The 106068-nt window shown below is 41.8% G+C and overlaps 7 protein-coding genes across 19 annotated transcripts; 6 read left to right on the top strand and 1 right to left on the bottom strand.

The window, feature by feature from the left end:
- The first annotated feature begins 14943 nt into the window (after positions 1 to 14943).
- ptgfr (prostaglandin F receptor (FP)) lies at positions 14944 to 28633 on the top strand. 3 transcript variants are annotated; one of them, XM_020048929.2, is made up of 4 exons: positions 14944 to 15181; positions 22959 to 24168; positions 25871 to 25924; positions 26130 to 28633. In XM_020048929.2, exons 2-4 carry the CDS (start codon positions 23362 to 23364, stop codon positions 26496 to 26498), a joined length of 1230 nt encoding a protein of 409 aa, XP_019904488.2. In that variant the 5' UTR covers positions 14944 to 15181; positions 22959 to 23361; the 3' UTR covers positions 26499 to 28633. The 3 variants fall into 3 exon arrangements, with proteins under 3 accessions (XP_019904488.2, XP_019904487.2, XP_010898958.2); XM_020048928.3 differs by having other exon boundaries at positions 14944 to 15392; XM_010900656.4 differs by lacking the exon at positions 25871 to 25924 and having other exon boundaries at positions 14944 to 15392.
- Positions 28634 to 33047: 4414 nt separating this feature from the next.
- On the top strand, positions 33048 to 37468 carry btf3l4 (basic transcription factor 3-like 4). Its single transcript, NM_001310868.1, is given in 6 exon segments — positions 33048 to 33104; positions 33847 to 33908; positions 34317 to 34430; positions 34698 to 34899; positions 35848 to 35907; positions 37114 to 37468. Coding segments are annotated over 5 exon segments (477 nt in total). The 5' UTR covers positions 33048 to 33104; positions 33847 to 33854; the 3' UTR covers positions 37161 to 37468.
- Positions 37469 to 38059: 591 nt separating this feature from the next.
- On the top strand, positions 38060 to 51251 carry zfyve9b (zinc finger, FYVE domain containing 9b). 2 transcript variants are annotated; one of them, XM_034293703.1, is made up of 16 exons: positions 38060 to 38208; positions 38999 to 39825; positions 40576 to 40675; positions 40769 to 40980; positions 44136 to 44268; positions 44521 to 44643; positions 44841 to 44996; positions 45599 to 45823; positions 46028 to 46110; positions 46423 to 46527; positions 47545 to 47695; positions 48295 to 48375; positions 48728 to 48890; positions 49334 to 49439; positions 49565 to 49741; positions 50952 to 51251. In XM_034293703.1, the coding sequence occupies exons 1-16, from the start codon at positions 38145 to 38147 to the stop codon at positions 51111 to 51113; spliced, it is 2868 nt and encodes a 955-aa protein (XP_034149594.1). In that variant the 5' UTR covers positions 38060 to 38144; the 3' UTR covers positions 51114 to 51251. The 2 variants fall into 2 exon arrangements, with proteins under 2 accessions (XP_034149594.1, XP_019904784.1); XM_020049225.3 differs by having other exon boundaries at positions 50816 to 51085.
- Positions 51252 to 52132: 881 nt separating this feature from the next.
- Positions 52133 to 67243, bottom strand: elovl1b (ELOVL fatty acid elongase 1b). 3 transcript variants are annotated; one of them, XM_010900659.5, is made up of 9 exons: positions 66589 to 67243; positions 57964 to 58053; positions 55006 to 55087; positions 54710 to 54900; positions 54376 to 54456; positions 54175 to 54231; positions 53992 to 54097; positions 53717 to 53853; positions 52133 to 53479 (listed from the first exon to the last, which is right to left on the bottom strand). In XM_010900659.5, the coding sequence occupies exons 3-9, from the start codon at positions 55064 to 55066 to the stop codon at positions 53171 to 53173; spliced, it is 942 nt and encodes a 313-aa protein (XP_010898961.3). In that variant the 5' UTR covers positions 55067 to 55087; positions 57964 to 58053; positions 66589 to 67243; the 3' UTR covers positions 52133 to 53170. The 3 variants fall into 3 exon arrangements, with proteins under 3 accessions (XP_010898961.3, XP_010898962.3, XP_010898963.3); XM_010900660.5 differs by lacking the exon at positions 66589 to 67243 and adding an exon at positions 59017 to 59115; XM_010900661.5 differs by lacking the exon at positions 66589 to 67243 and adding an exon at positions 58792 to 58912.
- Positions 67244 to 70747: 3504 nt separating this feature from the next.
- On the top strand, positions 70748 to 78747 carry mob3c (MOB kinase activator 3C). Of its 5 annotated transcripts, none has more exons than XM_013134883.4 (5): positions 70748 to 71044; positions 74094 to 74939; positions 75567 to 75769; positions 77982 to 78034; positions 78088 to 78747. In XM_013134883.4, the coding sequence occupies exons 2-4, from the start codon at positions 74522 to 74524 to the stop codon at positions 78009 to 78011; spliced, it is 651 nt and encodes a 216-aa protein (XP_012990337.1). In that variant the 5' UTR covers positions 70748 to 71044; positions 74094 to 74521; the 3' UTR covers positions 78012 to 78034; positions 78088 to 78747. The 5 variants fall into 5 exon arrangements, with proteins under 5 accessions (XP_012990337.1, XP_010898966.1, XP_012990336.1 ...); XM_010900664.5 differs by having other exon boundaries at positions 70749 to 71044; positions 74094 to 74132; positions 74225 to 74939; positions 77982 to 78747; XM_013134882.3 differs by having other exon boundaries at positions 70749 to 71044; positions 77982 to 78053; positions 78107 to 78747.
- Positions 78748 to 79233: 486 nt separating this feature from the next.
- On the top strand, positions 79234 to 92457 carry mknk1 (MAPK interacting serine/threonine kinase 1). 4 transcript variants are annotated; one of them, XM_010900667.2, is made up of 14 exons: positions 79234 to 79332; positions 80678 to 80733; positions 82581 to 82686; positions 83183 to 83281; positions 83588 to 83685; positions 86767 to 86846; positions 86933 to 87006; positions 87251 to 87355; positions 87641 to 87696; positions 87802 to 87897; positions 88377 to 88571; positions 88863 to 89027; positions 89380 to 89423; positions 91969 to 92457. In XM_010900667.2, the coding sequence occupies exons 2-14, from the start codon at positions 80680 to 80682 to the stop codon at positions 92195 to 92197; spliced, it is 1401 nt and encodes a 466-aa protein (XP_010898969.1). In that variant the 5' UTR covers positions 79234 to 79332; positions 80678 to 80679; the 3' UTR covers positions 92198 to 92457. The 4 variants fall into 4 exon arrangements, with proteins under 4 accessions (XP_010898969.1, XP_010898973.1, XP_019904805.1 ...); XM_020049246.2 differs by having other exon boundaries at positions 79243 to 79332; positions 80671 to 80733; XM_010900666.2 differs by lacking the exon at positions 79234 to 79332 and adding an exon at positions 79339 to 79582.
- A 6004-nt stretch (positions 92458 to 98461) lies between these two features.
- rp2 (RP2 activator of ARL3 GTPase) lies at positions 98462 to 105773 on the top strand. Its single transcript, XM_010900672.3, has 5 exons — positions 98462 to 98813; positions 100517 to 101185; positions 103680 to 103794; positions 105209 to 105294; positions 105454 to 105773. The coding sequence occupies exons 1-5, from the start codon at positions 98646 to 98648 to the stop codon at positions 105535 to 105537; spliced, it is 1122 nt and encodes a 373-aa protein (XP_010898974.1). The 5' UTR covers positions 98462 to 98645; the 3' UTR covers positions 105538 to 105773.
- The last annotated feature ends 295 nt before the right edge of the window (positions 105774 to 106068 follow it).

Here is a 106068-nt window from a genome sequence, read left to right as displayed (position 1 = left end):
ATGTGTCCAGACAGCAGAGAAGTGTGATACTGCAGTTTTGAACCAGCAGATGGAGACACACTTCCATATACTTTCTGAACACTGAAAGTTTTACATTTGACTTACGTCGAACTGTTTCAATCACGACCAAGCTACAGAATATCACAGTTATTCTACCTGGTCACCAGGACCAAGTTTCAGAACATCACATAGTTTTTTTACCTGATGACCAGGACCAAGCTACAGAATATCACAGTTATTTTACCTGGTCACCAGGACCAAGCTATAGAACATCACAGAGTTATTTTACCTGATCACCAGGACCAATCTACAGAATATCACAAGTATTTTACCTGGTCACCAGGACCAACTATAAAATATCACAGTTATTTTACCTGGTCAGATATAGAATATCACAGTTATTTTAACTGGTCAAGATACAGAATATCACTTATCTGGTCAAGATACAGAATATCACAGTTATTTTACCTGGTCAAGAGACAGAATATCACAGTTATTCTACCTGGTCACCAGGACCATGCTACAGAATATCACAGTTATTTTACCTGGTCAGATACAGAATATCACAGTTATTTTAACTGGTCAAGATACAGAATATCACTTATCTGGTCAAGATACAGAATATCACAGTTATTTTACCTGGTCAAGAGACAGAATATCACAGTTATTCTACCTGGTCACCAGGACCATGCTACAGAATATCACAGTTATTTTACCTGGTCACCAGGACCAAGCTACAGAATATCACAGTTATTTTACCTGGTCACCAGGACCAAGCAACAGAATATCACAGTTATTTTACTTGGTAAAGCTACAGAATATCACAGGTATTTTACCTGGTCAACAGGAACAACTATAGAATATCACAGTTATTTTACCTGGTCATGATAGAGAATATCACAGTTATTTTATCTGGTCAAGATACAGAATATCACAGTTATTCTATCTGGTCACCAGGACCATGCTACAGAATATCACAGTTATTTTACCTGGTCACCATGACCAAGCTACAGAACATCACAGTTATTTTACCTGGTCACCAGGACAAAGCTACAGAACATCACAGAGTTATTTTACCTGTTGTCACCAGGACCAAGCTACGAATATCACAGTTATTCTACCTGGTCACCAGGACCAAGCTATAGAACATTACAGCGTTATTTTACCTGGTCACCAGGACTGGTCACCTGGTCAAGCTACAGAATACCACAGTTATTTTACCTGGTCAAGATATGAAACATCACAGTTATTTTACTTGGTCACCAGGACCAAGCTACACAACATCACAGTTATTTTACCTGTTGTCATCAGGACCAAGCTACAGAACATCTCACAGTTATTTTACCTGGTCACCAGGACCAAGCTACAGAACATCACCGAGTTATTTCAGATGAATGGAATATAGGGTTTGTAAACACATTGTCCCTGAATCATTTAATAACTGGTTGCAGACTTATTCGCCATGTAAAATGTAGCTATTCAAACTTATGTGATCATTTTCTCCCAACCTTAACAGAAGCAGCATAGCTTGCAATATATCTGTAATGTTTATAATCATGGCCATGTCTCCCTGACAAAAAAGTTCAGATCAACGTGTTTGCTTTTCTCAGGATCAGTCTGTTCCCTGTAAATGTTTGAGAAACGCTTGAGTCCTGACAGGTTAATACACAGGCTCCTGACATTGATGGAAACCATTGTGTACTTAAGTGTTTTCTTTGATGTTTCTACTAGCATGCAGAGTTCTCTTACAAAACCTAACATAACCATTCAACTGACAAAAGTTCAATTCCAAACTTTATGTTTGGAAAAGGTTTTCAAAAACAACCATAAAAATACTTTTTAGACATTTGTACATGTATTTATAAAACTTTTTTTGTGTGGAAATACTATATTATTTGTCCATTTCATAATTCACATGTATATTATATTGTTCTTGTTTCCTTCTTTTATATGGGTGACATCATTCAAAGTCACAGCGAAGCATGATACCAGCACAGAGGAGTACTTTTTGACCACTTTCCGCCAGTCAGGGATGGAGGGATGATGGCAGGGAAAGGAGTGTGTTAGAGTCAGGGATGGAGGGATGATGGCAGGGAGAGGAGTGTGTTAGAGTCAGGGATGGAGGGATGATGGCAGGGAAAGGAGTGTGTTAGAGTCAGGGATGGAGGGATGATGGCAGGGAGAGGAGTGTGTTAGAGTCAGGGATGGAGGGATGATGGCAGGGAAAGGAGTGTGTTAGAGTCAGGGATGGAGGGATGATGGCAGGGAGAGGAGTGTGTTAGAGTCAGGGATGGAGGGATGATGGCAGGGAGAGGAGTGTGTTAGAGTCAGGGATGGAGGGATGATGGCAGGGAGAGGAGTGTGTTAGAGACAAGGATGGAGGGATGATGGCAGGGAGAGGAGTGTGTTAGAGTCAGGGATGGAGGGATGATGGCAGGGAGAGGAAATAGAGGCCAGGGTGCTTTAGGCTGTAAGAACAGAGATGGAGGCAGGGGAAGATGATGATGAAGAGATGAGGAAGGTCTGTTAAAAGCACATTGGACCTGGGGATCTAGATCATACATTTGGGATGATGCAAGAGAGGCATTGAAGCTCACTGGTCAAGATTCATTAATGGAGCCTGTAAAACGTATCTGATGCAGCCCTTCCAGACATGAGGTCGCAGAGAGCGTGCATTACACTCAATTTCCCCCATTTCTCTCAATCCGCCACAGTCTCCCAACCAGCTCGGGGGCACTGGGTGTATTACAGAACCATGTAGTGAGGGAGGCAGACAGAGAGTGTCTAACTACCCTGGGAAGTAACTCCCTCTGTATTCTCAGACCCACAGAGACTGAATGGCCTACCTGAGGACTGCTACACATCATTTCTGTTCACACTAGAGTCCATGGATCCATTCCAAATGGCCCCCTATTTCCTATGTAGTGTACTTCTGCTGAACAAGGACCACATAAATGGAGTAGGGGTCCATTTGGGACGCACATCTTTACCTCCTCAACGTGTCATGTCATTTATTCAGGTGTTATCAAAATTCTGCTGATGGAGGAGGGAGTCTGTCCATCTCTGCACTGCACAGGATGCACCCAGACAGCAGGATTGCTTCTGTAACCATAGAATAGCTGTCAGGAAATGTGATTTTACAGCTTCATATGGACTTTTAAAACCTGCAGCATGCATTTATCATGAGTCCACTGTCAAACTTGTAATCAACATTGACTTTACGTTATGGCAAGCAGTAAGGTTTGGTGATTAACAGGCTATTGTCAAAGGGTTTAGGCATTCATTATACTAAAGTGTGTGAACTCATAACAAAATTGTGATTTAATAAATTGAACTTCAAAAATCTACTGCTACTGCCAGAATTAATGAGTAGTTTCATTATTCAACATCAAGTTGGAAAGCTCATCAGGTTGGAAATCTCTGGTCACCACAGGCATCTGTGCTTCTGTTCTGTAACTGGTACATCATTTATCTATAGCAAATCACCTATAATGTGGATGTTAAATCACCTGGCTGGCTGGGTATACTGGAGGGTCGACACACACCTGTCATGATCATTAACTGTCCTTCAGAAAAGACGGCTGACATTGGTAATTTGGTAGTCAGACCAATCATTCCTGAACATGGCCTCTTCATGAAAAACCATTGTCATCCAGTGTAGTCAGACAGGGTTCTGGGTACGTGGTCTGACAGGGTTCTTGGTTTGTAGTCAGACAGGGTTCTGGGTCTGTTGTCAGACAGGGTTCTGGGTTTGTAGTCATACAGGGTTCTAGCTCAGTGGTCAGACAGGGTTCTGGGTTTGTAGTCAGACAGGGTTCTGGGTCTGTGATCAGACCGGGTTCTGGTTCTGTAGTCAGACAGGGTTCTAGGTCTGTGGTCAGACAGAGTTCTGGGTGTGAAGTGAAACAGGGTTCTGGGTCTGTGGTCAGCCGGGGTTCTAATCAATTATGAGAATTATGTTTGATACTCTCTGATCAGCTTTTATATTCCACTACTGATATAAATAATACTTGTTGTGCCAGTGAGAGGATCATAAAGTTAATCTCTACTGAAATAAAATGTCTCGTAAGTACAGTGCTGGTCCAGAACTTGAAGGAGAAATCCTAGGTACTGCCTTTTTCTGTATGTCGCTCTGGATTTGTCAGTCAGGGAATAAGCAATCCCTGGAATGCAAGGACCAAACCAACTAGGGAATGGTCTGTGGTTTGGGTCATAGGTCATAGGTCACAGGGTCATAGGGGGTCAAGATGGCATGCCAGTGTTTAGATAAACATTCCCACAAATACACTAACATCACTCATTTTTATCATGCGGATATCAGTTTATATTTATCATGAAAAACCTGGGAGATCACATCAGTGTTCTGCCGTGTACATGCAGTGGGTCCGCTGCCAGAATCATCCTGTCACAATACACACCCATATAGATTAATTCCACACCCATAAAGATTAATTCCACACTCATAAAGGTTAATTCCACACCCATAAAGATTAATTCCACATTCTTGGAAATAAGGTTCCAAAAGCTGTTTATTTTTAAAAAATGTTAGTGGGGGGGGGGGTCCTGCTGAGACCTAAGGTCTGTTTTGCGGATGAGCCCTGTGTGGACACAAGTAGTAGACAGTACACAGTATGGGGAGCACATCGCAAAGAAACAGAATATAACCCTCATTTAATAAGACAAAAATACGTTCTTCAAGGGAATATTCCTGTCATTCCTGTCGTTTGAATTGCCCTTGAGGCACAAATTAATTCAGTTTATAATGATTTTGGAATTTATTCTAAATGTGAGGTGCTGAAAAATTAAAAGCTTTTCTTCCTAACGCTGAGAAGATTTCCGGTATCTATAGTTAACCATCCTGAGACCCTGTTGGATAGTTTGTACTTCTGTATGTCAGCAGAAATCTAATGCTTGGTGGTAATTTATGCCAAAGTGCTTCAAAAAACCTAAAAAATGAAATGCATAGATCTACGCGAGCTCAAAGAGGAACAACCTACTTTCTGATATACAAACCCGATTCCAAAAAAGTTGGGACACTGTACAATTGAATGCAACAAAAACAGAATGCAATGATGTGGACGTTTCAAATTTCAGTATTTTATTCAGAATACAACATAGATTACATATCAGATGTTTAAACTGAGAAAATGTATCAATTTAAGGGAAAAAAACGTTTATTTTAAATTTCATGGCATCAACACATCTCAAAAAAGTTGGGACAAGGCCATGTTTACCACTGTGTGGCATCCCCTCTTCTTTTCATAACAGACTGCAAACGTCTGGGGACTGAGGAGACAAGTTGCTCAAGTTTATGAATAGGAATGTTGTCCCAATCTTGTCTAATACAGGCTTCTAGTTGCTCAACTGTCTTAGGTCTTCTTTGTCGCACCTTACTCTTTATGATGCGCCAATATGTTTTCTATGGGTAAAAGATCTGGACTGCTGGCTGGCCATTTCAGTACCCAGATCCTTCTTCTATGCAGCCATGACATTGTAATTGATGCAGTATGTGGTCTGGCATTGTCATGTTGGAAAATGCAAGGTCTTCCCTGAAAGAGAAGACATCTGGATGGGAGCATATGTTGTTCTAGAACTTGGATATAACTGTCAGCATTGATGGTGCCTTTCCAGATGTGTAGGCTGCCCATGCCACACGCACTCATGCAACCCCATACCATCAGAGATGCAGGCTTCTGAACTGAGGGCTGATAACAACTTGGGTTGTCCTTGTCCTCTTTAGTTCGGATGACATGGCGTCCCAGTTTTCCAAAATTAACTTCAAATTTTGATTCGTCTGACCACAGAACACTTTTCCACTATGCCACAGTCCATTTTAAATGATCCTTGGCCCAGAGAAAACGCCTGCGCTTCTGGATCCTGTTTAGATACGACTTCTTTTTTGACCTATAGAGATTTAGCAGGCAACGGCGAATGGGACGGTGGATTGTGTTCACCGACAATGTTTTCTGGAAGTATTCCTGAGCCCATGTTGTGATTTCCATTACAGTATCATTCCTGTATGTGATACAGTGCCGTCTGAGGGCCCGAAGATCACGGGCATCCACCGGCCTTGACCCTTACGCACAGAGATTGTTCCAGATTCTCTGAATCTTGGGTGATATTATGCACTGTAGATGATGATAACTTCAAACTAAATTTTTCTCTGAGAAACTCCTTTCTGATATTGCTCCACTATTTTTCGCCGCAGCATTGGGGGAATTGGTGATCCTCTGCCCATCTTAACTTCTGAGAGACACTGCCACTTTGAGAGGCTCTTTTTATACCCAATCATGTTGTCAATTGACATAATAAGTTGCAAATTGGTCCTCCAACTGTTCCTTATCTGTACATTTAACTATCCCAACTTTTTTGGAATGTGTAGCTCTCATGAAATCCAAAATGAGCCAATATTTGGCATGATATTACAAAATGTCTCACTTTCAACATTCAATATTTTATCTATATTATATTGTGCTAAATATAAGTTTATGAGATTTGTAAATTATTCCATTCCTTTTTTACTCACAGTTTGTACAGTGTCCCAACTTTTTTGGAATCGGGTTTGTAGACAGCAATGATGTGTATTGTAACAATCACCTGTAATAAAACGCACTATGATAAACTGTGTTGAGAGTATTTCAAATTGAGATAGAAGGATTCATATAAATATTATGGCCATAATCAACCTTTGCCTGTCTTTTCTCCAACTCTACATACCAGCAGACTAAAGGGATATAATACTCAGTGAATGATTGGGTCATATTTATGTGCATCATGAAAAACATAAAAACCAAAGCCCATAATTCTTGTGTTTTCCGGAATCCTGCAGGTAGCTTTTTTGAGAATATTTTGTACATTAATTGGTTGCATAAACGACACTGGACAGCATTTGTAAGATAATGAGCAGTCATGTATTACCTTCATTATCTTCATAATGATCTGTCTATTAATCACATTATCAACACCAATATGTTTTGAGATACATTTTATTCTGTTTGTTTATTAGAACCCAGCTGAAATACTATCCAAAGTCTGTAATAAACGGACGTGTTTGTCTAGGCCAGGGATATTCAAATCTGGTCCTCGAAGCCAGTTCCATTTCTTCATTGTAACCCCCTAATCAGAGACTTATTCAGACTGAAGACACCAGGTGGATCCAATTAATGATGAGGTAGAACCGAAAACCAGCAGGCTCCGGCCCTAATAGGGTAAGATTTGAATACCCCTGGTCTAGGCTGACAGTGCCTTAGACCAGGGGTGTCAAACCGGTTCATCAGAGGGCCGAGTGTCTGCAGGTTTTTGGTTTTTCCTATAAATTGGTTCCCAGTTCATACCTACACAACCAGGTGAGTGTAGAAACTAACCAATCAGTGACCTAATTAACCAATCAAGTACAAGGAGAGAGCAAAAACCTGCAGACACTCGGCCCACCGTGGAACCGGTTTGACACCTGTGCCTTAGACCAGGGCACTTCAAATCTGGTCCTGGATGGAAGAAACACTTCTGGTTTTTGGTTCTACCTGACTGCCTTCACCTGGCATCACAGATCTGAATCAGTCCCATATTAATAGTAGAGGATAAAAGTCAGAAATGTTTCGGCCCTCGAGGACCGGAATTGAATCTTTCACTTAGAGTGTGAAATCTGAATAAACTGACAGGATTACCTTGAGGTCAGCAAGCACTGTTCCTGGATGTGATTGTGTCCGCAACACAAATTGCCAGGCCTTAAACTATCTTATATAAAGGCACAGCTTCAGAACATTCCAAGGTGAAGATGCTTGTGTGTCTCTTGTCTGGTCCTTCCATTTGGAGCAGAACAAATACACATGGAGTAGCACAGTCAGGAGGTCTGTCAACTCTGACCTACAACTATGGTTGCCGTGACATTATAGCTCCCTACCCTATTTTCATGTTTGTGTGACAACTAGTTTTCCGTGGTTGACCTTGAGCAGAAGACATAATATTTGGGGAACTGATCGTGGGGAATAACCAACACTTTGCTTGTGACTTGATCCTGTGAAATATTCAACTGCTATTTATGTTTGAGGTTATAGAGAATTCATTTTTCCAAGTAATTTTTCCTTAACAGTTTGGACAGTTGAATAATGTTATATTACACAAAGAAATATATATTTAGAGGTTGGACGTCCACCCAGTATGACGATTGTTCCAGTTTAGATAACTTCCTAACTTTTCTAACTTACTCTGGCAGTAATTCCGAATGCAGGTTGTGGACATTTAAGATTCAAAACATTGTGTTAGGGAAAAAATACTGCAAGCCCTAAAAGATTAGCAAAAATTGTTGTTCAGCTTGATCTCAAAACTCTGTAATTTTAGAAATATAACTATTAACCAATTAAAATTGTACAACAGAAAAACAAATAACCTTAAACAATAAAAATAAATTCTCAAAAACATGAAATGATTATTGGCCCTTCAATGTCTGATTATCTTAAATCTAAGTATCTTTTTCTTTTCTTACTTGCACTATTCACACTAGATAATGTTGATATATATTTGCTCTCTAGTATTTATAGAACACTCATCCATGGCAAATGATGTACATTCAACAGACACAATCAATCTGATTCTGGAAAGCAAGAATCATATAAAAAGGTGCTTTGTAACTTGGGGATCATAAGACTACTGTAGTGTTAGATTTGTGAGGATCGTGACGACAACCGAACATCTAGCTGGCTACGTGTGTTAGTTACAGTGGGGCAAAAAAGTATGTAGTCAGCCACCAATTGTGCAAGTTCTCCCACTTAAAAAGATGAGTGAGGCCTAAGTGTACCTAAGATGTAATTTTCATCATAGGTACACTTCAACTATGAGAGACATTTTTAATGAATTTATTGGTAAATTATGGTGGAAAATAAGTATTTTGTCAATAACAAAAGTTCATCTCAATACTTTGTTATATACCCTTTGTTGGCAATGACAGAGGTCAAAAGTTTTCTGTAAGTCTTCACAAGGTTTTCACACACTGTTGCTGGTATTTTGGCCCATTCCTCCATGCAGATCTCCTCTAGAGCAGTGATGTTTTGGGGCTGTCGCTGGGCAACACAGACTTTCAACTCCCTCCAAAGATTTTCTATGGGGTTGAGATCTGGTGACTGGCAAGGCCACTCCAGGACCTTGAAATGCTTCTTACGAAGCCACTCCTTCGTTCCCCGGGCGGTGTGTTTGGGATCATTGTCATGCTGAAAGACCCAGCCATGTTTCATCTTCAATGCCCTTACTGATGGAAGGAGGTTTTCACTCAAAATCTCACGATACATGGCCCCATTCATTCATTCCTTTACACGTCTTTGTCCCTTTGCAGAAAAACAGCCCCAAAGCATGATGTTTCCACCCCCATGCTTCACAGTAGGTATGGTGTTCTTTGGATGCAACTCAGTATTCTTTCTCCTCCAAACACGACGAGTTGAGTTTTTACCAAAAAGTTATTTTTTGGTTTCATCTGACATTCTCCCAATCCTCTGCTGGACCATCCAAATGCTCTCTTGCAAACCTCAGATGGGCTTGGACATGTACTGGCTTAAGCAGGGGGACACGTCTGGCACTGCAGGATTTGAGTCCATGGCGGCGTAGTGTGTTACTGATGGTAGCCTTTGTTACTTTTGTCCCAGCTCTCTGCAGGTCATTCACTAGGTCCCCTTGTGTGATTCTGGGATTTTTGCTCCTCTTGCGTGGAGCCCCGGATCGAGGGAGATTATCAGTGGTCTTGTATGTCTTCCATTTACTTATAATTGCTCCCACAGTTGATTTCTTCACACCAAGCTGCTTTTACCTATTGCAGATTCAGTCTTCCCAGCCTGATGCAGGTCTACAATTTTGTTTCTGGTGTCCTTTTACAGCTCTTTGGTCATGGCCTTAGTGGAGTTTGGAGTGTGACTGTTTGGGTTGTGGACAGGTGTCTTTTATACTGATAACAAGTTCAAACAGGTGCCATTAATACAGGTAACGAGTGGAGGACAGAGGAGCCTCTTAAAGAAGAAGTTACAGGTCTGTGAGAGCCAGAAATATTGCTTGTTTGTAGGTGACCAAATACTTATTTTACAGAGGAGTTTACCAATAAATTCATAAAAAATCCTACAATGTGATTTTCTGGATTTTTTTCTCATTTTGTCTCTCATAGTTGAAGTGTACCTATGATGAAAATTACAGGCCTCTCTCATCTTTTTAAGTGGGAGAACTTGCACAATTGGTGGCTGACTAAAAACCTTTTTGCCCCACTGTACATATTTTATCTGCCATTTTCTGTGGCTAATTCAAATGTAAACTTTTTTGTCAGACTGAAATAAAGTTTGACAGGATTAATTGGTAATCAGTACACATCATCATGCTCATCTTAGCAAGATCAGAAGAGAATCCCAGATCAGCGGTCTGAAAGCCAGGGGAGTCTTATGGGCCTGAGATGAATTAAAGTGATCAACCATCTTTTTTCAGTCAAGTGCTAAAGCAGTTAAAGCGAAAGTCTGCAATTAAAGCTACTAAAATCTTTTTTTATTAAGCTACTGTCTGGGATCTTGGATTCAGAGTAATGGTGATTTCCATTATTGAAACTGTAACGATCCATGGGGAGACGGAGGCAGACGCAGAGTTTGAAGAAACTAAGCTTTTAATAAACACAAAACCAAAACCTAGTGCCATGCACTAAGATATGAAACAAAACTGAACATGACATGGGCTCACACAACACAATGACCAACGAGGACAGGGAGAAAATGGATGAACTAAATACATAGACTAACAAGGAGAACAGAAACAGGTGGGGTCTAAACACAGGTAAAAGGAATAAACTGATTAACTGAAACGAGAACAGGAAAGACAAAACAAGGACATGACAAACCAAGGACACTCAGAAAACACGAAGCAGAACGGTCCTGTCTGTCAGAAACTTTGATTAAACCTTTAGACAATATATGCATTAAAGCCTTGTGAACATAGAGGCTGTTATTAAAGCAGTAAGGCACAGAGGGGGGGTGTGGCCAGTATGCCGAGAGGCATTAATTGACATGACGCATTAGAGTCTTAATGTTGTGCTGTGAAATGTCATGGTTATAGTTATATACAGTAAGTCTTAATGTTGTGCTGTGAAATGTCATGGTTATAGTTATATACAGTAAGTCTTAATGTTGTGCTGTGAAATGTCATGGTTATAGTTATATACAGTAAGTCTTAATGTTGTGCTGTGAAATGTCATGGTTATAGTTATATACAGTAAGTCTTAATGTTGTGCTGTGAAATGTCATGGTTATAGTTATATACAGTAAGTCTTAATGTTGTGCTGTGAAATGTCATGGTTATAGTTATATACAGTAAGTCTTAATGTTGTGCTGTGAAATGCATGGTTATGGTGATATACAGTAAGTCTTAATGTTGTGCTGTGAAATGCATGGTTATGGTGATATACAGTAAGTCTTAATGTTGTGCTGTGAAATGTCATGGTTATAGTTATATACAGTAAGTCTTAAGGTTGTGCTGTGAAATGTCATGGTCATGGTTATTTACAGTAAGTCTTAATTTTGTGCTGTGATTACCTCTCTACAAAGGCTGATCCAATGACACTGCAAAAGCTGATAAATTGCTTCAGTGATTTCAGCATCAGTTAAGTATTTTGAAGCATCTTCAGGTTTTACTGCCACTGACAAGCTAGAATGTGTTTATTACTTCCTGGCCAATAACTGACTGTTACCAAGCCAATGTGACTGGGATGCACTGGGGTTGTTCTCTCCTCTCATCATTCTAACTACTGGAGATCTAACCACCACTGACTGGCTGCTCTCAGGAAATGAAAGAAAATGTCCCAAAAATGTGCAGATGAATCAGAGTCTTTTTTGGAAATGAGGGGGGTGTCTGCTTTCATTCCAGTTGATAATGGCGTCTCCATTAGGATGTAATGACAACATTTCTGATACTACTTTGCTTCCATCTCCTTTATTAGAACAATCTTCTCTCTACCACTTACGACACAAAGCACATTCAGACTAATAAATAAATGAAAGTGAAGTTCCAAAATGTCAAACTATCTAGAAATTAACATGTAGGCTGATAAAAAAATTAACAACCTGTTTTCCTGAGTAAATCAAATCAGAGAAGTTAGAAAACACACACAGTGCATCCTATCAAAAGTTCAGTTTAAAAAAGACTAAATCACATTAGAAGCTCTGTGTTTACAGTGGTTTCGGTGAGTCACTTCAAAAGTACAATCACTGGGGGGAATAAAATTGTATCAGTCCTCCTATTCCAAAAAAGCCCTGGCCTCCAACCCCCCCCCTCCCCCCTCCCTTTACCCCACAGAGTGCTTTTGGAGATTAATACATTCCTGCTCTTTAAGCACGGCTAAGTGGAGTTTAACTAGATAACCCGTCATATCCCCGCAGGCCTGTAGGTGGTGCTACTACATTTTGTCTAGATAGTGTGTAAATCCATTTACGAAGTAATATCTCACTGATATCCCAAGCACCCAAGAGGAGCAATGCATTTTATTTATCTTTTCATTTTTTATATAGCTGTTATTCTACCTGAACAACACATCTGGGTTGCCTGACAACTTAAGTAATCCTCACTTGGCAGTGGTATTGAGAGGCTATCATTGCAAGCAAGTTTTATATTCCCATATGCCTTCCTCGTACAACTCCACAAAACTGTGTAATAAAATCCTGTGAATAAGAGTGACTTGATTAACTATAGGAGTGAATTAGAGTGGTGATATACACTAGTATACATAGCCACTCTTCTTCACCCCTATAGTTATTCAAGTCACATGTATTCACCCCTATAGTTATTCAAGTCACATGTATTCACCCCTATAGTTATTCAAGTCACATGTATTCACCCCTATAGTTATTCAAGTCACATGTATTCACCCCTATAGTTATTCAAGTCACATGTATTCACCCCTATAGTTATTCAAGTCACATGTATTCACCCCTATAGTTATTCAAGTCATATGTATTCACCCCTATAGTTATTCAAGTCATATGTATTCACCCCTATAGTTATTCAAGTCACATGTATTCACCCCTATAGTTATTCAAATCACATGTATTCACCCCTATAGTTATTCAAGTCATATGTATTCACCCCTATAGTTATTCTAGTCACATGTATTCAACCCTATAGTTATTCTAGTCACTCCAATAGTCATTTTTCCTGTGTAATGTTGGAAACTCATAGGGCCGGATCAGGCTTTGATAAGCAATCTAACAGAGAAATGTGTGTTTAATATAGTTTATGGAAGTGTTTGTGTGGTTTAATGTACTGTGAGTCAAACTGCTTTTTAAATTAATAAAGGGACATAACCTGTTGATCAATATCACAGTTTTTCCTGTCTGCTTGTCCTGTCTTCTTCATTCTGCTAGATTAATCGAAGCCAATGATGGTAGATGTCATTCATATGCTAAATGATCCACTTCTGCTAGAAGCAGACTGTTTTCATATCAATTTTAAGTACGCTTTTCATGGACTTACGATAGTAGAGCATCGAACGTTTGGTGAATCAGAGAAAACCAAATATGGTCAACTCAAGGTCAACTCAAACCAAAAGACTTCAGAGTGCTATGTCTTCTTTTGTTAACTTTAGATTTGACCCAGGGAGGAGACGTACGATGGGGATGATTAAGGACCCGCTGTGATACTGGCGTCAGATGGAAAGGTAGCGTGGACCCTAGGGTTAACACCCCAACTGGCACAACATGAGTCATTGGGTCATTTGTAAACAAAGAGAGTTATTTAACAACCCGAAGAAGGCATCCTACTGGCAGTTAAACACCCCCTTCAGGCTCGTTCTGTTCGTCCATCTGCACTGAGAAAATACATTCTTAAAGGGTTCTTTGGCTGTCCTGTGGAGAAGCCTTTTAAGTAACCAGTTTTAGGTTTCCAAGAAGAACCCTTTTTGGTTCCAGAACCCTACTCAAGTCAAAGGGTTCTACATAGAAACCAAATGTGTTTATGGGTAAAGCCAAAGAATCCATTCAGAACCCCAATACCAAGCTGAACCCGGCTTGCGGTGAAATGCACAACAGTTAACGGCATGTTAATGTGGGAATTAACATTTTAAGATATTCTCATCTTCAGGGAGGTGTGCTTGAAAATTTTATTTTTCACATTTGAGGTTATCATAATTTCTTTATCTAATTGCTTTTGAATTGCTTTTTAAACTGGCAGCATTTTTCATATAATAGCGAACAGAGGTCAAACACAAAGACATATTATCCAGTGTCTGACGTACCTTCATTTCTTATGCTTTAGAAGACTCACAGACCAATCATCTGGCTCTGGTATAAAGATCAAAGTGACTGACTAGAATATGTCATTATTAATCATAAACAAAGCCATGCTGTCTTCACCATATGGCAAACAGCCCCAGATATAAGTATGAGAAATGGAATTTCAAAACGATAATTTTCCTCAGGTTGAGAAATATTCTGAAAATAAATTTAAACCAGATGTTTTCTGTGAATGTGCACAGATTGGACATGGTCATGAATTTCATGTGAAGTAGGGGCCTAAATTATTTCATTCAATTAATTGACTGGAATGCTTCAAAGTAGGATGATAAAAGAAGAGAATGATTAACTTTTTCACAGCATTTGTCATTTGAAGTGTACAGAAATATGGATTTCATTAGATTAGATTATTAAAAGGTTATTCTGCTTTTGACCACAATTATAACTTTAAAACATGACCCCTCCTTGAATATATATTTTAGGTCATCAAATACGTTTTAAAAATTATAAAAGCTCTCCAGTTTTAGGTTTGATGTGTGTAAATGTTCTTCAAAGCACTGCCAATATCAAGGGGTTCCTAAAAATATTACCAACGCAATCAAGGAAGGCACTTCTAAATGATTCGGTAAAACAGGAAGTCCAGTAGATCTCAATTTCGAGTGAGATTAATTTTAATTAGCTATTCAAAATACTAAGGGGATTTGGTACAAATTACCTGTAAATGTTTTTGGAAGCTCTCGGCATACACCTTGCTTTTCACTGAACTTGCAAGCGTCAAAATCAAACGTATGACTAACCGGTATATTTCCCAAAACAACACAACAGATCTCAGAGTAAGGCTTGGTGTGGCGCAACACAACGACTCAACAACCTGAATCTTTCTACAGTAACGTAGCTGAAGGACTTCATTGCGGTTATGTAAATTGGCTGTGAAGACGAGTGCGGTGAGTAAATTGGCGAAAACTGTACTTGTGCGCTATTTGACCGGAACGTGAGACCGATGTTCTGGGACCGCACGCCTACGTTATGGAGCATTGTAACTCTCAGAAGCAGAAAAGTGGGACGCGCCTGTTGAGGATCAATTTTGAAATTAATTCGTAATCAACCTGATAACTGCTGAGAAGTGACCCTTAGAAATTACAGAATACTTTTGAGGTGAGATTTACATTTATTTAACCTTTATGTATTATTTGTATAAGTAATTTGCCACGAGTGAAACACTGAAACGTCTAAACTCGTATTTACTTGTGATTCATGATTCATGGTGATGTCATCGGGATATTAGCCTACATTCAAACAATATCAGTAAAGTAAAAAACGTTGTTATATAAATATCTGAAAAAATCTACGAACATAGGCTCAGTCAATTGGTAAAAGTTAGGCTACGTTTTAAAGACCCAGTGAGGTTAAAATTATTTTGGGTGTTTTATGTCATATTGAAGAACAGATTATGGAATGACAAAATAAAGTTTTGACAGTTGCTGCTCACTAGCTGTTGATATTTTGCTCTGAACATTTGATGGTGTTCCAGCGGGTTGACAGCCTTTGATGCGTTATTCTGGCAATATACTCCATTCGGCCGAAGAAGTATTTTGTACGTTTTGAGTTGTACTATCTCATCAATATAAAGATTTATAGAATCCCAGAGCCACTGTAGCAAGGTAAATAATCTGTCCTTCTGTCCACGAGCAAGGTACTTAACCATCATTGATCCCATGTCATTGATGTAAATGAAAATGTGTAATTGGTAAAAAGAGAGTAACTGCCTTTGAGTCGTTTAGCACCAAATCTTATCCAGAGTGACACAGTAGTGATTCAATATTTTATTTTCTTGTTATTGGTTCTCCGAGGTGTTTCCCTGGCATTCGAAATACCATGCTCTTCAAAATAAGCCATGCTTTTTCCCAAAAAAAGAAAGAAAAGACAAAAAACGTGAAAAAGATGAAAGCATATAAATGAAACCAAAAGGAAATGTAATCCTTTATGTCCGGAGACGGCAATCTAATGGGGGGTATATTAAACAATCTTTGAGATAATCAAAGAGCCATTATTATCTTCAACTACAATATATAAGTGGTAGATAAGTGGATGCTTAGTAAGAAGTTCTTATTTACTATCACCAAAACAGGACCCATGTGGACTTTAAATTAGATAAATGAATAATGTGTAAAAATGGATGATACATTGAAGACAATACACAGAACATATTTGAAACAATAGATCAACATGAAAAAATGAAGATGATCACATTGGTCTTTATATATCCTATCTCTGAAAGTTTCAGACTGTTAAGAGGACATAAACAAGGCTGTCTGTTGTCTCCCTATACATTTTATAAAGCCATCATACTGTAATATGAGCTATTAAAATCCATTTCAAGTAGAACTTCAAGGAGCTTGATAATCTGGAAATTGAAGTGTCTATTTATGCAGATGACTCAAGTTCTCTTAATTAAAAAAATAGAAATGGTGTTGGTAAAATAATTTGTGTATATGGATTTTTTTAAATAAATATGATATATATATATAACCCTAACAACAGGTGTAGACTAAGAGTGAAATTCTCACTTATGTGCCTTTTCCAAAAATCAAGGTACAAGTAAATAAACATTTTAAGATCATAACATATGCTGGAATCTGGTTTAATATACTAATCACATTCAAATACTAAAAACTAATAACAAACACTAAAATCTAATCAAACACACACTAAAAAGGAATCACCCAAAAACGAATCTCATAAATACATTAAAAACTAATCATATATATTAAAAACTAATCACACACACTAAAAACTGATGAGATACAGTGGATATAAAAAGTCTACACACCCATGTTAATGTGCCAGGTTTTGTGATGTAAAAGAATGAGACCAAGAGAAATCATGTCAGAACATGTTCCACTTTTAATGTGAAAAATTCTATTGAAAAACAAACTTCGAGGGGAAAAAATGAAAGATCTGAAGAGGGCTGTGCACAGGAGATGTCCTCACAATCTGACAGATTTGAAGTGCTTTTGCAAAGAAGAGTGGGCAAATATTGCCACGGTAGGATATGCCATGCTAATAGACTCCTACCCAAAAAGACTGAGTGCTGTAATAAAAGAAAAAGGTGCTTCAAAAAAGTATTAATTTAAGGGTGTGCACACTTATGGAACCAGGTTATTGTGAGTTTTTTATTAGTTTTTTTTCCCCTTCAGGGATTTCAGTTTGTTTTTCAATTGAATTGTTCACATCACAGGTCACATTAAAGGTGGAAAAAGGATGATTTATCCTTGTCTCATTCTTTTACATCACAAGAACCTGGCATTTTAAAATGTATGTGTAGACTTTTTAAATCCACTGTATATACTAAAATGTTTTCCCATACACACAAAAAACAAATCACACACACCAATTTTTTTTGTGTGCGTAAATACACAATAAACAAATCATATTCATTTACATGAATCACACAAATTCACTAATAACAAATCACAAAAATTGTTTAGACCCATGTACATGACTCAGTATTGTTACTCCCTGCAAGTAATGTTTTTCAGTCAGTATTACATTTTTTCTTTGCTATTGGTTTACAGTGTTCCTTCTATTAAAATGTTATGTTTTGTATTTTGTTTTTTTATGTCATTTTTTTTATGCCAGGACAGTAGGAAGTTGAGTTTAGGAGACAGATATTTAGAGACAAAAGAGGAAGGGCAGAGAGTCCCAGATTCACCAGAATCACAGAACAGTGGACTTTGCAGAATGTGGTTGAGTTCTGAGAGACAGATGAAGGCTGATATACCTCGACAACAAGGACCAGAAATGGCTTGTTGTTGTTATCTGAGCCCTTTCAACAAGGGTTTACAATTTGACTGGGATCTCAGAATGTCTGTAACACTTTCCCAAAATTATACTGGAGCTACCACCATAGATGCCATGAGATTAAGATATCTTCACTTTATGACACCTAAAATGTAATCCTTAGTGGACATCCCCCTAGTGTTAAAATATAAATCGCCAGGTCTGGGTTCATTTATTTCCAGAAACCGAGATCCTTTAGGTTACATATATGCAATGCAAGAATCCTCAATTAATTAACAGAATTACCAAGGTTTGCTTAGCAAGAGACCACAGGTTCAGTCTTCCTCATTTCTTATTACTGGGGCTTGTATAGCAAGAGGCCCCAGGTTCAATATTCTTATCTTATTATAGTTTATTACTCTTTGGATTGCTTCCCCTCTTATGCCGTTTAAGCTAGAAAAGCTGTTCAAACTTTTAATTATACAAAATATACTGGAATTGTGTTGTTCTATAAAACCTTATAGTTTATATATTTGTAAATATATTTGCAATTGACTCTAATGCAAATCGTTCAATAGGATTTTTTAATTTTCTTTAATAGAACACTAACATTATCTCTTGAACATTCAACTTAAAATGTCATTCCAAGAGTCTTGAACGTCATTACAGTGTAATTTTTTACTCGTTCTTGACTCACACACTCCCCTCCAGCCTCTGTCATTGATAAAGTCTCCAATCTCGTCATTGCCAGACCCCCCCACATAACAGTTTAAAACACAGATAAAAACTTAATAAATGCATCCCCTCACTTCCTGAATATTTATTTCTCTGGATACATTTCTTAGTCTTGTGAGCTTTAAGCTCTTTATATATTTAGGTGTTAAAATGTTTCCAGGCTGTCTCTGGCAAGGACCCTGCTTTGGAAGGTTTTTTACAATTCAGTGGGATTGAGTTGTTACAGAAATGCTTGTAAGGAAGCTTCTGCTAGCCCCTTCGGGAGGAGATGTGATCGGTTCAGTCGTGATATGCCTCCTCTCAACACGGAGATGTGATCGGTTCAGTCGTGATCTGCCTCCTCTCAACACGGAGATGTGATCGGTTCAGTCGTGATATGCCTCCTCTCAACACGGAGATGTGATCGGTTCAGTCGTGATATGCCTCCTCTCAACACGGAGATGTGATCGGTTCAGTCGTGATATGCCTCCTCTCAACACGGAGATGTGATCGGTTCAGTCGTGATATGCCTCCTCTCAACACGGAGATGTGATCGGTTCAGTCGTGATATGCCTCCTCTCAACACGGAGATGTGATCGGTTCAGTCGTGATCTGCCTCCTCTCAACACGGAGATGTGATCGGTTCAGTCGTGATATGCCTCCTCTCAACACGGAGATGTGATCGGTTCAGTCGTGATATGCCTCCTCTCAACACGGAGATGTGATCGGTTCAGTCGTGATATGCCTCCTCTCAACACGGAGATGTGATCGGTTCAGTCGTGATATGCCTCCTCTCAACACGGAGATGTGATCGGTTCAGTCGTGATATGCCTCCTCTCAACACGGAGATGTGATCGGTTCAGTCGTGATCTGCCTCCTCTCAACACGGAGATGTGATCGGTTCAGTCGTGATATGCCTCCTCTCAACACGGAGATGTGATCGGTTCAGTCGTGATATGCCTCCTCTCAACACGGAGATGTGATCGGTTCAGTCGTGAACCCACTTCACCATGATTCTTGGAGGGTGTTGTTCTCTGACCCTCGAGGGTTCTTAAGTACTGGCCGACCCGCTATCATTTCAGGACTGCTGTTGTTGGTTTCCTCAACTCAGGTGGTTCTGGCGACATGGCTTTGTGGGTTCCACTATTGTTGCAGCACAGTCCTAGGTACCCCGGCATTCCTTCCTGCTTTGTCCTGTATTTCATAGACCCTCGCAGGGGATCCATCTTTGCCCCTTTCCTCTGCTGATAAGCAAAGCGAGTGACTGATTTAAGATCCAGTCTAGACACTGTCTGCTGCAGATGAAATGGTAATGAATCACCCCCTTTGACTAATAAAACTCCCTCTGTTGCCCTACTGCTCATATTGCACATAAAGATTAAGACTAGTCAAGCTCAGTATACACACACACAATGCCCTTCCAAATTATTGGCACCCTAGGTAACTATGAATTGTGAAAAAAGGCTGTGGAAAACAATATTGTTGTCAGTTCAATCTTACTCTGACAAATCATATGAATGTAACCTTTAATTGAGTGAACATTTTTATAATAATAATACTAATAATAAATAACTTTGAGAAACATTTTTTGGAAGCAACAAAAAAACAAAAAATCTAAACATAATTATGCTTATATTATACTTACCTTTGTTATTACATTTATATGGTTATTATTATTCATTTTAATGCCCTTCATTTTGTTCAATCAGATGTTCTTGTTGATAGCTGACAACACCAGTGATGAATCCCCCCTGTATTTTTACCCATTGTGACATCATTTGTTTTTCACTCATCAGAGCCCCTTAAACATATCTTAATCAGCCCCATTTACTCATGAACGCTTCTCAAGCATATTGTTTATTATTATTATTAATATTTATTGGTACTATACCAACCTTAGCTAAATTAAAATATAATTACCTGGGTTGTGTTTTACTCTTTGAATCTTGTAATAGAGGGTTCAGGTGAATTTAGTTATTTGTAACATTTGTTCCAACACATGCTGCTGGATGTGCCCATAATCATCTGTGCCAGTTTTATTTCGGCAGCATGAATCCTTCATTGTTGCTGTTATTTAAAGACACCTCCTTTCATTTTATATGTTCGCCTTTTAGAATGTCAGGGATTCTTAAATTCTGAATATTTTGATTGGTTCTTAGTTGTCTTCTATCATTATTATTCGCTTTATAATAATAATAAATTGAATATTCACCTGCTGTTCAACAATTCTGTTATTTACATTTATCCTAAGTCTGAGTTTTCCCAGTTTTAAGCCTTCAATATTCCTTTCACCTCTTAATACTGTAATTCAATTCTGTGAATATTTAATTTTCAACATGTACAGCTTTGACAGGCATTAGCCTAGTCAGACACAAAGGCTTCTGTTGTCATAGGAATTGAAGCCCCTGTATCTACGATACACAATATAATATGAAATGGAAGCTCCTGTATTTAAGAGACAATATAATATCAGTTGTTAAAGTTGTATTTGTTTCTATTCCTTTGTACACAAGTTGAGGCATCTTTCAAATGTCATCACTTTTTGCTTCTCTGTGTCAGTTTACATTCAGCGGGGAACTTAATCCTTGAATCCTCCACTTCTCATTGTCTCATTCTCTGTGTTTCTACCTTCAATGTTCTTTCCATGTTCCTCTCTTTCCTTCCTTATCCCATCCCATGGTTATATTTTATCAGTGGTGCTTATAATGGGTATAATTATGAAATGTATAGTGTATATAATTATATGTATATATGTACTTGCTGTGTTTCTAAGACATATGTCCACTAGGGGCAGGCAGTTTTTTTGGTGAATACAATCTGACAGATTTGTAGGAATAACGCAACACAGTAGTTTCCAGGGTTGCATATTCTCCATCCTGTTAACTTTCTCCATGTCACACTAGGAATACAATATTATTTTCTTAAGTCCATAGGATGAATTCTCCATTCAGAAAAAATCAGGGAAAAGTATACATCGTGGTAGCTCAATTCTTTTCTTTATTATTATTATAATTTTTTTATTAAGATTCTCAAATTGTTTCCTTGTATTGGTTCAGAATATGTTTCAGTCTTTCCAGCTAAAAAAAGCTTTAACACCACCTCCTGGATATTTTCTGTCTCTCCACCAGAAAAGTTCACGTTCATCTTCAAAAAGATTCACTTAAGACTCTCCCAAATAATCGTATCTGTGGCTTCAACAAATATCCACTATTATAAATAATACCTTCATAATCTCAACCAAAGCTATGCCAAGAAGTACAGAACCTGTCCGTAAATTATATCCCAGATGAGCCCCAAATGATTCCAAGTATGACTCTGCCATACCCTCCAACTGATTCTTAGAAAAACTTATAACTATACTTATAAAATGATAAAAAAGGAGTAGACATCAACTATAGTTCCTTTCAACCTAAAAATAACATAACCAAACCTCTTGCCCCCTATGCATTTTTTTCTCTGATGTGTTCTGATATTTGACCCCAAATCTATGCTCTTTTTCTGCTGTGCATGTGTCCATGTGATGAACTGTGGACGGTCCATCATGGTTTTCCATCCAGCATAACATCAGTTTTTTCCCTCACTGCTATTTGGAGTGTGTGTACACACAGTTACTGTCCTTAAGCTGTCCATATGCCTTGAAGCTCATTAGATAGTGTGTAAATTATAGATCCCTCTCTCTTGACACCAACTGTCCCTCTAGCTTCTGCCAGAGAGAACATTTCCAACCCGGTCATTTCTGTCCAACAATAGTCAGTACTAAAAGGCTCGTGCAAAAAGGGAGTCAAAGGCAGATAGCAGGGTAGCTTGATCATTTGTCAGTCTTGTTTAAAAATCTTATGCATTGGGAGTAGAAGCTGTAAAGGATCCTGGCGGTTTTAGTCATGAGACTCTGATACTTCATCCCACAGCTGCCCTGCCGTACAGAGAATAGTCTGCAGCACAGAGAAAAGTCTGCAGCACAGAGAAAAGTCTGCAGCACAGAGAATAGTCTGCAGCACAGAGAATAGTCTGTGGCAGGCTTTTTTAAAGTATCCGTAATGAGCCAAAGTGGGTCCCAGGCATGGTAATGATGGGTTATAACATGTCAGATTAAATGCCACATGTTTTCATTATTTACTGTAATTGATTGAATGAATTGATACTGTCTTAGTAGCAAGAGGAAGAGGCAGGGAGATGCTTGGGCACTTCCTGTCTAAACAGAACTTCTTTCTGCCTTTTTACTTTAAGGTCACACCGCCATCCACCCTGACTGCTGCTCTGTGGTTCGGTAGATGAATGCTGTCACTGATTTGTCATTGTTGCTCGCCATCAATCATGCAGTTACTAAATGGACTGAAGCATCCTACTACTGGTCCTGACAGACGTTAGCCGGGCCATAACATCTGCCCAATCATCAAGAACTCAGATACGGCAACAAATTGCCCTTTCTCCGTTTCAAACACATTTTCACAAGGAGCGCCCACAGCCATACCCAATCAACATTATAATAACACTCCTAACATGAAATGTAATATTTAACAGAACATTCATGGAATGGTTCCGAGCTGGTTTACTTGAGGATGCTATTACATTGTCAAAAGCCATTCAATAATTACTTCTGTTGATCCTCAGTCTGGACCAGATCTTTATCATGCCAGGCAATGGGACCACCGAGGCAGGGTGTAGCAGGACAGTAGCAGAACATGTCTCCAACACCACCTCCAGCCAGATGGAGCGCTCCGTCACTGCGTCTGTCATCTCCATGACGGTGGGGATCATCTCCAACACCCTGGCTCTCTGCATCCTGGTCAAAGCTTATCACCGCTTCCGCCTGAAGTCCAAGGCCTTTTTCCTTCTGTTCTGCAGCGGTCTGGTAGTTACTGACTTCCTGGGCCACCTCATCAACGGCTCGCTGGTTCTGTACGTCTACGCTTGCAACAAGAAGTGGGAGGCCTTTGACCCGCGCCACATGGTGTGCGGTCTCTTTGGGGTGTCGATGGTGTTCTTCGGCTTGAGTCCGCTCCTCCTGGGCAGCGTCATGGCAGTGGAACGCTGCATTGGGGTCACCAGGCCTCTGTTTCACTCCAGGGCTCTGGCTGCTCACCACACGAAGAGGTTGCTGGCGCTGATCTGGCTGCTAGCTGCCTTGGTGGCTCTTCTGCCCGTACTGCTCTGGAGGCCATACCAGGTGCAGCGCTCCAGGAGCTGGTGCTTCTTCCGCCTGGAAGGGCCCCGTGACTGGCTGGACAAGCTGCTCCCGCTGATCTTCTCCTCTCTGGGCCTCCTGGCGCTACTGGTGTCCATTGTTTGCAACATGCTGACTTGCTGCACCCTGTTGCTGTCCAAGCTGCGCTGCCGCCGACATCACCTGGCCAAGGGCACCTCCCACCACCTGGAGATGATCTGCCAACTCATGGCCATCCTGATTGTGTCCTGTGTCTGCTGGGGTCCTTTATTGGTAAGGATTCCTCCAGTCTGGGCAGCACGTATCTCTAGTTTGTCTGCTAATGTGCAGATAAGGATTTTTGCAATTAAAGCCCTTTATCCACTTCCCTAGAGTCAAATTAACTTGTGGATATAACTTGTATTTCCTTGTGCGCAGTCTGGAGGAGGTTTCCATCTAGTGTTAGCTCTAGTGTTGTTTATTACTGTTCCCATAGATGTTTTGTTAACACAGGATAATTAACTAACCTCTCACTTCCTTTATACTGGACACAGAGCCATGTCATGGGTGTCAAAAAGTTTATCCTACTCTGGGGAAAAAGATAAAGGACATCTTTGTAGAACTCCTGAACTATCTTTTTATGCTTGAATCACCTAATATTCACCACAATCCTCTACATTGGCAAAGTTGGCCAATATTCCCCCAGCAACCCCCATTTATTATTCTCCTTGCATTGCTCACAAGTATAGAGTTAGTGAAGTATAAGGTTTTTGTCCTATTTGAGATTTTGTCATTTTGACCCTTATAATTATGAATGCAGTTTGTTATTGCATACCGATATTTCCAGCATTTAGTATACTTATATTGCCTTTTTATCCATTGCAATGGAATGGGATTTTGAAACATTATGTATATAAAAGGTATGGTATGTAGCAGTAAAATGGAACATAAGAATATCTCAGTCCAGACTCACAAATATGTTGTGGGAAATTCTGATGATCACTGAAATAGTTCTCCTTTGGGAATGTTTTTATTTCCCCGCCTGCTATTAATCGTACATCAATGTCCGGAAAATGACCGTAGGAAAAGTTGAATAAGATGGATGGTTTCATTGGCCTGGAATGATCTAGCGGTGCTTGTCCGATGCACATGTATCTGTAGCATGGTTTCCCATCCAGCACACGGTTCATTAGTAAACAACGGTCTCCTCTACATGTGTCCTTTAAAGTATAAAAATACCAGCTGGAAAAAAGATATAATCCCCTCCAGATTATTTTAATCATTATTTTAATCAAAGTTATATTTTATAGAATTATGTGTGTTGATGGTATATGTACCATGCTGTCCGGAATCATGGGTATAAACAGCTCTGGTAAAAATTAAGGGACCACTGCACCTTTTTCTTTCCTTTCCAAAGAAGTCGAAAAGGAAGGTTTTGAGTGAGGAACAGAAGGGTTAAAATTAAGAGGCCACTGCAAATTGAAGGCTTCTGTTCCTCACTCAAAACTTTCCTTTTCAACATTTTTGGAAAGGAAAGAAAAAGGTGCAGTGGTCTCTTAATTTTTTCAAGAGAAGTATGACCCAAAAATTATGTGGGAAAGTGAGCTTACAATAAAAAAAAATGAAATTCAAAATTCAAATTATTCTAAAACTTACATTCCACAATTAATGATACCCCTGGTGCTTACATTTGTGGCTTAATGGTAATTACAAATGTAAGCACCTGGAGTTTGTTAAATGTCATTTAAACTTTGATTGGAACCAGGTTCTATGATCTGATTACACTACTGTAAATAAATGGCAACATGGACTCTATGAAGTACAAGGATATTTTATGCCAGGCAGTTAAAACTGTGTTGAGGTTGGGGTTTCCCGCAGAACAATGGTTCAAAATTCATGCCTCCAAGTCCCCACAAAAGTAGTTCATTGTTAATAAAATCAAGTTTTGCAATGGCCATCACAGTCCCCTGACCAAAATTCCACTGAAAATCTGTAGGGTATGCTGAAGAGGAGAGTCCACAAGCGAAGACCAAGCACTCTGCAGGATCTAGTGGGTGTCAAAATACAACTCCATTTATTCAACACCAAATATTTAATCATGTCAGCAGTGTATAGAGTATCATTTTCAAATGGAAATCAAATAATTTTTTCTCACATTTTCTTGACATTTTCTACCAGTTTTAACAACATTTCAAAAGTAAGTTTGAAGTTGAAATACATTTCGTTTGACATGCTACCCTTGATGATTATCCTAGGTCATGGTGATCATACTGAGCACCCAGGAGCAGGGCGAGTGCCCAGCCTTCCGTCTGCTGATGGCGATCCGCATGGCCACCTGGAACCAGATCTTGGACCCGTGGGTCTACATCCTGCTGAGGAAGGCTGTCCTTAAGAAGGTCTTCCTGTTGGGCCACAGCTGCTGGGGAACCAAATCTCATTCCCACAGCCTTCCTCGCTGGAGGTGCAGCACAATGAAGAGCTCTGTGGAGACAAGTGTTACTTCCATCAGGAGTAAACTAGACTACTCTGGTGTGGATGGAGTTGTGGATGGAGGTGTGGATGGAGTTGTGGATGGAGGTGTGGATGGAGGTCTTCCAGACACTGTGATCAAAGCAATGTCCTGAACCCCTGGATGAGCGATGTTAGGCTGCATGATAAAGTGTACAGAAGAAACTGGGAATCAGAGACCCATGATATTTATCATAACACACAGCACAATGAACTTCTGGACCATCATTAACACTGTATGGTACATTAATAGGCAGTTGGTGTTGTGTTGGTGTTGTGTTGTGTTGGTGTTTTGTTTTTGCTGGTGAACAGCCTTTAGTATTTTAGGATACTGGTGACATTATAAACCGATCATCATTGAACTAGCTATGCTTGCTACCAGAAAAACTAACATAAAATCACATTATGCTGGCTTGCAAATTCATTTTTAGTTCTATTGGATAAATTGGACAAACTAAACCCTTCAAACTATAATAATAATTTCAGTAACAAGAACAGCCAATAGATTAGATAAGTTAACACAAATTATTCATAAACAAAAAGACATAAACCACTAGTTATAAAATATTCATACTGCAATTTATTATGCTGGGAGACATAACAATTGGTGTGGTTGTCCAGAGCAATTTGACCAGCTTGACAATGTAGCACCAGCATAGACCAGCTTGATCAGTTTCACCAGGATTAGAGCATTTGCTGGTCCCCAAAAAGACACAGCAAAGGTAGTTACCAGAAGTACCAGCCAGACCAGCTAGACAGCCAGTTCAACCCGCTGGACTATGCAGGCCAGATCAGCGTGGCCAACTAGTCTGACAGTTGAACCAGCTGGCCAGACAGCGCAGTGGTCCTTATGTTATCCTGTAGACTTATGAAAGCCCTTCATATTACTTTATTGTTAATGCATTGGAGTAATTCCTTCAATGCTGAACGGAAGCACTGTCTAAAGTACAAATGCCCCTTGAGTTTTGGAAACATGGCACTCAACATTCCCAAAGAAAAAAGGTTAGAGTAACACCCCATTGATGGTAACAGAAAGGCAATAAACATGAGTAAGGATTAATGATTGGGATATTTGATTCCACTCACTGGTTAGTTGATGATTATGACTCATGACTCTTGCAACCATTTGAAACTTGTCTGCTGAAAATAAGATTTGTGACAGTTCATATAATTGTTCTTTGTAGTCCTTTTCTTCAAATATGTAGATGTTAATGCTGTAGTTGTAAATTTTTTGCGGAAATCTGTGCAGTGCAAAACTTCTAAGTGGAGCATTTGGCGATATTGCAAAATATGGTCTAGTATGAAGATACAGCTGTTTTTATTTACTGCCCTGGAGTGCATCAGAGGGTTGCGTAAATAGTCAAATCACCACCTGGGAGGGGGGTTGGCCTTCTCCTGTCTTGTTGCCCTCTGGTTACTCCTTGTTGTGGGTCAAGCACCAGCTTATTCATGGCATGTAGTCTTAGCAGACTTCTGTGTGTTTTTTGGAAAGGAAAGAAAAAGGTGCAGTGGTCTCTTCATTTTTTCCAGAGCTATATGTAAAGCCCTCGGATTAAACATTCTAGGGCGAGGATTACAAAAGAATATGTGCTCACAAAAGAATATGTCTGCAGCTCTAGAGATCCTCACAGGTCAGAGTGTGTGCAGAATAACAAGGCAGAATAATTCTTCCCAGCTTGCTCTTAGTTGGTGAGTGTCAGGAAATCTGAAACAACACCTCAGCAGGAGTTACTCCGGGACGTTAATTGTTCTGTTTTGTCTTCTGGAATAACATTATGGCAGCTAAACAGTCATTACATTGAAAGATGAGATTTGGATCCTCTTCAACCTGGTTGTTGAGGGATTCCTGTTATGTCTGGCAGATGTTTGGACTACGCTTCTCTCACTGACATTTCTAAACAGCTTTGGACTGATTGAAAAAAAACATTTTGACATTTTGGATGTGTTGAAAGTACATTTTGTCCAGCAGGTTTTTTTGCTCTTATCAGGATTGTTTATAGCTTTAAAGGACAGTGGATCCCTTCTGTTCCTTCAAAAATATTTAATTAAACATGAAAGTGATGTTCTCTTTGTGTTGATGTCACAGGTATTGTGTCCTTCAGAATTATTGCCCCCCCCCCCCCAGGTAAATAAGTACACAAAGGCTGTGAAAAAATTTAATTGTTGATTATCTTGATCTAACTGAAAGAAATATCAAACCATTAATTGGGTGAAAAATCCTTTAAGAAAAAAAATCAGAAAGTAATGAATGCAGGGGCCAAATTATGGCATCATTTCATGATGATCTTGTTTTAAGAATAGTTTTATTCAGACGTGAGATTCATTATATTTGTTTGGTGTAAGATCAAGCTTTTCTGTTCATATTTGCCAACGCTCTAGAGATCAGAAAATGTGTGTAATATTGAATTCAAAAAAGGTTTCAAATGAATGTCACAGCGATTTAATCCACTATTCAATGTTAATAAGTGGTCTGGAAAGGATCTCCAAGGCTCAAGTGTAGATTTGTGATTTGTCTTCTTGAGTTAAAATGTATAATATAGTCAAACTGTTTTACTGCATTTTTATAAGGCAAACAGACCAAAAATGATAAGGAAACTGTGCAGACATCTTGTGCTTCAACCAATATTCAAATGCTTGTTGAAGACCGGCATTTCTGGATAACGATAATTCAGACAAAAACATGGCAACATATTTGTACTGTAAACACATTTTAACTGGCTTTTAGAAAATGTACAACACTGTTTTAAAACCCTGCAGGTTAGTTTATTATTGAAGGTTGTTTTCTGAATGGGTTACAACATACCAGCGCCCTAACTGATAATAGAGTAGCAGGCTTTACAATAGCAATGCTATGATAATGAAAGGATCATATCCTACACTAAATTAACCCAACAAAAAAAAAGACATTGGATGTGAGCTGTCCAGTGCCACAAGAAAGACTAGATTTATTAAAAATGGGAGTAATATTGAAGTACATGGCTGAGAAGTGGTGATTGGAGAGGGACAACAGGGGGGGGACTGGTGTAGATTGGAGAAGGACAACAGGGGTGGGGTCTGGTGTAGATTTTAGGGTCATCCCACAGCTCATTCCTTTCAAAAAGGTTATCCTCACATTAGCAAAGGGCTTAACATCTTATAAAACAGCCCTACAACATCACAGTTCACCAACATACTTCACAGTGTGGATTAGATTCTTCATGATGTTGGTTATTTTTATGCCAAACCCACCTTTGGTGTTTCATGCCAAAAATCTACATTTTTGTCTCATCAGACCATAGAACCTGGTTCCAGTCAAAGTTCCAATGACATTTCGCAAACTTCAGGCACTTATATTTGTAGTTTAGTGCCATGAAGAGTTTTCTCCTGATGCTTTCTTTCTTTTCAAAGTTTTGGAGCCTTTGTTGACCCATATATCTACTTATGCAATTCTTCAACTGTGATCCTTGGAGATTTTTATAGCTATTGGTTGATAAGGGAAAGTCCACAACATTTTGTCTCATTTTTTATTTGTATGCGATTAGGCCTGTCCTGTGTTGCTAGATGACTAAGGGAGTTTAGCTTTGTGTCACTGCAAATGTATACCTCAGTCAAACAGGATGTCATGGATGACCACTTCAGAGTTACCAAAGACTCCTTTTTTCATAGCTTTGTTTTGATCATATTTACCCAGGGTGCCAATAACTCTGAAGAGTGCTCTAAGTGATGCAGGGTGTCATTCATTCAGAGATTTGTTAGAACTCTCGTTTAATGGGATAATCTAAGAATGAGACAGTTTGTTTGGTTTCTCTATCTTGAACCATTCAAGAGTAGCGGCTACTGTTCATGCTAATGGATTATAATAGTAATAGTATAAATCATTTAATTGGCCAAAAGTACCATTCCAGTCAAGCAAGCCGACATTCCAGCAGGACATATGGTGATCTGAGTTGGCTGTGGTTAACAGTGACTGCAGCTATCCTGGAGCAGTTTATTTCCAGAGTATACGTTGTCAGAGAAATGATCCTGGCTGTCCCTGTGAACATGCCTATCGCTATGTCACCTGAAGCTGTCTATTGTAGACGCAGCAGATTCTTCTGTCTATTGACTCAAGGGTTTTCTAACTCATGTAATTGAACAAGAAATTCTGTTCTCTCAGTATATCTGAGGACAAACAAAAAATATGAATTAATTGAATAATGTCCATGGCTGTGGGGAAGGAACAGATGATCAACTGCTGACTACCTCAGTCTGACAAAGATGCTTTGTGTTTACAGGACCGGCCACCTAAACAGCTGAAGCAGACACTGCATGTTACTGTTGAATCTACTGCAGCAATATCAAGTGCTGTTTCTTCAGAAAGTAACATTCAAACTGTCACTCATACCCTGTGCTCACCAATCTACACATCCAGAGAGATACTCGTAACTTTGACCTGCAACCTTTCAGATACATAATGAATTTGCGTATAGAATGTTGTTGATGACTGTGTTGTAAAAGGTACACACCTCCTCATTGTACATAATTAACTGTGTCAAAGAGAAATGAACCTTGTACACGACAGGCACCAGAGCATTGTCTTTACAAAGCAAAACCTCAGAGAAGTTTATTGATGGCCCCACCCTGGATCACCCCTATTGCCATCACCATGCCCCTCCAGAAACACTGTTTTAAAAAATGTATTCCTTTTCTGAATGTGACCTCACCGTGTTTCAGACAGACCCCCAGCAAGCCCTATCCTAATGAGGTTCAGGTGTGCAGCAGGTCATTTGGGGATGGGGATTCACTGCTCTGTTTTAATAGAATAGATTTTATTAAAAAGTGGGCCTTTTTTGCTCCCAAGAGATATCAGATTCATGGTAACATGACCGGAGTACCCTGGGAAACATCCGGAAAAGTGAGGAGACACCCAAAGATTATTATGCATTTTATTATGTCCTTTACTGTGGTGTTTATGTTGGCATGTAAGACTGTATATATTGTATAGTACATTTTTATGTAATGTGTTGCATTTGGCTTTCTGTCTGGACCTCAGGATGAGATGTTGCTACCCAGGCAGGGCCAATGGAGATTAAAACATACCAAGTGTTGGTTGTAGTTGTTGAATTCAATCATTCTTTTCATCCATTTCTGCTTGAACATGGATTCTAGAACTCTACTGTGCCCAAACAACACCTGTCTTAATGTTTCCGATAACCAACAGTAATGTTCAATAGGTCATACGATTTGGGAAATCAGTTTGAAACTTACATAAGCAAGTTTATTTATATAGCACAATTCATACATTGAAGCAATTCAATGTGCTTTACAGAGAGAAAATACTCAAATGAAAACATCAAAGCAAATGAATACCTCATAATGATAAAAAGAGAAGTGAAAAGAGAAGTGTTTTCAACCTGGATTTAAAAATGATCTTCTGGTAGTTTATTCCAGTTGTGTAGAGTATAAGTGCTAAATGCAGCTTCTCCATGTTTAGTTTGGACTCTGGGGTCTACTAGCTGACCTGTGTTCATGTATCTAAGAGCCCTGCTCACTTTATATTCTTCAAACATATCAGAAATGTATTCAGGTCCTAAACCATTCAGAGATTTATAAACTAAAAGCACCACTTTGAAATCTATTCTGTAACTGACTGGAAGCCAATGTAAAGATTTAAGAACCGGAGTGATGTGCTCTGTTCTCTTGGTCCTGGTCAACATTCTAGCAGCAGCATTCTGAATGAGCTGCCGCTGTTTTACAGTCTTTTTCGGGAGTCCAGTTAACAGGCCATTACAGTAGTCAACCCTACTAGAGATAAAAGCATGGATGAGCTTCTCTTGGTCTTTTTGGGACACCAAGCCTTTGATTCTGGCTATATTTTAAGATGATAGAATGCTGTTTTGGTGACCGCTTTGATCAGAACACCAAGATTACCCACTTGATCCCTGGTTTTAAGGGCCTGAGAATCCATAAACCCCCATTATAAATAAAACCACAAGCTTTGGACTCGAGAAGGGTCCCTGCTCAGGAAATAGTAGACTGATGTACTAAGGCAAATGTGATTGACATTACAAAGCATCTCTACATTAGTGGGGCATCTGCCCAGTTGCTTGAGGTTGCTTTGGTGGGGAAGGTAATCCTCCCAACTGAGAGGCTGATGAAAAGGATGTTCCTTTAAATGAACAACTGAGTTAGAGCAACAAAGTCTACAGTTCAGCACAAGGGAAAAGTAATAACGATAAATATGTATTCTCATTGATCTCATTCTAAAACGTTTTGACAGGGCTTGTTAGAAAGCATTTCAAAAAAAATCTTCAACCCCTGATGTATTTATTGAATGTAACACATGCAATCGAATTTGATTTGATCAGAGTTTCTTTGTGAAACTGTTCTAGCTGTTTTCCTTGGGGCTTACAATTTGGTGCCTTAAATTGTGAAAATTAGAGCTGCAACGTCATGCTATGTATATCTCGTCAGGACAAGGATTTCTTTATTTGCATAAATTCTCTACACCAAAAAATCTTAAATGTAGGTTTAGATGATGATAAAAGTCACCTAGTCCTTGGGAATTCACTCAAAAAAGCTGCAATCCTTGCAATGCTTTAAGTCTTTTTTGCAATATAATTCCTCTACAGTAGGGGGCATAATTGAGGTTTTTATTTTACCCTAGAAGAAGACGGTAATATGGTTAGTGACGTAATTCTTTCCTCATATCCTCCAATCTCGTATTTCGTTGCCGCATGCTTCCTCGGATATCTGTGAATCAGGTATTTTATTTTGTTTTAACATACATTCTGAAGTGGTTTTATGATCTACACTTATACCTGTGTTTGATAGTTAACTGGGACCGAGGTATTTTAGACGAAAAGAGTTGATGACACTTCATACGATTCCCAGGAAGTCCATTGTTTTCATTTGTTAGCAAGCTGGCTAACGTTATATTCGCGTGCTAGCTTGATTGCTAGTCTGTCTGTTCAGCTAGCTATACTGTGGGAAATTGATTGTATTACGTCAACGAACAACAGCATCCCTATTGTGAAAGATGTCGCATGTCGGTTACGTTTGTTTAAAATTGTACATTCTTATTGTTTGACTAGGGTTTTTAGCTACAGTAGTTAAACATGGTTCAGGTATAACTCGCTTATATACTAGCTAGAAATAGCAATGAACCCTAGATTGCCTATAGCTTAGCTAATAAATCAGACTGATGCCTACCAGCTTGGTGGGGTACAAATTGTCACATCGGGACTAGTTTGAGATCAGCCGTGTGTAGTTGTACTGTAATCCCTATTAACCGTACTTCCTCGTGGATAAATGGTTGCGCTAAATGACATGTCATTTTAACCCCTTCACTCAGAATACTGTGTCTAAAACTAATCATCAGTGGAAAACATTGTTATGCTATCATTTGTTGATTGAGAAGTTGCTGACCCATATTGACTGCTTGGATTTAAACCTGATAAGTTGCAAGGTTTTACCCGTATTTATAATCTCTCTGTTATGTTCCAGGTAGCAACATGAACCAAGAAAAATTAGCCAAACTTCAAGCCCAGGTCCGGATAGGAGGAAAGGTAAGATCATCAGCTTTCTAATAAATACCCATTTCCTTTGCATGTAAAAAAATAACAATTCTTCTGTGTGAAAAACATGAATGGTCCTGTTCAGAATGTGAAATAACTTATTCACAACCACTGTTTGCTGACTTTGTAAGACTTGGCAGACTTATCTGTCTTTGTTATTGAGGACTTTTATTTTGGACTGCGTACCCATTCCAAGACAAGTCAGAGGACTAATACATGCCTGCTGTGGTTAACTTCTGTGGGTTGTAATCCCTAGCTTATATATCTCTTTGTGGTGGGGCTCAGTTCCATCATCATGCAAGTCGACCAATTCTATTTTTAGAAATGCGCTGATTAGAATTGGGAATCTTGTTCCTTTGACTGGTTTTGCCCTTAGAAGTCTCCGTCTGATGGTTTCAGGGCTCCGCACGAAGGAAGAAGAAGGTGGTACACAGAACAGCAACAGCTGATGACAAGAAACTGCAGAGTTCACTAAAGAAATTAGCTGTCAACAACATTGCTGGTATTGAAGAGGTAAATACACCTACCATTATACTTGTTTATTTAACTGGTATGTGTTGTCTGCTTCCAGCCTTCTCAGTCAGAGGTGCATTTTGATAAATGTCAAGGGCCTTTAATGTGCCAGGGAAAATGGTCTCCATAACAAGGTTAATGTTTGAAAGTTGCCTTGCCTTCATGCCCTTCAGCGAATACTTATACATTGGGTGGAAAAACTGGATGGCATTTTATTTTATTATTAATACAATTGAATAAAGTTAAACGCTGGTGTTCTGTCACCAGGTGAACATGATAAAGGATGATGGGACGGTCATCCACTTCAACAACCCCAAGGTTCAGGCATCTCTGTCAGCCAACACCTTCGCCATCACCGGCCACGCCGAGACCAAACAGCTCACTGAGATGCTTCCTGGCATCCTGAGTCAGCTGGGCGCCGACAGCCTCACCAGCCTCCGCAAACTGGCAGAGCAGTTCCCTCGGCAAGGTAGGGGATCTTCATGGAGATTCACTGTTAGGGCTGGAGTATTTTCACAAGGAACCCGCCAGGGCCATATTCATTATGGAGGCTGTGGTGGAACCCGCCAGGGCCATATTCATTATGGAGGCTGTGGTGGAACCCGCCAGGGCCATATTCATTATGGAGGCTGAGGTGGAACCCGCCAGGGCCATATTCATTATGGGGGCTGCGGTGGAACCCGCCAGGGCCATATTCATTATGGGGGCTGAGGTGGAACCCGCCAGGGCCATATTCATTATGGGGGCTGCGGTGGAACCCGCCAGGGCCATATTCATTATGGAGGCTGCGGTGGAACCCGCCAGGGCCATATTCATTATGGAGGCTGAGGTGGAACCCGCCAGGGCCATATTCATTATGGAGGCTGAGGTGGAACCCGCCAGGGCCATATTCATTATGGGGGCTGCGGTGGAACCCGCCAGGGCCATATTCATTATGGGGGCTGAGGTGGAACCCGCCAGGGCCATATTCATTATGGAGGCTGAGGTGGAACCCGCCAGGGCCATATTCATTATGGGGGCTGCGGTGGAACCCGCCAGGGCCATATTCATTATGGAGGCTGAGGTGGAACCCGCCAGGGCCATATTCATTATGGAGGCTGAGGTGGAACCCGCCAGGGCCATATTCATTATGGGGGCTGCGGTGGAACCCGCCAGGGCCATATTCATTATGGGGGCTGCGGTGGAACCCGCCAGGGCCATATTCATTATGGGGGCTGCGGTGGAACCCGCCAGGGCCATATTCATTATGGAGGCTGTGGTGGAACCCGCCAGGGCCATATTCGTCATTGGGAGAGGGGTCTGTTGTGTTTTCTAAGACGTAGTGAATATACGCCCACATTTTTCCAATAGAAAGTCAAGATTGGGTTTAAAAGCAGTGTCTAGTATTATAGAGGTTGATTCTTGTTTTTTGTTTCAGTTCTTGACAACAAAGCCCCTAAAGCTGAAGATATTGAAGAAGAAGATGATGACGTCCCAGGTAGGGAATCTGCTGTGATTAGGGGTTATATTGGGGTTGAGGTCAGGGGTTATATTGGGGTTGAGGTCAGGGGTTATATTGGGGTTGAGGTCAGGGGTTATATTGGGGTTGAGGTCAGGGGTTATATTGGGGTTGAGGTCAGGGGTTATATTGGGGTTGAGGTCAGGGGTTATATTGGGGTTGAGGTCAGGGGTTATATTGGGGTTGAGGTCAGGGGTTATATCGGGGTTGAGGTCAGGGGTTATATCGGGGTTGAGGTCAGGGGTTATATTGGGGGTTAAGGGTCAGGGTGGTTGCTTGGGCGTCATGACTGACTTGGCACTGCAAACATCATTCAACATGTTCTGTCAAGCAGCTGTGACATTTGTTTTGCAATGAAATGTTACGACACAAGCACATTCCCGGATTACATTTCACAATTTCCTGGACAATTTCCAGGTATCCATGTACTGATAAAATTTGCATGCAAAGGCAAATTCACTGAAATGTTGATTCTAACCGCTATTGATTGTCTTAACAGTAATATTATATATTGATCATGGTTTGTTCCTTGAACATGTAACATGTTGAGCTTCTGTGTCTGTTGGGGTTATGACCCCCATATGACTAAGTAACTGATGAAGTTTTGACAACAGAAATGCAGAGGCCACTTCAGTAAATCTATAATTACACTACCCAGTTACTCAAACGGAGAGAGGCTGTCTGTTAGCTTTTTGTCATGTTCCATTAGACCTAAACAAGTTCAGTTTTTCAACAGTGAATTTTATCCAAGAAAGGTTGCGGCCAACTAATTACATACCAACTCTCCGATCAAATGTGAAGCCCAAGCAACATTGACCATGGTAGCTTGTCATGTAGATGATCAAGGAAGAGATTCATATTTAATTCTGAAGTCAGATGCCTATATGAATGGATTGGCTGGTTAATTTTAATGTCTGTATTGTTTTAAATAAAATAGGAATAATGTTCCTTTTTATTTCCATGTCCAAGAATGTAGGTTCCCCACGTGTTTTTGTTGTAGAATATCCTGAATCCTAAAGTTATTTTCAACCTTTGGTTGAAACTAATATTGTTTCGTTTAGGCATACAGTGATAACCAATAAAACCATTGTGTAGCAAAAGGTGTCCTTCACTGGGTCCTGGTGTCATACACACCATTTATATGTATAAGTCTTAAAACCATCCTTTTGTTTTGTTTATCTTCAGACCTGGTGGAGAATTTCGACGAAGCATCAAAGAATGAGGCCAACTGAGTGATGATCCCCTTCAGAACCCAGAAACAGCAATTAGAAAGATGATCGCTCCGGTGTTTTAACTTCTAGCTACGAAGACTTATTTCAAACAATCTGCCGTCTACCAGAGACTTTTGCATTTTAAACGGCCCAAGGAAGTCGTCATCAGACTGTCTTGCGCACTTAAACTCCCAAAATGTTGGTCGGCGGTTCGGTACTTTTCACCACATTGTCGGTCATGATCAGGATTCCGGTGGTCATTAATTAAAGCTAGTCTTAAGAATTATTTGTTTACGGAACAAAATAAAGTGTATTAACATTTTCTACATGGTGCTGTGGTCTTTTTAGCTGTTTTTGTCAGAAGTCTATGGTTTTCACAATGTTGTCATTGTAGTGTCAAGACCCTTAACGTTTCATTTGAAGCATATGTTTCCTCCTGTTTAACCATGTCCCCAGCCTGCTGCGCTTAGCGCGTATGGACTGAAATGCTTCGGAACTAGATTGCACCAAATTCAAAGGTACCCATGCAGTTAATTCGATGTGATAAACAGATTTAGATTAGGGTGATATCACTGAGCAAAGTAATACTTTTATATGTTTGTGAAATTTTGAGGTAAGTTTGTTTCCTTCAGTACTATGTGGTAGGTTGTATTTTTTTAGACAAATGTTTTCCTTCTCAGGTTTAATGTAAATTAAAATTCGGTTTTATGATTTTACATTAAACAGACAAACAACTATGCGTGCAGAATCCTATAATAATTTGCGAGCCAATAAAAAAAATAAAAATAACATGGAATATTTTGTTGAACATGTAACCAAAGCAGGCTACACTACATTGAACTCGTTTAAGAAAGGACATTTGAGGATATGCTTGAGTTTCCTTGAGACCCGCAGTGGGGGTGGTCGGGGGGGGGGGGGACTGGAGAGCGGAATAGAGGGAAGTCGTCCCTGGGCTACTGATCAAGGCTGTGGTTAGGCTACTGTTTTGTACGCTACTGTTACAAAATGTTGAAGTTCTTCAGTACCCGAGACGATGAGAATGAAAGCCTCTTGGGTGCGTTGACCGAAGGTACGTTTTTCAAATCTATTGATAAGTTGAGGTTATACAGTATATATATTTGGGGAGATTACTATAACTGATCGCTCGCAAAGAAGTCCTTAAAATATGAAAGCGTATTTTCCTTTAGCCTATGAATTATGAAATACGAATATTGAAATGCACTGAAATAACGTAATAAATAGATTAATGTTTTAGATTTACACTGCAGTCGTTATTGGGAAAGGATGCGGAGTAAATGTCGCATTGCCGTGATCACTGGTTAAGAGGGGATTTAAACTGCCGCACGTGTGCAGGATGCGTCACCGTCCCGCGAAGCAAACGCCATGTCAGCTATATCGCTTGAGACCAATTTCCGTTTATGTGCCCCGTAAAACAAACAAAACGTTTTTATAATCAACCACCAATTGTAGTAGCCCAAATGGTTACAGAAACAGGAAGGTTAAACTGCAATGCAGTTCTAACTCGACAACATTTAAACAGCGCGAAACGAGTCTACCTGAAATACACAACCGAAGAGCAACAATATAAACCCAAGTAGCTGCGTCAGATAGGTGGCGTTGATTGATAGTTCAATAATATAATATTTATCAAGATATAATCAATTGATAGTCTTTTACAATTGATTGTATTGTTTGTATTGTATTCCCTGCAGCCCGTAGCTATTACCCCTTGCATGTGTTTGTAAACTACATGTTTGTTAAGTTGTTGAAAAGCCTTGCTCTCTTTTTCAACCACAATGTCTTTGGCATGGCTCTTCATATCCATGTTTCTGTTTGTTTCCACATCTTCATGGGACCAGATGAATCAGATCCTCCATCTCTGATGGATGCAAAACATCACTGGCTACACAGACCCTGTCTGCTGATGTTCAAGGATGGGGATATCACAAAACCAGGGCAGTTGGGCTGCGAACAAATTGGATCAGAGTCTCCTGTGAAACCCAAAGTCCATTCTGAGGGAGTTCGAAACTCCGTGGCAGCAAAGGAGTGGCCTGTTTCCCAGCCAGATACCTCGGCCCAGAGACTGTTGAAACAACTGGAGGAGGGAACCTGCTCCGTTGACACAATCTCCACATGGGGTGAGAAGCATTTCAGGGAGTCTTCTGCCCCTGTGATGATAAGCCCCGCCAAAACAGTTGGGTCGGATGTGGAGGTGGACAAGGAGAAGAGACCTCAGTTGCCCTCCTCCAAGGAGGACTCTGTGGTTGAGGAGAAGGAGCTGGAAGAGACTGGACTGAAACCACAGGACTCCCCCATTGGTCCAGAAGACCTAGGCCCATTCATCCCTCCTGATCTGGAAGAGCCTGTTGAAGGCTCCCATGATGCCCAAAAACAGGTCCTGAAACTGGAGCTTCAGGACCAACCTGGAGCCAGTGGACAAACTAATGAAGAGGACCGTGCCAACAGAGTGGTGGAAGACTGGGCTACGTCCCCTGTAGCTCAATCAGTGGATCCAGACAATGAGCTACAGGCCAGTCCCACCGGCATCCTGGCCAAGGAGCGAGGCACTGTCCTGGGGGAGGTGGCCCCTGTGTGGGTCCCTGATGCCCAGGCACTGGTGTGCATGAAGTGTGAGGTCAGGTTCACCTTCACCAAGAGGAGGCACCACTGTCGTGCCTGTGGCAAGGTAAGGCTCTATGGTCCCTGTTCCCTGGAAACGGGCTGACTATTAGTGGTTCTGTGTCTGTTACATGTCCTACTAACCAGCCCAACTAGTTGTCACTAAAACAGGAAATGAACTAACAACGACATCACTGATGACCAGAAGGGGTGGGCAGTAAAATGTGTACTGAAACACGTCCTTGGAGGCATCCACTGAAAATCAACTCAACAGATCCCCCAATAATGCCCACTACATCTTCCCAGGAGGGCAAAAAAAGAAAATTACCCATCCAATTTAGGACAAATAGCAATGTGGAGCAAACCAAATGACAAAGAATGTCTCAGGCTTGTATAATCTCAATAAGGGGAGACAAAGCTGACCGTCTATTCTAAGGCACTCTGCCAGCAGCATAAAGACTCCTAATTAAGTGTTAAAAACATTGCTGATTCTGTGGTCCTCTAGGTCTTCTGTTCTGTGGTCCTCTAGGTATTCTGTTCTGTGGTCCTCTAGGTCTTCTGTTCTGTGGTCCTCTAGGTATTCTGTTCTGTGGTCCTCTAGGTATTCTGTTCTGTGGTCCTCTAGGTATTTTGTTCTGTGGTCCTCTAGGTATTCTGTTCTGTGGTTCTCTAGGTATTCTGTTCTGTGGTTCTCTAGGTCTTCTGTTCTGTGGTCCTCTAGGTCTTCTGTTCTGTGGTTCTCTAGGTCTTCTGTTCTGTGGTTCTCTAGGTCTTCTGTTCTGTGGTTCTCTAGGTCTTCTGTTCTGTGGTTCTCTAGGTCTTCTGTTCTGTGTGCTCCGGTCTGAAGTTCCGACTTACACACCTAGATGGGAAGGAGGGGCGTGTCTGTGTTTCCTGCCATTCAACTCTAGTGAAAAGTGTGTACTACATCCACCATCACAACTTGGCAGACATTAACAGTGTTTTATTCCGTTCATTGGGGCAACATGCATTCTCTTTATTTTCTTTAGGAACTCCTCCCAGGGGGAGGAGGAGGGTCTGGTTTGCGGATGAGATCCCATCCAATGACAAATCAGACTCCGCCCCGTGTACACCAATCCGAGGCCCCACCTTCTCGCCCCTGTTATTGAGGAGGAGTATAGCCGCTACAATCAGAAGCGCCACTGGTTCCCCGCAGATCAGCAGGAGGGCCCAGATAGTATCGGAGTCGCCGCTGCTCAATGTATGTATTTATGTGTTTGTGATGCGTTCGTAACCTCGTGGACAGTAGGATTTACCACCTGAGAGAAAATCCATTTGAAATGTACGGTAATTGTTAATTACCAGTTATATCTTATGCTAAACTACCACTTCTCCAACAGGGTGATCTGAGGGAATTACATTACCATTTTCACACAGTTAAATCAATAAAGCATAGATTTTTTTGTAACAGTATAATTTGTTTGCAAGAACAATTTTCAAAGGCAGTGAACTCCTACTTACCGAAGCTGCATAAGAAAAGCATATAAACGCTGAACCCTAAAACTGATACTAATCCAGTATAAACGCTGTCCCCTGCAACTGATACTAATCCAGTATAAACGCTGTCCCCTACAACTGATACTAATCCAGTATAAACGCTGTCCCCTACAACTGATACTAATCCAGTATAAGCGCTGTCCCCTACAACTGATACTAATCCAGTATAAACGCTGTCCCCTACAACTGATACTAAACCAGTATAAACGCTGTCCCCTACAACTGATACTAAACCAGTATAAACGCTGTCCCCTACAACTGTTACTAATCCAGTATAAACGCTGTCCCCTACAACTGATACTAATCCAGTATAAACGCTGTCCCCTACAACTGATACTAATCCAGTATAAACGCTGTCCCCTACAACTGATACTAATCCAGTATAAACGCTGTCCCCTACAACTGATACTAAACCAATATAAACGCTGTCCCCTACAATTGATACTAAACCAGTATAAACGCTGTCCCCTACAACTGATACTAATCCAGTATAAACGCTGTCCCCTACAACTGATACTAAACCAATATAAACGCTGTCCCCTACAACTGATACTAAACCAGTATAAACGCTGTCCCCTACAACTGATACTAATCCAGTATAAGCGCTGTCCCCTACAACTGATACTAATCCAGTATAAACGCTGTCCCCTACAACTGATACTAAACCAGTATAAACGCTGTCCCCTACAACTGATACTAAACCAGTATAAACGCTGTCCCCTACAACTGATACTAAACCAATATAAACGCTGTCCCCTACAACTGATACTAAACCAGTATAAACGCTGTCCCCTACAACTGATACTAATCCAGTATAAACGCTGTCCCCTACAACTGATACTAATCCAGTATAAACGCTGTCCCCTACAACTGATACTAATCCAGTATAAACGCTGTCCCCTACAACTGATACTAATCCAGTATGCAACTTTGTGGACATCCCCACCACAATAGACCAGGGGCAAACTAAGGCCAGTGGGCTGAATCCAACCCCCAAGGCAATTCCATCCGGCCCACGGTAGGTAGGTATTAAAATAGTTTTCAGGGAAAGTAAAACATAACTCACCAACCCTTCCATACATCTGAATTTAAATGATTTAAACATTATAATGGACCTACTGTTTAAATGTATTAAATATTTTCTGGCCTACAAACAATTTATGATTAACAAATTACAAAACAAATGTGGCCCTCTGTTTAATTTCAAAATACTGATGTGGCCCCCGAGCCAAAACCTTTGCCCTCCCCTGCACTAGACCATTGGTTGGAAAGGGCTGTAGGACTGCAGGTTTTGAAACTGACATTAGACCACATTCAACCTCCCCTTTAAAACCACTTAATCTGAATGGAGAAACGAGTTGGATTGGAAAAAAATAACCACGTCACAATCACATGTATATTGAGCATTTGTGATTACCAGTCATTACTCCAGTAAAGCTCTCGCTCTGTGTGTGTAATGTGTATGTATGTATACATTAATATGTATATTATTCCAACAATCAGCCATAACATTATGACCACCTGCCTAATATTGTGTAGGTCCTCCTTTTAACTCCAAAACATCCCTGACCCGTTGAGGTATGGACTCCACTAGACCTCTGAAGGTGTGCTGTGGTATCTGGCACCAAGATGTTAACAGCAGATCCTTTAAGTCCTGTAAGTTATGAGGTGGGGCCTCCATAGATTGGACATGTTTGTCCACCACATCCCACAGATGCTTGATTGGATTGAGATCTGGGGAATTTAGAGGCCAAGTCAACACCTTGAACTCGTTTTTTTCCTCAAACCATTCCTGAACGATTTTTGCTTTGTGGCAGGGTGTATTATCCTGCTGAAAGAGGCCAATGCCATCAGGGAATACCGTTGCCATGAAAGGGTGCACATGGTCTGCAACAATGCTCAGGTAGGTGGTACGTGTCAAAGTAACATCCACATGAATGTCAGGACCCAAGGTTTCCCAGCAGAACATTACCCAAAGCATCACACTACCTCCACCGGCTTTCCTCCTTCCCATAGTGCATCCTGGTGCCATGTGTTCTCCAGGTAAGTGATGCACACACACCCAGCCATCCACGTGATGTAAAAGGAAACGTGATTCATCAGATACAGGCCACCTTCTTCCATTGCTCCGTGGTCCAGTTCTGATGCTCACATGCCCATAGTAGGCACTTTTGGCAGTGGACAGGGGTCAGCATGGGCACCCTGACTGGTCTGCGGCTATGCAGCCCCATACGCAACAAACTGTGATGCACTGTGTGTTCTGACACCTTTCTGTCAGTACCAGCATTAACTTTTTCAGCAATTTGAGCTACAGTAGCTCGTCTGTTGGATCGGACCACACGGGCCAGCCTTCGCTCCCTATTTGCATCAGTGAGCCTTGGCCGCCCATGACCCTGTCACTGGTTCACCACTTTTCCTTCCTTGTACCACTTTTGATAGGTACTGACCACTGCAGACCAGGAACACCCCACATAGACTGCAGTTTTGGAGATGCTCTAACAGTCTCAATTTGGCCCTTTTCAAAGTCGCTAAGATCCTTACGATTGACCATTTTTCCTGCTTCTTACACATCAACTTTGAGGACAGAATGTTCACCTGCTGCCTAATATATCCCACCCACTGACAGGTAACGAGATTATCAGTGTTATTCACTTCACCTGTCAGTGGTCATAATGTTATGGCTGATCGTTGTACAGATACATACATACATACATACAAACACACACACACACACCCTGACACACACACCCACACACACACAGACCCCCACACACACAGACCCACACACATACAGACACATACAGACGAGGAGTCGGTTATTATTGAAGTCTGTTCCTCCTTGTCCTCCTCTCTCCATAGCCTCTGCAGGAGGCATGTGGTCCATGTGGCTGGGGTACAGCAGCCCTGGTCAGCAACCACATCAGCAGCTCTACTAACCTCATCCCGCTGGAGGGCCTTCCTCCCATCCTCACCTCCACTGGGGTCAAAGGAGGTACGACCAGGCGGTTAACACTGGACATGCTGAATGCTAGCTCACTGGTCTGTAGCTTAGCTACTGAAGGATTGCCGAGTTAGCGTTAGCTCTGGCTGTGAAGCGGTACTCTGATTCACTGCCATTGTCTTCATGTTGGGCAGGTTAATTGGAAACAAATTCAAGAGGCCATTTCATATTTCTACAGAATATTATTAGATCCTCATGTTTAATGGATCCCAATGATGTCAGTTGTTTCCTCTGTCCTGGCAGACTACACAGTGGAGGAGAAGCCTTCTGAAAGGGTCCTCATCCAGGAGCTGGAGAGCGGCAGACCCAACTCCCTGGTCTTCGTCCTCAACGCCAACCTACTGGCCATGGTGAAGCTGGTTAGCTGTATGTGTCCCTGTATCCCCGTTATCCAGTGGTTTTTCCTGTTATTCTCCAGTCATGTTCTGTATACACAGGCAGACCCCCTTCACACGTGTTCTTACCTAAGGGGCGAATACTTTGTCTTATTTACTATATTCTATCAATTCACCAGAACACGGTGACCTCACGTTGAAGCACCGGCTCTCATTGGTTCTCCCTAGATGTCAACAGGAAGTGCTGGTGTGTGACATCAAAGGGCATGCACGCAGTGGGGCAGGTGGAGGTGGTCGTCCTGCTGCAGTGTCTGCCGGACGAGAAGATCTTCCCCAAAGACATCTTCAGCCACTTTATACAACTGTACAGGGATGCTCTCATTGGTGAGGCTGGTGTTACATCTGTACAGGGATGCTCTCACGGGTGAGGTTGGAGTGACATCTGTACAGGGATGCTCTCACGGGTGAGGTTGGAGTGACATCTGTACAGGGATGCTCTCACGGGTGAGGTTGGAGTGACATCTGTACAGGGATGCTCTCACGGGTGAGGTTGGAGTGACATCTGTACAGGGATGCTCTCACGGGTGAGGTTGGAGTGACATCTGTACAGGGATGCTCTCACGGGTGAGGTTGGAGTGACATCTGTACAGGGATGCTCTCACGGGTGAGGTTGGAGTGACGTAATCCTGCATGGAGACACACTTGACCGAGTTCCCCACAACTACTCCCAACATATGGTTTCCTCAATGTATTGGGGAAAGTAGGCTAGTTTGAATATGCCGTATTCCTGAAACGTAGATGTTTCCAATTACTGCCAGGCTGTTAAAGGGGCGCTGTCTGGCTCTTGAACAACGTCTTGAAGGAGTGTTTTCTGTGAAAGGGTGTTCTGGCATATGTGCTATACCTTTTCCGTCTTAATGTGTTTTTATTTTCCCTTTCTGTTACACCTCTTTTCTTTCTTTTCTCTTCCTCACCAATCCCTCCAGGCAAGGTACTGAACCACCTGGGTCTCTCCCAGTTCTCCAGTAGTTTTCTGGGCAGTGAGGAGCACGCTGGCTTCCTTTGGGTGCACTCCACTCTTCAGTCCCTGCAGGGCCTTCCTATGCCCAACCAGCCCTTCCTCTTTGGCCTGCTGGTCCTCCGGGCGGAGGTGCCCTGGGCCAAGGCCTTCCCTCTACGTCTCATGCTCAGACTTGGGGCAGAGTACAGATGTGAGTCATTGCTTTAGAGGCAGGAGAAAGATGTAGCTAGGGAGTGGTATGTGTCTGTATGACTGTGTGTGTGACTGTCTGTATGACTGTGTGTATGACTGTGTGTATGACTGTCTGTATGACTGTGTGTTTGACTGTCTGTATGACTGTGTGTGTGGTCCAGCCACATCTTTTCATTTGTGTGTTCCTCTCTTCCCTGTTCAGTCTACCCCTGTCCCCTGTACAGCGTGCGTTTCCGGAAGGCTCTGTTTGGGGAAACGGGACACACCATCATGAGACTGCTAGTGGTGAATAATCTGCCTTTACAACATCAACCACTGTGTTGTGTTCATTAGGGCATTCTGTATCCAAACCACTGTGTTGTGTTCATTAGGGCATTCTGTATCCAAACCACTGTGTTGTGTTCATTAGGGCATTCTGTATCCAAACCACTGTGTTGGCTAGTAACATTCTCCAGACCTCCATGGGAGACATGCCAATAAGCGAGACTGGACCGTGTCAGTTAACTCCATAGTTCAGTTGTCTTCTGATTTGGAGTCTAATAATTACAATGAGATTCCATTAACACAATCAGACCTTTTCCTCCTTTTGCTTCCCAGGACTTCAGGAACTATCGTTACACTCTGCCGGTTGTACCTGGACTCACCATGGATCTGGAGGCACACAGAACTTGCATTAAAATCCCCACCAGCAGCTATGAGGAGGTACAGCTGAGCCATGAAACTACACTTGGTCACACTTTATTAAAAAGAAAATAAGTTACACAAAAAAAAATCTAATAGCAGACACACTTTTCCAGTGGTTTAATAGTAAGACAACCAGAAAGTGGTGAGCTCAGGTTGGGATGTAGGGTTTGAGCTTATGTTGGGATGTAGTGTTTGAGCTTATGTTGGGATGTAGGGTTTGAGCTCAGGTTGGGCTGTAGGGTTTGAGCTCAGGTTGGGATGTAGGGTTTGAGCTCAGGTTGGGATGTAGGGTTTGAGCTCAGGTTGGGCTGTAGGGTTTGAGCTCAGGTTTAGATGTAGGGTTTGAGCTTATGTTGGGATGTAGGGTTTGAGCTTATTTTGGGGTGTAGGGTTTGAGCTTATGTTGGGATGTTGGGTTTGAGCTTATGTTGGGATGTAGGATTTCAGCTTATGTTGGGATGTAGGGTTTGAGCTCAGGTTGGGATGTAGGGTTTGAGCTCCGTTTGGGATGTAGGGATTGAGCTCAGGTTGGGATGTAGGGTTTGAGCTCAGTTTGGGATGTAGGGTTTGAGCTCAGGTTGGGATGTAGGGTTTGAGCTTATGTTGAGATGTAGGGTTTGAGCTCATGTTGGGATGTAGGGTTTGAGCTCTGGTTGGGATGTAGGGTTTGAGCTCAGGTTGGGATGTAGGGTTTGAGCTCAGGTTGGGATGTAGGGTTTGAGCTCAGGTTGGGATGTAGGGTTTGAGCTCAGTTTGGGATGTAGGGTTTGAGCTCATGTTGGGATGTAGGGTTTAAGCTTATGTTGGGATATAGGGTTTGAGCTAATGTTGGGATGTAGTGTTTGAGCGTGGGCTGGATGTAGGGAGGAACAGCTTCCCTAAATGCATTATGAATTGTGGAAATAAAAAACAACACTGATTAAATTAAAATGGTGTTGCAAACAGTCAATTATTTATCTTTCACACTTTCTGACCCCTCTTCACTATCTCTGTCTTTTGTTTTCATCTCTGTGCCTCTCTTTTTCTCTCCCTCAGCTGATGAGGGCTTTGAATAAGTCCAATGAGCATGTACTGGCCATGGGGGCGTGCTTTAATGTGTCGGCAGACTCCCACCTCATTTGTGTCCAGGGGGACGATGGCCAGTACCAGACCCAGGCCATCAGCATCCACAATCAGCCGCGCAAAGGTGGGAACGCCCCTGACATCCACACTGGTTCTGGGACAGACTAGAGTGCAATGCCTGGCCTGTAACCAAAAACAACACTGTTAGATGAGAAATGCTTCACACATGGCATTTGAAAGAGTACCACTTTCTGTGGCATATGGAGAGTCTGGCCTTACTTCATTATTAGAATAGGAACATTCAATGAAGATGCAAGGTGTGTAGTAGCCTGTGTCTCTTTAGCTTACCTTCCATTTCCTGTGATGACAAGAAGTGGCTAGGATTAGCCTCTCAAATTAGCGACCAGGTATATATTTCTCCTTCAATCAAATAGAGGGAGAGAAAGAACTGGAGAGAACAGGACATGGACCAGGATATTGTCTTCCATTTTACACCCACAATGTATCTAGCCTTTGCATTATTTTCATTATGTTCCTAACCGTTAATGTCCTGCTTTCACCACTGGAGGGCACTGCTGTGTCGTGTAAGACATTTCTGTTTTCACCACTAGAGGACACTGCTGTGTCGTGTAAGAAATGTCTGTTTTCACCACTAGATGGCACTGCTGTGTCGTGTAAGAAGGTGAACCAAGTGCTCACAGATGTTACTCTGTTTGGTTTCAGTTACCGGTTCCTGCTTCTTTGTGTTCAGTGGTGCTCTGAAAGCAGCGTCAGGATATCTGGCCAAGTCCAGCATTGTGGAAGGTAGTGTCATTCTTGTCAGTCTTCATGTAGAACTGTAACATTTATGACCTGATTGTGTTATACACAATAAATCACATACAGGAGGGTATATATGAACAAGTTTTGGTTTGTCCAAGGATTAAACTTCTTCAATAGAAACATTTAACTACACAATAATATGATATACTGTAGATCCCGATTCATATGACTTTTACATCTCATCCTAAATAACGTGTCCTTATTTAGAATATGTCACTGTCTGTGTGTGTGTCCACGTGCACTCAAAGTTGTGTGTGGCTGTATGTGCACGTGAGTGTGTCCTTGTTGCTGTCTTGTGTGTGTGTTTTCGCTGTATTGCTGTCCCTTTCTTCAGATGGCCTGATGGTGCAGATCACTGTGGAGACGATGTTGGAGCTTCGCAGATCGCTACGGGAGATGAAAGACTACGCCATCACCTGTGGGCGGGTCAACCAATCAGACAGCGAAGAGCATGTTCTGATTCAGTGGCTGGAGAATGAATGCGTTTTGAACAAGGGGTGAGGCATTACAGCCTTCATGAATTTGGGCCTAATCTGAGTCTTAAATAAGGAATCATATTGACTTGCCAAACCCCAAACACTTTCATATCGGCTGCACACATTCCTAGATCCCAATGTTGTGCCTTTGAATTTGAAACTTTACCTTTCAAGGTGTTATAGTTCATTCTGAAATAACCAGTTGTTGCACATGATAAAGCTATGCAGGAGTTCAGAATAGTTAATTCCCTGTACAAAACATTTAATATTGACCTAAATGGTCATTTTCAGATGCAATCGCAGAATGTCTTGTATCAGTAGAAAACCTTTCAACAAGCCTAGTTGCCCTTCAGCTAGTGTTCTTCACTCCACGCTGCTCTGTGGTCTGGCTTGGTGTCTTTCGTAACCCCTTTAAGAGTGGCGCCAATGACTGGACATGGATAGTAACGGTCTGTGTCTTGCAGAGTCATCAGTCCCATCGACGGTAAGTCCATGGAGTCCATCAGTAGTGTGAAGATGTTCCAGAAGTCGGAGTACAAGGCCAATGGAAAGGTCATCCACTGGACTGAGGTAGAAGACAGACTCAACACTTCCATTTCCTGTTCCCAACTCGTATTTACACAGTCAGCTGTATTTGTTGTGTGACCGGCCTGTATTCCTAACCCTTATCCAGTATGGTGTTCTGTGTGGTCTAGGTGTTCCTCCTACAGAGAGGAGATCCTCCTGACCTCACCGACCAACCTCCAGAACACAGCCGGTTGACGGAGAGACTGGCCCGGGCTTTCTGCCTGGCGCTGTGTCCACACCTCAAGCTGCTCAAAGAGGACGGCCTGGCGAAACTGGGACTACGTGTCACTCTGGACTCCCACCAGGTGAGGGCGGGACTGGTCCCAGAGCATGAAGACCACATCGGTTTCAAACGTAGAGATGTAACATTGCCATAATTAGACTCGACAGAGTTTGGGGCTTTGCAGGTCAATATGTAATATTTGACCTTAGTTTACTTTCTCTAAAACGATCTTTAAAATGAAAGTGTGGCAAATGTTCTGTTGTAGTTGAGAACAACTTTCGGCATGACACAACAGTAAGACTCAATGGGCGTGTTTCTGTGCATGAGCTTTGTAACGTTGCCAAGACAACACACAACAAGTGGTAGTCCTTATGACTGTTCCAACCCTGCTCTCAGGCTCTCAGATGTCACATGATTGGTCACATGATCAATCCATAGAAATCATCAAGCTCCCTCAATAACTGTTTTAAAAAAAGGGATCTCACTCAGATAGAGATCACCACCAATCTCACTCAAAATGTGTCTTATTTTGTCTTCAGAAGCAGTGATTTATTTTTGAGGTGATTTTTCTTTCACAGCAGGAATGAGATGAATCATTACTTGACCAAAGTGCAGCGTTAACACTCACCTGGCCCTCCTGATTCTGTGAATCATTAATGCAACATGCAAAAAAAATGTGTATGAAAGAAATACTGGTCTGGAACCTGAGTACATTGTGTTACATTAAGCTGTTGACTAACACAATTAGGTTGGCTAGTTTAACATTAAAACTCCCACGGAGTCGGTTGTGGAACAGAGAATTAGATGTTTAATAAATAAAACTTTCTGGCAACAGAATCATATTTCAAATTAACTTCCACAGTAAATTATCCAATGCCTGAGATAGTTATTAACCACCCTGTCATATTGCTGGCATCAAATTCAAAGTGGGCATGTATTTTGCAGTTGAAATTTTGATATGTTGTCTTTGTACTATTTCCCATTTAATACAGGGATAAATGATTGGCATCATTGCATTCTATTTTTTATTTACATTTTACACAGCATCCTGACTTTTTTGTGTTATTTCTGTGAAAACCAACGGCATAAACACAGACTTGGCGGGCAGTAACACCATCAGACATGTGGTGGTTAACATACGTGTTGTTTGTTCCAGGTTGGGTTTGTGGCGGGCAGTAACACCATCAGACATGTGGTGGTTAACATACGTGTTGTTTGTTCCAGGTTGGGTTTGTGGCGGGCAGTAACACCATCAGACATGTGGTGGTTAACATACGTGTTGTTTGTTCCAGGTTGGGTTTGTGGCGGGCAGTAATGGCCTGCCTCTCCCAGCACCGTATCTCAACACCCTGGACGCTGTGCTGATGCCAGTTATACACAGCTGGGGGCGCAAGAGGAGCACAGTCCCTGTTGTCATGGAGCTCATCTTCTACATACTGGAGAACATCTCCTAGGGGCGAGGTTCAAAGTACAAACACATTTGCTGGAGGAATAAGCTCTTTAAAATGGACATGAGTTTACCTCCTGGCTCTGTCTCAGCCAGCCAGCCAGGGTCAAAGGTTGGCTGAAGGTTAAGTGGTCTGTCTCACTGAAACTATAACACTGAAACAACAGCAGAAAAAAAAAAAAGAATGTTGTTCTTTCCATTGTCAGTCTTCAAACACACAGCAGGGGGCAGTAGTGGGATTGTTTCAAACACACAGCAGGGGGCAGTAGTGGGATTGTTTCAAACACACAGCAGGGGGCAGTGGTGGGATTGTTTCAAACACACAGCAGGGGGCAGTGGTGGGATTGTTTCAAACACACAGCAGGGGGCAGTGGTGGGATTGTTTCATGGCTTGACTCCAGTACATGTCTGTATATTTTCAGCACAAATACCCATATTTTGAGAATGCCTTTAAACTGTGGGCTGCACTCAGCTCATGACCTTAAAAATCTAATGGGGGGGAAAAGAGAATGTGATGTATCAGTAGATCTGTAGCTAGCCATTTAATGCAAACAATGAATGTAAATGTTTTCATATTTGGCTATACTGTAATTCCTCTGGATTGCCACTGAAATGCAAAACTGTCAACCTAGGAAAGATTAAACAGACATCGTACAAGGTTTTTGTTTAGTCATATTGTTTGAAATGCTTTTGGAAATCAAGATAGCGCTATTTTACAACCAAAATGAGAAGTTTCTCCACAACAAGGCGTTACTCATTCTGCCTTCACCAGTGCCATGGGTGAAGGCCAATACGGTCATTTCTCCACATGCTGAAATTCAGCAAGTCATCAAGGTTGTTGGTTTACAGCCTTGTGAGTTAAAGCTGTTAGATACTCAACAGACACGCTCATTTACAGTACACTCGGACACCAGCTCAAATTCAAACTGATGTGTCTTGGCCCCTCCCTGACAGAAGGCCGTGGGCAGGGCCCTCTGCAGCGGCTCCATCCGATTCATCTCCACCAACAATGCAGAATGGGCTCTGTTGTTAATATCCTACGTGTGCAGCATAGTTGAAATGAGACCACTGGAAGGCAGCTGTGTAACTTCTGAAAACATGAATACCCACTTAAACACGCCACTGACTCAAAGAGGCTCTGCCAGGAATACATTAGCTAACAGTTTAGATAAGAGAAACTCTGAATATTTAATAGTTGTGTGGCAATGAGATCAGGATGTGAGTGTGAGAAGTATGTCCAGGGAACCCATGAGATTCAATTTGTTAAAGTAATAAATCAAATATGCAACATCCAGCTAACTAAATTAAAACTGACACGGACTAATTGTCCATCTTTATTAGACCTGACATACCGTTTTTGCCAACTGCTTTGATAACTTAAAACTGCTTTTACAATATTTATGGGAGAAAAATGCCCCATTCAACCTTTAAGACAATCGGAGTGAGATGGTGAAGACATCAGGCCATTGATAACCAATCGTTACTGCTCTGCCAGCCATAATGACTTCATGTTTCCTACACAAGTAGAGGTCTGTTCTGGACTCTTAACAGTTTGGAGGAATTCATAAGATACTCAAAGTTGTTGATTGTTTTCAAATGTGAAACCAACTATTTAAGTTAAATTTATTGGTACTTATTAAAAATAACAGTAACAAAAATTATACCAATATCGTTAGTTGATGTAGACAGTAAAACTATTTACAAAGCTGTGTTCAAGTTTGCTGATAGAATCTGTACAGGGTCATCTGTCCACGGGGGTCAGGGCAACGCCATCGGCAGCAACAGGGACTGGGGGGTTATCGTTGGTAACATCAGTGAAGGTAACATTAGGTCATAACATGTCTTCTCTTCATACATTGTGTTCCATAGTTAGTTTCCCAGTTCAAAACAAAAAAAAACTATAATTGAATGTGAAATCACTGACCGCTTCATTCCCCAATGTTGCTGTAGGGAATAAAACAAAAGGATTGGAAAAAGAAACATTGCCAAAACATTCTTTGGAATCCATGGTAGGTGGCGCTGGATCTCGTACTCATACGTCCTGGATGTTCTTTCCCAAAGACCCTAGTACTTCTTCATCTTGCCCACATGGCCATTTTCATGATGAACGGATCCGTTGCTGACCCCATTGACGATACGGTCACCTTGTTTGGATACAGGGGTGCCGTTAGCCCGCCCATTGAGGCTTGGCTTGGCCTCCTGCTTCGGCAACCGCTTGCCCTTAATATAAGCCTGGTACCAGAAGTTGGAGAAGAGCACAAAGAAGAACGTGCCATACATCCAGATGAGGTGGATGAACAGGGGAACCTGGTAGTCACAGCTCTCCATGAAATAATACTGGGTGACGTGAAGCGATACCAACACAAACTGCACCTGTTGGAAGGACGAGGGACAACAGGATGGATGTGGATCAGAAAAGGCGCTACACAATTCAATACAAAAGGCGCTACATCAATACTACAACGATAAGTACTTTAGACATACAGCCTTTTAGAGAAAACACTAAACTGCTGTATTAATTACCACAGACCTTGCAATACCTTACTACTCAGTGAAAACCCATATTGGAAATAAAAGGTCAGACAATAATTAAAATAAGGAAAAACATACCAGCTGGATGGCAGTCATGTACTTCTTCCACCAGAGGAATTTCTGAAATCGTGGTCCAGCCGCAGAAAGGCCATAATAGAAGTACATGATGATGTGGACAACGGAATTCACCATGGCATGGAAAGAGCCCATTCCCCCTGAGGTAAAACAAAGGTCACATCACACATTCCGCCAGACGCCATAACAGCCTGCCAGACGCTATCATCAGACACCATACCAGTCTGCCAGATGGTATTATAACACCTGCTTGACTGGTCTTGTGCCAGGAGGCTCACCTGGAGCGAAGCTGATGCCCCACCACCAGGTCCAGGGCATGAAGGAGTGGTGGAAGACATGCAGGAAGGTGATCTGGCCAGGCTTCTTCCTCAGGACGAAGAACACCTGACCCAAAGAGAAACGTGTCAACCACATCCTCAACAACCTCGACGGGGACGGGGGAGGAGACTATGGGGTCTTACCGTGTCCAAAAGCTCAATGAATTTGGAGAACAGGAACAACCAAGCTACACGAACCATCTGGTGAGGGAAGATCACACAATGGTGAGAACTTGTAAGAAACACCCTCATGACAGTAGACAACAGATCAGTAAGAATATCTCAGGAATGTTAGCATGCATGACATGGTTCTTTCAAAGATCTCATGAATATAACAGGACTTACTCTGAGGCCCTGGGGGCTTTCGGAGTAATCAACAGGGTCACATTTCCATGTGTAGGTGGTGGCCCAGCCAGACATCAAGAACTAATAGCACAAGAGGACAACACATCAGATGTTATACAATTTAAGTGTACATTAATGTCAAATCAGATGAACATCTGTGCATCCAATACAGGAAACAGTATTTATCTACTTTCCAGTTATCCTACAGATTCTTGGCATGGAGGGGAATTCCACATATATCGGTCACTAACAGCCTGGCTCGAAGAACCATACAGAAACCTCAACAGAACCAATTAGAAACCCCCTTATAGAGCAGTCATTTAAAGGTTCCTACCTCATAGACGATGAAGATGGACATGGCAACCATGGTGAAGTTGTAGATGATCATGACCTCCTTGAGCTGGAAGGGCTTGCGGTTGGCCATAAAGCGAGGCCCAGCAACCAGCACGAAGAAGATGTAGGTCACCAAGATGGCCGACATGTTCCCCGGGCTTCCCATCAGTGGGTAGCCCTTCAAACGTGGGTCTGAGAAACAAATCAGAAATAAATACAAAACACATCCATAATCAAGAAGTAGGTTACAGCTTGGTACACAAAGTATAATTCTAGTGATTAGTAGAAAGATCTAACCTGTTCCTTTCATGAGGAATTCAGAGACCTCAGAGGCTCTAGCACCAATTTCCTGAAGCATTCTGTCCCACTGGTCTCAGTCCTGTTGAAGAGCACATGGACATTTCATTATATTATACATGGATTTTAACACCAGCCACACACACACACACACACACACACACACACACACACACACACACACACACACACACACACACACACACACACACACAATTAACAAAACATATTGACGCTATTAAAAAAATAACTAATAACACTGCCTGCATTATCCTCAACACTGCCTGCATTATCCTCAACACTGCCTGCATTATCCTCAGATGTTTATAATGAGAGGGACTGGGAAGCACACATCTGCAGGGGTTGGTGTGTTTCATCGGAGCGTACAGCTTCTGAACAATGACCCAGCATGTCAAACTATGCCCGCCCACATCCCAGGATGCCTTCACCCTGTCCGAGCCAATCAGCAGACATGGCCTGAGCGGTAGAGGGGTGGGGCTGCAGGGGACATAGAAGCGTCTCAATCCCACGTTGCCTGCCTCAGTTCGGGTCTGCCAAGTTACGGAATCAGGCCAGGGCCACAGAAATGAGATCTCCATGCTGCCCTACTGTTTAGACCATGACAGAGGAGCTGAAGGCCACATCACAACATGACAAAAAAAAACATGGTGTTTCTTCGAGACACAGTTGAGGACTTGGTGCAGAGAGAATACAGATGTAAATAAACCGCCTGGAGAGAGGCATCATGGGAAAGGGCTGAGGCCATGTACCATTTCTCAGTGACTAGATGTCCATTCTTAAACAAACGCTTCCATAATAACTCCATATACGGCAAGGGCGTGCGTGTCATTGGTCAATAACTGGTATAATGGCTGTGGTTTCTCCTGACCACTAAGGCCCCGGTGGATCCATTGTTCAGAGTGACCAAGTCCAACCTGAGACAACACCATTAAACATAACTTCACAATAGGAATGTGCAGCAGGAGGTTTCAAAGTGCCTTTACCACAGGGCAAACACGTCCTTAGAGCAAGGAACAGTTATCAGGACCTTATTCATACTGGAATGCTGCAGAAAACAGTCAGTGAAACATACAAAAACATTACAAGGGACCCAACCAGAATGCAACTATAACCTGAATGCATGTAGTTCTGTATCCGGACTGGAGCTGCCCGTTCATGTTCTCATGTCTGATGCTTTGGGGACTTCTGAAAGAGTAGCTGCTGCTTTTGGCCTCAGCTTATGGGCATCCAGATGAAATACTAAATCGAAGTGGAAAGTCTGAGATCTAATGGTTTGGTCAGTGAAAACCTCTTCAGTCATCTTAAACCCATAACTGAAAGAGGCAAGGCAACATCCTTTAATAAACATGTGAAAACCTCCCTGGACCCTGACACAGTAAGGCTTCAGGTTAAACCGTGGTCATCTCTTGCATGTTTGATTAGGACAACATTCCCTGAGGAATTGTACATGCAGACTTCAGAACTTAAACACACGTCACATCATGGTTCCGACCGGTCAACAGGATTGCCGTTCCCAACCACAATGTATTCTGGGCCGTGAGTCACAGACAAGTAGAGCAGAGTTCACGGTATGCAGATCTCCACTGCCTCAGCAGACCTCAAAAGCTTCCTGGTTGTCAGGAGTGCTCGTGTTAGAGACCGATTCATATCAGAGACGCCCTTGAACAAATAGTGGTGCTACCTTTGGCACCGGAGAACAAGGCGTGTCTGTAGGTGTGTCGTGACTTTTGACATGAGCAGCAGAATGTCTTGTTCCAGGACACATTACAGGACCTCTAACTAGGACAGCCTATTAACAGACAGATATAAAGACTCTTATTGAGAGTAAGATGTTATTGACTCTGCTTGAAGTCTGAAAGATGATGTTGTTGGACAATAACGCTGAACAAACTCTGTCCTCTTTCCTATGTTCCAGCACCTGCAGGCGGTCAGAGGACTTCGTTTGGCAGAGATCAGGACAAATGGAATTGTTGACAACGAGCGAAGTCCCACCCCATTTCCTCAGGGTCAAGCAAAGTGTCTGACCACCATCATCACCTGTGGTTTTCACAACATGCAGTATGAAGTTGTCAGCCTGTAAAAACATGATGGTCTCAAACAGGACACTGGAACCATGGACAGTGACAACAAATATTTGTTACTCTAAACTAAATAAGTCGTTAATCTTAAACGTCCCCACTACAACACAGGAAGTCACTACTACACCACCACAAGACTCTGAGTAAGAGCTTAGTTTTCCCATCTGAGGGAAGCCTTTAGGAAAAGCGTGTGGAAAATGAATGTGCCCAGGTTAGTCTGTTGAAGAATCATTAGGATGGAAACATTATCCAGAGAAAAGGTCACTCAGTTCACATGCTACATTATCTCATGGAGGAAGGAGCTCTCAGCTACAGACTCAATCATGTGATGTTCACCCTCCTCAAAACCTTGGTCAGGGGCCATTTTCGGCATGTACACTACCAACATTGAAAACCCAAAACACTGAAGCTGGTAATAGGAGGAATAAAGTTTCATGGAAACTAGCAGCCCTTTTCATAAGTACGGGGAACAAGCACATGTTCCGGGAACCCTGTCAATCAGCCGAACGGAAAAATGCATCTAGATAATGATGAAGGAACTGGTGACAGAGAAAGGACATCCTCAGGGAGGGAGGGAGCTGAAGAAAAGCCCATTAGAACAAACACAGAAGAGCTTCTGTTTAACAGGATTCAGCAGGGCTGCAGTAACACACCACACTGGGTGTCCAAACACTGTGTTAAACCCAGTTTGTTAAACTAAATAGCACTATCCCCTGAGGAAACATGCAGTATTGTAAAACATTTATAGAAATTACTACGAAACCCCATTTAGGGAACCAAAACTCAACACTGAATGAGTGCTGGGGAGAGAGGTGTTAGTTTCCAGGGGACTCATCCATCTGTGCCAAGTCAGACTAACCTTGGTTGTTGTGGGTTTATTTCCGGTCCTCCTCAGAGTGGGCCAACGGATGCCCTCTTCTGTTCAGCCAATAGCAGCTTGCTCAGTGTCCTGACGGAGAGAAGGGTCAGAGAGAGGCAGCGAATGAGAAACGGACAAACTGTGAATGGTACTGCTGCAATCCGAGGCCCCGCCCTCCCTGACTCACACCCTGGATGAGGAACTGGCTAAGGGGGGGGGGGGGGCGGGGAGACTTTCAACAGTGTATAAACCCCCAAATAAAGGAAACCCCTGGTCTGACAAGAGTGGTTCCTTGTTACCCCCCCACCCATCAGAGGTAAGACAACATCAGCCTGAGTCTGCTTTCTGTCTGAAAGGGCTAATTATATTATTCAGAAGCACAGAGGCAGAGAAAAAGTGGTAACTTATCAAGATAGGAGCCTTTGTTATACGACCCCCCCCCCTCACACTCCCCCCCCCCCCCCCCCCCCCGCCCCAGAGCCTCCCCCCCTCACACTCCCCCCCCCCCGCCTCAGAGCCTCCCCCCTCACACCAACTTAAATGAATGAGATTGTCTGCTACAGGAAGCGTCGGTGACTCGTATGAGGACAGAGTCGGATCTTCCCACCACAACAATTTTGGAACATATTGACCTACATACCAGTAGTTACAGCATCGTTTACCCCCCCCCCCCCCCACCCCACCAAACGTGCTCTGCACGTGCAACACATACGGGGGGGGCGTGAGCGCCCTTACAGCCACTCCCTCCCTCAGAACACCAGGACAACTGATACAACCTCTTACTCTGATCCAATCTATAGCGCTCAAATCAGTGTGACAGCATCTCACCAAGCATTAAACAACGTAAAGCAGGATGCCGCTGTGAGAAGACAGAAGCCTGGCAGCAGATATCCATACTGTTACATCAGGCTTTAAACAGGAGTGATTCTTAGATACTTCCATGTAGACATTTCCCCAGAAAAAAGATGTTCAAATTAGTAGAATTCCCTCCCGCTACCCTGTAGGTGTAACCTCCATGTAGTCACTAGAAACAGCAGCTAATGATCTACGTACCAGGTTGACGGGAGTTGGTTGAACAGACAGGCACCTATCACGCGTTCCAGAATCGTCTCCACACTGAACGCGTCAGCCTAAAGCACCAATCACTTTATTGGACAGTAAAGAGAACCTGAAGCCAGGATTTTAGGACTCCACCCCATCCTGGCTCTGTATCAACTTGCAAAGGTGAACCGGTTCAGAGTTGCTCCACATTGAAATGAATGTGATATCCTGTTATCCATGATAATGCCTTTGTCTTGGGTTTCTTTTAATCCAACATAATGAGGGAGATGCCTGCTCCTTTGTGTGTCTGTTTTCTGGTTAAAAGCTCAGAGAAATCAGCCTCCATCTAGGATACAGCACTAAAAATAACCCTGACAATATTATCCACGCCAAGACAATTGGCAGCACATCCTTTACTTAAGTCAATTTTCCACTACTTTAACTGTCAAAAAGCAACATTTGTTTGCTCAAGATAACGTCTTCTACTTTCTACTCAATCTGTACAAGGAATTCTTGATAAAAGTTCATGATCCACATTCCAGTCAGCAAAACCTGCTCTACAGTCACTTGTTTTTCAAGGTTGCGTGTTGAGCCGCTGCTCACAGCTGTCAAGAGAACAGATGACCACCTCAGAAAACGGACATTTCTCTAGAGATAACAACTAAGTAGTAGTTCCGATTACTCAAACGTCATCCAACAACGTCATTCCAAGTACTTCTGAAGCGGGCCAAATCTTATCAGAATCTGTTTCAACAAGGAATGCCATTAACATTTTCTACAGCAGCAGTCATGTGAAATGGAAGCAGGAATGCTGAAAAACCGTTAGGCTACACTGAAACCACCTTTTCAATGGAGTGTTTGCAACATACGACAGTCCAGAGGCCCCCTAGGGCCACACCCTCCAGAGGCCTCCGAGGGCCACGCCCTCCAGAGGCCTCCGAGGGCCATATTCTAAACATGTACACAGTTTTTTTTTAATAACAAAAGACTAATTCCAATGAACCTAAGCTTAGAGAAGAGTTTCATGTTTTATATATCATCCTGTTTTATATAATGTCAAGACATTCTGTGACCTTGTAGAATGTGAGGACAGTCAGGACTTATGGTACCAAAAGCACTTTGACAATTGGTTTCACAGCCATTTCTTATTAGGTAGATGTTTCTTTGCATCATTAGTTATTTCAAAAGAGCCGTTGTCAATATCCTTGATACAAGGCTTTGCATTTGGAGTCATGCTGATATCTAACAAGAGGACTTAAGTAATGTCATTGCAAAACAAGTAATGACAAAATGTAGAACCGGGGTTTGAACCGAAACAAAACACTGTCCTTATTTGATGTGGATCTAAAGAAAATCCCTGTGGAGCAAATTAATGGTGGAAAAACACAAAGAACCGCATTCTTGTTTTCCAAGTGAGTTTTAAGGGGATTATGACTCATACTATTTCAGGATAAGTATATTTTTTCTTTACCACTGATAGTGAAATATGCTGTGAATAGTACAAAACACAGAGCCAAACAGATTAAGATTAGATGTAGGGTGTCAACCTAACCCACTCAACAGCACCCTGGCTGAACCTCTGAAGATCCACCTTAACATGGAAAACACTAGTAAGAAAATCCAGGTGTAGTTCACAAAAAAGTCTGGACAAATGAGAGGAGGAATAACCGGAGAGAAAAAGGAAGTGGCCCTGATCCAAAGTTTACCGCCTCATCTGTGAAACATGGTGGACATAAAACAGAATGGAATACAGAGGCAGAAATTAAATGCTGTGGTTTCATTGCTGCCCGGCACAAAGAAAGACACATTGATACTAAAAGCCGGTCAGCCCCTGATCCACTGTTGATGAAAACACTCTGGAAAGCAATCAGACCCCTTCACTTTCGCCACATTTTGTTTTGTTGTAGATTTAAATGTATTTTTTGCCATCCATCTACTTACAATACTACATGTTGCAAATTAAATTATACAACTGGCAAATTATAAATGAAGTCTATAACAAAGGCAGGGTTAACCTCTTCACCACTGACAAGTCCAGGCCACATTTGTCTTTAGCTGGTGGGGGGGACACCTGGACATAACAGGTTCACTACCTTACAAATTATTGGCACCCTTGATGAATACTGACAGAAATAAGCTTTGTAAAATAGAGCTATATTATAATTATTCAACATGTGGGATGTTTTTCAATAAAGATTCAAAAGAGTCAAATGAAATGTAACAAAAAAGTATATCCCAAAGACAGAACATTGACCTTAGAATTATTTCCCAAATTGTCATAAATAGTAAAGTATTTAAAAATGTATACCGTTTAGCAGAATCATGAAGGTGAACAACTATTTGTTTCTTTCCACTTGAGTTTTTTGCTTCCTAATGGTGCTCTAACAAACAAACGTTAAATATACTTGTCACTTTTATACTCAGTGAAAAAAGAAACCACGGTGTCACAGCTAACAAGGTATGTAGCATAGCAGAGTGAAGCTTAAAACACACACACGGCAGTATAACACTATGGCAGAGTGAAGCTTAAAACACACACACGGCAGTATAACACTATGGCAGAGTGAAGCTTATAACACACACGGCAGTATAACACTATGGCAGAGTGAAGCTTATAACACACACTGCAGTATAAGACTATGGCAGAGTGAAGCTTTGCTACTACACATGGAAAGTCAATGCAGTCCCTTAAATTCCTTTGTTTTACTTTTAATGGGTGCCAATACTTTTTTTTAAACAGTGTTACTACAGGTGATGAGTTTCACCACTCTGTTGTGGCTATGCATCTTTCACCTGTAAGTGCTTATTTACTATATTAATGAGAATAAAATGCTAGAAAGATTTTAGTTTGCATAACCATTTCCATAGCATTTTCATTGGCATGTCCAAGATGTACCATGCAAGATTGTGGGCGTCAATAAAACAATAAGCAATGTGTGCACACGGCACGGAAACGGGACTGAAAACAGAAAATTGCCTTCACACTTGCAAAGGGGTGGAGGGGTCACACTACCTTGAAGGTGGCATCTTGAGCTGCTGATATTTGCTAGTTTACACAAAATAATCTAGCGCTGAGTCATCGTCTCGAAAAAATTAATCGTAATGTAAATTTGCCTTAAGCTCTGTTTTAGCAGTGGGGAAAGTTTCCAACTACTAGCTAGTCCAACCCTACAGGGATTGAGAGGTGAAAGAAGTTCACTATATGGAAAAATTATCAACCTACATCTCAAAGGTCTACAACAAAAAAAAAAATAGAATGTTTAATGCTCAGTTTTTAAAATGGTCAGACATTTTGAAATAGCTAGTCTGTAGTCTGAACTTGAAGAACATTCTGTGCATAGCGAAATTGTTATATTTGTAGCAGAAGTAATAAGATCAGTGACAAATGTATTAAAACATGTCTTTAACTATTAGCCCTTTAATAGGACAGGGTTTGTTAAAAAGACGGGGGGAAAAAACTTCCTGTTGTAACTTCTGCATGTCTGGTCAAGGTTTGAAACCTCACTTCCCTTCTGACTGGAAGACAGGCACATCTTTAACTTAAAGTTAATTTGTTAATCATTTGCCAGATGAAGGAACCCTCCATCCTCATTTCCTCGATCCTAATTGATGTTGAAGGAGAAAGTCCAAGGTCTGTTCCCTAAGGACCGTGCACAGTTAGATCACAGCAGATTTAGGCTGACTGGGACTCCCTGCATTACACAGAACATAAATGAGGTTGAAGGTCACGTCCTGAAGGCAGTCAGGACTGACAGACAGCACAAGATTATGCAACACAGTGAACAATGAATGGAATGACAATTCATTATGTTTGTGAGGAATTCCTGGCCTGAGGTAAGAAAAATAACGTGAAAAGGAAATCGTACTTAGTGGAGTCTAAACAAATACAGTCAACAGACCAAATTCATAACAAAGTGGACAACCTAACATTCAAAGTACCAATGTTGCCTCCATATCAAATTTACTACTTAAAGATGAGGGACCAGTTTCCAGGCAGAGATGGACTAAAGTCATCTATACCTCAAGCTCACATATCGTTACATGCTATTTGTATAGGGAAACATTGAGGTTTGACCTGGGTGGAGTAGTTCTTTTGGCTATCAAAGGTCACTAAACATACAAGGCTCAGTGTAGTTGAAAAGGAGCATTCTAACCTACAGCACATTGTGGCAAAGGCAGGCGATTTGGCAGTTTGACGCACGAGGCTCCTCTTTAGAGGACACAAGCAAATGTCTGCTTAATCTGATGGGAAAGTCAGGGACGTAGTCCATCGTTATGAGAAACAGTGAAAACCATTGTCCCCTCAGTGGCTGCAGGACCATGCCCTGACTGAAAGCCAGTGTATTGCTTATTGGCCAATCACGTACAATGCAATAGGCATAGAAAAGACAGGCCAACAAGCTGAAGGATTGTAGTCCTGGACTTCTATACCACCCAGAGATTTCACAATTGTGTCTTAGCCCTGTCCTAACGCTGATGATTACTTAAGTTGAATCAGGTGTGCCAGCTCTGCCATAGATATAATCCATGGTATTGCTTTGGGTTCCTTAAGAGAGGTTTGAGAACAAACCCAATCCTTTGTGTACAACTTAAACAAGACATAACAAGCAGAAAAATACATTGAGACATTTTAAATACAACATAAGCTTTTGTTGAACTTCCCTACAACAAAATTACTGCTCTAGTCCCACATGTTCAGATAAAATAGCTTTTAGGCTTAATCTGTGTCCAGAAAACCCATCGAAAAACATCAATTTAACGCCTAAGCAGCTTTGCACAATTAGCCTGGAGACGAGGTTAACCGTCAGACAGCAGCAGGATCTATATGAAATATGTAAACACCTCCCCTTTAAGATCCTAATATTTGTATTACAATCAGAAAATAAACAGGCCCAGTCACCTTGAGGTCTGAGTCAGTTGGTCTATGTTTCGAAGCATTGCCTTTAAGGGTCTGAAACATTTATATGTCAACAAAGTGCTTAGTCTTGTGATGAGAGACTGCAATCATCCACAATCTTCATGTAATCATTAACAATGGAACCAATCATCAATCCAATATCATCAATTCATGTTCACAAGCAGATTGCTAGCATCTGTTTTGCTAACAATTAAAACCTTTCCTCTCCCAACTTCACACAAACGTTCCTCCATTTCCAATTTTGTGTAGACCAAGTGCTCTTCTGACTCCAAGCAGGCTCAGAATATTCAAGATGTGCCCTCCCAAGCACATTCTGCCAAGGTTGAGTGACCAGTGTGATAAGAATCGGTTTAGCAAGAGGTTTGAAAATATGGGTAAAATAAAACCATAGAAATAGAAACGAGAAATTGCATTTTGAGCATTTAAAAAAAAAGACAAGACTATGTCTCCTTTCTGCAGCAGGGTCATGTCTAAGTGTCCATAAGTTTGTTCATAGAGGCTGACACCTAAAAAGGGAAACTGACAACAGCAAGACTGCTGAGAGGGGCAAAGCTAGACCAAGCCTATCGTGAAATGTGTCTTCTAGTATGTACGCACACACGCAAGCACTATTACCCATTTGAAAAGTTAACATATATAGGATCTGATTATATGTGGAATATAGGTAAATTAAAGTCACATTATGCTCCATATCCCAGAAAATGGCTCGTTAGTTCTGCATACCAGTACACCAGTTCTAAGCGGCTTTAAATATTTATTGTAATAGAAAATATTTTTCTTGCCTCAATTTAGATGGTAATGTTATTCACACACACACGGCTGTACGACTCAGGAAGGACAGTAGAAAACCCCAGTGCAAAGGTGTCCAACCGGTTCCACAGAGGGGTGAGCTGCAGGTTCACACCCCGCACTTGATTAGATTACTAATTAGATCCCCCCACCTGGTTGTTAAGGTCACAATTAGGCACAAACATATAGGAAGAAAACAAAAGCAGCATTCAGTAAGCCCTCCATGTAATCAGTTGGACAGCTATGGTACTGTCCAGAACAGGCAACCCCAGACCACTGAAAATAACATGCTTTGTGCATTTAGCGAGTCATACAGATAGGAGCCTGTAGGCCAGACGGATATAGTCATGTATGACTTTCTTCATTTTTAAGTAGTTAACCCTGGGATTCCAATGGGGAAAAAGTTTGACTATGTGATGGCATAAGTCCTGTCAGCTCTGTTCACTGACCTCCTTTGTGGCTCAGACTAAGAATGAACCCTGGGATTCCAATGCTTTGGTTCTCACTGGAACATGGCAGGAGAAAATGATGCCCAACTCAGCAGACTGCTTGTTTATCTTCCAGATATCGAACAACCGATTCACATAGGACCTTGAGATGTACTGTACATCCTCCAGCAACTCCTGGTGTGGACCTACATTAACTCTTGTTTAACCAACAGAGTTTGTACACCAAAATGCCAACTCCATTATTTACCGTGGGAACAATGTTGCATTTACAAAACATCTTCACACAGCAGTTAATCAAGCTAAATTCCTAAGATATTTAGGGAATTCATTTCAATGAAACAAGTCTGAATTAAAGACTCATGGAAAATTAAATGTTAGCAATCAAGCCAAATGAGTTGAAATTGTTCCACCAAAGGGCTGATCAACCGCATTACAAGCATTTGATAAGTCTATAAACATGACAATAGATTTTACCATCCAGGCAAGTCTGCATATTTAGGCTAACACTTCGCTAATACTAGTTAGTGCTTGTGCAACTTCAACAACAGCACACAGGAAAATGACAGTGACATCCACAACTTATCTGGGGAAGTAGATGAAGGGCCTCATGACCAATATCTGAAAAATCACATGACTATCATCATCCTCATCATCAGGAGGGATTAACCAATGATTTATAGTTGAAAAGAAAAAAACAGACTAGTCAGAATAAAGATGGCTTTAATGGCACAGGGGCCAGAAAAAAAGTCCCTGTAGATAAGAGCGTTTTGCAAATATTGAACCACTTCAGGGAAATCGCCAACGTGGGCTTTATACCGGTACAAACAACAATTATAACCACGTAGGCAGCCACCTAAACGCAGTAGTTAGAAAAAGTATCCGCCTAAAGACTGAAAGATAGGGACGTTCTCTATCCATCTCTGTGTCTAATAACGAGAGTGGCGAGAGAAGTGATACCGACAAATCTGAAGTCGTAATAGGAAATGGCAATAAGATACCCACCCAACACATTTACATACACGTGCCTCAGTTTTTTTAAAAGTGACCAAGTCAAAGGGTTTTCAAAACTACCCATTAATAATATCTATGGACGCAAGCGACATTGCTATTTTTTTTATAATTTATTAATGCATTCTACTATTTTATGCTCAGTCAACTTATTTCCCTTATTCCTTTAGTATAAATTGTTTCACCAACGGACAGCACACATTCCTAGTTTGTTGTGAAACTTACTGTACTTGGCAATAAAACAAATTCTCACAGCCTAATATTAGCTACAATATATTACTATTAGCTTACTCGCTGTATCCATTACCTGAAGCCCCAAGTACCTGTTTTGAACTAGTTAAGCCAACTAACGTTAAATTCCAAATTAAATTGTTAAAGCAAGTATGTCAATGTGTCTAATGTAGATATTACAGTACATACCTGAAACAAAACGGACAGCTGAGAAGTTAGCATGAACTTTGAAGAGGAACCGTTAAAAATGTCCAGTTGATTCGTCGTGTTCTCTCGTCAAAGTCCCTCCCTGATCGACCCAACCCTTTCTTTGATGGAGCAGGAAAAGGTGGGCGGTAAAAGGAAACAGCGGACCCAGTCAGACTTGTGTTGAATATCGAAAATTTGCAAACGAGAACGTCGTGCCTCCCCCGTAAACAGTGAAAGTCCTTTTACTGACACACAACATCGGTATGACAGCGTAACCATATAAAACTATTGTCCTTATTCCGGGCAATGTCGTGAGAAAGTTTACCGGCTTACTTCGCCTCTTCCTCTCTGTGTTCAGCGTGACACAACGTTTCAAACGTCCCGATAGAAATGTGCTATGTAGAACGAACATGCACCTCTAACGTAGTTAAGAAACCCCGACAGCAAAACGTCCCGAAAAAATACTATTCAGCTATTTACATTCTTAATAAAACCAGATTTTACTATATTCACTATGATTCTTAAAGGCAGCTGAACGTTTTTCACGGATATGCACTAGTTTATCCATCTAGACACCACTCATGGTCTGCCATCAGCGAGTTCATCCTTTCTGGAACATTCAGATGGGTAGTAGAGCATCACCTCCGCTCTTTTCAAAGATATTCTATCTGCAACGTTATAGAACGTTTTACCTCGTACTGAACGTGGCCATGACCGACTTGTCTAATTGATCAGTGATTGCCTAAATTCATCTCACCTGATTAAAATCATGTAGTGCCGACTAAATTACCAGACCAGGTTTTGACAGTTACCTCAGTGATGATAGGAGTAGGCAAAAAAATTAAAGTTATCCGGAAAGAGGAAGATTTGCTAAGCGTTTTTAAATGATTTTATTTAACGATGAACTGGTAACTTTCACTTGGACCTGATTGCAGTGTTGAAATGTTTTTGCTTGATCTTTGGAGTTTCAGACTGGGTGTGTGTAAAACCACATAGTGACAACAGTTGTTGTAAAAAACTTTACAATACATTTGACTGATAGATATCTTTCTGTCTCGTTGCTGCTCCTTGGCCCTTTGTGTATGGAGATACTGACACCCAGTGGACATTCTAGATCACTAAACCTGCTGACCTGCCTCTAGCTCTGTGAAAACCACAACCAGTTTTGGTTAAGGCAGTGTTTCTCAACTCTGCTCCCGGAGGCACCCCGCCCTGCTTGCCCTGATGTACTTCATGTAGAACTTGATAATGAACTGATCATTTGAATCAAGTGTGACAGAGCAGGGAGAGATCTACAACATGCATGGCGTGTTGCCTCCAGTAACAGGGTTGAGAAACACTGGGGTTAGGGAAGACTAGGAGGCAAGTCGTGGTTCTGTTTGAATTAAACGTTGTAAATGTTCGAGGCAGTGCCTCTTTAAGTCTATGAGGGGCAGAGTTTAAATATTTGATTTGATTACCGTAACTTGGAGTGCCCCCTCCACCCATCTGACACCCTGTCGTTGGAGGGCTGTGTTGCTTTAATACCGTGTGACCTAAGAGCTGCATGATAATACATGATGATGCATTTAAATGTCTGTATAGTGCAAGCCTTCATGTCTGTGTAATATAGCTTCTACAGTCAACAATTAACAAGCTGTAAAGCTGTTATAATCACTGTAAAATGCATTGTGTTTTGTCCCATAACAGTTGGACCTTTTACAACATATACATTATATTCTCCTTCAATCTCTACACCCCTCCATGTGTATCAGACTCTTACAACACACACAGTATCTCACAAAAGTGAGTACACCCCTCACATTTTTGTAAATATTTGATTATATCTTTTCATGTGACAAAACTGAAGAAATGACACTTTTCCAGCACTGCCTTAACCCTCTTGGGCATGGAGTTCACCAGAGCTCCACAGGTTGCCACTGGAGTCCTCTTCCACTCCTCGATGACGACATCACAGAGTTGGTGGATGTTAGAGACCTTGCGCTCCTCCACCTTCTGTTTGAGGATGTCCCACAGATGCTCAATTGGGTTTAGGTCTGGAGACATGCTTGACCAGTCCATCACCTTTACCCTCAGCTTCTTTAGCAAGGCAGTGATCATCTTGGAGGTGTGTTTGGGGTTGTTATCATGTTGTAATACTGCCATGCGGCCCAGTCTCCGAAGGGAGGGGATCATGCTCTGCTTCAGTATGTCACAGTACATGTTGGCATTCATGGTTCCCTCAATGAACTGTAGGTCCCCAGTGCTGGCAGCACTCATGCAGCTCCAGACCATGACCCTCCAGACCATGTTTGACTGTAGTTTCACCACCACACTTGTCTTTGCACTCCTCACCTGGTTGCCGCCACATGCTTGACACCATCTGAACCAAATAAGTTTGGTCTAATAATCTTGCTCTCATCAGACCACAGTACATGGTTCCAGTAATCCATGTCCTTAGTCTGCTTGTCTTCAGCAAACTGTTTGTGGGCTTTCTTGTGCATCATCTTTAGAAGAGGCTTCCTTCTGGGACGACAGCCATGCAGACCAATTTGATGCAGTGTGCGGCGTATGGTCTGAGCACTGACAGGCTGACCCCCCACCCCTTCCACCTCTGCAGTAATGCTGGCAGCACTCATATGTCTATTTCCCAAAGACAACCTCTGGATATGACGCTGAGCATGTGCACTCAACTTCTTTGGTCGACCATGGTGAGGCCTGTTCTGAGTGGAACCTTGGCCACCATGCTGTAGCTCAGTTTCAGGGTCTTGGCAATCTTCTTATAGCTTAGGCCATCTTTATGTAGAGCAACAATAAAAAAAATCAGATCCTCAGAGAGTTCTTTGACATGAGGTGCCATGTTGAACTTCCAGTGACCAGTATGAGGGAGTGTGAGCGATAACACCAAATTTAACACACCTGCTCCCCATTCACACCCGAGACCTTGTAACACTAACGAGTCACATGAGGGAAAATGGCTAATTGGGCCCAATGTGGACATTTTCACTTAGGGGTGTACTCACTTTTGTTGCCAGCAGTTTAGACATTAATGGCTGTGGGTTACAAGCTGTACACTCACTACTTTACATTGTGGCAGTGTCATTCAGTGTTGTCACATGAAAAGATATACTCAAATATTTACAAAAATGTGAGAGGTGTACTCACTTTTGTGAGATACTGTATATTATATTCTCCTTCAATCCCATCATCCCTCCACGTGCGTCAGTGTCTTACCAAGACAACCCAAGTTTCCAAGGCCTGCACTCTCTCAGCTGTTAATTGCCCTTTATATCTGACTGCAAGCCTGGAGCCCTCTGCTTTATGACAGGGGGATCAGCTGACAAATAAGCTGACAAATAAGCTGGCCAGAGCATTAGAGAATAAACATGAATGGGAGAAGGAGCCATTGAGTTATACTTAAGGCCACACAAGCTACATTTGATTACATATCCTCCAAGTCCTATCCCCTGACCTCCATGTCCTATCCCCTGACCTCCAAGTCTTATCCCCTGACCTCCAAGTCCTATCCCCTGACCTCCAAGACCTATTCCCTGACCTTCAAGTCTTATCCCCTGACCTCCAAGTCCTATCCCCTGACCTCCAAGTCTTATCCCCTGACCTCCAAGTCCTATCCCCTGACCTCCAAGTCCTATCCCCTGACCTCCAAGTCTTTTTCCTGACATTATCTCCAAATCCTATTCCCTGACACATACTCCAAGTATTTTTCCTAGTCTAATTCCCTGATATTAACTCCAAGTCCTACTTCCTGAAGTTAGATGTCTTTTTACATTGGCGCAAGTACTTGAATACCTGTGGCCCTGGACAACAAGTTTCTGCAATAAAAAAAACAGTGAAATGACAGTGAAATTATGTGAGAATCAAAGATGCCAGCAGTGGTTCAGACAGTGTGTGTCTTTTCCTCCTTCTCTGGTTGTGTGGGATAATGACTGAGTTTGTTTTCCCAGAGCCCAAAAACGAGGGCTGGACCTTGTTGGCTGGGGATGGGCTGCCTTCACACAGGATCAGTAAGGCGAGTAAGAGAGAGAGAGGGAGAAGGATAGAGAGAGAGAGAGGGAGAAAGGGAGGGAGAGGGGATTCGTTGAGAGCGTTCAGGCTGGCCTCTTCCCGCCCCTACTGTATAGGAACCTCCTCTGACAATTTATAGGCCTTCCATGCACACACACAAACACACAGATTGACACAGACAGCATGGGCCTAGCAGACAAAGTCAGGATGTGACATCACTCACAGGAAGAGAAGCCATACAGCGACTTGTTTTCTTCTGCTTTTCTCTCTGTGCTGCTGAGTGACGTTGGAGTCTCACGGTGTCTGTGGCCGGGAAGGAGGGAGTTGGGAGGCCTGGAGAGGGACAGGTCTGCCTGGATGCATGTCCAGCGGGAGTTCATGTCAACGGAACTATCCCTGGCCTTCCTACGACACAGAATTCCTCATCGTGCACACTTGGGACCATGGCCAGGTAATATGGGGAATCATTCCCCCTCTCTTCCTGTTTTTTCTTTCTGATTCTTTTTTCTTTCTTTCTTTTTTCTTTCTTTTTGTTGCATAGAACTGGGTCTACAGTAACTAAGATCTCTGCTGGTCTTTCCATTGCATTAGTTTCTTTTTGTGAGGCCTCATAACAGAGCTATTGTTATATTTTCCAGTGTCAGATAAAAATTCCATGGAAAGTCAGTAATTTAGGTAACATTCTCAGTGGGTCAGACTAGACACCAGCGTACGTGATCAGACATGCAGCCTGTCTGTAACAGCAGAACGATGTGGACACAGAGAAGAACTGAAGTGGAGGCCAAGTTATCCAACCTATCCACAGGGCGAAGCTGACATTTCTTTTCTGTGCACAGTGACTTTTACATTTACTAGTCATGTGTGGGTCAGAGACCTGCAGGCTAATAGTGGTGGTTTGCCAGAGATCTCGTCTCCAAGTGTATTGCTCTTTTCTTACTTCCTGGGAAGTGAGCAATATGATAAGAAGCAGAACAGCTTTGCGGGATGTGTTTTTGGAGGATGTACACTATTCTTCAAAAGTTTAGGATCACTTAGAAATGTCCTTGTTTTCCATTAAAACATACATGAAATGAGTTTGAATAAAATAATATAGTAAAATGAAAAGGAAAATAGTAATTAACAAGGTTAGAAACAATGATTTTATATTATAAATAATAATAATTGAAATAATAATAATAAGAAATAATAATTGTGTCCTTCAAACTTTGCTTTCATCAAAGAATCCTACATTTGAAGCAATTACAGCCTTGCAGATCTTTGGCATTCTAGCTGTCAGTTTGAGGTCATCTTGGAGGTGTGTTGAATTGTCTTGATGGGCACTTCTTACGGTCAAGTTGCTCAATAGGGTTGAGATCCGATGACTGTCTTGGCTGCTCCATTACAGACAGAATACCAGCTGACTGCTTCTTCCCTAAATAGTTCTTGCATAGTTTGGAGCTGTGCTTTGGGTCAATGGATCATTGTCATTGCTTTGGGAAATTGGCACCAATCAAGAGCCATCAGCGGGGTATAGCATAGCGTTGAAAAATGGAGTGTTAGCCTTCCTTGTTCAAGATCCCTTTTACCCTGTACAAATCTCCCACTTCACCACCTCCAAAGCACCCCCAGACCATCACATTGCCTCCACTATGCTTGAAAGATTGGCGTCAAGCACTCCTCCAACGTCTTTTCATTAGGTCTGCATCTCACAAACGTTCTTCTCTGTTATCAGAACACCTCAAACTCCATAACACCTTTTCCCAACCTTCCTCTGTTCAGTGTCTGTGTCCTTTAGACTATCTTAAACTTACCTGGTCAAACTTACCTGGTCAAACTTACCTGGTCAAACTTACCTGGCCAATCTGAAAAATCCAAGAAATGACATAGGACCTTTGAGTGTATGTTCCAATGTTCAATTCCCCTCCCAAATCTGGTCAGGGTCTGCAATGAGGCATGACCATGATTATAATTTGGAAACTATATTGGGAGGATAGAATACAGAGGATAGATTACTCATTCAGGAATAAAAATAAACACATTAAACCAAGTGATACATGTAAATGTGAATGTATTCACACATCACCACCACACAGTGTGATTTAGAATTAATGAAATATACTGTAAATTATTATAAATTATTCAGTTAAAAACATTTGGCAACAAAATCTGAAAGACTTGTTGAGAATTTTGCCAAGACATCTCAGACTTGTCCACATCAGTTACTGAAATTCAGGAGAGATTTGTTCAAACCATGGAGCTACGTAGGCTGAGGGCTGAACAAATTGTTAACAAACATTCTACAGCCTCACTTCAAACTAATGTTCATATCATGATGGTCAGTCCTTCATCAATAGCTCTCTGCCTATGAGTGGTTACATTTGTCCAGCCCCATCCCTCAGCTTTTTACACAAACAGCGGCAGGGACATGCTTGTTTTTGTTTCAACTACTGATTCACATTTTAAGAAGCTTTCTCTGGATGTTTCACGTACAGTTGGTGGACAGCTCCTTCATCCAAAACACTGTTACACTGGACAAGCCCCTCTGATCTGATTTCAGTTTTCCATTTTCATTTTAATGTTTTTTCCCAAGGCATTTCATTGACAGTGGAAATCAAAGCCAGACAGATGAAGAAGAGGCATAGTGATGAAGAGGAGACATATGGATGTCTGGTCTCCAGTGGGATGCTGGGGGTGTTACCACTGAAGTTTAATCAGGGAACTGGTTTTTAATCACAATTAATACATTTTAGGAATGGCACTCTTCTGACCTGAATCAGGGCAGTGTCTCTGGAGACAGTTAGTTGTCTCTGGAGATGGCTTAGTGACTCTGGGAACAGTTAGTTGTCTCTGGGGACAGTGCAGTGTCTCTGGGGACAGTTAGTTGTCTCTGGGGACAGGTTAGTGTCTCTGGGAACAGTTAGTTGTCTCTGGGGACAGTTCAGTGTCTCTGGGGACAGTTCAGTGTCTCTGGGGACAGTTAGTTGTCTCTGGGAAATGTTTAGTGTCTCTGGGAACAGTTAGTTGTCTCTGGGGACAGTTAGTTGTCTCTGGGGACAGTTAGTTGTCTCTGGGGACAGTCCAGCTGTCCCACATCTTTGCAGTGTAGTGGGCCGATCCTGGGTGCACATGTTTCGCCATTCTCCTTCGACCTCTCATGAACATGGTTTGTTGCATCATATTCTGTTAACTACAGACACTGTGGGTGGAAAACTTCTGGAGGGCAGTTGTTTCTGAGTTATTGGAGCTGGCATTTTCATTAATGAGACGGTGTACCTAACAAACTGGCCGCAGAGTTTGTTCTGAGCAGTTTCACAATCTCAACGTGCTTCTCCTATCAAGTCCTTCAGGATTCCCTTTGTAAACAAGCAGACAATTTTGTTCCTACTTTGCTGTTTTTGTTTCCAGATTTTTAACATAACGTCTGTTTCTGGTCTATGCTACCACTTTTGATAGCATTGTGAAAGAACCCCTCTAATCTCAGATTTTCCTGTTTTTTTTCTTTGGTTATCTCCGTTTTTCAGAGTCAATTCCTTGTGGTCTCAACTCTCTCCCATGTAGAGGTCAGTGTTGTCCTCTCACTAGGAAAAGCTTCTCAGAGACAAGCTCAACCTAAACAAAAACATGTGGTGATACCAGTCCAATTCCTTCTCAGGACGACCCCCCCGCCATCCCGCCTCCCGCCGTTCCATACAACACTACCACTGGACCAGCACCTACCCACTGGACCAGCACTTACCCACTGGGCCAGCACCTACCCACTGGGCCAGCACTTACCCCCTGGGCCAGCACCTACCCACTGAGCCAGCACCTACCCACTGAGCCAGCACCTACCCCCTGGGCCAGCACCTAACCCCTGGGCCAGCACCTACCCACTGAGCCAGCACCTACCCATTGGACCAGCACTTACCCACTGAGCCAGCACCTACCCATAGTGTCCTCTATTAAGGCAATGGCGCTCTGTCTCGGACAAGTCTTCAGCAAAGACAAAACATTTCGGCCCCGGAAACGCTTTGAGCCCGGCACTCAGCGCTTTGAGCTGTACAAGAAGGCCCAGGCCTCCCTGAAGTCAGGCCTGGATCTGAGGAAAGTGGTCCAGCTGCCGGAGGGGGAGAACATCAACGACTGGATCGCCGTGCACGTGGTGGACTTCTTCAACCGGATCAACCTGATCTATGGCACGGTCAGCGAGTTCTGCACAGAGCGCACCTGTCCAATCATGTCTGGGGGCCTGCGCTATGAGTACAGGTGGCAGGACGGACACGAGTACCGGAGGCCCACCAAGCTGCCCGCCTTGAAATACATGAACCTGCTGATGGACTGGATCGAGACCAACATCAACAACGAGGACATCTTCCCCACCAGAGTAGGTGTGTGAGGACCGCCTCCCGAAAACTGATTGGCTCCTTTCTAGAGTGTAATGGATGACATGAGTTTATCAATGGGGGCTGGGGGTTAACTTTGGAATCTAGCAGCACATAATGACGCTTGATGGTGCAAAAAGTATTGATGCCTCCATGACATTCTCGCTGCAATGTTCTGTTAGAACATCAATGTACAAAAAGCCTATGAAGTAAAGCTATTTGATGGAGAACTAGGTTCAGTGAAGGACAGTGTGTGCATCTGTGATGTCACATCTCCCCAAGACTAGTGAGGACTAGTGAGAGATTTTAACGGATCTAGAAATGTTTGAGGGTAGCTTCATTACACAGTTTGTATGGCATTTAGATTAATTGTAATGGAGAAACTCTGGGTCTAATGTTTATGGTCAAAGGACTGTTAACAACCTTGCTTGGGGTGGGGGATTGGGTTTGGTATGGTTTGAACGACAACAGATTTAAATGATGGTATCTGAGTATGGAACATGAGGACATTCTCTTTGTTACTCTTTGTATGCAGCCAGGGACGGTCATTAACATTTAAAAGACAAGAGTGTCTACTGCACAGTGAGAACCATAGCCAGCGTTTTACTGACAACTCTGTCCTTCTGGTTCCAGGTGTTCCCTTCCCTAAGAACTTCCAGCAGGTGTGTAAGAAGATCCTGAGCCGTCTCTTCCGAGTGTTTGTACACGTCTACATACACCACTTTGACAGCGTTTGCAGCATGGGAGCGGAGGCCCACATCAACACCTGTTACAAACACTACTACTACTTCATCTCTGAGTTCAGCCTCATCGAGCATTCCGAGCTGGAGCCCCTGGTGAGGAACGAAGTGTGGGGGGAACTGGGGAGGGGTGTGGAGGTGGGAGGGGACGGGCCTACATAGAGGGTTTGGGGTGGAGGGCTGGGCTATTTCCAACCTATTTCCCATAGTACATTTTGTTTTATCTGAGCCATCTGGGGCCTGGTGAAAAGAAGCACAGTCAAGGTAAGTCCCCGCGGCTCCAGTCCAGGTGCTTGTCTCATCCTGCTGTAGTGTCTCTCTGTAGAGGGTTGGCACCTGAGGGATCGTTCATGGTTGTTGCCTGGGTGAATGCGTTCTCCTTCAAGTTTGTAGGTGCTGCCATTCCTTCCTGGTTAAATAAGCAGTGTTTCTGGAATATCCTTAATAGTCATTCAAGGCCTAGTGCCGCAATCGTAACAGGGAGAAGCTGACATTTTCAATCATAAAACAGACATCCCTCATATTTCGCAACATCAGAACATTTTGTATTAAGTGTCTGCAAACCCCATAAACTGGGTTTTTATATAGAATCAAGCTCAGTGCATGAATCATTTGTTGCATAGAAATGGATACATTAACTTCTGTAAGTAGTTCTGGACAAAAGTGACACTTTTATTATAGAGCTCATTATATACAACGGAGCTCATAGCTATGTAAGTCATAGTCCATTTGTATGATAACGGTGTGTAAGTCATAGTCCAGTTGTATGATAACGGTGTGTAAGTCATAGTCCAGTTGTATGATAACGGTGTGTAAGTCATAGTCCAGTTGTATGATAACGGTGTGTAAGACATAGTCCAGTTGTATGATAACGGTGTGTAAGTCATAGTCCAGTTGTATGATAACGGTGTGTAAGTCATAGTCCAGTTGTATGATAACGGTGTGTAAGTCATAGTCCAGTTGTATGATAACGGTGTGTAAGACATAGTCCAGTTGTATGATAACGGTGTGTAAGTCATAGTCCAGTTGTATGATAACGGTGTGTAAGTCATAGTCCAGTTGTATGATAACGGTGTGTAAGTCATAGTCCAGTTGTATGATAACGGTGTGTAAGTCATAGTCCATTTGTATGATAACGGTGTGTAAGTCATAGTCCAGTTGTATGATAACGGTGTGTAAGTCATAGTCCAGTTGTATGATAACGGTGTGTAAGTCATAGTCCATTTGTATGATAACGGTGTGTAAGTCATAGTCCAGTTGTATGATAACGGTGTGTAAGTCATAGTCCAGTTGTATGATAACGGTGTGTCTCATTTTTAGCAGAACAATCATAGGAATTTATGGTCCACTTAGTCATAAAATAAACTTGTTTTAGTGAAAATCTGGTTTGGTTTATATACTGTATAACCATGTCAAGTTGTCATCTACAGCAGTGAGCCATAAGTGACTCTTTCGTTTTATCTTGTGCTCAGAGCTTAGTTACATCTGAACAGATGGGGTTAGGAGCTCACATGTGTCATAAAAGGCCTCTGTTAGCATTATGTCCCATAAAGACATCTTGCACCTGGGCCTGGCATCACGTTATAGCAGTGGCTCTCAGCATAAATTTTTGACGGGAAGAAAGGAATCAGTCACAGACTACTCTTTCTTATCTCAGCCCACAGTTGAGATCCTTTAGAAGAGCTTGCTCTGCCCTTATTTGGGTAACTTCTCGACCAAGGACCTCTGATTTATTTTTACTCTCACTAGTCAATTTAAGACCTGTGAGCTAATCAAGATGCCAGTCACCAAAATTATAATGACCATTAATGGCCTCCAAGTATGTCGATAGTATTGGCCTGTGTGACTTAGGAAAAGCAAGGCTAAGCAAGTTTATTTGTCTAGCGCCCTACATGCACAAAGGCAATTTAAACCTTACAAACACATGAAGAACAAAAATAAGAGATTAAAAATGCAGCTTAAAGTGATAGGAATAAATCATACATTAATAAGTTAGTGATAGAATATTTAATATTGTTGTATGTTTGTATGTGCTATACTCCTTGATATCTTATTTTATATTACCTATTATTATAATTGTTATTGTGGTTGTTGTCACTGAGGCTTAAATATGGGATTCAAATAACAACTGACAGGTGACCTGTCACATGTATTGTAAACAGCTGAGGGCTGGGCCCATGTAATGGACTTTGAAATTGTAATAATATTTATTTTCTCAACTTGTTTTTTGACAAAGTTGGCATATAAAGCAATAATTTGTCAACAATATGGTAATTGCCTGTCCATAATCTCTTTCCTAAACCCTCAGAGAGAAATGACAGAGAAGATCTGTAATTAAATCACTCGGACAGTTGAGTTTACATCATTTCAACATTCCCAGATGCCTTCAAGACCCAAAGGACAGTTGAGTTTACATCATTTCAACATTCCCAGATGCCTTCAAGACCCAAAGGACAGTTGAGTTTACATCATTTCAACATTCCCAGATGCCTTCAAGACCCAAAGTTTCGAAACTATTCCGCCTTCAAACCAAAGGACAGTTGAATGGATGTGGGGGACCTGAACAGTGTGTTATCAATCCCAAGCAACACATTGGTTCAGAAAATGACTTTTTCAGCCTGGCTGTGGGCTTTTGTTTAAGCCCTGTTTCATTAAACATGTATATATTTTTATATTGCATGTTCTTGACATTTTTAAATGTGGATATTTTTTGTGATTATGAGATGTTTGAGAAATTTGTGATGGACAGAAAGTGAAATCCTAAACATTTAAACATGGAATGTCCAATTTGTGTCCTAGCCAACAGACAGCAAAATATACAAATACCTAAGAAATATGTGTAAATTGTCTGGCAAATACAGGTTGATAACAAAAAGCAAAACTTGGAATTACGGATTTACAAGATTTAGCCTGAGACTACTCAGATTGAAATATATAACTGATTAAGTTGCCAAACTCAAGACAAAAGGTTACCCACCATAAATATTGTACTGCTGCATGCCCTTAGTTTATTTAGATGTAATCTTTAAGATGTTTTCTTCAGTTGTGATAAAAGAAAATATCTGATGTTTTCATTCAAGTGTCTATTATTGTTTCTGATTTGACTATATAATGGGGACAAAAAATTTCCTGAACCGTTGTTGAATCAGAAAAAAGTTGACAAAAATTAAGTGTTAGGTTTGAGTTAAGATTTGGGGTTAGAGATTGAGAATTGGTTAAATGAATGTGTTTCATGATATTGATGCTGAAGTTATGGTTAGAGTTAAGTTATGGGGTTGGATAAGTAGGGGACCTTCTTAAAACACTGGAATGACTCATGAATATAAGTATACAACCTAATACTAATACTACTAGTGTGTCTTAAAATTATTATATGACTCATGAAATATAAGTTTCCCTACTAATAGGTCGAGGTGCTTCTATGAATGGCCCTGTAAATAAAGGCACCATCATGAAACACCAGAAATCCCCCTGAACCGCACAGAACAGGGAAGGGATTCGGCAAATACAGAAACCAAATGACGTCGAACATGCTGGGTCCTTCCTGGCCCTTCCCGCCCTACGTCACTGGGTTTCACTGTAGTCCGGCCATCATCACAACATCCGAGGGGTGTCGGAGGCTCTGCTGGAGAATCGCAGCCTGTTTGTACACATTCCAGGTTAGATTCAACACGTTTAGCGAACTATATCATTATTACTCATGTTGCGATTAACTCGCTTGTAACACGTAATAGATCGGCATAGTAACCGTATTTGAACTTAGGTCGGGTGTATTAGTGTAGTGATCTAACCGGCTAACGACACTAGCAAATATAGCTAGCCACTTGGTTGGGGTTTCATATCAAGCTACTGCTCAGCTGACCATGAAATAAATATGCAAAATGACTTTTTCCAAAGGTCGTCAAGACGGTAAGCTGAAATGCTATAGCTAAGCTAGCTAAATAGATGGTGTTCATCACATTCACATGTATTGCCACTAAAAGTTATTTGACGGATAGCATGAATTGTGTACGTACTGCAGCTAGCTAACGTTTTTTTAGTTAAAGTAGTTACCTATAGCTGATTGAATGGCCAGCCCTGACTGCTTACTACAGAGTTATTTGAGGAGTTCGCAGCTCCCCAAAATTGACACCGAGATAGAGTCAGTGTCTGACACGGGAGTTTACTGAGGACATATTCAGATTTTTGGCCCAATTGTTGGCAAAATATCTGATCGGATTGGTGGCAAAAGCAAAAAAAAGAATGATATCCAACTTTTCTTTAACTTAAGTTTATTATGGCCTGGCGTTACACTGTACAAACGACAAGAAATGTGCATGGAGGTGGGAGGGGCCATGCACAAACTAGCTAGAAGCTATTGGGCAATATTGGCGCGTTTTAAGTTGTTTCCGTTAGGAAACGCGTACTCTGTCAGGAAACCGGATGATGTCAAATGTGTAACATCATATTCTAGTTTTGGGAACCAAAAAATTCACTGAGATTAGATATTTCATACTTGAGAATATTGTCAGAATGCAAGTGCAGTTCAGCATCTCTATATATTTCCACTTCTTGGCCCTTTGGTTTCTTCCTAAATTATTCCAATTGGAATCTTAATATCTCACCCGGCACAGTCAGAAGAGGACTGGTCTCCCCTCTGAGCCTGGGTCCTCTCTAGGTTTCTTCCTATGAGGGAGTTTTTCCTAGCCACTGAAATTCAACACTACTGTTGTTTGCTCCTTGGGGTTTAAGGCCGGGTGTTTCTGTAAAAGCACTTTGTGACAACTGTTGTTGTAAAAAGTGCTTTGTAAATACATTTGATTGATTCTCACTTTGAGGAATAGAATCAGTGACCTCACTTCATAGTTACACAGTAAGAACACCTTATGTTGGGGAAGCTAGCTCACTACAGCCCACACACATTCCTCTGTCTGTTACTGTGAACACCCTCAAATACTTGCACATATTTGTACTTCGTGATGACTTGTTTCTTATCTACTTCCTGGTGATCCTCTGAGTTACCAGATATGGTGAGGCAGAGCGCAATGGCAGAGCTGCCGGGCCTCCAGCTGTCTGTACAGGTAATTCTACATTGCTGTCAAATATTACTGGTTTACTTTAGCTCATTGTTACTTTTTTTGTTGTCACTGGCATCTTGAAGGAGGAGTTTGGGTTAAAACTGTCTTGTTCAAGGACAGAACAATAAATACAAAAACACGTTTCATCTTGCTGGTTTGGGATTTGATCAGGTATCAACCTTGAAGGGATAGTTCGTCAAAATTCCACTCACCAAAAGAGAATCCTGAAGACACAGTATTTTTTTTCAAACAATCTATTATTCAGCTCTGTCCCAGTCTGTAATTAGCATTGTCCAAATTCATGGATGGAAACGGTTCGTACCGATATCGCAAAGCTGCAATTTCAGGCGTTAATGCCTGACCATTGCCCAGAATATCTGGAGGCTACAGTGGGGCAAAAAAGTATTTAGTCAGCCACCAATTGTGCAAGTTCTACCACTTACAAATATGAGAGAGGCCTGTAATTTTCATCATAGGTACACTTCATCTATGAGAGACAAAATAAGAAAAATCCTGAAAATCACATTGTTGGATCTTTAATTTATTGGTAAATTATGATGGAAAATAAGTATTTGGTCAATAACCAAAGTTAATCTCAATACTTTGTTATATACCCTTTGTTGGCAATGACAGAGGTCAAATGTTTTTTGTAAGTCTTCACAAGGTTTTCACACACTGTTGCTGGTATTTTGGCCCATTCCTCCATGCAGATCTTCTCTAGAGCAGTTATGTTTTGGGGCTTTCGCTGGGCAACACAGACTTTCAACTCCCTCCAAAGAATTTCTATGGGGTTGAGATCTGGTGACTGGCTAGGCCACTCCAGGACCTTGAAATGCTTCTTATGAAGCCACTCCTTCATTGCCCGGGCGGTGTGTTTGGGATCATTGTCATGCTGAAAGACCCAGCCATGTTTCATCTTCAATGCCCTTACTGATGGAAGGAGGTTTTCACTCAAAATCTCACGATACATGGCCCCATTCATTCTTTCCTTTACACAGATCAGTCGTCCTGGTCCCTTTGCAGAAAAATAGCCCCAAAGCATGATGATTTGGGTAGATTTGGTTCAGGTAATCACCTAATCAGTACCTCATTAAGTAAAATGAGGTGTGCCTGTGTTGGAATTTAACAGATAGTGGAATGGAATGGCTGCCATACATGTAGAGATGCTGATTTAAGAAAAATTTGGAGTGGTCTCCATTCATTTTCCATTCATGAACGCTTATTACAGACTGGGACAGAGCTGAGTAATGGATTGTTGGAAAAAATTACTGTCTTCAGAATTCTCTCTTGATCAGTGGACTTTGAGAACAATATGAAAAATCTGAGTATGGAGGAAGTTAGTAACATATAGTTTTTCAAGCCAATGCTTACTAAAATGAGTGTATTAACATTCGAATCAATCACATTATGCCTTGATGTGGTTTTAGAGAAAACAGTAGAGGAAAGTCATAGACCAGTAATTGTGCTGTCTTTGTTAAAGTCTCCAGTATGGCTGTGCTTGTTTCAGGAATATTCAGGGTCAGATAAGATCTTTATATATGTTTGTCAGCATTTCCTGTCTGTGCTGTCAATCAGTGGACCGTATTGGCCGGCAGCCAATGGGGATGCTGTTATCTTGTTTTAAATCCTAATGCTTTGTAGTATTAATTATATAGTTTTTTATGTAGGTCACTATTCAATATATGTAGATGGTTAATGTGTTGGTGTTTTTGATTGTTTCGTTTTTGGACTGCATTTGTACTTCAAAGAGAAAGGTAACATGGTCCTTCTCGTTCTCTCTCCACCTCCTGTCACCTCTCCACCTCCTGTCACCTCTCCACCTCCTGTCTCCCCCCACCCCCACCACTCAGTCACAGAGGAACACCCCAGCCTCTGACTCCATCCAGGAGAACAGTGGGCGACAGCAGAAAGGGGTGTTCACCGATGACAGACAGCCCCTCTCACAAGGCGCACCAGGTACTACAGGCCTGTAATCAGAGCCTCTCTCTCCCCTGTCTACGGTCCTACTTCCCTCATGTCTCCTGCCCTCTGTCTTCCTGTCCCCCTGTCTCCTTTACTCCTGCCTCCTGTACTCCTGTCCCCCGTCTCCTGTCCACTTTTCTCCTGTCCCTCTGTCTTCCTCTCGACTGTCCCCTGTCCCACTATATGGCTGCTGATGTAGGATCACTGTTGCTTTTGCGATGATGGTGAATATTACCCTTTTCTTATATTTATAGGACAGGTCCTAGATTGCCACTCCTTCTTTAAGCTGCTTTGTGGGTTTAAACAATACTTTATCAAATTCTTACTAATATTATTATCAAATTGGCAGTTTCTAAATAGTTAGTTAGCACATTTCCCTCATTTAATCTACTACATAGTCTGTCAACTCTTCTCAGTCCATGCAGTCAGTCCCAACAGTCTGTGTTTAACAGCCAGCTCCTGTGAATTAATAGCTGACTTGTTTAAACAGAGGTGGGCAGCCAGCCAGTGGGAATTCCCGACGCAGCCAAACGAAGGAAGAAGAAAAGGAGAACAACAGCAACAGGTGGATTTAAAGGCAACTTCAGTGGTGAGTATGAAATAATGAATGTCATATTGGAGCAGCAGGGTAACTTAAAGGCCAGATGACTGACTAGTAACTGAAAGGACCCCAGATTTAATTTCTGAGCATGCTGGGTGAAATATCTGTCATTCTGTCCCTGAACAAAGCAGTTAGCCCGCAGCATTACCAGGTTGATTCTGATGATGAGTGTTCTCAGTTATACTTGGATGAAAAAAATGAAGAGAACAGAATTCATTGTGTTAACAAAATCTTATATTTTATTAAATGCACATGCAGACACTAAAGAGAGGATTTCGTGCTGTTCTCTTCCAGACCTTTACCTTCTGACTGATGAATTGCTTGGTCAGGGTGCATATGCCAAGGTCCAGGGGTGTGTCAGTCTTCAAGATGGGAAGGAATATGCTGTGAAGGTGAATCAGAGAATTAAAAAGCTGTAAAGGTGATTCAGAGAATATGCTGTGAAGGTGAATCAGAGAATTAAAAAGCTGTGATGGTGAATCCGAGAATTAAAAAGCTGTGAAGGTGATTTAGAGAAAATGCTGTGAAGGTGAATCGGAGAATTAAAAAGCTGTGATGGTGAATCCGTGAATTACAAAGCTGTGAAGGTGATTCAGAGAATATGCTGTGAAGGTGATTCAGAGAATGTGCTGTGAAGGTGATTCAGAGAATATGCTGTGAAGGTGATTCAGAGAATATGCTGTGAAGGTGAATCAGAGAATATGCTGTGAAGGTGATTCAGAGAATATGCTGTGAAGGTGATTCAGAGAATATGCTGTGAAGGTGAATCAGAGAATATGCTGTGAAGGTGAATCAGAGAATATGCTGTGAAGGTGAATCAGAAAATTAATAGGCTGTGAAGGTGATTCAGATAATAAATATTTTGTGAAGGTGATTCAGAGAATATGCTGTGAAGGTGAATCAGAGAATATGCTGTGAAGGTGAATCAGATAATTCATATGCTGTGAAGGTGATTCAGATAATGAAAATGCTGTGAAGGTGAATCAGAGAATGAATAGGCTGTGAAGGTGATTCAGAGAATAGGCTGTGAAGGTGATTCAGAGAATATGCTGTGAAGGTGAATCAGAGAATATGCTGTGAAGGTGAATCAGAGAATATGCTGTGAAGGTGAATCAGAGAATATGCTGTGAAGGTGAATCAGAGAATATGCTGTGAAGGTGAATCAGAGAATATGCTGTGAAGGTGAATCAGAGAATATGCTGTGAAGGTGAATCAGAGAATATGCTGTGAAGGTGAATCAGAGAATATGCTGTGAAGGTGAATCAGAGAATATGCTGTGAAGGTGAATCAGAGAATATGCTGTGAAGGTGAATCAGAAAATTAATAGGCTGTGAAGGTGATTCAGATAATAAATATTTTGTGAAGGTGAATCAGAGAATATGCTGTGAAGGTGAATCAGAGAATATGCTGTGAAGGTGAATCAGAGAATATGCTGTGAAGGTGAATCAGAGAATATGCTGTGAAGGTAAATCAGATAATTCATATGCTGTGAAGGTGATTCAGATAATGAATAGGCTGTGAAGGTGAATCAGAGAATTAAAAAGCTCTAAAGGTGATTCAGAGAATATGCTGTGAAGGTGAATCAGAAAATTTATAGGCTGTGAAGGTGATTCAGATAATAAATATTTTGTGAAGGTGAATCAGCGAATATGCTGTGAAGGTGAATCAGAAAATTAATAGGCTGTGAAGGTGATTCAGATAATAAATATTTTGTGAAGGTGAATCAGCGAATATGCTGTGAAGGTGAATCAGAGAATGAATATGCTGTGAAGGTGAATCAGAGAATGAATATGCTGTGAAGGTGATTCAGAGAATTAATATGCTGTGAAGGTGAATCAGAGAATATGCTGTGAAGGTGAATCAGAGAATATGCTTTGAAGGTGAATCAGAGAATAAATATGCTGTGAAGGTGTATCAGAGAATGAATATACTGTGAAGGTGAATCAGAAGGAATATGCTGTGAAGGGGGTATACAGTGGGGGGAACAAGTATTTGATACACTGCCGATTTGCAGGTTTTCCCACTTACAAAGCATGTAGAGGTCTGTAATGTTTATCATAGGTACACTTCAAATATGAGAGATGGAATCCAAAAATCCAGAAAATCACATTGTATGATTTTACAATTAATTTGCATTTTATTCCATGACAAGTATTTGATCACCTATCAACCAGTAAGAATTCCAGCTCTCACAGACCTCTTAGTTTTTCTTTAAGAAGCCCTCCTGTTCTCCACTCATTACCTGTATTAACTGCACCTGTTTGAACTTGATACCTGTATAAATGACTCCTGTCCACACACACAATCAAACAGACTCCAACCTCTCCACAATGGCCAAGACCAGAGAGCTGTGTAAGGACATCAGGGATAAAACTGTAGACCTGCACAAGGCTGAGATGGGCTGCAGGACAATAGGCAAGCAGCTTGGTGAGAAGGCAACAACTGTTGGCGCAATTATTAGAAAATGGAAGAAGTTCAAGATGACGGTCAATCTCCCTCGGTCTGGGGCTCCATGCAAGATCTCACCTCATGGGGCATCAATGATCATGAGGAAGTCAGCCCAGAACTACACAGCAGGACCTGAAGAGAGCTGGAACCACAGTCTCAAAGAAAACCATTAGTAACACACTATGCCGTCATGGATTAAAATCCTGCAGTGCACGCAAGGTCCCCCTGCTCAAACCAGCGCATGTCCAGGCCCGTCTGAAGTTTGCCAATGACCATCTGGGTGATCCAGAGGAGGAATGGGAGAAGGTCATGTGGTCTGATGAGACGAAAATAAAGCTTTTTGGTCTAAACTACACTTGCTGTGTTTGGAGGAAGAAGAAGGATGAGTACAACCCCAAGACCACCATCCCAACCATGAAGCATGGAGGTGGAAACATCATTCTTTGGGGATGCTTTTCTGCAAAGGGGACAGGATGACTGCATCGTATTGAGGGGAGGATGGATGGGGCCATGTATCGCGAGATCTTGGCCAACAACCTCCTTCCCTCAGTAAGAGCATTGAAGATGGGTCGTGGCCAGGATAACTAAGGAGTGGCTCTGTAAGAAGCATCTCAAGGTCCTTGAGTGGCCTAGCCAGTCTCCAGACCTGAACCCAATAGAAAATCTTTGGAGGGAACTGAAAGTCCGTATTGCCCAGCGACAGCCCTGAAACCTGAAGGATCTGGAGGAGGTCTGTATGGAGGAATGGGCCAAAATCCCTGCTGCAGTGTGTGCAAACCTGGTCAAGAACTACAGGAAACGTATGATCCCTGTAAATGCGAACAAAGGTTTCGGTACCAAATATTAAGTTCTGCTTTATGAAGTACTTATGTCATGCAAGAAAATGCAAATTAATTACTAAAAATCACAAAATGTGATTTCCTGGATTTTTGTTTCAGATTCCGTCATTCTAAGTTGAAGAGTACCTATGATACCCCTTCATGCCTGATTGCTTGTTTATAAAGGAGATTATGTTGTGGCCCCAGATCATTGAGAAGAACGCTGGGCACAGTCGCAGCCGGGTCTTCCGCGAGGTGGAGACCCTCTACCAGTGTCAGGGGAACAGGTGTGTGTTGCACTCTGTCACTGTAAAACGTCTGGATGAACTCATACATTGAATGACACACTAATGTGTCACCTTGATGTTTTCAGGAACATTCTGGAACTGATACAGTTTTTTGAAGATGACACCTGCTTCTACCTGGTGTTTGAAAAGCTACGTGGAGGTAAGAGCCAGAGATGCCAGATACCTTATTTTTACAGAACGTTCCCCTACTTTTGTTAGTTGAAGCTGGTTCATGTAATTTGAGGAAAACTCATTGTACCATTATTGTACATGAACCTATCCAATAAGTGTTCTGTTGTAAACCATGTTGCCATGTTGTGGCCTAATGAACATGACCCAGGTTAAATGAAAAGATTAGGTCTTTTTCCAAAAGCTCCGTCCTCTGTAATCCCACGGCGATACAGGTTCCATTCTCACTCACATCCAGAACCGTAAGCACTTTGATGAGCTGGAGGCCAGCCGAGTGGTCAGAGATATTGCCAAAGCATTACACTTCCTCCACACCAAAGGTAGGAGTCCTTCGAAGCCCATCGGCCTAACTCCTGTAGTTCCTGTATAGAATAACAACATCTGCGCACTAGAAAAATACATTACTTTTTATAGTGTAAATACATTTACTGGAGAAAGTGCGTGCCATTGAAAAGCGTTGTAATAGTGCTACTGACTGTAATAGTAGTGGTGGCACCAAATGTTTGTCAGGGGTTGGGTTAATGAAATGGCTTAAAACTGACATTGTTTTGACGTTCTGCATTCTGAAAGCTATCGCGACCTCATTCAAAGGATTTGGTTCACAGGTATTGCCCACCGGGACCTCAAACCGGAGAACATCCTGTGCGAATCGACAGACCAGGTACCCTTTTCTTCCCAATAAGTATAGATGACTGTTCATTTAAAACATTATTGTAAACTGTGGGAAAAGTGACAGCCTGTGGTTTCTCTGTTCCGCCTGTTGCAGGTGTCGCCTGTAAAGATCTGTGATTTTGACCTGGGAAGTGGAGTGAAACTCAGCAGTGCCTGTACTCCTATAACCACTCCAGAACTCACCACGCCTGTAAATATATATTAGTACTCCTATAACCACTCCAGAACTCACCACGCCTGGAAATATATACTAGTACTCCTATAACCACTCCAGAACTCACCACGCCTGGAAATATATACTAGTACTCCTATAACCACTCCAGAACTCACCACGCCTGGAAATATATACTAGTACTCCTATAACCACTCCAGAACTCACCACCCTGTAAATATGTATACGACAGTGGTTTCGTTGGGTTTCTGTCTCGGTGTAACTCGGTTCTGACAGTGGTTTCGTTAGGTTTCTGTCTCAGTGTGGTTCAGTTCTGACAGTGGTTTCGTTGGGTTTCAGTGTAGCTCGGTTCTGACCGTGGTTCCGTCGGGTTTCAGTGTGGCTTGGTTCTGTCAGTGCTTTTGTTGGGTTTCTGTCTCCGTGTGGCATGGTTCTGACAGTGGTTCCGTTGGGTTTCAGTGTGGCTTGGTTCTGATAGTGGTTCCGTTGGGTTTCAGTGTGGGTCGGCGGAGTACATGGCCCCAGAGGTCGTAGAGGTGTTCACAGACGAGGCCTCGTTCTACGACAAACGCTGTGACCTCTGGAGCCTGGGGGTCATCCTCTACATCCTGCTGAGTGGAAGCCCCCCCTTCACCGGACACTGTGGAACTGACTGCGGCTGGGACCGGGGAGAGACCTGCCGCTCCTGCCAGGTACCCCCCCACCATGCCAAAACCACTAAAGGCTCTGCTCATTAACCCTTCACCATCCTCATCTACAGAACAAGGTTTTTGTATATGTCTTGGAGGAACAGAAATCCTTCCAAGCAAAACTGGTCCTTCAAGCCTGGTTAAAGAAAACTTGACATGCGTTTAATATATTAATTACATGACTGCTTTTCCTCTATTAAATGTGTAAACATAATGATTTCTTAATGGTATTATAGGTCTAACCTGAATATTACACTATATTCACAATTGTCCCTTCTGTTCTTACTGATGCAGAATAACCTGTTTGAGAGCATCCAAGAAGGCCACTATGAGTTTCCAGAGAGGGACTGGTCCCACATCTCTGCCCAGGCTAAGGACCTCATCTCCAGGCTGCTGGTGAGGGATGCCACCCTGCGCCTCAGCGCCAGCCAGGTCCTGCAGCACCCCTGGGTCCAGGGAGTGAGTATCAATGTCTCATCCTTTCCATCTCCTTGTGTTGATTATACCAGACTGGCCTCAAATCAACTGCTTCTTTTGGAAGCGTTTCCCACAAATGGATGACTATTTGCAGTACGGTATTTCCAAATCCACCTTCTGAGTTTCTAGTATGTGTATCAGCTGTCCAGGCAGGCCTACTGCACATTTTGTTGTCTAAGAACAGCTCTGCCCATGTTATATTGGCCACATACCACACCCCCTCAATCCTTGTTGCTTATATAATCAGAGAAGGCTTAATGTGAAAACAGTGAGTTTTCACCAGATTCATCTTTGCTCTTTGGTGTGTTTTAAAAGGTTATTTATTTTTCTCCAGAATGCACCAGAGAGAGGTCTTCCCACTCCACATGTCCTCCAAAGGTAATGCAACTTGCTCTAATGTATATTACATTACAGCTAATTTATATTACATTACAGCTAATGTACACTGAAGTGCCAGAAATACTGGTACAGATGAGCCCATACAAAATGCATAGCAACGCCACCTATGCACGTCGTTGCCAGTCTGCCAGGGCATATATAAAGTGACAGATGTCCGTTGAAGCATCTAGAGCTGTTTCCGCCATGAAAATACCAAGTTACCACGATTTAAGTGACTTTCAATGCGGTTTAGTAGTTTGAGCTCATGAGATGCGTCACTGCATTTCGGAGGTAGAGGAGAGGTTTGGATTTTAATGTACCGGGGGTGTACCGGGAATACAAGAATTCTGGAAAAACATCTAACTTAGGACAGCAGTGTGGCTGTAAAAAGACTGTGGGAGAACGTGACCGGCGTCGGTTGGCAAGAATCGTTTCACACGATAGGCGAGCAATACTGCCTTAAAATAACATCTGCATTCAATGCTGGGCCCTCAACAAACATCAGCCTGGGGACTGCAACGTTCCCACCAGGATATGAGCTTCAGGAGCCAACGCCCAACTCAAGTACCCCTGATGAATACTGGACACACCGCTACGCACCTCGCCTGGGCTCAGGAACACCGACACTGGACACTTGACTGGAAACGAGTAGCCTGGTCTGACGAGTCGCGTTTCCAACTGTTTCGGGCTGATGGACGGATCCCTGTGTGGAGAAAACCCCATGAAGCCATGAACTCTGCGTGTCAACAGGGCATTGTACAGGCTGGTGGGGCTCCATGTCAACAGGGTATTGTACAGGCTGGTGGGGCTCCATGTAAACAGGGTATTGTACAAGCTGGTGGGGCTCCATGTCAACAGGGTATTGTACAGGCTGGTGGGGCTCCATGTCAACAGGGTATTGTACAGGCTGGTGGGGGCTCCCTGTTAACAGGGTATTGTACAGGCTGGTGGGGCTCCATGTTAACAGGGTATTGTACAGGCTGGTGGGGCTCCATGTAAACAGGGTATTGTACAGGCTGGTGGGGGCTCCGTGTCAACAGGGTATTGTACAGGCTGGTGGGGCTCCATGTCAACAGGGTATTGTACAGGCTGGTGGGGGCTCCATGTTAACAGGGTATTGTACAGGCTGGTGGGGCTCCATGTTAACAGGGTATTGTACAGGCTGGTGGGGCTCCATGTAAACAGGGTATTGTACAGGCTGGTGGGGGCTCCGTGTCAACAGGGTATTGTACAGGCTGGTGGGGCTCCATGTCAACAGGGTATTGTACAGGCTGGTGGGGCTCCATGTCAACAGGGTATTGTACAGGCTGGTGGGGGCTCCATGTCAACAGGGTATTGTACAGGCTGGTGGGGGCTCCATGTCAACAGGGTATTGTACAGGCTGGTGGGGGCTCCATGTCAACAGGGTATTGTACAGGCTGGTGGGGGCTCCATGTCAACAGGGTATTGTACAGGCTGGTGGGGGCTCCATGTCAACAGGGTATTGTACAGGCTGGTGGGGGCTGCATGTTAACAGGGTATTGTACAGGCTGGTGGGGCTCCATGTAAACAGGGTATTGTACAGGCTGGTGGGGCTACATGTCAACAGGGTATTGTACAGGCTGGTGGGGGCTCCATGTTAACAGGGTATTGTACAGGCTGGTGGGGCTCCATGTAAACAGGGTATTGTACAGGCTGGTGGGGCTCCATGTCAACAGGGTATTGTACAGGCTGGTGGGGCTCCATGTCAACAGGGTATTGTACAGGCTGGTGGGGGCTCCATGTCAACAGGGTATTGTACAGGCTGGTGGGGGCTCCATGTCAACAGGGTATTGTACAGGCTGGTGGGGGCTCCATGTTAACAGGGTATTGTACAGGCTGGTGGGGGCTCCATGTCAACAGGGCATTGTACAGGCTGGTGGGGGCTCTGTCATGGTATGGGGTTTGTTTAGCTGGTATTCAATGGGACCCCTGGTACATCTACAAACATCTCTGACAGGTGAACACTGTGTGGATCCTTTCTGACATGTTACACCCGTTCATGTCCTGCGTTCATTCTGATGGGTTTGGCCTCTTCCAACAGGACAATGCACCACCACACAAGTCTAGACACACCAACTTATGGTTAGAGACACACTCATCTGAGTTTGGGGTCTTGCCATTCACACATAAGTCACCAGATCTCAACGTTTACAGCTAATTACAGCTAATTTATATTATATTACAGTTAATTTATATTACAGTTAATTTATTATATCACAGCTAATTTATATTACATTACAGCTAAAGTATAACCAACAGATTGTCATTAATGTCATACAGGAAGGTCTCAAAGGGACATTGCACTTCAAATTCAAAGTGACATGTTTTCAGACTTTCAAAGAAGCTAAACAGAACTCAGCCTGACATGTTCAGTGTGAAACATCAGTAGTATCTTTGGTAAATTTAGTGATTTCCACAGCTGTCTGTTTTACAGCAGAACCAAAGATTCTTCTCACCCTCTGAACAGGAACAGCAAAACCAAAGACCTGACCCAGTTAAATTATTCTTCTCACCCTCTGAACAGGAACAGCAGCACCAAAGACCTGACCCAGTTTGCTGCTGACGCCATTGCCTTCAACCGCCAGCTGTCGCAGCATGACGAGGACCATCAGGAAGTGGTCACTGCCATTGTGACCTCAATGAGGCTTTCGCCTCCCTCGAACTCCCGGCTAGCTCGCCGACGGGCACAGTCCAACGCCCAGCGCACCACCCCGGACTTCCTGCCTGCTGATGACGACACCCTCCCCACATGACCATCCCCTGGCTTAACCCAGGGAGACCCCGTTTGGTGCTGTTGGAGTTCTCTTTTTACAGCTCGTCCACATTAATACTGTGGTGTGTTCCTAACTCTGTCCTCCTTTCTTCATCTGTTCCCTCCACCCTGGTGTGAGGATGTCTCCCTGCTCTATATGGTTTTTCCTTGGAGCCTCTACAGCAGGGCTGGCTAACCCTGTTCCTGGAGAGCCACAGTCCTGTAGGTTTTCTCTTCAGCCTCATTTGTGACTAACCTGAGTCTGTTTTCATCCAGCTACTAATTAGAATCAGGTGTGCTGAATAAGAGTTTGAGAGAAAACCTACAGGACTGTGGCTCTCCAGGAACAGGGTTGGCCAGCCCTGCTCTACAGGACTGAATCATCTGACACTATCTGAGATGGGCGATAGCTGCCGTGGTCTTGGTCCTGTCTGGCTTCACAGGCTGGTAGCCCCATTGTCCACACTGTCATCATGGTCACCAGAGGTTTTCTAATCACACAGGAGCAGACATCCTGTACTAAACTAACACGCTCCTAGTCCTAGCCTGGTATCAGTCTTCCTGCGTTTGATAAGAACTTCAGACTATAATGTTACATAATACAATCCAATGTTTACTCCACAAAAATGTTTATCACTTGACCCTTTCGCATTATTTTATTGATATAGGTTAAGCCTGCTACAGCTGGGATTTTATTGTTAGCTATACTTTATCGCACTGTTCTTTAAGTTGAGGAAGTGGATTCTTGAATAAACCAGTTTGGGGCATTTCACGTATACCTTAGGTTGCTTAGATGTCTTATTGTAAAAGATCTTAAGGTTTTTTTTCTAAGAGTATTGTGGTATTGAATATAAATACTGAATGATGCATGAGTAGAGCATTACTTTTAATGCACTTCGGATTGAGGTAGATGCCATTGGTTTTATTCAACTGTACATAAGCTATGAATGCTAGGCTTGCAAAACTTTCCTATAATATTTTTTTTCAAGAATTACGGACCTCAGCTGAAAATCTTTTGAAGAAACCCTTCAACCTGGAAAGTTTTGTGAATTCTGCAACCCTGGCTGTGATTTTCCTAATAACAGATGCATATTTCTACATTAAACCAGGACAAACCAGCAGAGGCTTTCTCTGATCTGGCATTAATGGGATGGATCGTCCTGTTCAGGGGCCTCTGTCAACAGAAGGGTCAATATTATCTACAGTGTTTTGAGTGAGTGTTTAACCTAGAACTTTCTTATGAGAAGTGTGCTGTTAGAAGAAGCTGTGTGACGGAATGATTGATGAGTTTGTCATTAATGTAAAGGGATGCAAAGTAAAAAATATATATATTTTTCCTTGAAAATGTCTATCTGCTTATCACAGTGTCAGAAACCTGGACACTTAACATACATAATCTAAAACTATATTTAAATATTTATCTCTCCAGCAAGAAATGGAAAGATACAGTCCTCATAAAATACAAATATTACCTCAAACGATACACATTTTCCATCCAAATAATATCAAGAACATTCAACTATTTCTTCCTTTTTTAATGCCATATAGCTAATAATATCCAGTAATACACCTGAAGCTACATTGATGTGAATTGAAATGTTCTTTGTCTCCTTACACAGAATAAGTTACGGGATTTGAAATATGAAAGATCTTTTTTAGTGGTTTAATATTTTGTTGTTTACATTGTTGAGTCTAAAGTTTAATGTTCATGGTTTATATTCCAGATGGAATGTTGTGTTAGAAATAGCCAAGCTTTCTCTGATAAAGTTAATTTTTTTGTTGTTTGCACAAACATTGTTTGTTTGTCTGTTAATGGAACTGAAGGAATGTGCCAAAGAAACCCAAGCCACAGATGTAAGTCGAGGCATGTTACATCTTTGACGTTAACACCAGCCTGTCGCTTTAACCTGCGTCCAGGTCTTTAAGAATGAGATTGGTCAGACAGCAATTTCAGTCTGTGAAACACGTGTTTATATTCACCTGGTATTCTACTGAAACTGCTCTTTTGTTACAGAAATGTTTTACTTACCGCATTGCTTATGTATTTTTTTAATATTCTTGCTTTTTCTTTTACTAAATTGATTTTGCTCTAACAGTAGACTGTTTTACCCCATAATAGCCTTTTATTTTTAGGATAAACTGAAGTCTGGCACTTATTCCTCTCATCCCATTAAGGCAGCTAATGTAAACAAATGAACTCTACCCACATCGCATCCAGTCGTCATGGATACACCATCGCTATGGCAATAAGGGAGCTACATAAGCAGGCTCAACATGCCACAGGGATCAGTCTCTTTAACTCTAATTAGGTCTCATGCAATCGCCTGCCTCTGTCCCAAATCACACCCTGTTCCTAAGTGCATTCTGGACCCTGGTACATATGAGTGTCATGTAGGGTATAGGGTGACATTTGGAACACAAACACTATTTTATCTATCGTCAAATTCGATGGGGTGACATTTTGGCTGTGTAATAATACCTCATGGTTTCCAGTTCTGTTATTCAACCTGTCGTGCTCGGTCTTGTTTCTTGTGAATTATGTTCCTGCAGTGTTTCGGATCAGTTTTACCTGTTGTAACCTGATTTCCCAAATAAAACCATGTATTCATTTTTAAATTCTTAAATGTTTTTGTTCTATTTTTCCTCCTAGGCAGAGGTCATTTAATATAAAAAGTTTGAGTGCTTTTCTTCATCTTATTAACACAGTGTTACACCTTTTGCACTGTAGTAAGTCTCTGTATACATTCTGGATCCAGTTTATTAGGTACACTAGCCCGTTCAGGGAGATGTACTTGTAGCCAGTTTATTAGGTCCACCAGTTCGTTCAGGGAGATGTACTTGTAGCCAGTTTATTAGGTCCACCAGTTCGTTCAGGGAGATGTACTTGTAGCCAGTTTATTAGGTACACTAGCCCATTCAGAGATGTACCTGCAGACTCACCTGGGCTTGGTATATAAATCAAGCAGGTATAGAGACTTCATTCACTGGGTTAAATACATCTTGGTCAACAGTTCTATCGAGCAATCAATCGGTATGTCTTCTAAAATGTTTTTTGTCTTTCTATACAAAAGGTTAGTAATTTTTGTACACCAGGGGGCAATGGCTGCATTAAAGTTAAACTATCCCTAATAGAATACATGGAAATACATTTTCCAAAACGATAATAAACCAGTATAACCACATTTGCCTTATCCATCCAATGACATGAAATAGAACAGTGGTAAGGAGTTCAGCACTAATTAATATGAAGAGAGCCCACCCATGTAGGATCTGATCACATGGAATCAGAATAATCAGATACAGATAATCATTCTGGAAGTGGGTGCAATAGATAGCCATGTCACATTTTTTTTAGAAGACTGATTGTGTACCTTTGATGCGTCCATTGCCAATGTGTTTTTTATATTTTGATTACTTTAAATGAACAACTTTTATATCGAATGTGAAACTAGGAGACGCTGGGAGGAATCCACAATTGTCGCTGGCTTACGTCGGAAAGCCTTTAATCCGTGGAACTGCGCGTGGTTGATGAATTTCAAAATAAATGAAGCAGCTTTCACACCCAAGTGGTAAAGTGGCAGTTTGTTATTCTCAACGAGTTCAACGCATGTGAATGCATCCAACTATTAGCTACTTAATACTTCACAATTAATAATTACCACTTTCCCAGTTGGTTATGAGCAGGACGTCTAGGGCAGAGAAAGTAAAAAAAAGAGAATTAACACCAGATACAAATTCTAGTGCCTCTTTGAGTGAAGTGCCAGAACTGTTCAAGATGGTTTCAATATTTAGAATATACACTTTATACTGATCAATTTAAATCACATATAATTAACTATTATATATTATAAAAAAGGAAAATAATTCCACCAAATTCCTGTCACAAAACAAGAAATTCAATTACTTTTGTGGTTTCTATAGAAATTGGTTTTCTTTCGAAAGTGACAAGTAATCAGATTTAGTGCTCAATAAGCAATTTAGAAGTTTCGACCAACTTTTTCTACTTTACTCTAGAATGTTGTGTAATGTGTGTTGAGTATGAGCACATCCTATAGGCCTACACACCATTTCCCACCATGAACCTTGCCTTTTCATAGTAGTCAAGTGTGACTCCCCACTACCAGGTGGTGCGGTTTGACTTTACAAAAACCAGGTCACCAGGAAGGATTAACCAATGACGTTCAAAGACTCAATGTGTTACCTTTAATGGCATCCATGCTAGTTCTAGTTTAATATAGACATGATGAGAGTCGCAAAAGAAACATTTGCCCCCTTGCTGATTTAATCTGCCCCCTAAGTCACTTTAACCTGCAGCCAATCCTGCCTCTCGTGATCATAATTCGTAAAGGTGGCCTGGCTTCTGAAGACACAGACAGTCAGAGAATGTGTCACAAATTCTGCAGTGTTAGACCTGGGTTGTCATCTTGATTGGTTCAGATCTTATCTAGATGGCCGGAGTTACTTTGTCACCATGGGTAATCATGAATCTGATAGGGTGGCTATGACATGCAGAGTTCCACAGGGATCAGTTCTTGGACCACTTCTGTTCAATCTCTATATGCTACCTCTGGGCCAAATTCTACAAAACAACATTAACTACCACAGCTATGCTGATGATACTCAAATATATATGGCTCTCGAACCGTATGACAACAACTCAATAGACTCTCTGTGTCACTGTATAGAGCACATAAATACCTGAATGAACCAAAATGGTCTACAATTAATGTCTACAATTAAAGATAATTGTGTTTGGTAACAAATATAAAATAACTAGTATTAGTAAAGAGCTGGATTCTCGGGCCCTTAAAACCAGGGATCAAGTGCGTAATCTTGGTGTTCTGATAGACTCAGACCTCACATTTAACAGTCATATCAAAGCAGTCACCAAAACAGCATTCTATCATCTAAAAAATATAGCCAGAATCAAAGGCTTGGTGTCCCAAAAAGACCAAGAGAAGCTCATCTATGCTTTTATTTCTAGTAGGGTTGACTACTGTAATGGCCTCTTAACTGGACTCACCAAAAAGACTGTAAAACAGCTGCAGCTCATTCAGAATGCTGCTGCTAGAATGTTAACCAGGACCAAGAGAACAGAGCACATCACTCCGGTTCTTAAATCTTTGCATTGGCTTCCAGTCAGTTACAGAATAGATTTCAAAGTGGTGCTTTTAGTTTATAAATCTCTGAATGGTTTAGGACCTGAATACATTTCTGATATGTTTGAAGAATATAAAGTCAGCAGGGCTCTTAGATCCATGAACACAGGTCAGCTAGTAGACCCCAGAGTCCAAACTAAACATGGAGAAGCTGCGTTTAGCACTTATGCTGCACACAACTGGAATAAACTACCAGAAGATCTTAGACGTGCCCCAAACGTATACATTTTAAAATCCAGGTTAAAAACACGTCTCTTTTCACGTGCCTATGACTGAGCACTTAAACTTAACCACACTCTTCAGCCTTCCTATGTTTTTATCCCATTTTTTATCTTTTTGTTTTCTTATTATTATGTTTTCATTTGTTTTCATGTTTTCATTTGAATATTTGTTTTTATGTTATTGTACTTTTGCTTTGAGAAGCACATTGAATTGCTTCGATTTATGAATTGTGCTATATAAATAAACGTGCTTGCTTGCTTGTTGATCTCAGATGGAATCTTCTTGATCTCAGGCCTCCATTTAAAATTGTTCAATCTGAATATGTTATTGTCTCTGCACTGATCAACCTCTGTTTCATCAACATGATCACAGGTACAATGTGGGTTTCCACACAGAAGAAGCACGTTGGAATAATTATTTTCGAATGAACAACATTATCTCATTTGTAATCTATAAAGCATGTTGTTTTGTAACAAACTAGTTGCACTAAAAAGGATCCCCCATAAAACTTTCATTAGGTTATATTACTGTAAATTGACTACATGCTACATGATCAAACCTTAAAACAAACGAACTCAATAGTGTACTAATCTTTCCTTTCTATACAATATTACATAATATTAAATCTTTCAAAATATATACATTGTGTATGTAGGACGAACGTTGATTTTTGCCGCGCTACTCCGCTAGTCTGGGCTGCGTTCTGACCAGGCGTGCTGCAACTGCAAAAAAACAAGCACAACGCTGATGTGATTGGCTGACGTCCACGTTGTCCAGTCCCGAATCGAAGGTATAGCAGGCTGTCCCGCCCAGAACTTTTCCTGTTCTGTGATTCGCTGTAACTAAGTAACAGATTGCATAGTATCAATTGGCTGTTGAACTGGTAGTGGGGTAAGGAAACGGGAAGCTCAAAGACACACGTTTACCAGTGCGTGATTGCTCTGAAACCTAGAAAAGCGGAATACCTGTACATTTGATACAAAGTAGATTAGCTATATACTTGGGATATTTTTATATGTTCATATTTTAATATTCACCCTAGATTAGTGGATTGTTAATCGGGACAAAATGGGGTGCTGGTTTTCCAAAAAGTCCAAAAGAAAATCACCCGAAAAAGAACCTCCGACAACTGTAGAAGAGACCACGAACAGCAGCAGCAACGCCAACAACGTCGCACTCAGCAGCAGTGCAACGGAAGATCCACCCAAACAGTACAGCTGGGACAAACGTGACAAGGTATGAAGGGAATTCATGAATTGACCAGGGAGTCAGCTGGTTACCTAACAGCACTGTTGTAGTAGATTTAACTAACATGTAAAAGACAGATGGTTTGTCCGATTCGCGTGAAGTCAAAAAGACTGAGGATTTTCTCAAGCGCTTGCTAGTACGCGACCTGCCCGCCCGTCAAAGCAATGTAGAGATCGGCGCGATTGCTTCACTGAATATTACGTGACAGGCACGGCATTTCGAGCCACTTAACACGGTAGATGGTTATCAAAGTGTGTTAGTGATAGAAGGGGCAGTGGATTTGATTCACACGGAGGGCCAGTGTGAACATTTAGCTATGCACTCTTGCTCTCATAAGAGCATCTAAATGTCTTCCATGTAACGATAACTTCAATACTTCCAAAAAATATGACTAAAGATGGCTTCAATATTTATGCTATTCATTTGTATCCGTAATCATATGACGTGTATAAACTTCTTCGTTTTGTTAGCTTTTTCAGGAGGGCATCTAACTAGGTAGCTAGTCAGGGTTAACAAGGTTATGATGATTACCCTAGAGTATTGACCGCCTACCTGGCGGGGTACAGTAGATTGAGCTCATTATCAGCTTTAAGTCAGTCCACGACACGTAACGTTTGTTTGGCAGCTAGCTGGTCATATAACTAAATGCACTGGATTAACATATAAACTGCTACAGTATAAACAGCCATCATCAGCTAAGCAGGTCACCTAGCTGGCAGATGGTTAGGGACTGTAAGACATTTTACTGGAGCAGAAGAGCTGGTTTGATGTAAGATATCATACAACAAATGCCCTCCTACCAAACATAAACATACATGTTCTCGTCAGCCTCCTCTTGTAATGTAAAACATAGTCATCATATTTTCACAAAAACGACTATGACCACAAATAAGTGACTGTTTTAACACTTTATAAACGTGGATGCCAAATTTACCTCATCGTGTTAGACGATGTAAGAGAAGTTCTGTTTCCTGTCTAATTAGTCTACGATCAGAGTTCAGTAAAGCCAGCATGTGTTTTTCTGTAATAATAATGTAACACACTCAAATATCAGTAACCAGGTTTATGTTCTATTGGTTTAAAACCTTCTTAAATTCACCAGCGAACAAAGGCACAATCATATAAGCAACCAATAGCAGCTGTTGCATCTTTAGATCATGCTTATTTTGACATTTCTTAGGGATCTTCTGGTTGCCCTGTGAGACTGGTGTTTCCCCACCAGGTGCATTTTGAAACATTTGCCCGTTGCCTACTCCTGTGTGCTTATTGATCTGTCAAAATGTAAATAAAAAGTGTATTAACAGTTCAAGTTAAACAGAAGATATCACATAGTAAAACTGGCTAGATGATGAATGTAAACAAGGAAAATAATGGCTTCCCTCCCCAGTGCCCAATTAAAAAAACACAACCCTCCCCAGAGCAGAACAAAGGGTTATGATGTTGAATCCCACAAGATAATCAGTCTATCTGCCCTTGAGCAAGGCAGTTAACCCTAACTCCTCCAGTGTTACTGGGTAGATCTAGCAGTGGGATGAGTGTTTAGGGAGTGGGCTTGAACAACACCTGTGTAGACCATGTTTGACCTTTGCGTTTACTTCCTCATCCTGTTTCTGTGTGAAGACTGTAATACAAGTTAATTCGCTGTTTTGTGTATTTGCATTGACTTCCCCATTTCCTGTCCCTGTGTGCAGGTTGATCCAAAGGACTTCATGCTGACAGGCCTGAAGGACGTTACAGTTGGCCGGCTGCCAGGCAAACTGAACGGACAGCAGTTTGTTATCCAGGACTGTGAGGGCTGCAACATCTTTGTGTTCGACCACTCAGCCACCATCACCATTGATGACTGTACCAACTGCCGTGTGGTACTGGGACCGGTGAAGGGCAGCGTGTTCTTCAGGGACTGTAAGGATATCAAGTGTGTGGTGGCGTGTCAGCAGTTCAGAACCAGGGACTGTAAGAAGATGGAGGTGTTCCTGTGTTGCGCCACTCAGCCCATCATCGAGTCGTCCACAGGGATGAAGTTCGGCTGCTACCAGTATTACTACCCAGAGCTGGCCTTCCACTTCAAGGACGCAGGCCTCAGTATTTTCAACAACAACTGGAGCAACGTCCATGACTTTACGCCGGTCTCAGGGGAGACCAACTGGAGCTTACTTCCGGAGGACACAGCGGTGTTGGACCATGTCCCATCCCCTGACCTTGAGTCAGAGTTTAAATCGGTCCGAGTCTCAGCAGAGGCCTCCCGCAGTATTGTTCCCTTGACCAAGGGTGGCAGACGCAAGGACAGTGAGGAATCCTGCCTGTTTGTGTTTTTTGCTGGGGACTACACCACTGCTAATGCTCGGAAACTCATAGATGAGGTGAGTACAGTATGTGTTGGTTGATAGGAAGTTACAGTTTGAACTTGCCTGTCCAGAGGTGTTATTTCTGTCTGTTGGCCAACATAGAAAAAAAACAGCTGACCAAAATTACTTATTTCCATGACGAATGAGGTTTGATTGAAACCTCTGGTGAGGAAATGTCTCATCATATTCACTTCCTGTACTCCGCCCAGAGAAATAGTTATTTAGATAGAAAAGTAATGTTTTCTCAATATTTTTTTAGAATGGTTCCAGAGTTGTTTCTCCTTGAGTGACAGTCCTTGAGTTATCAACTCTGTACAAACCAGCAGAGGGATGTTGTTTGCTAATGTTGCATTTTTCTAAGAGTAATGATGAGACAAAAACAGAACTTGACACTATTATTCTGCTGACATAAGAGTATTCCAAGCAACTGGAAACTATTCCTGTTTCTGTAGTGGTTGGGCCTAAACCCCATTCCATCGCATTAATACTAGTCTACCACCGGGCCTAAACCCCATTACATCGCATTAATACTAGTCTACCACCGGGCCTAAACCCCATTCCATCGCATTAATACTAATCTATCACCGGGCCTGAACCCCATTCCATCGCATTAATACTAGTCTATCACCGGGCCTAAACCCCATTCCATCGCATTAATACTAGTCTATCACCGGGCCTAAACCCCATTCCATCGCATTAATGCTAGTCTATCACCGGACCTATAAACCCCATTCCATCGCATTAATACTAGTCTATCACCGGGCCTAAACCCCATTCCATCGCATTAATACTAGTCTATCACCGGGCCTAAACCCCATTCCATCGCATTAATGCTAGTCTATCACCGGGCCTGAAACCCATTCCATCGCATTAATGCTAGTCAATCACCGGGCCTAAACCCCATTCCATCGCATTAATGCTAGTCAATCACCGGGCCTAAACCCCATTCCATCGCATTAATACTAGTCTATCACCGGGCCTAAACCCCATTCCATCGCATTAATGCTAGTCAATCACCGGGCCTAAACCCCATTCCATCGCATTAATGCTAGTCTATCACCGGGCCTAAACCCCATTCCATCGCATTAATACTAGTCAATCACCGGGCCTAAACCCCATTCCATCGCATTAATGCTAGTCTATCACCGGGCCTAAACCCCATTCCATCGCATTAATACTAGTCTATCACTGGGCCTAAACCCCAATCCATTTTTACCTGCAGTATCACTTTTCAATGAGATCAACCTAGGATTCCATGGCTGTTTGTGCAATGAGTGAGTCAGTCTGAAAGTCAGTAACATCTCAGACATTCCTCTCATGTTTTCAGCCCTTCCTGACTATGAATTAGTCCTTCTCTCCTGTCAGGTGGATTCCTACCTCACAGAAATTTATGTTGCAATTCATGTATGTATTTCAGTTGTAATTTCATGTTCATATTGACATTTAGTATGTAAGTATTCTCTCCCCTTTGACTTTTTTCACAGTTCACGTTATAAAATGTCACTGAAATTGATTTCATTGTGGTTTTTTTGGTTATCATTTTGTGAACATTCTCCACAAAATATTTAGTAATCACAGTGGAAGAACAATTTTGTATATCAATTAAAGAGTAAATGCTAAGTGAATCAATGTTGGCCCATCTAATTGGAATGCATGACATTCTTCTTGGGGAAGTGTCAAAATGCTTTGCCTACCAGAATTGTTCAATGTTCTTCCATATTTTTTTCGAAAGTTATTTATTAAAGTCAAGACTGTAACTTTGCCACTTGGAGACATTTACTGTGTTTTTGGTAAGTACCTATAGATTTGGCCTTGTGTTCTTTATTATTGGCCTTCTTAGAGGTGAATTCCTCTCCCACTGTTTGGCCAAGGTGCTAGGCTTTTTCTCTTCATCAGTATTTACCATTGACAAATATCCCCCAACAAGATGCAGCCACCACCATGCTTGACAAATAGAAGGCAGTTACTCAGAAATGGGTAGTTTGGGATTTTCCCAAACAAAGGCTTTGAATTTAGGCCCACAGCGGTATGATAGTAGCAGAGAGTAGACAACAGTTGTAGAGTGAAGTCAGGGAGGTCTGCGTCTGATAGCTGCAATTGTTGAGAAATGTGCAGTGAGCTTTTGTCCCATGGTATTGCTAAATTAATTTGGTTGACATGTAGGTTGCATGTCTGAGATCTTTGATCCCCGTAATGCAACACAGCTTGGGGCAACATCTTGACAAAAGTAATCTGTTGATTGTGACAACTGGGCCAGTCCAACAGGCAACAGCAGTGTGTTATCTTGTGGGTAAGAGGAGCAGCTTCCTATCCAGATGTGGGTTAGTTGGTGATAGATAGCCTTTACCAGACATTTGTTTTACTTATTGTCATTATCATGCATTTACATGAAGTCATTCCCCACACACTAATCCAAAGCCACTTATAGTAAAGTGAGTGCAGACATTTACAACAGCCTCACATAGGTATCAAACTCACTGTTATATGACTATTTCTGTCCTCACTGCAGGCCATTGGGAGAGGATTTGTGCTGATCCAGACCAAGGAAGTGACCATGCGCCCCGAGGATGTCAGCCGAGTTTTCCAGAACAATGCAGAAGGACTCACAGAGTGGATCACCAAGGGTGAGAAGATATGGGCCCCTGTTCAGACATCGGGGCCCCTGTTCAGACATCGGGGCCCCTGTTCAGACATCGGGGCCCCTGTTCAGACATCGGGGCCCCTGTTCAGACATCGGGGCCCCTGTTCAGACATCGAGGCCCCCGTTCCTAGGTGCTGGTCGTCCACCTTAGCCTGGGGCCAAAGGCCTCCTAAGCCCTGGGCTAAGGGCCTCATAAGCTCAGGGCTACGCTTGTGACACGCGTTGTTTCTAACAGCTGCTTTTTTGGTCCTTTCACTATGCAAACGTTTGTCGTTTCATTATAGCTGCTAAATCTTAGCGAAGAAGTTGTTGCAGCTTTCTGTGAGTGTAAATCTAGCAAATAAGTCAAAAGAATGAAGGTTGACTAACGTTTTTTTTTCTTTTTTTACGTAGTTTAACCAAAGTTGTCGAAGCAAATACGGACAGGGTGGCATCTTGATCAACCAATGTCAAGTCGTTAATTAAATCGCAGTAGCGTAACATTGATCATTTGTTAGTGATGTAGGCTACGGTAACATTATAACATTGATCATTTGTTAGTGATGTAGGCTATGGTAACATTATAACATTGATCATTTGTTAGTGATGTAGGCTACGGTAACATTATAACATTGATCATTTGTTAGTGATGTAGGCTACGGTAACATTATAACATTGATCATTTGTTAGTGATGTAGGCTACGGTAACATTATAACATTGATCATTTGTTAGTGATGTACGCTACGGTAACACTATAACATTGATCATTTGTTAGTGATGTAGGCTACGGTAACATTATAACATTGATCATTTGTTAGTGATGTAGGCTACGGTAACATTATAACATTGATCATTTGTTAGTGATGTAGGCTACGGTAACATTATAACATTGATCATTTGTTAGTGATGTAGGCTACGGTAACATTATAACATTGATCATTTGTTAGTGATGTAGGCTACGGTAACATTATAACATTGATCATTTGTTAGTGATGTAGGCTACGGTAACATTATAACATTGATCATTTGTTAGAGATGTAGGCTACGGTAACATTATAACATTGATCATTTGTTAGTGATGTAGGCTACGGTAACATCATTTGCATGCTGGAGGGAACGTAACATTTGTAGCTTATCATAGAATGTAAAATGGTATCGTATTTGTCTGTTTGTGCAGGGCTTAGGAATACCAGTGTGAATCCTTAACCTAGGGTTAAACCTTAGCCCAGGGTTAACAAACTCTTGTGTGAACACAGGCTAAGATAGCCCAGGGCCAGTCTTAGCCTGGGGCTAAGATAGCCCAGGGCTTAGAAAAATGCAGTGTGAAATGGCCTTATATGAGGAAAAGGCCATTTGGTATGACTAGTTCACTGTGTCTAATAACATTTTGAAACAAGATTTTTGCTTCTTGTCACAGGCCCAGTCACGGCCCTGGAGCTGAACGGAGAAGGTGTGGTGGAGGCCTGCAAGGGCATCGCCAGCGAAATGTTCAGTGCAGCCAAGGTAGTAGCATCTGACAATACCAAATATGTCAATGTTGAATCAACTGTATTGGAATGAAATGGAAGTGGCCTAAAATAATGAAATATTACCTGTAAGTGGAGAAAATAACTTTCTGTCCTATTAGAGTAAATAACTTTTTTTCCTGTATATTCTCTGCAGGTTTTTGTTTCAGACAGCAAAAGTACTTCCTCCCGGGATGTGGACAACTTCTTCAACTTTGCAGACATGCAGATGGGGTTGTGATTGAATCAGTGAAATATTATCTAAACAAATCGCACCACTGATTCACCACTGATTCATTTAATATGTTTTAACTTTAGCATTGGCAGTATTGAGACATGCTGTATCAGGTAGGAGAGGTTAATGAACAAATTAACTAGAGGTCATCAGTCACTCTTTGAGAACCACTATATACATTAAATCACGGTTGTATTAAATGTGGTACTTGGGCCCTAAGGCTGGGTATACATGATTGATTATATCAGCTGTGTCTCTGTCTGTCTGTGTGTCTGTCTGTCTGTGTGTCTTGTGATGGCAAGTATACATCAGTTCAAGAATTTCCACAACTGTGTGTGTGTGTGTGTGTGTGTGTGTGTGTGTGTGTGTGTAATTTGCAGTGGTCTCTTAAAATTAACTTAAAATTAAGAGACCACTGCAAATTAAACCCTTCTGTTCCTCACTCAAATCCTTCCTTTCAAACTTTTTTGTGTATATATATATTTACATATATTTACAAACTGTGTGTGTGTGTGTTTATGTGTATATGTGTATATA

Source organism: Esox lucius, chromosome 8 (assembly GCF_011004845.1).
Source record: "Esox lucius isolate fEsoLuc1 chromosome 8, fEsoLuc1.pri, whole genome shotgun sequence".
NCBI lineage: Eukaryota > Metazoa > Chordata > Actinopteri > Esociformes > Esocidae > Esox > Esox lucius.
Note: the sequence above shows the minus strand (reverse complement) of the source record. Positions and strands in the feature narration are given on the sequence as shown.

Excerpts from the sequence above, each read along its gene's own strand:
- ptgfr (XM_020048929.2), top strand. The coding sequence starts at position 23,362 with ATGCCAGGCAATGGGACCACCGAGGCAGGGTGTAGCAGGACAGTAGCA. Across the intron at positions 24,169-25,870 it reads TCTGCTGGGGTCCTTTATTG|GGTATGCTGAAGAGGAGAGT; the intron begins GTAAGGATTCCT and ends GAAAATCTGTAG. Across the intron at positions 25,925-26,129 it reads CAAGCACTCTGCAGGATCTA|GTCATGGTGATCATACTGAG; the intron begins GTGGGTGTCAAA and ends TGATTATCCTAG.
- zfyve9b (XM_034293703.1), top strand. The coding sequence starts at position 38,145 with ATGTTGAAGTTCTTCAGTACCCGAGACGATGAGAATGAAAGCCTCTTG. Across the intron at positions 46,528-47,544 it reads CCACCAGCAGCTATGAGGAG|CTGATGAGGGCTTTGAATAA; the intron begins GTACAGCTGAGC and ends TCTCTCCCTCAG. Across the intron at positions 47,696-48,294 it reads CCACAATCAGCCGCGCAAAG|TTACCGGTTCCTGCTTCTTT; the intron begins GTGGGAACGCCC and ends GTTTGGTTTCAG.
- elovl1b (XM_010900659.5), bottom strand. The coding sequence starts at position 55,066 with ATGCTTCAGGAAATTGGTGCTAGAGCCTCTGAGGTCTCTGAATTCCTC. Across the intron at positions 54,232-54,375 it reads AAAGCCCCCAGGGCCTCAGA|ATGGTTCGTGTAGCTTGGTT; the intron begins GTAAGTCCTGTT and ends TTCCCTCACCAG. Across the intron at positions 53,854-53,991 it reads GGGCATCAGCTTCGCTCCAG|GGGGAATGGGCTCTTTCCAT; the intron begins GTGAGCCTCCTG and ends GTTTTACCTCAG.
- mob3c (XM_013134883.4), top strand. The coding sequence starts at position 74,522 with ATGGCGCTCTGTCTCGGACAAGTCTTCAGCAAAGACAAAACATTTCGG. Across the intron at positions 74,940-75,566 it reads CATCTTCCCCACCAGAGTAG|GTGTTCCCTTCCCTAAGAAC; the intron begins GTGTGTGAGGAC and ends TTCTGGTTCCAG. Across the intron at positions 75,770-77,981 it reads ATTCCGAGCTGGAGCCCCTG|AGAGAAATGACAGAGAAGAT; the intron begins GTGAGGAACGAA and ends CTAAACCCTCAG.
- mknk1 (XM_010900666.2), top strand. The coding sequence starts at position 79,555 with ATGACTTTTTCCAAAGGTCGTCAAGACG. Across the intron at positions 86,847-86,932 it reads TACCAGTGTCAGGGGAACAG|GAACATTCTGGAACTGATAC; the intron begins GTGTGTGTTGCA and ends TGATGTTTTCAG. Across the intron at positions 89,028-89,379 it reads AGCACCCCTGGGTCCAGGGA|AATGCACCAGAGAGAGGTCT; the intron begins GTGAGTATCAAT and ends ATTTTTCTCCAG.
- rp2 (XM_010900672.3), top strand. The coding sequence starts at position 98,646 with ATGGGGTGCTGGTTTTCCAAAAAGTCCAAAAGAAAATCACCCGAAAAA. Across the intron at positions 101,186-103,679 it reads CTCGGAAACTCATAGATGAG|GCCATTGGGAGAGGATTTGT; the intron begins GTGAGTACAGTA and ends TCCTCACTGCAG. Across the intron at positions 105,295-105,453 it reads AAATGTTCAGTGCAGCCAAG|GTTTTTGTTTCAGACAGCAA; the intron begins GTAGTAGCATCT and ends TATTCTCTGCAG.